The following is a 144,179-nucleotide window of genomic DNA, read 5'->3' on the forward strand; positions in this document are numbered from 1 at the left end:
TATGTGTTTCTGCCAGAGCTTGCCTGTACATATGCCTGTGTATGTGTGTGCCTGTGTGTATGTATGTGTGTGGGTAGGCATGACTGTGTGTGTTTGGGAGCCTCTGTGTGTGCCTGTGTGTATGTGTGTGTGTGTGTACCTTTGTGTATGTGTGACAGAGTCTTACACACAAAGCATATTTTCTTTGCACATTTCACCTTCCACTGATTAGGGCACCACATGATGACCACAGATAGAAATGGTAGTGTAACTGATTGAGACACAAGCCTTATCTATTTATCTATCTATATCTCTATCTCTCTCTCTATAGATATATATATATGTAGAGAAAGAGAGAGAGAGAGAGAGAGAGAGAGAGAGAGAGACACTGTAGAGTGTTCATAAGTGCCACCAAAATACTGAGTGACACAAACACCATCTCCTGGCTGGCTATGCCTATGTAGTATACTACAGTACACCAAGTGACTCTTTCTCTCTCTCCCCTCACACGCACAGTCGCACACACACAAACACACATACACAAACTGTGTATGTTCTGACTGCTTTTGTACACACACAAATTTTGAGACCGAGGAGAAGAAACAGACAAAACTCAGGCTGCTGTTCACTACAGTCTGGCTCTGGAGCTAGCAAACTGCACTTACAGAGTGAGACATAGAGACATTTCATTCACTACCTTGAGTGAACTTACGGCATTGATTGCCTCTTTCTGTCTGTCTGTCTGTCTGTCTGTCTCTCTCTCTCTCTCTCACAGTGAGAGCAGCAGGGAAGAACAATGCCAACATTCTTCTCTCTATCGTCTTTTCAAAATCTCTTTTTCAAATTTTTTCTTTGGCTCAGACAGACCTTTAGAAATATGCAACCTATGTGTTTCAATAGAGAAATGAGTCTGACTTCAACATTGTGCCTGGCTTGCATATGCAAGGAAGTAATTATCCATCCATGAAATTGCCAGATAGGATAGGCTGGTTAAAAAATACTTGACTTCGATTGGTCCCACTTCCCTGCTCCTTTCTGCCTTGGCTCTGGTGAGATTGAGCCACAATGACATCACTGGTTGGTTACTAAGTTACCTTGAGCAGAAAAAAAGCAGGGTGGCAGCTACAGTTTTACTTGATAAATAGAGTACAATGTAAAAATAAATTAAATGGAAACAAACATTTTCATAATTTTTGGATGTGCTCTCCATTTGTTTTGGGAAACTGTGAATGAAATGAAACTGGCCTCATTTATCCCTTTAAAACTCATTTGTTTCAATCAAATGCAAATGGAAATTTTTTATTTCAGTGTGGGATGTTATCAAAAGATTTATTATAGTCATTTATACTATATTGAGGTTTCAATTGTTCTTACAGCTGGCCATGCTGGCTTTATTCAGAATCAATTGGTCTGTAGTTCCATATTGCCCTTTTTAATTGCCCTCTTCTTTTATCACCATGATGTTATTAGAGTCTATATGATAGAATATATAATCTCTATTTTTTGCACCAAACAGCTTGAAGATTGTAGGTAGGCAAATTATTGGTCAGTACTTCTAGGAAATGTTGCTTGGGTCTCCCTTTCAAAGGTGAAGTGTTATTCCTGTTAGTAGCCATTATGGTGGTAGTTCAGGATGTCTGATTAATTGATCCTTGCATGATCAGGGGGAAGTTAGGGGACATCTATTACCAGGGGTTTTGGAGCCAGGGGGATTTAATTAAAAGGGACAGTTTTGGGTAGGGGGCATACAATAAGCAACATTTAACTTTTCTTTTTTTTTTTCTTTTTTTTTTGGCTCGAGGGCCACCTCTAGTTGTGGCAGGAGTGGATGATCAGGGGTCTCACAAGACCCTCAGGGGTTACAATTTTGATGGTAGAAGGGTCGATCAGGCTGATATGGCCCTTTGAAAAAGATGGTGGCTCCATGTAAAGGGATCCTATTGTGTGATGTTTGGTCCCTTTTATCCAGCTGTATTTTTTCCTTAAGGGGGAAAATTCCATAGCTTAATAAATGCCCCCTAAATGTTTTATATTGGGACAGTGCTATACCAGAGTACAAATTATATCGCAATGACAGAGAGGAGCACTCGGGAGGAGGTGTGGTGCTTTATGTCCGGGATGGCATAGAGTCCAACAGGATAAACATCCTGCATGAGACTAAATGCAAAATTGAATCTTTATGGGTAGAAATCCCTTGTGTGTCGGGGAAGACTATAGTGATAGGAGTATACTACCGTCCACCTGGTCAAGATGGTGAGACGGACAGTGAAATGCTAAGAGAAATTAGGGAAGCTAACCAAATTGGTAGTGCGGTAATAATGGGAGACTTCAATTACCAAAAGTATATCAGAGCAGACTGCACTTTGAGATAATCTCACATCAAACGAAAAGTGCAGGAGGAGGGTCAATCCTGACAAAAGACTCCAAATGGATTTTGAAAGTAGATAAAGATTTTTATTCATTTATGAGGCAACTCCACTGATTCAAATCCCAAGCACTGCTTAACGGCGTCCCCCGACACGGTCCCGTGTTTCGCCTAGGGCTGCATCGGGAGGGTAACGCCAACAGGGTTTCTCAATAGGAAGGCTAAAACAAATTAAACAAAACGTCAGGATGCTATATAGGACTTACGCCGAGTAAAAATACAAACAATGATCATTCACAATAACTCTTACCTGACAGCTTGGTTTTCTGAATTCTGACAGGGAGCGCACTAACCCTAGACGCTGTCAGATATTTGAAGAATAGCAGGGGCGCCAAAATCACAGGTGAACCAATGACGTGGGAAAATTATCCCCGTTCATTGGTTCATTGGTTCATTGGTTCATATGGCCCCCAGTTTAGCCTGCCTTTTCGTGGCAGAGTTTGAAGACTCTCAGATATATCCATCAGAAGGGTTTCAACACATTGCAACCTGGTTAAGATTTATTGACGACGTGTTTATGGTCTGGCTAGGTACAGAAATACAGTTGTTTCTCTTTATTGATTGGCTTAATGCCCAAGACTCTAATTTGCAATTTAATTTCAGTTGGCATCAATCACAGATAGCCTTTTTAGACATTACAGTCTTAGTTCACAATGCCCAATTTCTGACCACTATCCATCGTAAAGACACAGACAGAAACACACTTTTGGAGTTTCACAGCTGTCATCCTAGCCCCTTAAGAAGTAACATCCCCACGGGTCAATTTTTCAGACATCGTAGGTTATGTTCCACTAGTGAAGAATTTCTCCTTCAGGCAGAAATCATGTCAGCGCGGTTTTTGACCCGTGGATATCCTAAGCGGGTAGTCAGGCGAGCCATGAAACGGGCCTTATTTACTAACCGTGATTTGCTGTTTCTCCCACATTCTAGCTCCGATACCCCAGTTACAAACTGTATTTTGCCATTCTCTACACTTAGTCGTCAAATCACAATCATGATCCGCAAACACTGGCGTGCACTTTCTATGCAGTTGGTATTCCCTGGCCCCCTACGGTTCACGTACCGGCGGGGAAAAAATTTACGAGACAAACTTGTTCATGCAGACTTAGTGCAGCAACGGTATCCACCCACCACATTCGGACACCACCCCTGTGGTCATTGTACAGTCTGTTCATACACACAATCTACCACTTCATTCATTCATCCAACATCTCATAGAGTTTTTCCACTTCGCTCCTATTCTGACTGCACCACCTCAGGAGTCATCTACGTGATCATTTGTCCGTGCCCTCTAATATACGTAGGCAAAACCACGAGAATGGTTAAAACACGCATTATAGAGCATTGCTCCAACATCCGGCACGCAAGAGAGAACGAACTCTTGGTAGAACATTGGGTAAACAAATCTCATAACCTCGCTGACCTCAAGTTCAGTGTCATTGAAGTGTTCCCACGTCCTGCTCGAGGGGGGTGTTATGCAGAACAGTTAGGACGCATTGAACAGCGGTGGATATTTACCCTAGATTCAGTAACCCCCAAGGGACTCAATCGGGAGATAGAATGGTTTCTATTTACATAAGATCTCTCACAGTCAGTACTGGTCACATACTATGCTGCTAGGGCACCTCACAGGAACGGGAACCAATGAACGGGGATAATTTTCCCACGTCATTGGTTCACCTGTGATTTTGGCGCCCCTGCTATTCTTCAAATATCTGACAGCGTCTAGGGTTAGTGCGCTCCCTGTCAGAATTCAGAAAACCAAGCTGTCAGGTAAGAGTTATTGTGAATGATCATTGTTTGTATTTTTACTCGGCGTAAGTCCTATATAGCATCCTGACGTTTTGTTTAATTTGTTTTAGCCTTCCTATTGAGAAACCCTGTTGGCGTTACCCTCCCGATGCAGCCCTAGGCGAAACACGGGACCGTGTCGGGGGACGCCGTTAAGCAGTGCTTGGGATTTGAATCAGTGGAGTTGCCTCATAAATGAATAAAAATCTTTATCTACTTTCAAAATCCATTTGGAGTCTTTTGTCAGGATTGACCCTCCTCCTGCACTTTTCGTTTGATGTGAGACTTCAATTACCCCAATATTGACTGGGTAAATGTATTATTGGGACACGCTAGAGAGATAACGTTCCTGGATGTAATAAATGATATCTTTATGGAGCAATTGGTTCAGGAACCGACGAGAGAGGGAGCAATTTTAGATCTAATTCTCAGTGGAGCACAGGATTTGGTGAGAGAAGTAATGGTGGTGGGGCCGCTTGGCAATAGTGATCATAATCTGATCAAATTTGAATTAATGACTGGAAGAGGAACAGTATGCAAATCCATGGCTCTCGTGCTAAACTTATAAAAGGGAAACTTTGATAAAATGAGAAAAATTGTTAGAAAAAAACTGAAAGGAGCAGCTACAAAAGTAAAAAGTGTGCAAGAGGCATTGTCATTGTTTAAAAAAACCATTCTAGAAGCATAAGAACATAAGAACATAAGAAAATGCCATACTGGGTCAGACCAAGGGTCCATCAAGCCCAGCATCCTGTTTCCAACACTGGCCAATCCAGGCCATAAGAACCTGGCAAGTACCCAAAAACTAAGGGGGTCATTTTTCAAAATGCGATAAGGCGTTTTCGCATGCGTTAAGGGCTTATCGCATGCGAAAAGCCCTGTTAACGCATGCGATAGGCCCTTACCGCATGCAAAAACATGTTTACCGCATGCGATCGCACCATATCGTATGGTGTGATGCAAATTCTGAAAATAGGAGGAGTTAGGGGTGGAGAGTGGGCTGGGTTAGCCTGTCTGTGAAGAGCTATCGCACAGCCGTAACGCCAATTTTAACTACACCTCTTTCAAATGTGTTAGGCTGTGCGATAGCTGCCATGACTGTGCGGTAAGGTTTCATCGCCATTTGCGATCTCTCCCGTAAGTCCAATTTCAGCTGAATTGACAGCCTGAGAGAGAGAGAGAGATATTAGCATAAAACACGCCCTTTTGCTATCGCATGCGGTACTTACCGCATTTTGATAAATCCACCCCTAAGTCTATTCCATGTTACCATTGCTAATGGCAGTGGCTATTCTCTAAGTGAACTTAATAGCAGGTAATGGACTTCTCCTCCAAGAACCTATCCAATCCTTTTTTAAACACCGCTATACTAACTGTACTAAACATATCCTCTGGCAACAAATTCCAGAGTTTAATTGTGCATTGAGTATAAAAGAACTTTCTCCGATTAGTTTTAAATGTGCCCCATGCTAACTTCATGGAGTGCCCCCTAGTCTTTCTACTATCTGAAAGAGTAAATAACCGATTCACATCTACCCATTCTAGACCTCTCATAATTTTAAACATCTCTATCATATCCCCCCTCAGCCATCTCTTCTCCAAGCTGAAAAGTCCTAACCTCTTTAGTCTTTCCTTATAGGGGAGCTGTTCCATTCCCCTTATCATTTTGGTAGCCCTTCTCTGTACCTTCTCTATCGCAATTATATCTTTTTTGAGATGCGGCGACCAGAATTGTACACAGTATTCAAGGTGCGGTCTCACCATGGAGCAATACAGAGGCATTATGACATTTTCCGTATTTCACCATTCCCTTTCTAATAATTCCCAACATTCTGTTTGCATTTTTGACTGCCACAGCACACTGAACCAACAATTTCAATGTGTTATCCACTATGATGCCTAGATCTCTTTCTTGGGTAGTAGCACCTAATATGGAACTATAGCATGGGTTATTTTTCCCTATATGTATCACCTCGCACTTATCCACATTAAATTTCATCTACCATTTTGATGCCCGATTTTCCAGTCTCACAAGGTCTTACTGCAATTTATCACAATCTGCTTGTGATTTAACTACTCTGAACATTTTTAAGAACATAAGAAATTGCCATGCTGGGTCAGACCAAGGGTCCATCAAGCCCAGCATCCTGTTTCCAACAGAGGCCAAAACCAGGCCAGAAGAACCTGGCAATTACCCAAACACTAAGAAGAACACTAAGAAGAACCCATGCTACTGCAAATCTGATTACCTCACTCGTCGTTTTCTTTCTAGATCATTTATAAATATGGCCTTATCTTCTCTAAGTGCCCCTTTAACCCTTCGATCATCTAACAGTACAACTGACTCCCTCACAGGCTTTCTGCTTCGGATATATTTTAAAAAGTTTTTACTGTGAGTTTTTGCCTCTACAGCCAACTTCTTTTCAAATTCTCTCTTAGCCTGTCTTATCAATGTCTTACATTTGCCAACGTTTATGCTTTATCCTATTTTCTTCTCTTGGATCCTTCTTCCAGTTTTTGAATGAAGATCTTTTGGCTAAAATAGCTTCTTTCACCTCCCCTTTTAACCATGCCGGTAATCGTTTTGCCTTCTTTCCACCTTCTTTCCACCTTCTTTCCCCCTTCAAAAAAATAAAACAGATATGTAAGGCAACGCTTTCCTTGGGTAAATCCATGCTGGCTATGTTCCATTAAACCATTTGCATTGTGATTTTGATCTTTATAATAGTTTCCACTAATTTTCCCTGCACTAAAGTGTTTTGATCACTATTGCCAAGTGGCCTAACCACTGTTACCTCTCTCACCAAATCCTACATTCCACTAAGAATTAGATCTAAAATAGCTCCCTCTCTCATCGGGTCCTGAATCAATTGCTCCATGAAGCAATCATTTATTCCACCTAGGAACTTCACGTCTTTAGCATATTCTGATGTAATATTTACTCAGTCAATACTGGGGTAATTGAAAACTCCCATTATACTGCACTGCCAAATTGGTTAGCTTCCCTGATTTCTCTTAGCATTTCATTGTCCATCTCATTATTTTGCTCAGGTGGACGGTTGTATAATCCTTTCATTATACTCTTACTCAACACATATGGGATTTCTACCCATATAGATTCTACTGTGCATTTAGTCTTTTGTATGCTCTTTATCCTGTTGGACTGAGGAAGGAGGAGTGGTATATGAGGGAGTTGTTGTTTAAGATAGAGAAGGATGGGTCTTTGATTAAGTTCTTTACTGTTTCGAAGAGTAGTTTTGAGTTAAATATTTTGCCGTGAATCTGTTTTGCATAGTAATCTTTTTTAGCTTTATTTGTTCATGGCATTGTGTTAACAGGGATTTGTATTTTATTAGGGATTCTGTATTTCATTTCCTCCATTCCTTTATAGATTTTTTCAGGGTCTGTTTGGTATGTCTTAGTTCCTTGGTATACCAAGGTTTCTTTTGTTTAGTTGTGTTGCCTTCATTTTGGAATGTTTTTGTCTGGATCGGACATAGCGTATCCAGTATTTCATTGATGATTTTATCCCAGGAGTCAAAGGATGAGGAGGCAATATTGTGATCAAACTCATTTATTTTATTTTTAATAGAGTCTTCTAGTGATTCAGTTTCTATCTTTTTTCTGTAGGTGAAGGAATGATTGCTGCATGGTGAGGAGAGTTATTTCAGCTGTTATTAGTTAGTGATCAGATCAGGGCAATATTTTGTGAGATGAATTGATTATGCAATATTTTTGACTGGAGAAATTTAGGTCAAAGGATGTGTCCTGTTTTATGGGTGGGGTTGGATATGAATTGTGACCAACCCATGGCTTCAACAGTTTCTACAAAGATTTTGCATGCTGCAGTTTTATGTGTGCTGCTCTCATGTAGGTTGAAGTATCCTACGATTAGAGTTGATTCTGGATTTGGAAATGATTTGGTGAAGATTTCAATTAGAGGTGAACAGTTTTTTTTAGAGTGCTCCGGGTGAGCTATAGATCAAACCAACATTTAGGAGTGGAGATTTTAATATAGCAACCTTGTTAGGTGGGTTTATTTCTACTTTGTAGGGTTTAAGATCTGGTTCTTTTTTTAGATTATTAGGAGACCCCCCACCTTTCCGTTTGTGACTGGGGAAGTGAAAGATGTCATAGTTTGGGTTATCAATTTGGTTTAGGATGACATTATCATTGTCCTTCAGCCACATTTCAGTGATACAGAATATAGTGGGATTTAGTTCCTCTTGTAGCGATTGTTCATTAAGTAATAGGAGAGTAAATATTAGGCTTGAGGGAGTAACAGGAGAAGAATTGGTGTTTATAGTGGGATAGATAAGGTTTTTTCTCTCTTTTTGTTTATTCCTTGAGTTATTCCAGTAGACTCTATGGTTTCCTCATCCAGTGATTGTTTCTGTATGGTGAATCGGCTCCATTATATGAGGTGCTTAGGTTTGGCCTACTTTAGAATTTGCTTTCTTTGTGTGTTACTTCAGGTGTGCATGAAGGGCAGGCTCCTTTGTTTCACTACTTTGTGTGTGCGCCAAGGGCACACGCCTGTCAGTGCAAGCGTCTTCGGCATTGCAGTCGCCCCTTTGGTCGTCGGCGGTGTTGGTGGGCACGCACTAAGCGGTGGGCGAGCAGAGGAAAGTTCCGAAACTGGCGCCGGCACCCACCTGATGGACTTCCTTTCCCCGCGGGGGGAGCGGATTTGACTGACTCCTAGCACCAGTGCTGGTGGTTGCTTCCAAGGGCCCTCTCCTCTTACCTGTGGTGTTTCAGCCGCTCCTTTGGCCATCGGCGGTATTGGTGGGCGGGTGCTAGGCAGTGGGCATGCAGAGGGAGGGTCTGAGACTGGCAATCTCTCATAGATGGGTAAAAAATCATACATGTCACACTCGATGCAAAAGACTGGAAGGCCTCCTCTTGTACCTTCTTCTGGCCTATAATATGAGCCACTGACGAGAGCTGCAGAATTCATTCATCTCAAGAAAAAAGAGACTTCAGCCCAACATTTTAGACATCTGTCTCAAAATGTTCCACCTACTTGTGCACTTATACCACTCAATAGCATTGATGGCTAACGCTCTGACTACTAACCATGAACAAGGGCAGAAAATAAACTAAGGCAAATCTGATTACTCTGAATTCCTGCCTATTGATGGATCAGATGGCTTCAGTCTGAGACCACAGATCTTGAATCACTTAGTCCAAACCAAGGGAAACCCAACCAGACAGACTAACATCTGTTGATACTAAATCAAAGAGGGGTTTGATGGACTGCCCCCTTGAAAGAAGGTTGCTGAGGGACCATCCATTAATCCCTCACCAACAGAGGCAAAGGAAACTGGACCTCACAGGAGAGAAAAAAAAATTAAGAAATCTCCTGTGAGCTCTAGTTTATGAAACTAAAGCCAGAGAGGTTACCATAGAACCAAGAATCTGAAGACAACAGCTAAAATGAATGGGTCCATTTTGAATCATTTGAGGGCATCCACAAAATGAATGGGGACATCCTATAAATGAAGTTGCGCCTCTGACCTGCGGAGCCCCGCAGGCTGACTCCCCACTTACCGGGGGTTGCCTCACAGCAGCAGCAACATCCATGAAGTCTGCTTGGGCCTGGCTGGCTTCTCTTTGCAGCCTTCCCTCCGTGAGGGAGATGCCACAGCTGCCCTCTGGCTCCGCCCCTCTAGGCGCGCGTGCTGGGGCACAGCTTTTAAAGGGACCAGCGCGGGAACCTGCTGCTCCACCCCCGAAGGACGTCAGACGGTGGCAGGGATTTACCCCTGCAGCCAGTCCTGTTCCTCTCCTTGCAACGAGGTTCTCTCTGTTCCAGAGGTTGCTAGTTGCTGTTCCTGGTTCCTGACTTTGGCTTCTGATTTCGGCTCGTCCACTGGCTTCTGACTTCGGCTCGTCCTCTGGCTTCTGACTTAAGCTTGCTCTCGGTGTCCTGTTTTGCTACGTCCAGGAGGCCTCGCCTAAATCCAAGCGGCTCGGGTCCTCACAGGCTCCTCCTGGGGGGACCTCGGGCTTCCAGTGGTGAAGTTCCAGTTGGCCTCCTGGCTTCAGCTTCGGTACTCCTCGGGATCCCTGGATTCCTCTTCAAGACTCACCCACAGGAGACCGCACGTAAGTCCAAGCGGCCTGGGTCCTCAAGGGCTCCTCCCAGGGGGACTCAGCTTCCAGTGGTGAAAATTCAACTGTTCTCCTGCCCCGTACTGCCTCCCGGCTTCGACCTCCACTGTGGGTCCTCACACAGTGCGCCATCACCTGTCCTAGACGGCTCAATGGTCCACGAAATCTAAATCCAACAGATGAATCACATCCCATTAGTTTCATGTTTTATTGGTCTTTTGGCTCATAGGAATGAATGGGATGATAATAGGTATATTTCTTCCTGTACTGACATTTAAAACATATTATTTATTTATTTATTTATTTATTACTGTAACCATTAGCCAGCCAGTCAGCCAACCCATCTCTGTTGGCATTGCAACTAACCCTTTCCTGTGAGTCATGTGTGATGGTGGGCAGGGCCGGATTTAAGATTTTGGTGCTCATAAGCAATGTGTCATGACAGCTCTCTTGTGAAGCTGAGACAGCACATGGACCTAAAGCAAACATAAAGTTGCTCTTTTTTGGACTGTATATTTAGTGTTTTCAAAATTTGGTGCACTAGGCAATTGCCTATGTTACTTATGTCTAATCCAGGACTGCTGATGGGCATTGGACTGGATTTGGTGGTAAGGAGACCTCAAAGGCAACATATCAGAGTGAAGTTTTTTCAATTCCAGCCGGTCACTACTCTCTGGATCCAGTGATGCCGATCCTGTGGTCTGGGAATGTGAAGTGTGGACAGTGCTGCACCATTTCTTCTCAGACTTTCTTCTGAGAGGAGGTTGTATATTGTGCTCTTTTTTTCACAGGTCACTTTTTTCACATATTTTAGTAAAAGTCTAATAGGCTGCCTGGCCTGCTGCTTCAGTAGTGCTGCACTAATGTCATCCACTGTTAAAAATTGTGCTAGGCTGTCAACCAGGCAGGCAGGCACTTTGCTGCTGTTTCCTCCCCCCCCCCCCCTCTAGGTGAAGGTACAGTAGGATCTGTGTGTAGGAAGGAAAGACTGGGGAGAGTGGCAGTGGACAAACAGTACCAGTGTTTATTTTTTCTCTGGGTGGATACTGGGTACTGGGCAGTAGGTACTACTGCACTAGACCAATTCAGAGAGGTGCTCACTAGCTTGACCAGATCACTGCAGCAAGCAAACAGCATACAGCAGGCAGTAGTGTCATCTGTACACACCTGCATTGTCACTTTCGTGCCTTAGGATGCTAATAGCACATTGAGTGCCAGTTTGTCTTTCATGATGCCATCAATAATTCATGCCACTGCTTCTGATGCCCTGTTTTGGAGCCTTGTGGTGTTCTTCCCATACTAGTTTTCTTCTTGGTTTGTTATACTGAGTTGTTTTGTCCCAGAGCAAAATTATTAAAAAAAGACAAAAGATACAGATTTCTACTACTATGAAATCTTTTCTAAAGTTCTTTTACTTCTACCCTTCCACATTTCCAGCCTGATTCTCCTACCCTGGGGAGGTTGGTCCACTAAAGCCCTCAGTCTGAGGGAAGAAATACAGCAGAACAGAGAATGTACAGGAGAGAAATCATTTCCATGTTCTGAGTGTGGTAAGACTATCAAACAGGCAGAGAGAAGTCATGTAAAACCCAGAAAATCATGAAATGGAACAGCCAGAGTTTAGCTATAGAATATGGGAAATATTTCTAAAAAAAAAAACAATCCTCACAACTTCCCAGAAAACCAAACCATGCTCTTTAGAGAAACCATGTACATGTTCTGAATGTAATAACTGAATGTAATAACAGTTTCCTTCAGAAAGACCATTTCAAAAGAAAAGCAAAATTCCATCCAGCCCAGCAGCTAGACCAAGTTCAAACCTTGCTGCCATGCCCAGACTTTATACCTTGAAGGTATTTCTGATGCTATGCCTTGCTGCCATACCCCAGACCTTACACCTTGAGATGTTCCTGCCATTTTGGGAGTGGGGTTGCTTTGCACCTATCATGTTCCTTTGGTGTCTTGATGCCACTATTTGGGCTACTTGGCCCCTTTATTAGTGTCTTGGGGTTTTCTCTGCCACCTTTTCTGTTTTATTCCCCTTTCATGGTGCCTTAGAATGCTGATATCACTTTTGCTGACATCAAGAGTTCATGCCACAGTTGCTGGTGCTCACTTTTAGAGCCTTGGGCTATTCTTCCCACCTTTGCTCCTCTGATTATGCCATGGACAGCTCCTGAAAAATACTTGTACCTCTTTTCTCATTTACAAACCCTTAGGCTATTCATGCCACACTTTTGGTGCCACTTTGCCACAGTCTAGGTCCTTGAAGTTCTTTTCCCCTTCTGATAATTTCTTTCCAAGTTTCATGAGAATTGATGAGAAAACACCAATTCTGAAGCTCAAAATAGGCTGCAATGCTTCTCTATTCACTTTAATGGCAAAAAAAAAAAAAGAACATAAAAACAAATTCATTCTTTTCATTTTCAACTAATGTAATTTATTTATTTATTTATTAAAGGCTTTTATATACCGACTTTCTTGATACAAATCAAATCAACTCGGTTTACATCGAACAAGCAGTAACTATAACCAACCAATAACAAGAGACAATTTGAAGGAGTATAAAGTTACATTATAACAAGGATGCATTAACTTGGAGTAGGAAATAAGAAGGGGAACGAAGATAGAGTATAATATACAAGGGAGTATATGAGGGAGGCAAGGAGCCGTCCTCATGATAACTTGTAAGCGTCCTTATGATAACTTATATACATGATTTAGCGCTTGTTTATTTACATGATTGCTGGGACAATTCTAAGTCAGGCTGTTGGACTAGTGGCAGGGAAGGCTCGGCAGAACAGCCATGTCTTTAGTTTCTTTTTAAAAGTTAGTAGACAAGATTCCTGCCTGAGGTCCAGAGGCATGGCGTTCCAGATGGAGGGACCTGTGATGGAGAATGTCCGGTCTCTGATGTTTGAGTGTTGTACAGCTTTAATAGGAGGTACATGTAAGGATCCCTTGTAGGCATCCCTTAAAGGTCTGGCCGTCGAGTGCAGTTTGAGGGGGTGTAGCAGATCAAGGGGGGTCTGATGGTGAATATATTTGTGGATAATTGTAAGTGATTTATGAAGAATCCTGAAGTGTACTGGGAGCCAGTGAAGATCTTTTAGAATGGGAGAGATATGCGCTCTCCGATTGGTATTTAGGTCTCCACAAAATGAATGGAAAAAAATGAAATGAATGTTTCTCTTCTGAATCCTTAGCAATAAGCTCTATACCTGTAGGATCATCTTGTCTACACTTTCTGCAGTGAGACATTCTCAGATAATCTCAAGATCAAGAAGGATAAAGCTTGCCTCTTGCCAAGAAGACCACCCAACTCAAGCCTTTTAAAGCTCAGGTTACTCTTTGAATGCTTGAAATTCTTCCTAGAAGGACTTGGCTCTGATCAACCAAACTACCAGATAAGGATGACTATGACATCTTCTTGGCTCAAGGATGCCACCACCACTATCATAAACTTGTTAAACAATCGTGGAACTGTTGCTAAACCAAATGGAAGTGACCAGAACTGGAAATGTTCCTGTAGGATACAGACTCGGAAATACTTTAGATCCTCTTGTCATATGAGGTTATGAAAATAAGCTTCTGACAAGAAAACAGTCTGCATCTGGAAACAGAAATTTTGGAGACTTCTGGCCACTCCATTCAGATTGAGAATCGGTCAGAAGGAACTCGCTTTTTGTTTTGTTTCTTTTTCTTTCTTTTCTAAAAACTGTGAAATAGATTGAATACAGCCAAAACCCTGTTCTGAAATGGAAACTGGGACTACTGCCCAGAGTAGCTGGAGGCTTCCCAGATTTACTCAGACCACCTATTGTCTAGCTAATAAAGTACAGGAACAAACTAAAAAGTATCAGGAATGGGTGTGACAAGATCCAAGATATAACTATGATGAGCCACATCTAATACCCACTGAACTGAAGTTATTGTGGGAAAGTCTTGGCAACAAAGCTATAAATGACCTCCTACTGGACTAACCAGGGAGAAAACCCACTGTGCTTCATTGAAAAGATTGTACGGCTCTGGAGAAGATTGCAGAGGCAGGCCTCAAATTTCAAAAACCATGAAAGACTGACCCCTTTCTCCTGTCAAATGGGAGTCTCAGTAGTAAGAAACTGACTGCCTGCCCATTCTGTATCAACTGGAGTCTCAAAAAGAGCTTGACCTCTGGAAGACCGACAAAACAAATGAGATCTGTCCTCAGGAAGCCTCTGCAGCTTCGAATCCTCCAGTTTCTTAACCTGCTGCATCAAGGTTCGCCACATAAAAGCATCTTTTCCAGCAGAAGCCTGCCCAACTGAGTCTCAGACCAAGAATCTGCAACCCATTTATGGAACCAGAGAAGTCTGACTGCCACAGACAAAGCTAGTGACTGTTAAGAAATCTGAAAAAAGTCATACAAAGTATTGGCTAAATTGGCAGTAGCCAAACCCATTCTGACCTCATCCATGACTTCAGGAAACTATTGAAACCAGCCCAAAAGTGCCTCACGAATAGAAATCTGGACTGCCAGAGCCATGGAAGTAAATGATGCTTCAAAAGATGCTTAATCTGCCTATCCTGAGGAATGTTAAATGAAGCATTCCCTTCCACTGTGATAGTAGTCACCAGGGAATCCATCTGTGAACCTTGACACTGACACTGAACCACTTCTTAAGGAACAGGGTACAACTGAAGAAGGGTTTTTTTAGTCCCCTTAAGACCCCTTTTCAGGGACAATATTCAGCTATCACCAACTCTTCCACTGAAGAATGCAAAGGACACCTTTGCAGAATTGCAGACCCCTGAACAATAGGAACTCCAGCCAGATCCTCTTCAAGCATAGTGTCCACTAGGGATGTGAATCATTTTAGGACGATTAAAATTATCGTCTGATAATTTTAATATCGTCTTAAACCATTATGGAACACAATACAATACAGATTCTAACGATTTATCGTTATAAATCGTTAGAATCGTGAGCCGGCACACTAAAACCCCCTAAAACCCACCCCCGACCCTTTAAATTAAATCCCCCACCCTCCCGAACCCCCCCCAAATAACTTAAATAACCTGCGGGTCCAGCGGCGGTCCGGAACGGCAGCGGTCCGGAACGGGCTCCTGCTCCTGCATCTTGTTGTCTTCGGCCGGCGCCATTTTCCAAAATGGCGCCGAAAAATGGCGGCGGCCATAGACGAAAAAGATTGGACGGCAGGAGGTCCTTCCGGACCCCCGCTGGACTTTTGGCAAGTCTCGTGGGGGTCAGGAGGCCCCCCACAAGCTGGCCAAAAGTTCCTGGAGGTCCAGCGGGGGTCAGGGAGCGATTTCCCGCCGCGAATCGTTTTCGTACGGAAAATGGCGCCGGCAGGAGATCGACTGCAGGAGGTCGTTCAGCGAGGGTTCCGGCGCCTCGCTGAACGACCTCCTGCAGTCGATCTCCTGCCGGCGCCATTTTCCGTACGGAAAATGGCGCCGGCCATACGCGTATGGCCGGCACCATTTTCCGTACGAAAACGATTCGCGGCGGGAAATCGCTCCCTGACCCCCGCTGGACCTCCAGGAACTTTTGGCCAGCTTGTGGGGGGCCTCCTGACCCCCACGAGACTTGCCAAAAGTCCAGCGGGGGTCCGGAAGGACCTCCTGCCGTCCAATCTTTTTCGTCTATGGCCGCCGCCATTTTTCGGCGCCATTTTGGAAAATGGCGCCGGCCGAAGACGACAAGATGCAGGAGCAGGAGCCCGTTCCGGACCGCTGCCGTTCCGGACCGCCGCTGGACCCGCAGGTTATTTAAGTTATTTGGGGGTGGGGGATTTAATTTAAAGGGTCGGGGGTGGGTTTTAGGGGGTTTTAATGTGCCGGTTTTTCGATTTTTCGATTTTTCGATTTTTTAACGATTTTTCACGATTTTTCACGATATTTTACCCCCCCAAACGGCAACAATACGATTCCCTCCCCCTCCCAGCCGAAATCGATCGTTAAGACGATCGAGGACACGATTCACATCCCTAGTGTCCACTACACTGAGACAGGCAAAGATTTCCAGAAATCGCATCCCTCTGCAAAAGCTGCATAATAGAAACCCCTGCCCTGTCTGCAGGCACTTTGCTGTCCATTATGGAAGCACTACTAAAAGAGTCACACTAATTAGGGATGTGAATTGTTTTTCTAATGAATTGAAATATCGTACAATATTTCTAAATTCGATAGAAATCGGTTAAAAGAAAGAAACGATCAATTTTACCCCTGATTTTTCGTAAAAATCGTTTTTCATGTCAGAGCGCACTAACAAAAAACATTTATTTTTGTTATTTTTTGTTATTTTTTGCTATTTTTGTTAGTGCGCCCTAACATGAGTTAGCGTGCACTAATGGGGAGTTAGTGCGTGCTAACTCCTGTTAGAGTGCACTAACCCGAAAAATGATTTTTCACTAAAAAAAAAAAAAAAAAGGGGAAACACGGGAAAACAATTTTTTCCCGCAGCCAGATGATCCCGAAAATGGAAAGATCGGGCACCCGATTCCCATCGCTAACACTAATTCCCCAGAGCTCACTGGAACTCCTCCCAAGCAGAAATGGTGAAATATGCTAAGGAGCTAATCGGGACCCAGGGCCAAAGGAAGGGAATAAATCAGAACCTGAGGAGATTTGTGCTTCCTATCAGGATTCTGGATGACATGGAAGGCCTCAGAAGAAAAAAAAACCCAGATAAATATCTATGAAAAATTCCTGGACCAATGGAGTCCACTATAAGAAAACCTCTATGATTACCAGAACCAGGGGACTATCAAAAGCTGACCTGGGTACAGAATGCCACCCAGAAAAAAAAATGATGGGCCTCCGGGAGGCAGAGCAACATGGCTATAAATCTAAATAAATCTAAATAAATAAATAAAAAGATGCATGCCCCTAATATGGAAGCCACTGAAATAATGTTTCCTGAGGCTTTTCCTCCATCTGCTAGTAGACAGAAAATAACCCACCTGTAAGGACTGGACTGGACTAGTGTAGCAGAATGAAATGGATAACTTAGCCAGATAACTTTAGACTTAATCGCCTATGTTTAAAAGACTTATAGCCAGTCAAGTGCCAAAGTTTAAAAAAAAAAAAAAAAAAAGAAGGAAAATAGATTGTAAGCTTACATGCCCTAACTAGCCCCCCTCCTCCCTCCCACCTGCTGCCTTCTCCCCAAAGCACCCTGATCAGATTATTTTTAAAATAAAGGAGCCGGAATTCAGTGCCAATCTTTCCCCTCGCCTTACCCCTAGCTCCCAGGTCCCATCTTTTTATTTCTGGGCTCCCCTTTCTTCCCCCCTCCCCAACACTTATCCTCCCACCCTCACTGTACCTTATATTTATGTTTATCTTTAACCTGAATCGCTGTAGCCTCCTACTGCAACCTCAGCCCCATGATTCAGGTCTTTGGAGCTCAGGTGGGAGGGAGAAAATGAGGTGGTTAAGGCCTGTGGGGTTTTTTTTGGGTTTTTTTTTTTTTTTTAATCAATAGGATTGCCACTTAACTGGATATCTTTTGAAGACATCCGGTTAAGTGGCGGTTATCCGGCTGCACAAGGCTGGATAACGTTAAACCTGCTCTGAAGCAGGTCTAAAATTATTCAGCTAACTTAGCTGATATTATTCAAAATTGGCTAGCTTAACCTGATAACTTAACTCCTTCCTGGACCACCTCATTTTTATCCAGCTAAATTACTGCCAAATAATGACTTATTCAGCTATTGTTCAGTGGGATAAGTGGCTGAATATTGCAAAACTTGCCATTTAGATGGATAACTTGTGAGTTATCCTAAATGGCTTTAAATATTTACTCACTGTATCCATTGCCTCAGAAACAGTAACTAATGAGAGGACCGTGCTGCTGGCTTTGGTTGTTACACCTCTGCTGCCCTAGTCCTTGCCGCTGCCCTGCTACTGCCAGCTTTGGATGGCAATCCTGTCTATTTACTCTGCTTCAAAAGAAGAGGTGAAGGAACAGGCAGCAGTGGCAAATGCTCTCAAAACTTCAATTGCTCCTGCCTTGAGCTGTCTTCCACTTTTGTCATTCTGTGCCTAAAATAGCCTTTTTTTTTCAGTTCTGGAAAAAGACTGCCTTTTTTACCACTACTAAAAGGCTTCGCTGGCTCTGCAGCAAGTCCTCTGCCTCTGCCAAGGCTACTAGTCCCTATCAGTGGCATGATGGAATTTGAACCACTTACTGGAGGTTTGGATATCACAAAGACATTTATTTGTTGATCCTGTACTATTACTCACAGTACCACTCTACTGTCTGCTAACATGTCTCTTTCTCTCTCTCACTCACACGCGCACACACACACACACAGGGGCAGATTTTAAAAAGGTTACACGCGTAACCCTTTTAAACCCCTCCTGTGCGCGCCGGGCCTATTTTGCATAGGCCCGGCGTGTGCAGGAAAGCCCAGGGCTTGAAAAAAGGGAGGGGGGAGTGGGCAAGGAGGTCCGGGGGCGGGGACTGAGGCCTCCAGTAGGGGGGGAAGGTGGGGGGCAGAAGGAATGGGGAAATCCATCGAGGCTCCCCTAGGGCTCGGCTCGCGCAAGGTGCACAAGTGTGCACCCCCTTGCACGCGCCAACCCTGGATTTTATAACATGCGCGCGGCTGCACACGCATGTTATAAAATCGGGTGTAGATTTGTGCATGCTGGGTTGCGCGCACAAATCTATGCCCACACGTAGATACAAAAATCTGGCCCATAGTGTGTATGTGTGCTATGCACTGCTAACTGACTCCTTTTCCATACACAAAAAAATCTGTTAGAAAATTAGAACCAACAAGGCTTGCAGTCTGGCAAGAGTCTTCTTAATCTTCACTTGTAAGTGTGCCAAACTCATTGTATTGCATTAGACGGACACAAAAATACTGCTTCAGTCTACATATTCCAACCCTTCCCTGCCTCTTTCTATCAGTGAGGGAGACCACTGTAGCAGATTTCAGAAACTGCTCTTTACATATTCCAACCCTTCATTGCTCTTTACATATTCCAACCCTTCACTGCCTCTTTCTATCAGTGAGGGAGACCACTGCAGCAGATTTCAGAAACTGCTCTTTACCAGTGCCAAATCCAACTTTTAAAACCTTTTTCAAACTCTAGGAGAGCTTCTCAAACATACCCTTCTCTACTAAGTGATGTTGTCAAATTTGCAGATTATACAAAATAGTTCAAAGGAGTTAAATCACAAGTCAATTATGAGGAATTGCAAGAGGATCTTGCAAGACTAGGGGACTGGTCATCTAAATGGCAGATGAAGTTAAAAATGAACAAGTACAAAGTGATAAATATAAGAAAAAATAATCCAAACTATAGTTATACAATACTGGGTTCTATATTGCTTTTGTCTGCACCTTTTCAAATTCTGCCATATCTTTTTTGAGATTGAACGACCAGAACTAGACACAATACTCAAGGTGCGGTCGCAGAATGGAGCAATAAAGAGGCATTATTATATCTCCTGGGATTTTTTCCATTCCTTTCTTCATAATACCTAACATTCAATTTTACTACACTGAGCCTAGGGTTTCAAAATATTGTCTATGATGATGCCCAGATCCTTTTCCTGGGTTGTAACTTTTAATATAGAACCTAATGGTGGAAGTGGACTTGGACATAGTTGCTATTACATAGTTCACTGAGTTTCATGATTGGGATATGGCCATTCCGGGCTACAACTTGTTAAGGAAGGACAGAGAGGACAGATAAGGGGGAGGAGTAGCTCTCTATGTCAAAAACAATATCCAGTGACGTCACCCATATGTGAGGACTAGCATCCTGCTTGTCCTGGGATAATGTGAGAAAATGGGAGACATGAAACAACAGTGGGCCAAGCTAAAAGGAGCAATTACAAAAGCAACAAATCTATATGTTAGAAAAGTAAACAAAAGTAAGAGAAATAAGAAGCCAATCTGGTTCTCAAAGGAGATGGCTGACAAAATAAAAGCAAAAAGAATAGCATTTAAGAAATATAAAGGATCACAAAAAGTGGAACACAGGGAAGAATATCTGGTGAAATTGAGGGAGACAAATAAAGTAATCAAGAAAGCAAAAAGTCAGGCGGAAGAAAGGACAGCCAAAGAGGTAAAGCGAGTTGACAAAACATTTTTCAGATACATCAGAGAAAGGAGAAAAGTCCAGGGCCAGTGCAAGGGTATTAGGCACCCTAGGCAAACCATACAGATTGGCACCCCCTCCCCCCACCTCCCCATCCCCAATTTTAAATTATGCATTTATAACAACAGATTTTACGTGGAAAATAACATTCTGAGGTAAAAATAATATAATTGTTGTTGTGATAGTTATATGCACTGTTGGGATGCCAACAAGAAAACTCTTCAACTTGGAATTCATATGGCATTAGACCTATTGTAAAATGTTTCATGGGGTCATGGTCCTATCAACACAGTACTATCTGCCAACACTCAAAACAATAATATCCCTACCTATGAAAAGGAATAGCGCAAATATTATACCAGAATCTAAAATATCAATACACCTCCTATCAGGAAAACCGAACAGGCAAAGCTACCTCAGATCCCTACAAAGAAACCACATGATAACAGAATGCTTCATCTCAGTCTCGCATGCAGAACACAGACCCTCACCAAACACAGAATGAAGCCACCATAAAGTATAAATAGAAATGTGAAGGCAAAAACTGAACTGTAAAATGCAACATGCCAGACACTATACAGTGCAAAAATGGAAAAACAAAAATGTCACCATTCCTCATGAAACATCAAACAATAAAATCAAGATATAAAATAATTAATCATATTAGTAAAATCATACTAATAAAATAATTTCAAAACAGCTGATGAACAGAATATCCAATAATTAAAGATGCATGCAAATTTTGAAAGCTTTCCCAAACACCAATAAAATATTTAAAAAATAATTAAAAATACGGATAAAAATTCTCCCACTCTCCATACCTGGGAACTTTTAATTTTCAGTCTGAGTTTGTCATAGATTAGCGGGAGGAGGCAGTGGCTGCGATAGACAGATTTTCTCCTCTCTCTCACATACACATGCTCCAACACATACATGCTCACTTACTCATACATTCACACCCCCACATGCTCTCTCCTCTATATGCTTTCACATACACATGCTCTCTCATACACATATACTTGCTCTCTCAAACACACACACACACACTTTCTCTCTCCCCTCATGCTTTCAGACACAAATGCTCTCTCTCCCCCCCACAGGCTCTCACCCCACATACTCTCTCTTCCTCACATGCTCTCACACAAACACATACTCTTTTTCCCCCACATGCTCTCACATACACACATGCTCTCTATTGCCATATGCTCACACACATACATGCACTCATACATATATACTCTTTTTTTACTCTCTCTCCTAGGTATAGGCAGTCCTTGGACTTCCACGGCATTAGGAGGCCTCCACTGTCTTTCTTGTTGAGCAGAGATGCTGCCTCTTTTCAGCTGCACGGCCTGGCCAACCCTGCCTCTCTGCTGCCATGCGGCCCGGCTGACCCTACCTCGCTTCTGCCGTGTGGCCCGGCCAACCCTGCCTTGCTTCTGCGTGCAGCCTGGCCAATTCTGCTTCTTTTCTGCTGCATGGCCTGGCCAATGCTGTAAAGTTATTTCACAATTCTGAGCAGGTCCAATGGAAGCAGTATGTGGCTGCTGGGCTGCCCCCAAACCTGTGGCAACCTAGGCCGTCGCCTAATTCACCTATTGCTTCCACCGGCCCTGGAAAGGACTGAAGTGGTATAGTGAAATTGAAAGGTGACAATGATCAATGTGTGGAGAGAGACGAAGAAATGTAGGAAATATTAAATAAATACATAAGTTTGACATTAACTAAAGAAGACCTGAGAGAAGTACCGTTGCTAGATAACAAGACTGTGGATGGGGGTGGAGTAGACAAAACTCCATTTACAGAAGAAAATATATGGGAAGAGCTAAGAAAACTGAAGAGCTCCCTCAGCACATCTCTGAGAGAGCTCCCTCAGCACATCTCTGAGGGAGCACATCTCTGAGCTCCCTCAGCACATCTCTGAGGGAGCTCAGAGATGTGCTGGCGGGTCCGTTGCATGACCTGCTCAATAGATCCCTGGAAATGGGAATGATGCCGAGTGATTGGAGAAGAGTGGTTGTGGTCCTGCTTCACAAGAATGGGAACAGAGCGGAGGCTAGAAACTACAGTTGAGTTAGTCTCACCTCGGTGGTGGGAAAATTAATGGAAACTCTGCTGAAGGAAAGGATAGTGAACTATCTACAGGTAGGAGGATTATTGGACTCGAGGCAGCATGGATTCACAAGGGGAAGGTCCTGTCAGACAAACCTGATTGATTTTTTTGATTGGATGACTAAAGAATTGGATCAAGAAAGAGTGCTTGATGTGATCTACTTGGATTTCAGCAAAGCTTTTGATACAATGTCGCATAGGGGGCTTGTGAATAAAATGAAATGCTTGGGAGTGAGTGCCAATATGGTGATGTGGATTACAAACTGTTTGATGGATAGAAGACAGCGTGTGATGGTGAATGGAAACTACTCTGAAGAGAGAATGGTATTAATTGGAATGCCACAAGGATCTGTGTTGGGACCGGTCCTGTTCAATATCTTTGTGAGAGACATTGTGGAAGATATTGAAGGTAAAGTTTGTCTATTTGCAGTTGATACGAAGATCTACAACAGTGGACATGCTGGAAGTAATAGAGAGAATGAAATGTGATTTAAGGAGGCTTGAACAGTTGAAGATATGGCAGATGGGATTCAATGCCAAGAAGTGCAGAATCATGCACCTAGGGTATGATAATCCAAAAGAGATGTATGTGATGGGGATGAAGGGCTGTTGTGCATGAAGCAATATAGGGAACTTGGGGTAATAGTGTGTAGGGATCTGAAGATGGTGAAGCAATGTGACAAGGTGATAGCTAAAGCCAGAAGAATGCTGAGCTGCATAGAGAGAGGAATAACCAGTAAGAAAAAGGAGATGATAATCCCCTTGTACAGATCACTGGTGAGGCCTCACCTGGAGTATTTTGTTCAGTTCTGGAGACCGTATCTCAAACGGGACAGAAACAGGATGAAGATGGTCCAGAGAAGGGCAACAAAAATGGTGGGGGGTCTCCATCAATTGACTTATGAGGAGAGATTGAAGATCTTAAATATGTATACCCTGGCAGAGAGGAGGTTCAGGAGGGATATGATACAGACCTTCAGGTACCTGAAAGGTTTTAATGATGCACAATCGACAAACCTTTTCCATTGGAAAGAAATCAGTAGAACTAGCATGCGTGAAATGGAACTCCAGGGAGGATGACTCAGAACTAATGTCAAGAAATATTTCTTCATTTATTTATTTATTTATTTATTTATTTATTTACATTCTTTTTTATACCAAAGTTCATGGCAAATGTCACATTGCATCGGTTTATATAGAACAAAAGTTCTTCATGGAGAAGGTGGTGGATATCTGGAATGCCCTTCTGGAGAAAGTGATAAAGAGTAAATCAGTGAAAGATTTCAAAGTGGCATGGGATAAACACCGTGGATTCCTAATGGTTAGAGAATAGAAATGAAGAAAAGGGTGCATGGGGTAACGTGCTGGTGTGGCAATTACTACCCTTAACCAATAAGCCTGATACTTCTGATGCAATTCCAACATTGATCTCTGCTTCAATGGCAGGGAGGAAAGAGGAAAAGAGGAATTAGAAAGAAGATGGAAATGAAGAAAAGAGTGCATGGGCGTAACTGGCTGGCATGGCGGTTACTACCTTTAACCAATAAGCCTTCACACTGTTGATGCAACTCTATCATTTTCTCTGCTTCAACAGCAAGAGGTGATCAGAATTAGATTCAAACAGCAACCAACAAGGCCCTTGGCTTGATGGTCTGGGAGGCTGTTAGGTATGGGGTGAATTGATGCTTCCATGAGCTTGCTGGGCAGACTGGATGGACCATTTGGTCCTTTTCTGCTATCATATCTGTGTTTCTATGTATAATTGCAGATGCCTTGCGTCATATAGAATGGCTGGGTTTGCTGTAAATTATCCATGTTGCATTGAAGAGTGTGATTGCTGATGCTTGTATTCTTGTACAAAATTAATTGGGTGATTTCTTATTTTTGCTACTATCATTCTGTGTATAGTGGGAGTATTGATTTATATAACTAGCAGGAGTTGCTAAAAAGCTGCATGCACATGTGGGTAGAATTAACAATATAAAATGTTTAAAAGGGGAAATAAAAAAGAAAAGGCTCAAAGAATTGCCAGAACTCCTAACGAGATGATTCATAAAAGTATGGAAAACCTTTAGCTTGTGATACACAAAAAAATAAGAGAATTAATATATAGGAAGTGAAAGAATCACTTTGGTTAAGTGAAGGTTCTTTTAACCCTGCTATAATTACAGAGGTTATGCATTAATTATCTTCTTAAAAAACCCATAACAAGTACCCTGTCATTGTGGGAATATTATAACTCTTTTTGGATCAAAGTATATGGTATAAATATGATTTTCAGTTAAATTTATTGCCAAAAGACATGCAAAGAAATTTGTACAGGAGAATTCTGTTCTTACTGTAACTGAAATTTTAACCTTTCCTCCTTTTACCTCTTCCCCATTTCAATATGTATCCCCTGCGCAGGAATTCAGAGTCAACTAGAGTACCACTTTATCAACTTTTAAATTATACTTTGGCTACACCGCATAAAAATAAGGTTACACTGACATCTTCAAGGCAGGATATTAAATCCTACCCCATCCATTTAGGAGAAGCTATTACATTCTTGATGGCTCGTCATTCTATCTGTGAGAAGCTGCAGAGGCTCGTTCTGTCTTTGAGAGACTGCCAGGATTAAGTTACCAAGATGGTAAGGACTTGGCAGATGTGCTCCACAAGCAGTTACGGATGTGGGAATCACACATTTGATTATGTGGTTTATATTTTGAAATCATATTTAACTACTGAGCAATTTAAAGTTTGGGCTATTGTAATCTTGAAGTCAAATTAAAACAGGTATACAATCTACTTATCGGCAAGCATTATATTAACCTGCGAGAAGTTGAAATGGCTAGGGGCAAGATGGCAGCACTCAGAGAGGACAAGAAAGGTTGATCTTTGTCCCTCCTTGGTTTCCTGGATAATTTCCTTATAATGTCTCCAAAAGAAAAGGAAAGGTGAGGGTTTTTCCCTCTATCTCCTCTAACCTGCACAATCAGCAGTTGATTACCACTTACATAAGAACATAAGAAATGCCATACTGGGTCACACCAAGGGTCCATCAAGCCTAGTATCCTGTTTCCAACAGAGGCCAATCCAAGTCACAAGTACCTGGCAAGTACCCAAACATTAGATAGATCACAAGCTACTATTGCTTATTAATTACCCTATTAGCAGTTTATGGATTCGTCCTCTAGGAACTTATCCAAACCTTTCTTAAACCCAGTTAAACTGCTGAAACCACAACCTCTGGCAATGAATTCCAGAGCTTAACTATGCGCTGAGTGAAAAAGAACTTTCTTCGATTTGTTTTAAATGAGCTGCTTGCTAACTTCATGGGTGTACACTAGTCCTTCTATTATCTGAGAGAGTAAATAACCGATTTACATTAACTTGTTCAAGTCCTTTCATGATTTTGTAGGCGTCTATCATATGGCCTCTGGAGCTACTTCTTCTGGGGGAAATTTCCCCATTGTGAGCAGCATCGAGGAAGCATCGCAGTCACCAATGGAAGAGACTTCTCTCAGTCCTGTAGATGTGTGCCTATCTCTGACTGAGAGAGAAGGGCAGGACCAAGAGCCTTCCCTGTTGCTGTCGGATGACTTCACAGATGCGTTGCAAACAGAAGGGACTTATATGAGTATGCTATTGGAGCAGAGAGGAGCCATTGCACTGCCAGCAATGGATTGTGCATATAGTAAGTGAGGTTGTATCGCTTCCTTCTGCCCAACAGCCAACTGCAAGCGGTATTGCTGTGGGGTATCACCTTTAGCCATCTTTCTAACCAAGCCAACTCTCTCTTCTGGGTGAGTTTCAGCTTTCCCCAGTTAAGACTGCTGTTGTGACTTTGGAGGCATTTTTGGAGCTAACAGCAAGTCTTGGTATATCTATTAAGGAATGCACTGCTAAAGTTGACTCACTATCCATTCGTTTAGAGCCAGCAGTTAAAAAACACAATGAACAGATATTGTGAATTAATACTAAAATCCAGTTCTTGGAGTCAGATATTAAAGACATTCATGCTTTTGATGCCTCGGTCTCCAAAGACGTCTCCAAAGACAGGCTTTTTCTTTCATGGAGAATTGAAGCTATTGAAAATTGGAATAGACATTTTAACCTAAGATTGGTTAACTTTCCTAAAATAATGGGGGAACGTAATTTTATTACTCTGAAGAAATATTTCCTTGAAGTTTTATCTATTACTGAAGATCAAGTTCCCTCTATTAACAAAGTTTATTTTCTCCCAATTTCAACTCGTCCAACTGTTCCTAGGACTGGCCTGTCTTCAGATGAAATAGACCCATTTAACTTAATGGTCTTTTTGGAAAACTCTGAACCTGAAGTGATTGAACGTTGTACTTTACTCATTTCATTGATTTTTGAAGAAGATATAGGGAAAATTATGAAGTTATACTTTCATAACTTTAATTCCTTATTTTATGGTAAAGCAGTTGGAATTTTCCCTGATATTTCAAGTTCTGCACAAGATAGAATATTTAATTTTCATTCCTTGAGGCAAGAAACAGTAGCTATTGGTGCATCTTTTATTTTACAATATCTTTGCAGGTGCATTGTTAAATATCAGAATAATTATTATGTATTTTTTGTTCCAGATCAATTAAGCACCTTTTTAGATGCCAAGAAATTGCTTGTTGATACGCCACTTATTTACTCATTGTAAATTTGGGTAACTTCTTGTATTAAGCCTATCCTTAAATTTAATTTTTCTACTTTTCTCTTCTTTGTACTGGTTGTTGTTTTAATTAAGTTGTAGTTCTCACAGAATAGTTTTATTTCTTAATATTTTCACCTATTATATTGTATTTCTTGTGAAACCTCAATATTTCCATTGTACAAATATTTTTGTCTTGGGTGTATGAACATTTATAAATAAAGAGTTAAAAAAAGAAATGGTTATCAATTCACAAGCTGTAAAAGATTTGGTAATTTGTTACCCCACCAGGTGAAACTGGCATGCAGTTAAAACTACTACTCAGCATAAGGATGAGCCTCACTGCATTTTGTATGTGTTTCTTAAAAATGTGGAAAGCTAATGTTGCAGATTTGTTTTTAATGGCTCCTTTGACTGTGCAATGGGTTCCTCCTCTGTATTAAAGCAAGTATGACTCAGCCTCTAGTTACAGATCTCCCTATAACTTGGGTAGAATTTGTGCAAAATTGCTTTTAGAACTGAAAAGACTGTTTACAAACTTTCATCTCAGTTTCTTAACAAAAAGGAACAAGAAGACCAAAGTACATATAAGAGATCTTATTGTCGAAGTAGTCATTGTTATTATTTTGGAAAGAAAAGCATTATAAATTGGACTGTAGAAAAAAGTATAACAGCAAAAGTGCAACACAAGATCTGAGGTTTTTATCTCATGGTTACAGTCATATTAAACAGGACCGAGTATCCAGTAGTGTTTTTTTGCAGGGGGGCTAGTGGAAACAGCTCAGTTACCAGTGAGTAGCCCCATCAAACCCACAACATTTATTTCATTACATCTGATTAAAGGTAGGGAACAATGGCTGGCATTTCTTAGTGATATTATAATTATGTGCCTTGTGTAATGATGGTAAGTGCTTTTTCCTGTTGTATTAATTTGAAGAAATAACCAGTACATAAAATAAGTATTACTTTTGCTTTTGTCTAACTTTCAGCTTTGTTGATATGATGTCAAGGAATAATTCCAGTGCTCTTTTAACTATGAAAAAGCTGTAAAGTGAAGACTCCCTCCCCCCCCCCCCCCCCCCCCCCCCCCCCCCCCCCCCCCCGATATATTGAGCAACTTGTGCTAGCTTGCACTGCCACCATGAGTTTTATTCGTGTAATTACAAACAAATGACTGCTGCAGTGAAGTAAGATTACACAAAATGTGTGGATATTTTAAAAAGCTATTTTTAATTGAACTAACTTTAAAAATTTTGAACTTTTAAAGCAACAGCTGAACTAAATTATTCTAGAAGAGACATTACCAAGAACTTTACTTCCTTATGTATCAGCTGACATTATTACCATAATAAAGTAGGGAAAAGAAGGGTGCTATTCCCTAGGGATGTGCAGGCAAAAAGTTTTCGTTGAAACGTTGATACGTTGAAGGTGAGGGTCGATTCCGTTCAATATGAAAGTATGGAGAAATCCATAAGTTGTGGATCTGTCCATACGTTTCCCGGTTCCCTAAATAAAAATTTAAACCCCCCACCCTCCTTAATACCCCCCAAGACTTACCAAAACTCCCTGGTGGTCCAGCGGGGAGTCAGGAAGCCATCCATGCACTCCTTTGCGATTTCCTCACGGCGCCGATAGCCTGTGTCACAGGGGCTGCCCCTGCCATTGGTCAGCCCCTGTCACATGGTCACGGCGCCATCTTGTGCTTCTACCACGTGACAGGTAGGTCATGTGGCAGGAGGTCGCTCCGGGACCCCCGCTGGACCTAACCGGAACTTTTGGCCAGCTTGGGGGGGCCTCCTGACCCCCCCAAGCTGGCCAAAAGTTCTGGTTCGGTCCAGCGGGGGACCGGGAGTGGAGGCGCGGAGGAGCACGTCACGCCGACGTCACGCCGACGTCACATTATGAAATGTTCAAATCCATTCCATGTTTCCAATATTTCCTAGTAATCTTCTAGCTCCAGATGACTAACTAGTGTTAAATTTGTTTCTCCTTATCAGTTCTGCCTTGAGAAGGGGTACTAGTGCTAGTACTGTAAAAATGTTCAAATCTATTTTTATTTCATGCTTTCTGGTAGCTCAGTTTCTCATTCCTGTCTTAAGCCATGAGAACTAAAATGCTTTTCTTTTTTCAAAGTAAATGTGTATACAAAACCTCTAAATATTTTGAGATATGTCACTGTGACTGGTAGGCTTCACTTTTTTTCCTGTTTTCAAGTAATAGTTAAGGCATCTATGAACTTCGAAACACTGCCTTTATAAAGTAATGACTTAATATTATTTCATCTAAAAGTTTTTTTCCTCCTCATTTGAAAAATGTATAGAGTTAATTTGACTTGAGATGGCACCTGAGAAAAATGACTCCCCAGCTCAGAAATGTCAGGAATGTCGCAGTGCTCTCTCCCCTTGCCGCTGAAGAGGAGAAAAAGAATTATAAGTTGTCACTTATATTATCAATTGTATGGCGTTATAAAGTTAGGCTTCAGTTTAAATTGTCATTAATTGAGTTAACCTTAATGAGCTACAAATGGTTTGTGTTCTTGTACATTGAATGCAGTATAAGAATCTTAGAGAGTTAATTATTAGAGATAATTATATTATTATGGAAGAAACATCAGAGGTAAAATACATTAGATTTTTTTTGTGTGGGAATTTCTTCCATTGTGGTCTTGCCTACCATTTTGTCTTTCTAGTGGGAGGCTACAATAACCAATTACAGAACCAGTGATGCATGACTCAGAGACTTTTTAACTTTACAATATGCCTCTCCCAAGAACTGTTTGTATTCCTGTTGGGCAAGAGAAATCCTTAAATCCACTCCATGTTTTTTCCTATTCCACTCTCAGAATCAGCTCAGTTACAATAATTTTCTAGCTTTAGGAAGTTAAAAGTATTTCCTGGATAAGACTGTGTCAGAAATGAAAAAAAAGAAATGTGAATTCAAAAGCACATTGGATATGATTTCTGCTCATTTGTGTTGCGCTGGAGATTGACCCTTGGCCTGGTGCAGGATTGGTACGGTCCTCTGGTCGGACCCAGAGAGCGCTTGCCACCAGGAGGCGGAGCACACGAGAAGACAGAGGCTAGCTGGAGCTTTGCCAATAACAGTCCGGGGTTTCCGCAGGTCGAACCCTTGGGTACCCGAACCGCCTGGACTTAGGTGGGCCTCAGGGGGTCACCCGAAGAGGTAGTGGAGGTGTGTGCCCACCATGAGCAAGGGTGCGCGGCTGATGCAGAAAGGATAAACCAAACCTGAACTGGAAGCTCCAGAGACCTCAGGGAGGTCACAGTTCAGGAAGGTCCTCTGGGCGAGACAGGCAGTGCCTGCGGATCTGGTCGGATGAAGGCCACGGATGAAATCCAAGCAGAATGGTCTGGTAGTCACAGAAGGCCAGAAGAGAGTGTCCGAGTGAAGCATAAGGGTCAAAGCCAGAGTATCAGTCCAGAAGTGGTCAGCCAATGCAGGGGTCAATACCAGGGTCAGTCCGAGCATACTCACGGCAAGCGAGGGTCAGTTCCAGGCAGCAGAAGAAGAGAGTAGTCAGGCAGGCAGTGGTCAGTTCCAGGGATCAATCCGAGAAGGGACACGGGAAGGAGCACACAGAGAGGCTGGTACAAGGAGACGCTGGAACAGGAGATGCTGGAACACGGAGTAGGCAAACTAGTACACCGAGGTGTCGACCCGATTGCCAAGGCGAGGTCCTGGGGACAGGGCCTCGCTATTTATAGGAAGTTTCAAGTGACGTCACCGGGCACCGGTCGAGCTGGGTTTCCCGCGCTGGTCCCTTTAAAGGGAGTGACGTTAGCCATTGCGCGCCAAGGGGCGGGGCCGAGGCGGCCGAAGACGCAGAGCCTCGACGGGGAGCTCCGCTGTGAGGCCTGTGGCGTGGAGGAAGCCGGAGAGAGCTGCGGTGAGCGTTGGGGACGCCGGGAGCTGGCAGCCGCGGTGAGACCAGAGCTGGTGGAGGGCAGCGTGAGGTGAGCAGGCCCAGTTGCGGCACCCACGCGGCCAGGACACGCAACAGTTTGGAGTTGCCAGTGCAAGGCTGTCCATCCACCCTAGGCAATGACATCATCATGCTACGTGATTCTCTCTCTCTCTCTATAACTCTCAGCACCATGAAGCCCAAAGAGACCATCCGAATAGCACTAAATGCACCTCTGCATCATCCATCCATGATCTCTCGTTGCCCGCCACCCTGATTTCTTCACTTTTGTACATGGCGCCCTCACATCTACTGATGGCACCCCCACCCACTTCTGCTGCCCTAGGCAGCCATCCACTACACCTAATACCTACCACAGGCCCTGGAAATTGCTTATATGAAAGAAAATGCTTAGTATAGTTGTGTAACAATCACTCTATTTTTGGTGAATTCATATTATAATTTATTTTACATGCTAGCATGTCAGTAAGGACATATAGATATTAAATCAGACACATAGAATGACAACAATTATTTCCAAGATTATAGATAACTTGAAATTATTAATCTGTGATTAAGGAATCATTTTCATAATTTAATATACACTTCTCTTCAAAAATTATGCAAATTCAAATTGTTTTAAATATTTTCTTTATACAGTATGAAATCATGGAAGGTGACTAAATATTGAATGTTATTATGATATTCATAAACTATTGGGACACTGGATACTTTTGTTGATGGATTGATTATGCCAATATTTTATTTTACATACCTTAATCCAAGATAGTTTTGAAAAGTCATAATATATGGCCATCAGACTTTAATGAAAACCCACTGCAACATCAAAATATAAACTTTACTAACCAACTGGAGGATGAAACAAATTAGGCTGATTTAGATTAACTGAACTGTTGGAATATTAAAGATACAATATCTAGAGACACTAATCTTGAAATTATTTGAAATGACTATTGGACACCCATGCCAACACCTGACACCCCAGTTCTGAACGTGAACTTAATTAAATGTGATTTGTTTAATCTACAGTTTTAATAATTTCTTATTAAATGCTTCAGGACAAGAACTTTTCAGCAGATCCATGTTGCATTGCCAAGACCTCAAGATGACATCACTTATCAGTTCCTATACCTGCTGCTGCACAGGAAAAGCCATTGGGAAAAGCCAAGATCTATGGCTTACCCATTTAAGTGTAAATTTTAAAACCTACACGTGGGCGTCCATGTGCATGCGGTTCCCTGCTTGTGCACATGGACGCACCGATTTTATAACATGCTGGTGTCAACACCCACATGTTATAAAATCCACTGCCCGCATGCACATGCATGCCCAATTTTATATTGGCATGTGCATGTGTGCATGAGTGCTGACTCATGCACGTAAGGGGGGGACATTTTGTAAGATGTGCACGGCAACGCAATAGGCCCATTCTCCAGTTCCATTGTAGTCCCTTCCAATAAAGCCTGTTCTTCTTTCTTGATAAATACACACCATCTGACCATAGAACCAAAAAGAAAAATTTCTAAAGTACTTTTGTATTACATTACTCAAATGTTGACAAGAAATAAAAGAAACCTGCAGAGTACTGCATTCTATAATTTTAAAGATAGAGGGGTAGATTTTCAAAGGGTTACGTGCATACGTTACGTGCGTAACCCCCGAAAACCTACCCCAACCCCCCCCCCCCTGCACGTGCCGAGCCTATTTTGCATAGGCTCGGTGGCGCGCACAAGCCCCGGGACGCGTGTAAGTCCCGGGGCTTTCCTGGGGAGGCGTGTCATCCGGGGGCATTCCGAGGGCGAGGTCACGGGCCTGGTTCCAGTCCAGGGGCGTTCCGGGGACATGGCTGCGGCCTCCGGACCAGCCCCCCGTACCGGAACCTGGCGCGCCGGCAGCCGGCCCGCGCGTGAGAGTTACAACTGCCTTGAGCAGGCGTAACTTTGGGAATAAAGGTAGTGGGTGTAGATAGGGCTGGAGGGGTGGGTTAGGGAGGGGAAGGCAGGGGAAGGTGGGGGGAGGCGGAGGGAATGGGCAGTGCGCACAGGGCTCGGCGCACACAAGGTGCACAAATATGCACCCCCTTGCGCGCGCCAACCCCGGATTTTATAAGATACGCGCGGCTACGTATCCCCCTTTTGTTTGCGCCTGGTGTGCGAACAAAAGTACGCGCTTGCGCTTTTTTATAAAATGTACCCCAGAATTCTCAAGAAAATTTGTAAATTATCATTATTGAAAAAGACTGAACTTTTGAATGTTGTTGTGAAACAGCAGAATTACGTGTAGGCAAAACGTACATTTTATTCAAAGAAAACAATTGATCAGACTGAAATTTTAAAATCTCCCAAAAATATTTTATAAGGTCAAATTTATTTCTAGAATATTTTCCACCTTCTATTTTCAAGGTCGTAGAGATTTACAATTAAAACATTCATATACATTCATATTCATATAAAATCGAATACACTGTACCTGACTAAAAATGCAATGTGATAATATAACCATATATTATTAAATAATCAAAACAATCACAATATAGGAAACCCTAAAACATAAAAATAATAATAAAATATAGAAAGAATTAAATAAATAACAGAATTAAAATGCATAAAAAAATAAATCTCAGAATACATGTAAAATAAAATAAAAATGGGTGCAGGTGAGATGACAACCTGGCTGACTGAAATAAAATATCTGTCCTGTAATTATTTAAGATATAGATTCCTCAAATGCCAATTTGAATAGTCATGTCATAAGAACATTAGATTTGCCATACTCGATCAGACGAAAGATCCATCAAGCCCAGTATTCTGGGATAAGCAGTAGATTTCTCCAAGTCCATCTTAATAATAGTTTATGGATTTTTTCTCCAGGAACTTGTTCAAACCTTTTTTAAACACACCTACAATTAAATCTTTCACCACATCCTCTGACAATGAATTTGAGAGTTTAATTATGCATTGAGTAAAAAAATATTTTCTCTTATTCGTTTTAAACATATCACATATTAACTTCATTGTTCACTAAGGGGCAGATTTTTAAAGCCCTATGCGCGTAAATCCAGCTGGATTTACGCGCGTAGGGGGGGTTACTTGCGCTGAGCCTATTTTGCATAGGCCCGGCGACCCACTCAAGCCCCAGGACGCAGTATGTCCTGGGGCTTGAAAAAAGGGGCAGGGACAGAGGCCACCGTAGGGCCTCTAGGCCGGCGCATGCAACCTACGCCTGATCGGAGGCAGGCACAATATGCAAAGCAAAGGTATGGGGAGGGGTTAGTTAGGGGAAGGGAGGGGAACAGGGAAAGCCATTGGGGCTCCCCTAGGGCTCGGCACGCAAGGTACACAAGTGTCACGTGATGGGGGAAAGGACTGACCAGTATCATTTAAAAAAATGGCTGATGCTGAGCCTAGAGCCTAGGGTGTGTTTGGGCCTCCAGTGGACCATCAGGGACTCATTTTTGAGTAAGCAGGGTCTGGAGGGTGGGAGTTCCTATTTCCAGGGGCCAGAGTTTTTATTGAAGGGGACGGATTGAGTATAGGAGTTGCCTGTGCCATCTTTAAATCTTATTATTATTTTTGAACAACCGCTGCCTCCAAGGGTGGCAAAGGGTGGGGGAACAGGGTGTCTATGAAGACTCCTGAGGTATTTTAATGACTTTTGGGGAGGTCTTATTTAGAGCCATTAGCCCCTTTACAATAGAACCCCAGGAACATCAGAATGTGTGTTAACACCCTGATGCTCCTTGGGGAAGTTAGCTACAAATATTAAATTGTTGCTAACATCCATTCTCATAATGTGGCTTACAATTTTTCAGGAATTTACATAGTTTAGGGTATGGATGCACTGATTAGCATATATTTGAATGCTAATCAACTCATTTTAATATGTTCAGTGCCAGGAGCTAAATAACATGAGATATTTAAAATACCATGCATTATCCCTGTTTTAGGCCATTTACCGCACGGTAAACAGTACTTACCGTATAGTAAATGGCCTTACATGGCTTAGTGAATGAAGTCCTTAGATTGTAAGCCCTTTGGGGATGGGGAAATACCTACAGTAACTGATTGTAATTCACTTTGAAGTGCTTGAAAGTTGGAATATAAATCTAAATAAATAATCTATGTCTATATAAATCATTTTTTTAACTACCAACTAAATTATCCCAAAAAATGATAGTACTGCTGATAAAAGTTAGCTTGGTGTGGTATGAAAATACCCCAAAAACAGAACTTAAAACTAATAAGCTTCCAATAGCCCCTTATGATGTCTGCAACCTGTCAAAATAGCTTGATAAAATATACAAAAAAACAGGATGTTTTCATTTTTCATTCAGATATAACTTTCATTACTAAATAGCTGCATTGACCTATAGAATGAGCTAAAAGTAGAGCTAAGGACAATAACTTTCAAATGGGCATGAGAAGCATATGTACATGTATGTGTTGGCAATTTTATAACATACTTGCACATACAATGCTTATGTTATAAAATAGCCTAGGCAAGCAAATGTGTGGGCCTAATTTTGCAATTGGGTGAGCACAGCCATATAAAATCAGGTTTGAGCCACCAAGTGGGGTAATTTTATAACAGGAGCACATCCATGTCAGGACCAATTTCACCAGTTCGTCCACCAATTTACCCAGTCTAGACATAGATCCTCCAATACCCCCCTGGTTCTTTAGCCTACATATCCACCCCCCCCCCCCCCACCATGTTACCCCAGACCCCTTAAACTCCTCAGGGATGCCTGTATTTATTTATTTTTTTAATGTACACCTCCTCCATAGCAGGCACTGCATCTGGATGCGCGCCAGGCATGTAGATACTAGTACGCACATCTCTTGGCCCTGCCCCAGAACGCCAACACCCTGCCCACAGCATGCCCCTTTTTCATTTGAACTGAGATGTTCACGTATTGGGAGATGTGCACCCATGTAGGCAGCTTCTAAAATCGGGTGGACACATGCACCAACATTGCCTGATCTTGGCACGCTCCTGGCTTTTAAAATTCACCTCAAATTTTGCAGTTATAAAAGTTTATACATATGTCTAGGAAATTATATTTGCCAATAAGAAAGCTGCTTCAGTCCCAGAGAGCCTATAAACATCTATGTACTATATATTATAATGTGAAAAACTGTATTTGATGCTTTTACTCTATTGTGTACATAAGATTATATGATTATCATGAGGCCTTCTGGTTCAGAAATAGGGCACGCTGATTTTATAACTGTTTTTAGTTGTACGCAGCAAGGAACAGTGGATATTGTGGTGTATAAATGTATTTAAAAAAAACAAAAAAACTTGAGATGTACATTTAGACCCCTTGTTAAGACTGGAATTTCCATTCACAAATTCATTCTTGTGCTATAAAAACTTGTTAGCTTTTCATAATGTATTTTGCTCAAACAGGATTTTAGTCCATGTTACAATCACAATTCCCATCATAGACCCAGTGCAAAACACTTTTCTGTTTCTAGTTTGCACTAATGATCTTTTTTTAAATACTTACAAATAATTCCATGTTTACATTAATAGAGATGGTATTTGTTGACAGCCAGAAACACATTTCTGGAATGTAATACAGCTCAATAAACTAGTTTTAAAAAGAATCGATAATGAAAATGAACAGATGAAGCATTATTTGGATCATAACACAGATTAAAAGGGAATTTAAGAGATCATGAGCACTATAATTCGCTCCCTTTCACAACTTTATTCTTGGTATTATCAATCTTGTCTACTCTGCAGTTACAGATAGAAAAAGAGAATATTGATTGAATGACTAGAATACATAGTTTAATGAGATATGGTAACACTACTACTACTACTACTATTACTGTACTACTGCTAGTGCTTATCACTTCTATAGCACTACTTGACATATGCACTGCTGTTAAAAAACATTTAAGAAACAATCCCTTTCAAATGAGACTTTAGGCATTTAATTTATTAAGAAAATTGTTAACTTGGCCTCCCAAGCTGCTACCTATGATTCTGGAAACTGAGTTTCTACAAACTGCATCAGAAAAAAATGATCACTTACAGTGCATCATGAGATCTGTAGTCAGGACATCAGGTTTGCCAGCCACTGAGTTTTGCTTACCTAGACAATGATTGCTAATTTCAAAGGCCCAGGACAGAGGCGATTCTCTTGAGAATCCTTGGCTGATATTTTTGCCATACATTTGGAATTTCTCCCTTGGGTTTAGTGTGCTTTTCTTTCTTTGCTAAATGGAAATGAGCAAAATACAGAGAGAGCAGAAATTACTGAGAGACAATATATTGTACCTATACTAAGAACTTAAATGGTAATTTTAAAAGGATTTACATGTGTAAATGTAACATATTATTGTAGCAATTTAAAAAAACAACATACTATTGTATAACGTTTAGACAACTGAATGGAATATATTGTAGCAATTTTCAAAAACCCATTTACATGCATAAAGTGCACATACACATGTAAAACCTAATTTTGTGTGTAAATGCTTTATAAATTATCCTCATAGAATTTATCATAACACTATTATAAGAAAATATATGAGAATGATGAAAACATTAGATAGTCTGGAAAAATAAATGCATATATCAAAATGCAAAATACTTTAATAACACAAAGAAAAATGATCTTCTCTGGGTGATAGTAAATATAATGGGGTCCCATATTCAATAGGATGTTTAGTAGCCGGATAACTTTAAACATAACCATATATTGTTTTGAATATCGCTGGTTATGTCTAAAGTTATTCGGTTATGGTTAGCTGTATAATTTTAGACTTGACCAGATATATTCAAAAAAGACTACATCTGGTTAAGTTAGTTTCCCTAAAAAACATTGCAGCCTGTCCCCCACCTCCCTCTCATCCCAGCTGCAAAGGCCCTACGGGGCTGAACTAGCCACTCCCCCAAAAACATCCAATTTAATGTACATAAAAATGTATTACGCCTCGAAGATACACGACCTGGTATTCGATGCCAAAGCCCTCTTCAGCTATGTAGCCAACCTCACACAATTAAACCAACCAGAGATTCCACATGACCAAGCTCAATCGAAAGCGGAAGAATTAGCTCTATTCTTCAGCAACAAAATCAACACTCTTCTATCTCAGCTCCCCACTAACCATACTGTTCCACTAACCACTCGTCAACCCTCAATCAACTACACTCAGTTAGAAGAACTTGACTCAACTTCATCCATGGAGATCCAAGGAATTCTAAGGAAAATGAAACCTTCCTCCCACCCTTCAGATCACATCCCAGCTAAACTACTACTATCAATTCCAGATTCTATCGCCAAAACCCTGGCAGATATCATAAATTGCTCCCTCACTCAAGGACTCTACCCAGACAACCTCAAACTAGCCTCACTCAAACCCCTTCTCAAAAAACCAAATCTGGACCCAAACGATCCTAACAACTTTAGACCTATAGCCAACCTCCTCTTCATAGCCAAGATAATGGAAAAATTGGTAAACTCCCGACTCTCAAACTACCTTGAAGACAATAACCTACTATTCCCATCACAATACGGATTCCGTAAAACCTTAAGCACGGAAGCCCTTCTCATCTCTATGATCGACCACATCATCCTAGGCTTAGATAAAGGACAATCCTTCCTTCTGATCCTACTCGACCTTTCGTCTGCATTTGACACGGTCAATCACTCTCTTCTCATCAACCAACTAACAGCCATAGGTATCTCGGGCACCGCCCTATCTTGGTTTAGAACCTTCCTCAGCAACAGAGGATATAAGGTTAAGATTCATAATAAAGAATCCTCTCTTCACCCTGCGTCAGTAGGAGTCCCTCAGGGCTCATCCCTGTCTCCTACCTTGTTTAACATTTATCTGTTACCTTTATGTAAACTTCTCACTGACCTCAATCTCAAACACTTCCTCTACGCTGACGATATTCAGGTCCTGATCCCCATCAAGGAGTCACTCGCAAAAACACTGTCTCACTGGGAAACCTGCCTCCAAAATATCAAACAGCTTCTCACAAGTCTCAACCTTATACTAAATTCTTCAAAAACGGAACTTCTACTCATCACACCAGAAAACAGCTCCCTCACACCCACTCATCCAGCCTTACCAAATACTACACAAGTGAGAGACCTAGGAGTTCTAATTGACAATCACCTAAACCTGAAAGCGAACATCAACAAAACCACCAGAGACTGCTTTTATAAGCTCCAAGTGCTGAAAAGAATACGGCCTCTCTTCCACACACATGACTTCAGAACGATTCTACAATCAATCATTTTCGCAAAGCTGGACTATTGTAACACCATCATGCTTGGTCTCCCTTCTTCACACACCAAACCATTGCAAATGGTCCAAATGCCTCCGCCCGTATACTCACTAACACCAGGAGAAGAGAACACATAACCCCTATCCTGATGGGCCTCCACTGGCTGCCTATCCACTTCAGAATAATCTACAAGACCATTCTCACCATTTTCAAAACATCCATCAATTAGCCCCAATCGATCTCCATATCCCCCTCCGATTACACTACTCAACAAGACCGACAAGAGATGCTTACAAAGGATCTCTTCAAGTACCTCCAGCCAAAACTACCAGACACATCACGCTTAGAGATCGGGCCTTCTCCACAGCTGGTCCAACTTTATGGAACGCCATTCCCCCGGATCTTAGAATGGAACCCAGCATCTCAACATTCAAGAAAAGACTCAAGACGTGGCTGTTCACGCAGGCCTTTCCTAACTCCAACATTACTTAACTTCCTCCAATCAACATTCTTCGCTAGTAATAGCATTAATAGCCACCTCTTATAATGTTATTATATATATATATATAATTATCTGATCTTCATTTTCCTTCTTACTCCTAGTTATTGATTCCCTGTTACATCTCATCCCTCACTAAACCACCCACATTCATCATCCCAGAAGAAAAATCTGCAAGCAAAGCCGAAGAACTTGCTATCTTCTTCAAAGAGAAAGTATCTAACCTACTTAAACCACTCCTGTATCAGAAAAAAACCTCCCCCCAACCTCCTCTCTCAACTTCCAATCCTCTTCAGATTTCAAGCCTTGAAGCCTTCGAGCCAGCATCCACTATAGAGATTGAAAATATTCTAAAAAAACTTAAACCTGCATCTCACCCGCTTGATTCGATTCCTGCTAATATGCTAATTGCTGGCGCCAAAGCTATTTCTAAGCCCATTGCTCAAATCATTAATGCCTCACTCACACAGGGCTTAGTGCCAACCCCACTCAAACTCGCTATACTAAAACCCCTTCTAAAAAAGCCCAACCTCTCTCCGGAAAATCCAGCCAACTTTCGGCCTATAGCCAATCTCTCATTTATAGCTAAAATCCTAGAAAGATTAGTCAACCATCAACTCTGTGAATTCCTGGACGATAACAACATTCTCGCCACAACACAATTTGGATTCCGCAAATCCCGAAGCACTGAATCCCTTCTTATTTCTCTAACCGACAATATTCTCTTAAACCAAGAGAAAAAACACCCTTGCCTTTTGATCCTCCTCGACCTCTCAGCGGCGTTTGACACTGTCAACCACAAGATCCTCTTAGACCGTCTAACAGAGATTGGTATCAAAAACACAGCACTCAACTGGTTTAAATCCTTCCTACAAGACAGGTTCTATAAAGTTAAGATAAACAACTATGAATCTCAACCGATCAGTTCTAACCTTGGCGTCCCTCAAGGATCCTCTTTATCCCCGACCTTATTCAACATCTACCTACTCCCACTCTGTAACCTACTTTCTAAGCTTAATCTAACCCACTACCTTTATGCGGACGATGTCCAAATACTTATTCCTATCACCAAATCCTTGCAAGAAACACTTCACTTCTGGAATTCATGCTTCCTCTCCATATCCAATCTCCTGGCTGATCTCTGTCTAGTTTTGAATACCAACAAAACGGAATACCTCCTAATCACCCAAGAAGGCAACTACCAACTCTCCAACACTCTTTCTTCGGCACCACCTCCACTTTCTACCCAGGTCAGAAACCTAGGAGTCACCATGGATAACCTACTGAATTTCAAAAGTTTTATCAGTAACACAGTGAAAGAATGCTTCTTCAAACTCCAGGTTCTAAAAGACTCAGACCTTTATTGCATCCCCAGGATTTCAGATCAGTTCTGCAAGCAATCATATTTTCTAAAATTGATTACTGCAACTCCCTTTTACTTGGACTCCCTGATATCTCCCTGAAACCGCTACAAATGCTCCAGAATGCCACTGCCAGGATCTTAACTAAAGCAAAAAAAAGGGACCACATAACACCAATATTAAAAAATCTACATTGGCTCCCTATAAAACACAGAATCACCTACAAAACCCTTTCATCCATTCATAAATCCATTTACAAAGCCTCATACCTAGACCTCAGGATCCCATTTCAGCTACATACTTCATCCCGTCCACTGAGAACTGCGCAAAAAGGCTCTCTGAAAATCCCTCCACTCAAAATTTCATCAAACAAAAGAGCCTTCTCCACTGCAGGTCCGATCCACTGGAACTCTCTACCTTCGGATCTTAGGCTTGAACAATGCCCCCTCACTTTTAAAAAAAGACTTAAAACTTGGCTTTTCTCTCAAGCCTATGATTGAGTACTTTCCACAAATCCCTTCTCCAGGTCTATGCCATATAATACCTCTTAGCTCAACAACTAAAGAATTAATTTCCTATCCCTCTTGTCTATTTTGCAGATATCTTATTCATAACTGATTCATTTTAATCACCTGTATATAACATGTCTATTACTACTGTTGCTGTTTTAATGTTATTGGTTATTGGTTATTAGTATTTATTCAATTTTCTCCAAGTTCATTTTCCTGTTCCATGTAAGACTCACATGTTAGTCACTCCAATGTTATATGTAAACCGAAATGATTAGCAACATTGTTGCTAGAATTTCGGTATATAAAAAATGTTAAATAAATAAATAAATACATGTAACTGCTTTTCTGCACCATTGTTCAAATTGTAAAGTTTATTGCACCCCTGTTTCTTGTGAACCAGCATGATGGGACTACCGTCTTGAATGCTGGTATATAAAAAAACTTAAATAAATTAAATAAATAAATAAACATGGTCCCCCCAGTAGTTGTATGTAGGAAATACATCAATTCTGGCACATATTGGAAAGTTATCACAATTTGTTTTAAGATAGCACTTCACATAGGTATTAGCGCAAATTGCAATAAACTGCCTATTACCATAAAACACACCCCTTTTCCTATCGCATACGATATTTAGTGCATTTTGATAAATCCAGGCCGAAGTTAGTTTCCTTAAAAAAAAAATCACGGCCTTTTCCCTGTCTCTCTCTCCCATCACAGTTGCAAAGACCCTATGGAGCTGAATTAGCCATCCCCCAATAACAGCCCATTTAAGTAAATAAAAATGTATTTGTACCGGGAGGCAGCCTTGTCAATAGTTAATCGTTTGCACTCTTACATGAGGATTTGGGAGTTGAACAGAGAATAGTTATATAAGTATTATGAAGGATTTGTTTTGAGGTTTTCATCATTTACTGCTATACATTCTAATTCTCCCATCTTACTTCTTAGACTTCTGGCATTAGCATACAAATATTTCAAAGTTTGTTTTTTGTTTGTATTTTTATTCTGCTTTTTAATTGATAGGGATAAGTTAGAATTTTTTAGCTCAGGTGAGTTTTTAGTTACAGGCACTTGGACTACTTTTCTAATTATTGGAACCTCACTGTCGGGATGCCCTAATTCTAATGCATCATTAGTATCCTTTAAAGATACATCTCTCCGAACCATGCGCTGCTGAGCGACTGTCAGCTTTCCCCTTTGTTCTAGTTTAAAAGCTGCTCTATCTCCTTTTTAAAGGTTAGCGCCAGCAGTCTGGTTCCACCCTGGTTAAGGTGGAGCCCATCCCTTCGGAAGAGACTCCCCCTTCCCCAAAAGGTTCCCCAGTTCCTAACAAAACTGAATCCCTCTTCCTTGCACCATCGTCTCATCCACGCATTGAGACTCCGGAGTTCTGCCTGCCTCTGGTGACCTGCGCGTGGAACAGGGAGCATTTCAGAGAATGCTACCCTGGAGGTTCTGGATTTAATCTTTCTACCTAAGAGCCTAAATTTGGCTTCCAGAACCTCCCTCCCACATTTTCCTATGTCGTTGGTATTGGTGAAGCTCCAGCCGGCCCTTGCATCAGTTCAGCCTCGCCTCCCTACAGTGGGGAACCTGTGGGGGTTTGCCCTCTCAGGTAACGCCAACTCCCCCTTGGGCAAGGGGTCCACATTCTCCTTCGTCAACATAACAGTTTCGCCCCGCGGAAAAAACTCACCACATCCAGATGTGCCACCAGTGTCGCCCCATGAAGCTTGCCTCTCGGCAACCCAAGACCGCAACCTGCACATGAAGGGAGTTAAATGATAATCCTCTTCTGAGGCCTTTCTGCAGGAAAGCTAGACTCAGATGTAAGTTAAGGAAGAAGAGGTTTTCCGGGCTCGAAGCAGGGTGGTAATAACATCCTCTGGATATCCTTTCTTTCTTAACTGCCAGCTTTCAAAATAGAGAAGCCTAATCAAAAAATATAGGTCCTTGACAAAGCAGGTTGAGAAGATGACTGAGCTGCAAGGGTCTGTCCAGAGTGAGGTTGATCAGGTCTGCGAACCAGGGTCTTTGAGGCCACTCTGGAGCCACTAGAATCACCCTCTCTGGATGAATCTATATTCTTCGAAGAACCTTGCTCACCAGAGGCCATGGAGAGAACAATAAAGGAGAACTTCGTGTGGCACCTGGGGAGTACCTTGGCGTTGACCTCTTCTGCTCCATGTTCTCTTCTGCGAAAGAAGAAATGCAGAGCCTTGGCATTCATTTGAGTTGCCATCAAATCCAGATGAGGAGCACCCTATCTGTGTGAGATAAGGGACATCGCTTCCAGGGACAGCTCCCAATTGCTGGGGTCTAGCCTTTGGTGGCTCAGAAAGTCTGATTGCACATTGTCACTCCCCGCTATGTGAGATGCTGCCAGCAAGTCCAGATGTTGTTCCGCCCAGGTCATCAGTTCTACTTCCAATGCTACCTGACGACTTCTGGTTCCTCCCTGGTGGTTGATATAGGTTACTGTCATTGCATTGTCTGACAGAACCCACACTGCCCAGTTGCATAGAAGTGGAAGAAAGCTCTAAGGCTAGGCATACCTCCCTCATCTCTAGGCGATTGATGGATCACTGTGCTTCTTATTTATTTATTTATTTATTTATTTATTTATTTATTTATTTAAAGGCTTTTATATACCGGCATTCATCGGAAACATCAAGCCGGTTTATATTTTAACAAAAGGAGTGGAAAGTACAATATAACAGGGGATAAGGGAAACAGGATAAAAATAACCAAAGAAAAGGCTATGAAGATACAAAAAACTAAAAACTGAGATTAAAATAACAAGAATTGAACTATAAATTAATTGACAAGATTACATAAATTGACATAAAATCGATCAACATTACAAATCAACATTACAGGACCAACATTGCAATCAGCATTACAATCAACATTACATAGATTAACCTAACAAATAGCAACATTAGATGACAAAATAAATTACAAAATCAACATTACAAATTCAGCATTACATAAATCTGTGGGGAATTATGAGCTTTGCCAGCAAGCCATGTCAGGGGTTAACTCTAACTTCCCTTCTCTCTGACCTTTGCACTGAATGCAGCAAGACTAGCACATCTTAAATCTCTAGCTTATAATTAACCCTCACTGCCTAGGGAGAGGATACCTAGCTGCCACGTATTCAGATGCAGGGAAAAGACAGACACATATATGGTATAGGCTTCAGCAGCCAATGAAATGATCTGTACACACCCCCTGAGCCAATGGTCTAATGACATGTCTGTATGCTATGGCTAGGAGAGCCAATGATATAATGACACGTCTGTATGCTATGGAGAGGGGAGCCAATGATGTGATGGCACATTTGTATGCTATGGATGTATGTACAATAAAAAGGGACCCACAGGGGTGGTCAGCCCTTCTCTTCACTTCCCTTCTTGCCATGAATCCTGCCTGATGTGTCTTCATTGCCGCAATATAAATCGACGTTACATATATCAACATTAAATGACAAGATTACATAAATCAACATAATAGAGATTCCATTGTCTTGTAAGAGTAGAACTGGAAGGATTCAGAAAGGGTGGGAAAAGCGAGGGACCTGCAATGTAAAGTGAGTGGAACCTAAGAGGGAATCAAGAGGGGAAGAAGAGGCTGGGAGGGCCGGGCAGCGAGAAGTGCTGATGAGGGGTACACTAATCTGGGTAGACCTGGTGAAACAGGCAAGTTTTTAATTTCTTTTTAAATTTATTTGGCCAAGATTCTGTGCGAAGCATCATGGGCATGGAGTTCAAGCATGTGGGGCCTGCAATGGACAGTGCTCGCTCCCTAGTCGAAGAGAGGTGAGCTATTTTTAAAGAAGGAATTGATCTCATAGGTCGGTTCTGTTGGACGGCACTGAAAGGTATGTCCAACCAGAAGGAATTGTGGGAGTATATGGATTTGTGAACAGTGAGTGTTTTATAAGTAATTCTGGATGGGATGGGTAGCCAGTGTAGGTCTTTCAGAATAGGGGTGATGTGATCTGTTTTATGGGAGTTGGTAATGACTCTGGCAGTTGCATTTTGCAACATTTGGAGAGGTTTTATCGTAGCATATGGGAGTCCAAGGAAGAGAGAATTACAATAGTCAATTTTGGATAAGAGGGAGGATTGAATCACTGTACGAAGTCTTGAGAATGTAACAGGGGCTTAAGTTTTTTTAGAACATTAAGTTTGTAAAATCCATCTTTGAGAATGGAACTCACATATTTTTTCATATTTAGTTGATTATCTAGGATGCCAAGATCTCTTACACAAGATTGGTTAGTAGTTGAAATGCAAGGTGAGACAGAAAATGAGGGGGGTTTAGGGGTGTCAGAAGGCGGGGAGGGTTCGGGATGGGGATGAGGTGAAATGAGAAGAAGTTTGGTTTTATTGGTGTTCAGGGCAAGGTGGAGCTTTGTGAGGAGAGAGTTTATGGGAGCAAGGCAGGATTCCCAATACTGCAGCGCATCGGAGACGGAATTTTGGATAGGGATTATGATTTGGATATCATCTGCGTAAAGACAGAACTTGAGTTTAAGATCAGTTAAGAGGTGGCATAAGGGGGTGAGGTAAATATTAAAGAGTGTGGAAGAGAGGGAAGAGCCTTGGGGGACACCTTGTAGTAGGGGGTAAGGAGAGGAGATAGCATTACCAATTTTGACTGAGAAATTTCTATTGGATAAGTAAGACTTGAACCATGCTATCACCAGGCCTGAGATACCAATGCCTTCTAAACGGGCAAGTAGATGGTTGTGGCATATGGTATCGAAGGCTGCGGAAATGTCCAGGAGGGCAAGGAGGTAGCTGCTACCCTTGTCCATACCTATGAGAAGGTGGTCAGTGAGGGTGAGCAGGAGAGATTCGGTGTTAAGATGTTTTCGGAAACCAAATTGTGAGGCATGTAGGATGTTGTGGTTTTCTAAGTAGTCCATGAGCTGCGAATTAACTACTCTTTCCATTATCTTGGCAATGAACGGAAGGTTTGATATAGGACGAAAATTTGAAGGGTCTTTTGGATCTAGGGAGGGCTTCTTGAGGAGGGGTTTGACCACTGCTTGTTTAAGTGAATCAGGGACTGAGCCTGTGGATAGCGAGCAGTTGATGACATCAGCTATCGCTCTGGAAATGGTATTAGGGATAGCGAGACGTGCTTTGGTGGGAATAGTGTCGCTTGGGTGTGATGCAGGTTTAAGTTTTCTGAGAATGGATTCTATTTCATTAGAGGAAGTGATGTCAAACTCTGAGAGGGCGGAGGTGGGAGGAGCAGGACTTGAGAGGGAAGAGAAGGTAGAAACAGAGAATCTGGTGAGGAGATTCTTTATTTTATTGTGGAAGAAGAGAGCGAGTTCATTGCACTTGGCATCAGCGTCTGAGTCCGGAATACTGGGCAAGGTGGGCTTGATGAGACTTGACACATAAGCAAAGAGGGCTTTAGGATTATATCTATAGTCGTGGATCTTAGTGGCGAAGAAGTCTCGCTTATGCTTCAAGGTAGAGAGCCTGTAATGATGCAGGGCAGTTTTAAAGCTGGCAGCATGCTGCGGGGTGGGGTCCTTGCGCCAGGTTCTCTCTTTATGTCTAAGTTTATTTTTTAGTGTTTTTAATTCAGTAGTATACCATGGGTTGGAGTGTTTAGAGGCAGTGTTTATGACACGTTTAGAATTAGGGCAGAGTTTATTAGCTATCTCTTCTGTAAGGTTGCTCCAAGAAGTTAAAGCAGAAGCAGGATCAGAGCAGTCTAGGTTGGGCAGGGCAGAGAGGGCAGAAGCGAGGTCCTCACTGGGGCAGATTTTCTGGCTATTATAGTAGAGTATTGAGGATTTGTCTTCACGGGGGAGGCATTGATGATGAGATGACTTTCTATTAGATAATGGTCGGACCACGGGACCAGGGTACATGATGGGAGGAAAGAGGACTGGATACTAGAGTTAATGAAAATCAGATCCAGCGAGTGGCTTGCTTTGTGGGTGGGGGAGGTGATAATTTGCTGGTATCCCATAGCATGGAGGGTGTGGAGGAAGGTGTCACATGATGAGGAAGGAACTGAGGAGTCAACATGGAGATTGAAATCTCCAAGGATAACAGCAGGGGTGTCAACATTAATGCTGTCTGCAATGAATTCAATAATGGGTGAGGGATTAGATTCAAGGAAAGTTGGTGGGGCATATACTAGGCAGATTTGGAGAGCAGGAGATTTGAAGAGACCAATTTCTAGTTTGGTTGGGGGGGGGGGGGGGGGGGTGATGTGTAACTGCTTAAGGTTTATATTTTTGTTAGCTGCAAGAAGGAGGCCACCACCTCTTTTTTTCTTTCTCGGGATAGAGAAAATATCATATGATGGTGTGGGGAGTTGATTTATGTCTACAATATCTGTATCTTTAAACCAGGTCTCGGTAATAGCACAGATATCAGGTTTGCAGTCAGTTAGTAGGTCGTTAAGTATGAGTACCTTCTTTGATAGTGATTGTGAGTTGAATAGGATTAGGGAGAGGGTAGTGAGGCCTAGGAATTGAGTCAGAGGAGATGTAAGAATAGAAATTAAGGATTTGCGCTGGGGTGGGGTAGAGCGTGTAGGTGGGACATAAGGTCTGTGGATGGAATGATGGAGACGTGGGATGGGATAGGAGGCCACGTCGCAGGCTCGGAGGGAAAGGAAAGGGGTGGAAATGAAACAGCATACTAGGGGGGGGGAATTAAAAGGGGGTGGGTATCAGAGCAGGTTAAGGGTCAGAGCAGAAAATAAGCACTGTTCAAGGGGAAGAGATCTTATGACAAACGGAATATTTTAAAGGTGAAAATATGGGTAGTTAGGGGGATAAGAGCAGCACGGTGGGGGGGGGGGGGTTAGGAGGCACGAGAAAGCACAAAGGTGCGCATGAAGGGGCGCACTAAGGGGCATGCCCCTTAGGTCACGCTCCTTTGTGCGCGCGACGCCCGGCGCACGGCGCCACTGTGCAAAGCCCTTGTTTAAAGGGCTGTTCAGCCGACCTCCCAGGCGCAGATGAGGGTGCAGCTCCCACCTGGATTGGTGGCTTGGGAGCTCAGGGAGGGTTCATGGGTGGAGCGATGGGTGCAGCGGGAGACTTTCCTTTTTTTATTTCTAGCTCTTGGGTAAGTTTAAAAAATCTTTAGTGTCTCACTTGGTTTCTCTCGGGCGGCGCTGTGCTGTGATTTTCTCAGGCGTTTGTTCTGTTCTCTGGATCGGGGGTTCTTCTCTCCCTTCTCAGGCTCTGATCGGATGGGGCTTCGATTCAGCCTAGGGTCGCTTAGGGGAGGCCTCAGGTCGGCCTCCTGGTGATCGGGGGGGAAGCATCAAAAGCGGTAGAAGCGATGAACGGAGGACACGGGGGGGCAGCGGGCTCTACCCCAGTTGGAAGGTCCGCAGAAAAGGACTCACCACTGCACAAAGCCCTTGTTTAAAGGGCTGTTCAGCCGACCTCCCAGGCGCGGACGAGGGCACAGCTCCCACCTGGATTGGTGACTCGGGAGCTCAGGGAGGGTTCGTGGGATGGCTGCAGTGGGAGACTCCTTTTTTTTTATTTCTAGCTCTTGGATAAGTTTAAAAAATCTTTAGTGTCTCACTTGGTTTCTCTCGGGCGGCGCTGTGCTGTGATTTTCTCAGGGGTTTGTTCTGTTCTCTGGATCGGGGGGTTCTTCCATCGACCATTGGCCCTGGACCAATTGTGATTGGCACACTGTACCCAACCTGAGAGGCTGGTGTCCATGGTCACTATCACCCACTGGGGCACCTTGAGGGCCACCCCACACCTCAAGTGTCTTTGGACAAGCCATCAACCTAAACTGGACCTAGCGTACTCTGTGAATGTAATACCATCTGGAAGTTCCCTGACATTTGATCCCACTGGGATAGCAATGCTTTCTGTAAGGGCCTTATATGAGCAAACGCCCATGGGACCAATTCCAGGGTGGGCACCATGGATCCAAGGACCTGCAAGTAATCCCATACCCTGAGCACTGAAGCTGTTAGCAGATACTAAACCTGAGCCTGCACCATTTGTGGATGCGTTCCTCCATAAGGAAGACTTTGCCCATGCGGGTACTGAAATGTGCTCCTAAGAAGTCCAAAACCTGAGAGGGACAAAGATGACTCTTGGCCTGGTTGATGACCCAACCTAGAGACTATAGGTGCAGCAAGAATTTATCCACTGCCTGCTTGCAGAGAGCCTCTGACTTCGCCCTGATGAGCCAGTCATCCAGATATGGATGAACGATCACTCCCTCCCTCCGGAGAGCTGCTGCCACCACCACCAGGCCGAATGGGAGGGCACAGAACTGAAAATTCTGACCGAGTATCCTGAAGCAGAGAAACCTCTGGGGATCCTTGCAGATCACGATGTGCAGGTACACCTCTGTCAGATCCAGAGAGGCCAGGAACTCCCCACTGCAGACGGCTGCAATGACCGAACACAGGGTTTCCATCTGAAAATGTAGTACCCGCAGAGTCTTGTTCACCTTTTTCAAGTCCAGAATTGGAGGGAAGGATCCTTCCTTTTTGGGCACGATGAAATAAATGGAGTAACGTCTGGCTCCCTGCTCTGCCTGCGGCACCAGAACAATGGCCCCCAGGCTTTGCAACCTCTGAATGGTCTGACAATTTCAAAGGGGAGCCGCAGGGAGAAGTCAGGAACAAGTCTTGCAGAGGTCGAGCAAACTCTAAAGCGTAGGCATGTTCAATGACCCTTAGAACCCACTGGTCCGAAGTTATCTTGACCCATTCCCCGTAAAAAAGGGACAGCCATCCATCAATCACTGGAATGGAGGAATGGGTCGAACGCATCTCATTGAGAGGCCTTGGATCCGAGGGACCCCTGACTGGACCCATCACAGCTCGGTCTGCGACCGTGAAAGGACTGAGACTAGGAACGGAACCTCCCCGAGGTTTGTCTCTGGCCCGATCCAGGTGTCCTACTCTGGTGGAAGTGCTGCTGGCCCTGGAAACAAGATTGAGTTAGAAGAAAACTCCTGGAGCCTTTGGGCTTATCTTCCGGCAGCTTGTGAACTTTATTGTCCTGTAAGGACTTAATTAGCTGCTCCAGGTCTTCACCAAAAAGAAGCTTGCCCTTGAAAGGCAGCACGCTAAACCAGGCCTTCGAAGAAACAGCAGCCGCCCAGTTACGTAGTCATAAGAGCCTCCTCGCCGCAACTACCAAGGCCTTGGTCCTAGAGGAGGTACAAAGAAGATCATACAAGGCATCCACTCCATATGCTACCGCCTCATCCAGATGTTCAGCCTGGGCTGCCTTCTGGGGTGGCAGGTCTCTGGCACTCAGGAGCTGCTGTACCCACCTCAGGCTCAATTGGAGCATAAAGCTACTGCAAACGGCAGCTCGAATGCCGTGGGCCGACACCTTGAATATCCTTTGAAGATGCACCTCTAGCTTTCTATCCTGTAGGTCCGGAATGGTGATGTGCTTCATGACCACTGACACTGAAGCATCCACTTTAGGCACCTTCAAGAGTTCTAGAACCTCCTCTGACAAGGGATAAAGCTTGTCCATGGCCTGGCCCACTCTGAGCCCCATTTCCAGAGTGTCCCATTCCCAGTTCATCAGCTGTTGGACCATCAGATGAAGAGGAAAGGTCTTGGCTGGGCCCCATAACCCTGCTAGGACCGGATCCACTGTGTCCAGGGATGAGTACTCCTGGGGGACTGGCACAACCCAGCTCCGCCTGGACATGGAGTATCAGAGGCTCCAATTCGTCCCTCAGGAATAAGTGCACAACTTTGGGGTCATTTCCTTCCAAGGATGAGTGCTTCTCCGGTTCATCATCTGGATCCACCACACTAAAAATAGGAGGAGTCGAGGATGAGTCCTATCCCAAGGCCCCCATGAGATCTAGGTCTACCGGGGGATTTTTTCCAATGTCGTCCCAAGGTGAGGGACCCCTGATCCTTTGAATCCTGTTGGCTCCCTGTTGGTCCAAATGTTTAGGAACCATCCTGGGTGGCTCTTCACCTGGCCCGAGCTTACAAGACTTGTCTGGGTGAAGCTGACTGGCCAGATACACTTTGTGCATTAAAAGCACAAAGTCAGTGGGGAAGGATCCAACATGGCTGCTTGTGAGTAGCGCATTTCAGAAGCTCCCGCTAATAGTTTCTACTTTGTTTTGACTCCGCGAACTATGCCCCCTAAGCGAAAGAGGAAGGTGAGGGGTTTTCCCTCTGTACCCCCCCTCCCCATGGGACAATGGACTATCCCCAAGTGCGTGTGAAAGAAATACAAAAAGTTCAGTCAGCTACGATTCATGATTGTGGTACTCTTAATAAGAAGACAGAGTTGCTGGAAAACCACTTAAGACGTCTTAATTTAAGACTATTAAATTTTCCCTGGATAGTAGGTGAACAACCACGAATCACTCTCCGGAGATACCTGAAGGAGATTTTACAAATTCCTTTGGATAATATACCATCCTTTACTTAGGTTTATTTTTTACCTATCTCTTGTTCAAGAGATAATTTGATATATGTTACAGAAAGGGCGGCCTTGAGCATGGGAAAGCTCAGAGGCCTTTGCAATCTGTTGCGCTCCGGTGGCATGGAGCACTGGGGGTGAGATGTGTGGCACTTGAGGTAAGACGGACCTCGTCTAGGGTTGGAGGTGACCAGGCCCCTGCTGACCTGCATGCCTGAATGAGGCCAACCACGCAAGGTTGGTCTCTGAGTGGTCCTCCGACTACTCCCAGCCCTTTCGGACCTGCTGCAGGGAGCAGCACTGGCCTCAGGCCAGACAAGAGACGAGGGCGGACAAGGGCTGAAGCTTGAAGGCTGAGACGAAGGCTTCAGGACTCAGGAGAAGAACATAAGGCATCGACATCCAGAAAGGCCGAGCAGATGGAAGCTCCGTCATAGAAGGGCATCTGAGACTACAGTAGGTGGAGTTTCCAGGCAACAGAAATGTCCGAGGCAAGAATGACTCTTACGGACCTTGGGAAATCCAGATGAGATGAAAAGGACTTGGAAGACTTAGACGAAGACGAGTGGGCACTGTTCCTCAGGGCACCCTCACAGCCCACTACTCAGGGCGGACCCAATGGCCTGGTCATGGACCACCCTGTCCTCTAAGCACCCTACACAGCCTAAGAAGGCTGGTCACGGACCACGCGGGAGCGGGGCAGGCTCAGGAAAGGAATCCAGCTGGCAGGGGCTCCAGTGACCGGAAACAGGAACTGACGGAATGGATTTACCCTCGGGGTGGCCACCTGGAGGACTAGGAGAGCTGGAACATTGCAGGAACAGACATCAGGAAGATCAGGTACGTAAGGACCTATAGCCATCAAGGATGTCAGGCCTTCTGGAACATCAGGAGGGCAGAGACAGAGGACGTCAGGAACATCAGGAGGGCAGAGACGGAGGACATCAGGCTCAGGAAAGGAATCCAACTGGCAGAGGTTCCAGTGACAGGAAACAGGAACTGACAGAATGGATTACCCTCAGGGTGGCCATCTGGAGGACTAGGAGAGCCGGAACATTGCAGGAACAGACATCAGGAAGATCAGGTACATAAGGACCTCTGCCATCGAGGACATCAGGCCTTCTGGAACATCAGGAAGGCAGAGGTGGAGGACGTCAGGAACATCAGGAAATCAGAGACCAGGATCAGGAACAGCAGAGGTTGAGAGAACATTGTACAAATCTCAGCTTTGGGTGAGTTTCCTCACTCCGAAGGATATCAAATCTTCACAAGAATGCACTGCTCCGTACGTCTCACTCTGAATGGCAAAGTGGCCCCTAAACCCTACACTACTACCTAAATCTCACCTTGACTAACTAGGTGGGCCTCCTATAGAGGTATAAATTCCTAACTACCTTGAGGCCCTTATAGCTAGTCTCTCTCCTTTTCTCTAAAAGTGCAATAAAGCCATGTTGCACAGCTTAATGAAAAAGATGTAGTTATTTGCTGTGTTAAAACTGTGTGACATGGCTTTGCAAAGCCAGCCTACTTGGCCAGAAATCCTGCCCCAAACTCTACCCACTTTTCTAAATTAGCATCACACAATGCGATAAGGTGTTTTTCGCAAGTGAAAAGCCCATAATGTGACTTGGAAAATAACCCCCTAAGTTGGTAAAAAAAACCTGATTGGGATTGGTGGAAAGATTATCAGTTTGTAAATTCATCTTACTCATGTTGTTTGAGGTCTTTGAAAACTACAAGAATCTGTCCACTACTAAAGAAGAATTGCTTGATCTATTAGACATAAAATCATATTGACCTATTTTTATCCTATCTTTTCTTAATAAAATGATAGAGGAGTGAAGTGTTATCTCAATCCAGCATTATTCGGAGGACCACAGATGCTCTTCATTAGAAACAATCTTGCTTTAGATCCAGGAATAGTACAGACATAGCTTTGACAGCCCTTTTAGATGAAGCTAGGGTGAAGGGCATATGAGGGTTATGATGCTCTGTCATCATCAGTACTAATATAAGTGCTACTTTTGATCTGGTTGATCATGGCTTGTTGAAGAGACTTTCTGATTTTGGTTTTAGTAGAATTGCTTTTTCCTGTTTGTTTCTACCTAAACAGATTAGGTCATTCTAAGTGGGTTGGGGCTCAGCTGACTCAAGAAGCAGGTCTATGGTTTGTGTATTTTCTACAAGGGTCTGTAGTGGCCCATTGTTGTTTATTATCTTTTCCTTGCTCAATTAGCCATGTTAATTGAAAATGTTGGTTTTAGAACCTTTCTATGCAGGTGACATCCAGGTCATTGCTTTTGGGAAACTGGTTCTTTAGAAGGTTTCTTGAATTTTAATAAATGTTTAGATTGTATTTCTGAGTAGTTATCTTCTCACAAAGTTAAGGTAAACCCAGATAAATCAGAGGCACTTTGGATTAGCAAATGGGGGTCATCCCTTAGATTATCTTTCAGAGATGGACGGTGTCCAATAAAAAAGACTATGACTTCTTTGGGGGTTTGTATTGACTCTAAAGTGAATATGACATAGCAAATCTCCATGGTACAAAAATGCTTTTATTGTTTAAGAATGATATGCCATTTATGGAATTTTTTTATTTTTTTTTTAGAAAAGTCTGATCTTCAAACACTTGTACATTTTTTTTAAGTTTCACCGTCTCAGTTATTGTAATGTTTGTTTGCTGGGTTTGTCTTGTTTGTTAAAACAATTGCAATTAGTTGAAAATACTGCAGCACAAGTGATATACCATCTTCATAAGCATGGTCATTTCCTGGTGTTTTACAACAATTACATTGACTGCCTATTTCCGCTCAAATTCAGTAAACTACTAAGTATGGTATATAAGTTGCTTTGATGGTTTCAACTTTATTATTTGGAAAGTCTTTTAAATGTTTATTCCCCTTTGAGGGCTCTTCATTTTTTCAGAAGGGCTTACTAGAAATCCCTTTCCATCTCAAGCTGGAGTTGACAAGACTATCTACTTTTGTTTATCAGGCTCCTTTTTTGTGAACTTATTGCCATTGTCCCCTCAAAAAGAGTTGAATTATGCTAAATTTTTAACTTGTTAAGGCATGCCTTTTTAATCAATCTTTTAAATAATTCTGTTACAATTTTGGTTTTTATTTCTATTTTCATTTAGGGGTAGATTTTTAAAAACTACCCCCGAGCATACATTTGATCATGAGACTGGCGCAAACAAAAGTATGCCGGATTTTAATAGATACGCGTGCAGCCACGCGTATCTTTTAAAATCCGGGGTCGGCGCGCGCAAGGCTGTGCAAAATTGGCAGCCTGCGCGCGCTGAGCCACGTAGCCTGCCTCCGTTCCCTCCGAGGCTGCTCCAAAATCGGAGCAGCCTCGGAGGGAACTTTCCTTCCACCCCCCCGCCCCCGCAGCTTTCCCTCCCTTCCCCTACCTAACCCACCACCCCAGCCCTGTCTAACCCCCCCTACCTTTGTTGGAAAAGTTACGCTTGCCCGAGGCAGGCGTAACTTGCGCGCGCCGGGCCGGCTGCCAGTGCGCCATGTTCCAGTCCGGGGGCTGGTCCGGAGGCTGCAGCCACGCCCCCGGAACGCCCCCAGGCCAGCAACACACCCCCCAGAACACCCCCGAACGTCACGCCGCCCCTGACAACCTGCCAACATGCCCCCCTAGCAAAGCCCCGGGTCTTACGCACGCCGCCGAGCCTATTCAACAAAGGCTCGGTGAACGCAGGGGGAGGTTGGGGCAGGTTTTTTGAGGGTACGTGCGTATCTTATGCGTGTACCCCTTTGAAAATCTGCCCCTTACTGTTTTATATATGTTTATTATTGTTATTTTGATAAAGATGTTTTATTGTTAACCAATTTGATGTTGGAAAGACGGTATGTCAAGTGTTGTAATAAACTAAATTAAAAACTTTTCCTACATTAAATTATCTGGCATTCAGTGGCCCAGCCTCATTATCTCACAAAGTCTTTCTCAAGTTCCTCCCAATTCTGCAGTTTTAACAAATTTGAATAATTTTGTGTCATCTGCAAATCTGATCACCTATCTCATCATTCACTTTTCAAGATCATTTATGAATATTCTAAACAGCACAGGTCCCAGTACTCCATTAATGGCCTTTCTCCACTTTACAAAACGTACCATTTAGTCCTACTCTCTGTTTCTGGCCTTTTAACCAGTTATTAATACATAATAGAACACTGCTTTATTTTGACACTGTGTGCAGTCTTGAGCTAGCCAGACTCAGGTTGGACTCTATGGGGTAGATTTTAAAAAATAGCGTGATCGCGTACTTTTGTTCGCGCACCAGGCGCAAACAGAAGTACGCTGGATTTTATAAGATACGCGCGTAGCCGCGCGTATCTTATAAAATCCGGGATCGGCACGCGCAAGGCTGCCGATTTTGGGCAGCCTGCGCACGCCGAGCCACGCAGCCTGCCTCCGTTCCCTCCGAGGCCGCTCCGAAATTGGAGCGGCCTCGGAGGGAACTTTCTTTCGCCCTCCCCTCACCTTCCCCTCCCCTTCCCCTACCTAACCCACCCCCCCGGCCCTATCTAAACCCCACCCTACCTTTATCCATGGATTTACGCCTACCGGATGCAGACGTAAATCCGCGTGCACCAGCGGGCTGCTGGCGCGCCAAGACCCGACCCGGGGGCTGTTCCAGAGGGTGTGGCCACGCCCCTGGAATGCCCCCGGGCCGGCGCCACATCCCCGGGCCCGCCCCCGAAACGCCGCATCATTTGGCGACGCCCCCAAAACGCCCCGACATGCCCCTTTTTTAAAGCCACGGGACTTACGCGCATCCCGGGGCTCTGCGCGTGCCGGCGGCCTATGCAAAATAGGCACGCCGGTGCGCGAGGGCCCTGCTCGCGTAAATCCGGTTGGATTTACGCGGGCAGGGCATTTAAAATCCGCCCGTATCTGTTCTCCCATAACTTCTTTATAATGACAAGAAAACAAAACAGTAATAACTCTGCTTACTTTCACTGTTCACAAAATAAAGACAAAAATATAACTCACAGTTCAGCAGTATTAGCCTTCCCTAGGATTTCTTCACTTCCATTCAGCCTTCCATGTTCTCCGTGGGACTAGCTTTTATCCCCTTCTAAGTAGGACACTCTCAGAGTGGAACTCCCTTCCTATCTGTGGTTTAATGTGGACCAGGCTAAATGTCTCCTCCTGGGCTTTAAAAGAGGCTCTAACATACACTCCTTTGCATACTTTCCTCCTCAGCTTGACCTTGTCAAGTTTAGCATCTACCACTACCTGGGTTATCTCCTGGGAAAATAAATCATCTTCCTATATTCTTTTGCTACCCTCAATTGGGGCTGAGCATTTTTTTCACGGTGGAGGGTGGGATTGGTATGGGGTCCTCTATGCCAGAGGGTACCTTTCTCTCCTCTCTCTGTATATTCCTCCAGCCTAACTCAAGAGAATTATTTTTGAGTGGAGCCTGCTTAAGTTTTCTCGGATTACCCTCCCCCTACCCTTTTTGGGGAATCAGTTAAGGGTTCTTGAAATATCCCTGCTTCCCTGTGATACATGTCACAATGCCATGTTAACACATTAAAGTCCTTGTCAGTCATTAGGCACTAAAATCTCTCGGGATATCTTCTCAGGTGCTGCCTCCGTGGTCTTGAACATTTTTGACTCTGTGAGGTATTACTTTAACAATGTCCCATGGAGAGGCTTCCAAAGGATATGTTTCTTTTTTTTTTTTTTTTTTTAATTTTATAATTTATTTGACTAGTGAAGAAACAGAGGGTGATCGGTGGAAAGCAGCCTTTATTGGAAAAAGCCCGACTCTAGCCGAGTTTCACTCCCTCAGGAGCTGCCTCAGGGGCTATTAAGGGCAAAGAATGTAATTTAAAATCTGATACACATACAAATATGACATAAATATGTGTGTTTACAATGAAAACAATAAAAATGTGTGTTTACAACAAAAACAACATATGTGCATAATTTAACAAAATACATATATAAAATTATAAATGATATACATAAATACAAATACGGTGTAGTTGTAGTTATGAAAAAGCAATTTGGATCGGCTTCCGTTTTGTTTTCTGGGTCCAGCCCTAATTTGACTTTAAACAATAATAATGCATAGAAAAAGCAAAAAAATTCATTACATACATCAACATAGGAAAAAAAATCAAATATCATACCAAGTATATTCCAGTCTACAATATGAAGGGCAAACAAAAACATCAAGCTAATAGAAAATAATAGAAGGCCTGCAAAACGCAAAGTTTCTTTATATTCCTAGATCCCAACTAACAACAATTAATCATTGGATGACTTCTCCTGAAAAAAAGTTTCTAAGTGGATTGGGTCAAAAAAAAAATGTATTCCCCTGATAACACATTCTGAAGGAAATTTTAAAAAGAAAGAAGCCCCCAAAGCCAAAACTCATTTTTTATATTGCAAAAGCAGTTTCCTACAGACCTGGGCCTCCCTAGAGACATCAGGGAAGATTTGGATTTTTTGACCACAAATCAAATCATTCATAAATTTAAAATATTGAGATAGTACTAAATTTATATTCAATTCACATGCAAATTTCATAATAAGTGTAGCTCTGGTCTTAATTTTATCATTTAAAGTCTGAAGGAACCTTGACAAATTTTTGCTATCAAATGGATATATAACATCGAAGGCACCCTCTATCTCATAAATATTCTTCTTCATTGATGGAACATAATAACATTTGGTCGAATGAAATTCCTTTTCATGTGAAAACTGAAAAGCTCCTGCGGTGAAAGCAATCAGATCTTAGGAAAATTTAACAATGGTAAATTCCTAGCTCTTATCATATTTTCCAAAGCTTCACACTTATGATGCAAAAAAGAATTATCTTTAATATTAGCCAATGTATTTAATTGTAATGAGGATAAAGTGTTTGACATAATGCACACCTGAGATCCAGCTACCTCCATACTAAATTCAAATTCAGATAATTTAGATACAATACCTGATGAAAAAGCACATAACTGATTAATTGTTTGCACCAAAGATGTTTCAGTGTGAATCACTATTCTCCAAATATCTCTGAGTATTATATCATCTGGTTCAGAGAGTTCCTCAATACCAGGTCTTCCCAGATTAAGTGTAGGTACAGAGGACAAGAACAAAAGACTTGCTGATACTTGGTCAGACCAAAGGTCCATCAAGCCCAGTATCCTGTTTCCAATTGTGGCCAATCCATGTCACAGGTATCTGGCAGGATCCCAAAAAAATGTGCTCCACTGACTGATTGGGTACCATTGCTGGTCACCATGTATGCAGATTAGAATCGCCTTCTTCCTGTTATCAATTAACCCACTCTGGTCTAGGTCCTTCCAGATAAATGTCTTTCTGTACCCTTAAGCTACCAAAGCTTGGGTAGCAATCTCATTCAGCTGAATTGGGAATCCAAACTCCTTAAGTCCCAAAGGAGAAAAATCCATGAACTCACCATTCTTCCTCAGAAATGTGCTCCCAGTCTTTATCTTCATGCCAGGAACAGTCCTAGACAATGTGTTCTTTCACTCCAAAATAGGGACATGCCTGTGGGCCCCAATCCCCTTTTACTTCCAGGCTTCCTACAAAGGGTTTTTTCATTCTCTTCCTTATCATAAGAGCAACATTCTTCCTTATACTCCCTGCCCAGCACAAAGTGAGCAAAAGGAGGAAACATCAATATCACTACTTGTTCATACAGGTACCTCAGGTCTTCTTCCTCCCTTCCAGTCTGATGGTCATCCCCCTTTTGGAGGTTTCCTTTATTATTGGGGTCCTTTAACTTTCAGTAGTGTCAGTGTCACTAGACTGACCTCTATAGATTTGTTTCTTTTATGGCAACAGTCTTTGGTCAGATGTAATCTCTTTCCACAGTTGAAACAAGCTGGGGAGGCTGGGATCTGTGATTCGAAATAGAATCAGAGCTGTCCTGTTCTGAGGAGCATTGTTGGGGTTTTTGCATTCTTACTGCCATGCCAAGAACATATGCAGGTTGTCTTTCTGGCTTCCACCCTATTTTCAACATCAACCGAACCTGGTGGAAGATGTCCACTGCTTCCAACACTTTCTCCAGGGTGAGCCCTGGGTGCTAACACACCCAATTCCATATGGGCCAGTCCAGTCTATCTAAGAAATGATGTGATTGGCTACCTCAAGGCCTGCCTTTGCCTCTGATTATAGCCAGTTCCATCAAGTATATTTTAGCTGATGAAAAAGGCTTTGTGGAGTTTCCCCAGTCTGTAGTATGCTTCTCTGAAATTGTTGCCGATATGTTTCTGTCATGTACTCTTCTCTTTTTAGGATGGCAGTTATAACCTCAGAGTAGCTGGCTCTCCCATTTGGATTGGCAGCTTGAATGGTGGCTTGGCATTTGCTGGTAAGTAGATTTGAGTGGTAGGTGGTCAAGCTAGATTTTGGCCAGCCAGTCATGCAGGCAGTTCTTTCAAAATTCTTTAAGAAAATAGCTGGGTCTTCTTTTGAATTCATTTTAAGCAACACTTGAGGTGGTGGGGTTGTCTCTGTTCTAGCAACTTGTATTGTTTGGGCCATCTGTGTTAGCACCCCGTACTGCTAGTTCAACACTCCTAGCAAGGGTTTGAACCCATTTCAGGAGGTGCTGCTGCCTTTCCTCAAGGATCTGTATTAATCACTCCATGCTAGTTAACTGGCTCTGGTCACACAAAGTGTTTCTTGCAGAGCTCTGCCCTGTTCAGAAGTACATGCACAACAAAACTTTCACTCAAAAAAGAGCCAAAACACAAAAACAAACCCTGCCTGCTCAGTTCTGACTCACCAGTAACCATTCCCTCTGGTTTCTCCGTCAGGAAAAACTCAGCTTACATGTAATCTCCAGGGCCATCCATCCCATTGCCTTGGGATAGCAGAGTTGCTTACCTGTAACAGGTGTTCTCCCAGGACAGCAGGATGTAGTCCTCACATATCGGTGACATCATCAGGTGGAGCCCTCTTTCGGAACACTTTGTCAAAGTTTCTAGAAAGTTTCTAGAAACTGACTGGCACACTGAGCATGTCAACATGCCATAATCCCTATGTCCACAGGGGTCTCCCTTCAGTCTCTTTTGTAGCAAAAGCGTGAGCGAAAAAAATAAAATAATAAACGTAAGCGGCCCAAATCCTGGGAGAACACCTGTTACAGGTAAGCAACTCTGCTTTCTCCCAGGACAAGCAGGATGGTAGTCCTCACATATGGGTGATTAGCAAGCTACAGGCTGACTCATATTACAACAGGCCAATAGCAAACAACTCGTGTGCAGGCACAATAATTGGGGTACTATTGTCAATGATGAGACAGCCTGAAATCACAGCAGGTAGTTGTGGAAGGAGTTGGGGAATATACTGGAACAAGTTTGCCAAGACAGATTGGCCAAAGGCAGAGTCTTGACGGATTTCCGAATATAAGCAGTAGAGGGTTGCGAATGTGTGAAGAGAGCTCCATGTCGCAGCCTAGGAAATGTTGACAATTGGTACTGAATGATAATGTGCTACCGATATTGCCCTGGCCCTTACTGAATGTGCCTGCACTCACCCATAGAGAGGAAGGCCTGCTGCATCTTAGCAGAATTTGATATAGGCTGCTAGTCAGTTGGAGAGAGTTTGTTTGCCCACTGGAACTCGCAGCTCGTCTTTGTCGAAGAAGGAAAGAGCTGGGTGGATTTCCTATGGAGTGCAGTGCGGTCTAGGTAGAATGCAAGTGCACTGCTCTCCCGCCTTGGTGAGAGAGGGCCTTGGGAAAAAGTGGGCAGACTATAGACTGAGTAAGATGGGAAGTTGTGTCCACCTTAAGAAGGCATTTAGGGTGAGTAAGTACAGAGGATCACTCAGTCATGGAGGAACCTAGTGTCGGGTGAGTATGCAACAAGGGCTTGTAAATCACTGACCCTTGTAGCAGAGGTGATGGCTATGAGGAAAAAAAATTTCCATGTTAGAATTTTAATGTTATAGGAATGCAAAGGCTCAAATGGGGAACACATGAGCCTTTAAGCACTACATTTAGGTCCCATTCAATAAACAGTGATCGTAGATGAGGCTTAAGTTATAGAAAACCTATGATAAGCTGACTCATAAGGGTTTGAGCCATTAACCGGGCATCCCCTACTCCCTGGTGGTATGCTGAGATGGAACTGAGATGTACTCGTGTGGAGGATGTCTAGGGACCAGAATCCGAAAGGTATCCTAGATAGCTTAATAGAGATAGAGTGGGACAGAAAAAAGGGGTGCAATACCTTTTTGTGCCCACCAGTTGGTAAAACTTGCCCATTTCGAATGGTAAGATTTACGAGAGGAAGGTGGTCGTGAAGCTACAAGTATTGCAGTCCCTGGCTGTGCCCCGGTCCCTCCAACTACCTCGGGGATGGCCGGGGCCGTTTCGGGGCCTCCTTGGCCCTGCAGGTCTCCCAGCATGAGAGAGACGCCGACGATCCGCCGCGGCTGGCCCTGCCCCCTGACGCACGCGAGGAGAAGTCCCTCTTAAAGGGGCCAGCGTGGGAATACCTCAGCCCTGCCTTGGATGACGTCAGACGCCATCAGGGTATTTAAACCCTGCATCTGGACTTCTTCAGGGCCTTGCAACGAGGTTCCCTGACTCTCCAGTTGCTGCGTCTGGACATTGGATCTGTTCTTCTGACTTCTGGCTTCCGACCCGGCTTCATCTCCTGACCACGTCTTCAGCTTCCGTCCCTGGCTTTGGTTTGTCTTCTGACTTCTGGTTTCCGACCCGGCTTCGTCTCCTGACTCGTCTTCAGCCTCCGCCCCTGGACTCCGACTTCGGTTTCTTCCACCACCCCAGGTATCCGGTACTCGCAGGCCCAGAGGATTCTCCTAAGTCCCAGCGCCTCGGGCTCTCACAGGCTCCTCCCTGGGGAGCCGCGGGCTTCCGAGGGTGAAGACTCTCCAGCCTCCTGGGCCCAGCTATCCTCTTCTTCCATCTCTCCGGACGCTGCCTGGACCTTTGGTCACATAGGATCCCACCTAAGTCCAAGAGGCCCGGGTCCTTACGGGCTCCTCCTGGGGAGGACCTCGGGCTTCCAGTGGTGAAGTCTTCTTTGGAGCTTCTTCAGCGCCACCTCCCTGCTGTGACGTTTCCTGTGGGTTCCCACAGTATTCCATCCACCGTCTCAGCCGGCCCAAGGGTCCACAACCGTAACAACAAGTACCTGAGAATATCAGTGAGTCTGTGTTATGAGATTGACGTGTGGGCAGGCGAATCGTTGATTGGAGTGATAGGTCAAGAAGTACGAGGAAATATACTTGATGAGACCAGGACGTGGTTATGAGAATCAATGAAACCTGTCCTGCTGTAGCATCACGAAAGTTTTGGCTATGTGCAGTATTGGAAGAGACACATATAGGAGGCCTTTGTTACAGGAGCGAGCAAAGGCGTGCATGGTAATGCATTTTGATGCATGTGTAGGGAATAGAATCTGTCCACTCTGTGGTTCGATTCGGATGCAAGAGGTCGATGGTTGGTTGACCTCAGCGCTAGAAGATTTTGCTCACTACAGATGGATTCAGAGACCACTCGTGAGGATGGAGACATCGATTGAGATAGTCTGCTAATACGTTCGGTATGCCTGTTAGATAAGTGGCCCGGGGATGCATGGAGCGTGCAAGGGCCCAGGCAGAGAATTGCGCAGCTTCCTGGCAGAGCAGATAAGAGCCTGTGTGTCACTGTTTGTTCGAGTACCCCATTGCCACCATGTTGTCTGTCTGTATCCACAATTTTTGTGTGAGAAGGGGTGTTTGAAGGCATAAAGGGCATAACGCATGGCTCGACGCTCCAGGAAGTTGATCTGAGACTTTCCATGGAGCAGAATAGCATATTTTGGATTTGGAGGATGTTGATACGAGCTCCGCAACCCAACATGGATGCGACCATGGGCAAGATCATCTGAGGATATTGTACTGGATCGGTGATATGGATCAGGGACGAAAGAGCCACTGAAATATGAAAATCCAGAGTTTTCCTCATGGCTAGTAAGGCCATAGGAGTGACATGGATAGTGGAAACCATTTGACCCAGCAATGAAAGAATTGATGGGCTGAGGCTATGTTGCAGGTGCGTTGAGATGTGAAGAATTTGAGAGGATGTCTGCGCGGCTGTTGAGCAGGAAGTCTGTTGTGTCTGTTGTGCCCAGAACTGCTCCATGGGATTTATGATAGTTGATCAGAAATTCCAGCCAAATTTAGGAGATTTATAATGAGTCTTAGAGAATTTAGCTCCTTGCTTGGATTGACTCCTTATTAGGCAGTCATGCAGATAAGGAAAGGCATGAATGCTGTTGTTCTTTGTAGCTAAGCGGCAGTCACTGCTAGGCAATTGGTGAAATACACAAGTTGTCGAAGCTAGTTCAAACAGCAGAACTTGATATAGAAAATGTTGTTGACTCACTATGAAGAGCATAGAAAGACCAGAGGATAGAGGCAACCCACTTATTGTAGTGAGGGATGCATGGTGCCAAGAGACACCATTCTGAACTTTTGTTTCTGAAGAGATTTGTTGAGACTTCTGAGGGGAAGGATGGCAGAGATTGCCTGCTTTCCGTTGAAAGAAGGAAATAGCAGGATTAAAATCTTCCGCCTTGTTGTGCCCGGGAAACGGTACCCCGAGCCCTGGTCCTCAGTGGGATGGCCGCTCTGTTGTCTGGCAAGGTTGAAAAATCCAGGAGCTTGCCCGACTGGCAGATCTGGTGTAATCTGGATATCCGTTAGTCTCACACGAAAGCGTGAGCAGTAAAAGGTCTTTCTAGCATCCCTCTCTGCTGTGCAAGAAACATAGAGGCACTGATGCTGGATCTTTTGCATGGCAGATCAGCTGGTTTATCTTGGACTTCAGGCCAGAAATCAGAGGCCGGAAGCCAGGTTACTATCGAGTACAGCATCCCATTACTGGCAACAGGAAGATGTCTCGAAGCAATCCCATTTTGCTGGCAGAGAGGTTCTCTTGGTATTGTGTGAAACATAACTGGGTAAATAGCAATATGTGACACCCATATGGTTCTTGGAAGATGTGATGACCTAGAACCTTCCGAGAACATCTGGCCTGTTTTAGTGACCAGGTCTCGATGGAATCTATGCCTTCGTGGTGGAGCTCAGAAGGATGAGTTGGCGGCGATGACATAGACTGTCATTGGTAGGTGTCGCAACGAGGCGATGGCAGAACGGTGCGAATATCGATGTCTTCGGTGTTAGTAGATTCCGGGAGGCATTGAGGACAGCCTGAGGGATGTAAACATCCAGCTCCACCCTGTAAGTTGGTATGGATAGCGCAGCTACAGGGGAGACAGGCTAGGCGTTATTGGCACGTCCACATTAATTTGTGGTGGCTCAGTACCCGGCACCAATGTCAGTAGGCAACGCCTTGGTGCCCCAGATGCAGAGGAGCACAGTCTTGTGGGGATCAGGAGGGTCCCCCAAGACATGCCAAAAGTCCCTGGTGGTCCAGCGGGGGTCCGGGAGCGACCTCCTGCACTTGGGCCGTCGGCTGCCAGTAAACAAAATGGCGCCGATAGCCTTTGCCCTTACTATGCCACAGGGGCTATCGGTGCCATTGGTCAGCCCCTGTCACATGGCAGGAGCACAAGATGGGCTTCTTTATGCAACACAGAGTCTTCAGTATTCAGGAACAGGAGCCGCAGGCAAATACTGGTTCCTATATGCAGTCTGAAATAGAACTCACAATAACTGTATATGGGATGGCTTCTGGAATAGAAGAGAGGCTAGAAGAGATTTAGGAACATAGGCCCTCGTGGATTGAGTACCGGTTCCTGTCTGTTAATCTGTAATAATAATCCATAAGATATTGGTATGCGATATTTTCTGAGAAAGGAATTAGGAACATAGGCCCTCTTGGAGCGAGTACCGGTTCCTATCTGCAATCTGCAGTGGTAACTCACGATCGCCATACCTGTGATAACGTCTTAGACTGAAGGAAGCCTTAGTGATTAGGAACAATGGCCCTCGTGGAGCGAGTACCGGTTCCTATCTGTAATAGGACTCACTGTGTTGATGTCTGCGATCACCTCCAGGTAATAGGAGTCTTCTGAGTCTTCGGGAACGTAGGCCCTCGAGGAGCGAGTTCCGGATCCCGTCCAATAATCTGAAAACAAGATTAGAGAGAGCGAAGCCCCCGAGGAGCGGGTACTCCTGGTAAGTTTGAAAAGGCCGAGCAGTGGAGAAAGGTTTCCCCTAGCTGACTTGGATCGTTGTTGCAAGAAGTGTGGACTGCCAAAGCAAGTCCCGATGGAGTTCCTTGCTAACTCGTTTGAGGTTAGCAAACAAAGACCTTTTAACTTGAAACTGGATGATGTCACTAAGGGGGACACCCCCAAGGTTCGCGCCCTTGCTGGTACAAAGTCTGGAGCGCGCGCACACGCGCGCACCCTTAAATCCTCAGGAACATGGCGGATCCGTGGCATCAAGCCAGCCCGGGGACACGGGACCAAGAGGCGGGGAGAAGCCGTGGCTGCATCTGTCCATCCGAGCCAAAGGGAGTCGCCACAAAGGTAGAGAGGGTGGAGCGAGGGCGAGAATAGGCACGAACGCAACAGTTTTAACCCTAATGATAGGTAACTTCACAACTAGAGTGACCTGTTTCAAACTATTCAGTATGACAAAAGCTTTAAAATCGGCACGCGGGCACATGTTTATATTCATGCATCAGCCTACATCCACAGATGTGGCCATTTTATAACATTTGTATGTATATGCACACATGTTATAAAATAGCCTGACCCCGCAGAGATGCGTGCTCAGTTTTAAGTGGGCACAAGCGCAAATACCACTTCTACTGTGTAAGTGGGGGGATTTTAAAGACAAGCACGCCAGCGCCATTGGCCATTTTCCCAGTTCATTCTCAGTTCAACCAGCTAAGGGTTGGGACTTTCAAATCCCTCTAGTTTAATAGCCTCCTTTCCCCCTGTTAGCCCCAACCTTTAAAGCCTCACTGATTCGCTTATATTTTTTGTTTTACTACTTACACATCATCCATAGCAGAAATAAAGTTACATGACGGGGGACCCTTGCATGCGCCAGTGCGCATATGCATTTACATGCCAGTTTCAAGTTTAAATCGAGGACACTGATGCCTGCCCAGACCACGCCCCACCCCTCTTTTAACTTTTCATTTGTACATACAGCGGCAAGTACGCACATATCCGGGTGGCTTTTAAAATCTGCTTGGCATGCACCGATCCAACATATTTGCATATCTTCTAATTTTGGCACACATAGGGCTTTTACATTTTACATTTAAGTGTCTTCATAGTCAAAATTAAAGCAAGAGTTTTAAAACAAGTTTATTTCACCACTTTCTAATATTGTGAAATAAGGTGTTCACTCTATTCATATCTTTTAATACCAGTGGTCAGAAGAGCAAGTAAAATATTTTAAGAATCACCAGTTGATGACCTAAGTGAGGCTGGTTAAGGCAGAATTGCTATCTTTAGACTGCTGGAGCTCTTGTTCCAGATTCAAGAACAGCAGCTATACAAAGAACCAACTCTAACAGAGGAAGTGTAAAGGAGTTGCTGTACAACCCTTCCTTAATCTGTATGGGACCAGGCATTTAGTCTGATCCACCTTAAAAGCCATAGAGACTGGTCTGTAAGAAGGAATAAGAATGTGAGCCCAGCTGAGGCCCTGCATCTCCAGGAGAATGCAGCTCCTGAAATATCTGTCATAAGATAAAGCTGGAAGTACAATGTTGGAGGTAAGTAGACAAACCAACCAACCAATGTACTGGTCTATCTTTATATAGCACACTGTCACCAATAAACTTATGTAAGACCCTCTATTCACGAGCAGGCATGTATACTTCCATCTTGTTTGTCATAGGGGTCTAAATTACTTTAATTGTAAATCCTACATATGTTTTGTTAAATTTTTTTAAAAATATTTTCACGAAAATTATAGGGAAAAACTCCCACACGGGTAATATTAATAAAGATACTTATCCACGGTGAAAAGGTCCCAAATATCCCGACATGGCCATGTTTCGGACCGTAGTCCTGCTTCAGGGGAATAGCGGAAACCAGTTCATCAATCCATCTTTTGCTCAACTCAATCCAACGCGGTGATTACGTCCATGCAATTCCTTTTTCTGAATGCGGGCTGGATTTCAACCCACCTAAGTAGACTACATATTTATATACTGATTGATGTAATCTTCGCGAAGGCTGAAATCTGTCTGATACATGTCTCCTAGGGATGTGAATCGTTTTTCAACGATTAAAATTATCGTCCGATAATGTTTATATCGTCTTAAATCGTTATAGAACACGATACAATAGAAATTCTAACGATTTATCGTTAAAAATCGTTAAATCGTGTTAGTGCGCACTAACTCGATTTAGTGCGCACTAACTGAAAATGATACAAATAAACACTTTCCAGGTCACTGAAGGTCAGTTAGGAATGAATATGTGTTCCTATTGGCTGGCTGCCCTCTTATCTATTGATGTTACCAAGGTTACCACTGAGGTGATGGTTGGGGGGATGGGAAATGGAACTGGAAACTAACGAACACCAACCGAAAATGAAACAAAGTGTTCACACTTCCCAGGTCAGTAAAGGTCACTTAGGAATGAATATGTATGTATGTATTCCTATTGGCTGGCTGTGCTCTTATCTATTGATGTTACCAAGGCTAATACTGAGGTAATGGTTGGGGGGATGTGAAATGGAAACAGTTGGAAGCTTGACAAAAAAAGTAATGTAATGATCAGCACTCACGTGACTAGAACTTGTTTGTTTATTATTTTTGTTAGCAGGCACCTGAAATGCTAGTGCATGTTGAATTTGCCAATCACTGTGCATTTTAGAAAGGTGGTCCTGGCTGGAACTGTACACAGTTCAAATATATGTAATTGATTGTTGGTAAGTGTATTTTTTAAGTAGCCACACTGGCACAAGTATGTTTACTTTTCCTCCTACTTAACTCACTAGCTCAGCTTTGTAAGAAGGGCTTCTCTGCTTGTGTGTTGTTTTTGTTTGGTGTGAGGAGAGCAGAAACATCAGATCTTATTCAATCTACTACAGTCATCTCTTACAGTGCCCTATCCCTATTAATACCAGGAGTGTTGTGATCTTCCTGCACACAGTGCCCTAACCCTGATACCAGTCTGAGACAGCTCCCTCCCTGCATTACTAGTGAGAGGCTGGCTTCACAGACAGGGGGGAGCTGCCTGACCCTCACTCCTGACTTCCCCCATGTCCCAGCTAGTGAATGGTGTGTGGGTGAGGGGGGGGGGGAGGATGGTGAAGTCTGAGACAGCTCCCTCCCTGCATTACTAGTGAGAGGCTGGCTTCACAGACAGGGGGGAGCTGCCTGACCCTCACTCCTGACTTCCCCCATGTCCCAGCTAGTGAATGGTGTGTGGGTGAGGGGGGGGGGGGGAGGATGGTGAAGTCTGAGACAGCTCCCTCCCTGCATTACTAGTGAGAGGCTGGCTTCACAGACAGGGGGGAGCTGCCTGACCCTCACTCCTGACTTCCCCCATGTCCCAGCTAGTGAATGGTGTGTGGGGTGAGGGGGGGGGGGAGGATGGTGAAGTCTGAGACAGCTCCCTCCCTGCATTACTAGTGAGAGGCTGGCTTCACAGACAGGGGGGAGCTGCCTGACCCTCACTCCTGACTTCCCCCATGTCCCAGCTAGTGAATGGTGTGTGGGTGAGGGGGGGGGGGGGGGAGGATGGTGAAGTCTGAGACAGCTCCCTCCCTGCATTACTAGTGAGAGGCTGGCTTCACAGACAGGGGGGAGCTGCCTGACCCTCACTCCTGACTTCCCCCATGTCCCAGCTAGTGAATGGTGTGTGGGTGAGGGGGGGGAGGATGGTGAAGTCTGAGACAGCTCCCTCCCTGCATTACTAGTGAGAGGCTGGCTTCACAGACAGGGGGGAGCTGCCTGACCCTCACTCCTCCGGGGTATTGTGATCTTCCTGCACACAGTGCCCTATCCCTGATACCAGGGGTGTTGTGATCTTCCTGCATGCAGTGCCCTATCCCTATTAATACCAGGAGTGTTGTGATCTTCCTGCATGCAGTGCCCTATCCCTGATACCGGGATGTGTGCAAGAAGATCACAACACCCCCGGTATCAGGAATAGGGCACTGTGTGCAGGAAGATCACAACACCCCCAGTATCAGGAATAGGGCACTGTGTGCAGGAAGATCACAACACCCCTGGTATTAGGGATAGGGCACTGTGTGCAGGAAGATCACAACACTCCTGGTATTAATAGGGATAGGGCACTGTGTGCAGGAAGATCACAATACCCCTGGTATCAGGGTTAGGGCACAAGTTCTAGTCACATTGACTGATCACATTACTTGTTTTGTCAAGCTACCAACTGTTTCCATTTCCCATCCCCCATATACTGTCAGTAGGAAGCTTGGTAACATGAATAAATAAGAGGGCAGCCAATAGAAATACATATTCATTCCTAAACTGACCTTAACTGACCTGAAAAGTGTCAAATTGTATCATTTTCAGTTAGTGCGCACTAACTCCCAGTTAGTGCGCACTAACTCGAGTTAGTGCGCACTAATCGGAAAAAACGATTTTTAACGATTTTTTAACTAAAAAATCGTGCCTAAGACGATTTTCTTGCCCTGCCACACGATTTCTATCGTTAAGACGATATGGAAAACGATTCACATCCCTAATGTCTCCAGCCTAAGAAAGTTACTCGGCTATCCCACAGGAAGTTATACTAAATAGACATCTGAGAATTCATATATGTTCAGGGATTTTACATATTGTTAAAATACAACAGAAAACTCACCATTTTTTCCTTTATTTTCTTTAATTTCATTATTCGTTGCTGTTCTCGTTTGGCATCTTTTTTCTTTTTGTCTTCTTTTTCATAGCTTGCTGCTACCACAGCTAGCACTAGGTTCACAATGTAGTATGCTCCAAACATGACAATCAGTGCAAAAAAGATAGCATATTGCACTCCAGCAGCTGACAGAATCTGTAAGAATGTTATCAGAAGATATTTTTCCCCTAACTCCCAAAATGTATCAAACTTCAGTAGCATTTACTGAAAAGCAATGATTTCTGTTAATGCCTAATTTGTGCTAAAGTAGCACAGAATGACTCCTAACTACTAGCTTAAGAGGCTCAAGGCTCAAGCACTACAGTGCACCTTTTTGCTTGCACTATTAACTAGGGGTGTGCATTCGTTTTGAACTTAAATGGAAAACGCAACTTTTTTTTTTTTAACTTAAAAAAAAGATGAGGCTTAAACGATCGGATTTCCAACTTATTCAACATAGCTATGTTGAATACGTTGGAAATCACGATTGTTGATCTAAATAAAAATTTAAACCCCTCACCCTCCTTAATCCCCCCCCCCAAGACTTACCAAAACTCCCCAAGCTGGCCAAAAGTTCCGTGAGGGTCCCGGGAGCGGATCCGAGGGGAATCACGTGACGTCTGCGTCACTCCGTCGTGACGCCGACGTCACGTGGTCCATCGCGGTTCCGCTCCCGGAGCCCTCATTGGGCCCAAAAGGCACTTTTGGCCAGCTTGGGGGGGCCTCCTGACCCCCCCAAGCTGGCCAAAAGTTCAGTTTGTTCAAAACGAGGGCTCCGGGAGCGGAACCTCGGTGGACCACGTGACGGCCGCGTCATCGACGTGATGCGGACGTCACGTGCTCCTCGCAAAACCACTGGGAGGAATGGCTTCCTGACGCCCCGCTGGACCACCAGGGAATTTTGGTAAGTTTTGGGGGGGGATTAAGGAGGGTGAGGGGTTTAAATTTTTATTTAAATTTTTATTTGCACATACGGACATAGACTCAACTTATGGAATTCTCCATATGTCCATATTGACCGCAAATGAGCCCCCCATTCGACTTATGGACTTATGAACATAAACTTTCGGGCTGCACATCCCTACTATTAACGTTTTTCATGCATTATTTTTCTTCCATGCAAATAAGCTTAGTAGAAAACTAGCATGCAAAATTTAGCTACACAATTTTTCACAAACAAATGTGTTATACCTCACTGAGATATAGGTTTTCTTGTGAAAAATGTTTGCTAATAGTGAATGACCTGCTTTGTATAATTTTTCATGTGCAAAATTATGAAGAAATTGATCTATTTACAATGCTAAATAAGGTTGCAGTCTACTTTACATGCTAAAATGGAAAATAGTGCATTGCAAATAATATACATTATTTGGTGTTTTTGCATCCAAAGCCAACTTTGCCCAAATTTAGACTTAGATTCATCATTTTGCTATAAATTTTGCATGAATAGCGCCTGCATTAAAAAAAAGAGCATGGTTAGGGAAATTTTTGAGATACCACAGCATGCACTAAATTTATCACACCCATGATATTTTCACATCACAAGCTGAAAAGTGCCCAGACAGGCATTTCCATGTTGAGAGAGAGACTCTTTATGAGGCCTCATATAGGTCAAGGGCTGGATTTTAAAAGGGTTACACATTAGGGATGTGAATCGTTTTTCAACGATTAAAATTATCGTCCGATAATGTTTATATCGTCTTAAATCGTTATAGAACACGATACAATAGAAATTCTAACGATTTATCGTTAAAAATCGTTAAATCGTGTTAGTGCACACTAACTCGAGTTAGTGTGCACTAACTCCCCGTTAGTGCGCACTAACTCGATTTAGTGCGCACTAACTGAAAATGATACAAATAAACACTTTCCAGGTCACTGAAGGTCACTTAGGAATGAATATGTGTTCCTATTGGCTGGCTGCCCTCTTATCTATTGATGTTACCAAGGTTACCACTGAGGTGATGGTTGGGGGGATGGGAAATGGAACTGGAAACTAACGAACACCAACAGAAAATGAAACAAAGTGTTCACACTTCCCAGGTCAGTAAAGGTCACTTAGGAATGAATATGTATGTATGTATTCCTATTGGCTGGCTGTGCTCTTATCTATTGATGTTACCAATATGGTTGGGGGGATGTGAAATGGAAACAGTTGGAAGCTTGACAAAAAAAGTAATGTAATGATCAGCACTCACGTGACTAGAACTTGTTTGTTTATTATTTTTGTTAGCAGGCACCTGAAATGCTAGTGCATGTTGAATTTGCCAATCACTGTGCATTTTAGAAAGGTGGTCCTGGCTGGAACTGTACACAGTTAAAATATATGTAATTGATTGTTGGTAAGTGTATTTTTTAAGTAGCCACACTGGCACCAGTATGTTTACTTTTCCTCCTACTTAACTCACTAGCTCAGCTTTGTAAGAAGGGCTTCTCTGCTTGTGTGTTGTTTTTGTTTGGTGTGAGGAGAGCAGAAACATCAGATCTTTATTCAATCTACTACAGTCATCTCTTACAGTGCCCTATCCCTATTAATACCAGGAGTGTTGTGATCTTCCTGCACACAGTGCCCTAACCCTGATACCAGTCTGAGACAGCTCCCTCCCTGCATTACTAGTGAGAGGCTGGCTTCACAGACAGGGGGGAGGCTGCCTGACCCTCACTCCTGACTTCCCCCATGTCCCAGCTAGTGAATGGTGTGTGGGTGAGGGGGGGGGGGAGGATGGTGAAGTCTGAGACAGCTCCCTCCCTGCATTACTAGTGAGAGGCTGGCTTCACAGACAGGGGGGAGCTGCCTGACCCTCACTCCTGACTTCCCCCATGTCCCAGCTAGTGAATGGTGTGTGGGTGAGGGGGGGGGAGGATGGTGAAGTCTGAGACAGCTCCCTCCCTGCATTACTAGTGAGAGGCTGGCTTCACAGACAGGGGGGAGCTGCCTGACCCTCACTCCTGACTTCCCCCATGTCCCAGCTAGTGAATGGTGTGTGGGTGAGGGGGGGGGGAGGATGGTGAAGTCTGAGACAGCTCCCTCCCTGCATTACTAGTGAGAGGCTGGCTTCACAGACAGGGGGGAGCTGCCTGACCCTCACTCCTGACTTCCCCCATGTCCCAGCTAGTGAATGGTGTGTGGGTGAGGGGGGGGGGAGGATGGTGAAGTCTGAGACAGCTCCCTCCCTGCATTACTAGTGAGAGGCTGGCTTCACAGACAGGGGGGAGCTGCCTGACCCTCACTCCTGACTTCCCCCATGTCCCAGCTAGTGAATGGTGTGTGGGTGAGGGGGGGGGGTGGATGGTGAAGTCTGAGACAGCTCCCTCCCTGCATTACTAGTGAGAGGCTGGCTTCACAGACAGGGGGGAGCTGCCTGACCCTCACTCCTGACTTCCCCCATGTCCCAGCTAGTGAATGGTGTGTGGGTGAGGGGGGGGGGGGGAGGATGGTGAAGTCTGAGACAGCTCCCTCCCTGCATTACTAGTGAGAGGCTGGCTTCACAGACAGGGGGGAGCTGCCTGACCCTCACTCCTGACTTCCCCCATGTCCCAGCTAGTGAATGGTGTGTGGGTGAGGGGGGGGGGGGGGAGGATGGTGAAGTCTGAGACAGCTCCCTCCCTGCATTACTAGTGAGAGGCTGGCTTCACAGACAGGGGGGAGCTGCCTGACCCTCACTCCTGACTTCCCCATGTCCCAGCTAGTGAATGGTGTGTGGGTGAGGGGGGGGGGGGGGAGGATGGTGAAGTCTGAGACAGCTCCCTCCCTGCATTACTAGTGAGAGGCTGGCTTCACAGACAGGGGGGAGCTGCCTGACCCTCACTCCTGACTTCCCCCATGTCCCAGCTAGTGAATGGTGTGTGGGTGAGGGGGGGGGGAGGATGGTGAAGTCTGAGACAGCTCCCTCCCTGCATTACTAGTGAGAGGCTGGCTTCGCAGACAGGGGGGAGCTGCCTGACCCTCACTCCTGACTTCCCCCATGTCCCAGCTAGTGAATGGTGTGTGGGTGAGGGGGGGGGGGAGGATGGTGAAGTCTGAGACAGCTCCCTCCCTGCATTACTAGTGAGAGGCTGGCTTCACAGACAGGGGGGAGCTGCCTGACCCTCACTCCTGACTTCCCCCATGTCCCAGCTAGTGAATGGTGTGTGGGTGAGGGGGGGGGGGGAGGATGGTGAAGTCTGAGACAGCTCCCTCCCTGCATTACTAGTGAGAGGCTGGCTTCACAGACAGGGGGGAGCTGCCTGACCCTCACTCCTGACTTCCCCCATGTCCCAGCTAGTGAATGGTGTGTGGGTGAGGGGGGGGGGGGGAGGATGGTGAAGTCTGAGACAGCTCCCTCCCTGCATTACTAGTGAGAGGCTGGCTTCGCAGACAGGGGGGAGCTGCCTGACCCTCACTCCTGACTTCCCCCATGTCCCAGCTAGTGAATGGTGTGTGGGTGAGGGGGGGGGGGGAGGATGGTGAAGTCTGAGACAGCTCCCTCCCTGCATTACTAGTGAGAGGCTGGCTTCACAGACAGGGGGGAGCTGCCTGACCCTCACTCCTGACTTCCCCCATGTCCCAGCTAGTGAATGGTGTGTGGGTGAGGGGGGGGGGAGGATGGTGAAGTCTGAGACAGCTCCCTCCCTGCATTACTAGTGAGAGGCTGGCTTCACAGACAGGGGGGAGCTGCCTGACCCTCACTCCTGACTTCCCCCATGTCCCAGCTAGTGAATGGTGTGTGGGTAAGGGGGGGGGGAGGATGGTGAAGTCTGAGACAGCTCCCTCCCTGCATTACTAGTGAGAGGCTGGCTTCACAGACAGGGGGGAGCTGCCTGACCCTCACTCCTCCGGGGTATTGTGATCTTCCTGCATGCAGTGCCCTATCCCTATTAAATCCAGGAGTGTTGTGATCTTCCTGCACGCAGTGCCCTATCCCTGATATCGGGATGTGTGCAAGAAGATCACAACACCCCCGGTATCAGGAATAGGGCACTGTGTGCAGGAAGATCACAACACCCCCAGTATCAGGAATAGGGCACTGTGTGCAGGAAGATCACAACACCCCTGGTATTAGGGATAGGGCACTGTGTGCAGGAAGATCACAACACTCCTGGTATTAATAGGGATAGGGCACTGTGTGCAGGAAGATCACAATATCCCTGGTATCAGGGTTAGGGCACAAGTTCTAGTCACATTGACTGATCACATTACTTGTTTTGTCAAGCTACCAACTGTTTCCATTTCCCATCCCCCATATACTGTCAGTAGGAAACTTGGTAACATGAATAAATAAGAGGGCAGCCAATAGGAATACATATTCATTCCTAAACTGACCTTAACTGACCTGAAAAGTGTCAAATTGTATCATTTTCAGTTAGTGCGCACTAACTCCCAGTTAGTGCGCACTAACTCCCAGTTAGTGCGCACTAACTCCCGTTAGTGCGCACTAACTCGAGTTAGTGCGCACTAATCGGAAAAAACGATTTTTAACGATTTTTTAACTAAAAAATCGTGCCTAAGACGATTTTCTTGCCCTGCCACACGATTTCTATCGTTAAGACGATATGGAAAACGATTCACATCCCTATTACACATGTAAATCCTCTGCATTTATGCACGTAACTGGCTGTACGAGTTCTGGCCTATTTTAAAAAGGCCCGGCAATGCGCTTAAAGCCCCGGGATGCATGTAAGTTCCAGGGCTTTACTAAAGGGGCGGTCTGGGGGCGGGGCCAGAGGCCTCTGACACAGTGGCCATTGCTGCTGTGTCGGAGGATCGCGTGCCAGCAAATTGCCGGCGCGCGCAACTTGCACCTGCCAAAAGGTAAGATAATTTTGGGGGGGTTAGAATAGGGCTAGGGGGGGGAAGGTTAGGGGAAGGGATGGGAAGGTCAGTTAGGGGGAAGGGAAGTTTCCTTCCAGGCTGCTCCGTTTTCGGATGGGAGGGAACGGGGGAAGGCAGTGCGGCTCGGTGCGCACAAGGTGCATAAACGTGCACCCCCTTGAGCGCACCAACCCCCGATTTTATGCATGCACACGACTGCGTGCGCATGTTATAAAATTGGGTGTACATGTGCGTGCGCTGAGTAGCGTGCACATGTAGGCCACACGCGCTTCTTTTAAAATCTACTCCCAAGAGTACAATGTACAAATCTCATCTTTGTGTACCTTTCCTCACTCCAAATCACATCAAATCTTCACTGATGTGTACTGTGCTGTTTGTACCTCTGATTGTGCATGAAAAACTGACCCCCAAACCGTAGACCACCACCAAAACCTCACCTCGAGTTACTAGTTGACCCTCCTTCAGTGGTATAAATAGTTGACTTATATGCAAGCATCTTAAGGAGTCTCTCTCTCTCTCTTTCTCTCTCTCTCTCTCTCTCTCTCTCTCTCTCTCTCTCTCCCCATAAATGTTAAACACCCCTCATTTTCATAAGCTCCTTGCATCTCATTGTGGCATTAGGGCCCTAAAATGATTTGATGAATGACCCTGTTAGCTTATAATAGTTCATAGGGACTTATATAGAGATCAGTGAAAAATTTTATCTATATAAATTTTACATGGGAGAAGTGTATTTACATTTGTAAAACCCAATTTTAATCTTATAAATGCTTTTGCAAAATCAGGCCCTAAGTATAGAAATGTATATTTGATTTGTGTGAATCCATCTTCTTCCACTGTGCTGTGATCATGTGCTAGGATATTTCCTTGTTAAAAAAAAAAAAAAAGAGTTATTTTTTAAATCTATGGAATGTAAACTTTCAATATATTGTGTAACATATTTTACAGTCCTATCTATCCCAAAGTTATAGTATGTAATATATTCCTTTTCAAACATCTCAGGATGCAAAATAAATTAATTAAAACCTGTAGTGTTACCATTCAATTCCTGTTGTTCAAAAAAAGGAGCTTAAAATGTATTAATTCCAATGGGAAGTAGATGGGATTAATTATTTGACAATGTTATTTAATAAAGTTCTTCATATAACTACATGAAAACATAAAGACAGGATTATAAATATTGTGCAAGAGTTAACACTGAATCGTCATCTATGTACTTAAGCTAATAGGGAAGGCCAGAATTGATTAAAATGGTTATACAATCAAAGATAAATTATTTACTGGGAATGATCTCTGTTCTATTTTCAGAGGACTTTAATAAACATTTAGATCCATTATTAATAACATTTTTATGGTGAGATACGATGCCACATATTTAAAATGAATAAGGCTAAAGAGGATGTTAATTTCCCTAATTTTTATTATTTACCTCAAGCTTTCCTTTTAAGACAAGAGGGATATTGGTTTCAGTCCCAAAGGATAGAAGGTATGCCGCATTGGCTTGAGTGTGAAAGACAGCTGATTTTTGCCTTTGTCGCTAAACATAGTACTAGGCACTTAATATTCACTAAGATCAAATCTAATCCATTACTTGCAAGCTCATGACCTTTCCAGAACTATAAACAAAATATGGCCCACCTGATCTGCAAAATTATACTGTAAATATCTTCAATTCTGACACTGTATATTAGCAAGTAAATATTAAATTATCTTTACTGCATGTTTAAAGATAATGCCACCTCTAAGGTAGTATCAGGGCAAAAAGTGCTCTGGCTAGATATGAATTGGGGTCTATTCAATCAGAGGACAATGTTTTATGTATGGAGCCATAGAATGGCTCAGAAGAAGGCAGGCTCAAGCAGCCTTGTATAAAAGCCTAGTGTTATGCTAGCGGTACTCAGTACCCAGGAAGGGCCTGATTTGTCCAAAGGGCTTTAAGAGTGAGTAATTATGGAACATGAACTAATCTGAGTAGATTTAGATTTATATGTAAAGATCTCAGATGCTAATTGGGTCCAAGCTGACTGAAAATATGAGAAAATTCAAGTCGAATACTTGCAGATCCAGACCTGGATTTATACTGGCTTTAAGGAGATTCGGCCACCCTAATTTTTTAAAAAAGTATTTTCTTCAGATGCCAGTTTGAACTTCTGACTGTAAAGCATCAACATTCTTTTCCTAGTTCAACGACTTCAGTTTTACTGCCCATTGATGAAATCTGCACCTGGAAAATGGTTGTAAACTTGGAACCCCCTTTAAAAGCCAGCAGCATATTTCTCTATTCCCCTTTATCACCTGCAGAATATGACATGCACTTACCAAGTTATAGCAGTTCTCCCAGTAATCCAGTGTGAGCAACTGGAAGGAGGTAACAAATGCCCAACCAAAATTATCAAAATTTGTATAGCCATTATTAGGATTTTCCCCTATTTTTGGCTGACAGGTATAGTTGCTAGGACATCTCCTGCAAACAGTAAAAAAAAAACCATTTATTTTCAATCCATATCAACTCACACAGCTGCATTAATTTACGTACCTGTTCAAAACCCATGGGGAGGCTGCAGGCCCTGGGCTGCTTTGTACCCATTGGTCTGCAAGTTCGTTTGGAAAGGTGAACTTCCTACAGAGTTTCCCATTGAAAACGTCTTCCCAAAGGGGGTACACCCTGCAGAGATTACAGAGGCACGTGCCCCTTCAGGAAGTGCACACTGCGAGTTAAAAATAAAGTCCCCACATATACTTGACCGCAATGGCCCCATCCCTGGTGCTACCCTTTTCCCCTGCAATTTTAATCTCCATGGGTAAACACTAGTTTAACTGTGGACAATCCTTTTAAAAGTGTTCCCTTTTTGGTTTTTAAACCAAGGATTTCCATGGTCGCTCAAACTTTCACGTAGCCTGAATTCTGAATGATGCCAAGCTTTGTCTACAGTTCTGGATGTTTTCTGACAATCAGCATTGTAAAATGCCTGGCAGCAGTGCTGATGGTTTCATAAATTAAATTTTGTCTTCGGAAGAGGGGGAGAAAATGTAAATATTTCTCAGAGGGAAGTGGTATTCATTAGAAAATGGTAATGTAAAGGTCTATAGTATTATTTCTTTTGGAAAGAGCAACACAAATAATATAACATTTTTTTTTTATAGAGAACTAAACAAAACCATTTGCAAAGAGGAGGCTCATTTGGGAAGGCAGATGTAAGTCTGCCTAAGATATTTTTCAGAAAGAAGAGTAATGTTTCATCAACAGTTTTATACTTTTTTTTGGCAATTTAAGCTTTATTGAACATTTGTTAATAAACATTGCACAATCCAAACATATGGGTATCATTCAAGTTCCAAACCTCCAGAACCCCTCCTTTTTGCTTTATCCTTGGAATACTTTTATACTTCTAAGCAGGGGCAGTTCTATAATGAGGCAGGGTGAGGTGGCCGCTTCAGGCGACAAAAATTTGGAGCAGCAAAAAGTGCCCTCCAAAACGCTCAGTGGCCGCCTCCCCCTGCTTCCTGATACATATTTAGCTAAACGGTGACGAGGTTCCAACCCCCTGCCAGTGAACAAAATAGAAGACCCTGTGCACTGCCAGCAGCAGGAGGAAGAGGAAAGGCTTCATGGTCACCGGCAGTAGGAGGAAGAAAGCAGGCTGCAGGAACCACCAGTGGTTCATTGCGAGATCAGCATAAAGGAAGTGCTAGCCCCATGATTTTTTAATACAGAGGCCTGGCACAGGAAAAGGAGCAGCTGAATGGGCTCCTTCTTTCTCCTGGTCACATCAAGCATGGGCCTCTTCCTGTCTTCACCACCGGTGAGATGAGGACCACCGGCGGCCCTCTTCTTTCTATTTCAGTCCACATGCCCCCACTCCACCCCACCTGCGAGCACCAGGCCTGGGCAGGAGGAAGAGAAAAGGCTTTGTGGCTGCCAGTGGAGCACAGCCTGCCAACGGCAGGAGGAAAGAAGAGGCCTAGCAGCAGAAGAAGAAAATAAGAGGCCCCCATCTGCCTGCTGAGCCTGATGGACACCATGTGTGGGTGTGTATGTGATAGAGCATGGGTTTGCATGAGAGAGAGCATCTGTGTATGTGTGTGTGTGTGTGTATGAGAGCATGTGCCTGTGTTAACATGTGTGAGAGCATCAATGTGTATGGGTGAAAGCAAGCGTATGTGTATGTATGAGAGAGCATCTATGTTTGTGAGAGCTTCTGCGTGTGTGTGAGAGAGAGCATCTATGTGTGTGTGTGCCTGACAGCATGTGTTGTGTGTGTGTGAAAGAGCAAGTGTGAGAGCATCTATGTGTGTGGGTGAGTGTGTGTGTGTGTGTGTTTGTGTGTGTGTAAAAGAGCAAGTGTGAGAGTGGATGTGTGAATAAGAGCATGTGAATGTATGAGAGAGCATCTATGTGTATGTGAGTGCATTTATGAGCATAAAAGAACTTGTGTGAGAGAGAGGAAGGAGAAAGTTCCCTCGCTCTCCCCTGTTCCCTCCACACTAATCCACAGAAATCTCAGGGTGACCGGAAATCAAAGGTTCCCAGGTATGGAAAGCTGGAATTTTTTAAATTCTTACTAGTTTTAATTATTGGGTGCTATTTAATGTGTTTATTAGTTTGAAATATTTTATTGCTGTTTGGGAAACGTTTTTATAATTTTTATATGAGATTTAATTACTGGATGTTCTATTCCTGAGCTGTTTTGAAACATGTTTTCTTTTTATTAATATGGTTTTACTGTTATGATTATTTTATATTTTTTTATTTTTGTTTGATGTTTTATGAGGAATATTTCTATTTTTCCATTGTTGCACTACATATAGTCTGTCTTGTGCTTCCCAGTTCAGTTTTTGACTACATATTTGTTTATGCTTTATGATCTCTTTATTCTGTACTGGGAGAGGATATGTCTGTGTTCTGTGTGTGTGTGTTTGGTAAATTGATTGCAGATTTATTGTTAGTTTCTATGCTGTTTTACTTATTGTTTAGAATCTGCCTTTGTAATTTTTTGTAACATTTAATTTGTTTGTGTTCTGCACTTTTAGATATTTTGTTGTTGTTTTTTTATTTTGCCATTTTTATTATGTGTGTTTATTGTTATCCACTAAGATTTTCAGATTAGCAGATTACAAAGTTTCTAAGTAAATAAATAAATAGATAAATAAATAAATGTGAGACTGAGGTGAGGTATCCTGCTAGTGTGAAGTTTATGTAGGGATCTATAGTAGCCTGGCTTGTTCTGTTTTCTCATCCCTTGCCTCAGGCAGCAGATTCTCTTGAGCCGCCCCTTCTTCTAAGGTTTAATACAGTCATATTTTTTTTCAAAAGAGATATTTGTTTAATAATAATTTTAAAACTTTTTTAAAGTTCTAAAATTAAATATCTACAAACTGTCTTCGTTTATCTGTGATTTATTTTATATCTAACTAGCTGTACCCGGCCACGCGTTGCAGTGGCAGAGCCAGGTTAAGTGGAAAAAAAAGAAAAGAGAATGGGGATAACCGCCCCCTGCCCCCCCCAAACATGGACGCAATAACATCCCCACGCCCCCCCCCCCCTGCAGGCCCGCCGATACCTGTCAAAAATGGTAGTCGGTGGAGCGTGCATTCATTCCAGCATGGAAGTATTGGCGCCTGGCCCTCGGCAGCCAGCACTGAAACTGTCTGCGACAGCTGTTAGAACTTACTTTGTCAGTGGGGTGGAGCAATGGGAGCGGTCGTCTCGCTCAGATAGTAAGGGCGAAGGTGCGCCGGTTGCCAGTCCAGAAAATGGCATCGACGGGCCCTTGCCCTTACTATGTCACATGGGCTACTGCCGCCATTGGCGTTCCCGAGTGTCCTAGTAAGGGACAGAGCCGTCGGCGCCATTTTGATTGCTGGCAGCCGACGGCCGTAGTGTATGCGATGTGTCACGGAGCACTGTTGCCCCCCCCCCCCCCGCTGGAGCAGCCCGAACTATTCTGCTGTTTTGCGTGCATTCGGAGGGTGTGGGCAGTAAGTAGAAAAGTCATGTGCGTGGGGGGTGTGAGGAGGGTGTTTTTGTGTGATCTCGTAGGGTGTGGGAATTGCAAACATGTGGCATGTTAGTGGCCTCCCGGTGTAGCATGCTGGAATTTTGTGGGTTTTTGTGTGTTTTGGGAGGGTGTGTGAAGTAAGTACAATTGGCATGTGTGCGGGGGTGTGTGAGGAGGGTGGATTTGTGTCTGGTCGGAGGGTGTGTGAATCCCAAACATTGGTCACGTGTGTGTGGGGTGTGAGCGTTTGTGCAAGGTGTAAGAGCTTGCGCTTACGTCCAGCAGGTGTCGCTGTTTTGTGGAACCAAATTTTAAAACTTTTTTACCAGCCCCTGGTGTAACATATATGTAATGTAAGTGTAGAAGAACCTTGCCGTATGTGAGGTGAAGCTTGTGTCCAAATTTGAAAGCAATTGGTTCAGCTGTGGCTGAGCCTGGTTAAGTTGAAAAAACAGAACAGAGCAGTAAAGGTTACAGTTTGTGTGTTTTTTGGGGTTTTTTTTACCCCAAATGAACAGCACCAGCAATGAATAGTTTAAATATGCAAGCACACCTTCCTGCCCCCCCCCAACCCGGCGAAATAGAGCAACCCACGCTACAGCCCCCCTCTCAGGAGACATGGAGAATGAGTGCCCCCCCCCTGTGAAAAACACGTGGCGGAAAATAAGAACGGTCCCCCACCGTGCTCCTCCCCGGCTACCTGTGTAAACTGCCAGCCGGTGGCGAGGGTGTGTGCTAGGGTTTGTTCCGCCGGCTGCCATGTTGCAAAACTTCACCGGTGAAAGGGATGCGTCAGGATTCCTGACCTAGTAAGGGCAAATGTCCGCTGAGGATATGGCGCCGACGGGCTCTTGCCCTTACTATGTCACATGGTGTACCGACATCATTGTTGTCTCCGTATAGCATAGTAAGGGCAAGGTCTGCCGGCGCCATTTTGGTTGCTGGCATCCGACGGCCCTACTGAATGCGATGTGTCCCGGACCGTTCCTGTGGTGCCTGCGGAGAAGCATGGACTTGTTTCAGGTGTAGTATGTGATCGGAGTGCAGTGCGTGGGTGGGTGGAAGAGGGTACTTTAATTTAAATTCGGAGGGTGTGTGAAATGCGTGGCTTCCCAATGTAGCAGCCAGGAATCTGTGTTTTGGTGTGTTTTGGGAGGGTGGGTGAAGTAAGTGACATTGGCAGGCATGTGGGTGGGGGTGTGTTGTGTGATGAGTGTAGATTTCTGTGTGTTATGAGGGAGTGTGAATGAAAGACAATAGCCCTGTGTGGGGGTGTGGTGTGGTGTGTGAGTGTGTATGAAAGGTGTAAGAGGTTGCGCTTGCGCTGACGGCCACTAGATGTCGCTGTTTTGTGTAAGCAATTTTTAAACTTGTATTACCTGTCACAGGTGTGACCTATATGTAATGTAAGTGTATAAGATCCTTCCCGTATGGGAAGTGAATGTTGTGTGCAAATTTGAACGCATTCGGTTAAGCGGTTGGCGAGATTAGCGACGACATACAAACTATTTAACATTTTTATTTATATAGATTAAAACAACTTAATTTTTATGGTTTATCAATTGTAATAATATTTATAATAATAATAAATTAAAATATATAACAAATAAAATATATAACAAATATATATATATAACAAATATATATATATAACAAATAACAAAAGTTATTTGTAACTGCTTTTCTGCACTATTGTTTAAATGGTAAAGTTTATTATAATTACACCCCTGTTTCTTGTGAACCAGCATGATGGGACCACCGTCTTGAATGTTGGTATATAAAAAAGTTAAATAAATAAATAAATAAATAAATAAATAAATAAATAAATTATATCAATATATATCTATATACATATATATAGTTTCTTTGTTCCCATGAGCTATGCAGTTTAGTACTTTGGCAACATATATAACCATCTTTGAGATAGGTGCTCTCCTAAGTATCATACTTCTCATGCCTAGAATCTCCAAAGACTAGAGGAGAGAATGCTGTTATCACTATTATTAACTATGTACAGTTTATCAGAGTTTGAAATAGGAGGGCAAAATGACTTGTCCAAAGCCACAGAGAATAATGACAGATAAGATATGAGCTTCCATTCTAGAAGTTAAAATCCTCTCTATCATTGTTTTCTGTGTGATACTGTAACTTTATTTCTCTATATCAGACTCTATTAAGCTGAAATTAATTAATAGGGATGTGCATTCATTTGAAACAAATGGGTAAAACACAAGAAAAAATTACCCTATTTTGTTTCATTTGTGGAACTCTGAAATGAATGAAGGGATCCCAGAAATAAAATGAACATTTTTGGCTCATTTGTTTATGTTTCCTATTCAACACTATGCCATATTCAAGTCTATGAAAGTGTACTGCTGAACAAAGAAACAACTGGTAAACTATAGTAACTAACTTTTGCCTGTATGCCATCACATTCTTGCCAGAGCTGAGGCAGGATAAATTGGCAAAGAGACTAAACAGACAATTCATGATGCAGCATATTTTTATCTAGCTATAGCTGCCATCTGAATCAAGTGACATTGATGTCTTCCCACTGAAAGATCTAAGAATGTGCAAGAAATTCTCCATTTCCTCTCTAGAACTTGGTAGAGAAATTTGTGTTTTTGAGAAGCTCCCTAAGAGTTGAAAAAAAAAGCTTTAGAAATCTTGGATTAGGTACCAGTAAAGGTCTGTTTCTGATTTTCTCTGTTACAGTGCTCTCACTCACTGTGCTGCAAAGACAGAGGCAATGGCACTGCTGCTTTTTCTCTTCACTGGGGAAAGGGTCAGGGTAGGATTGTGGAGATTGCAGCAGTTCTAGTATATTTTTTTGTCTCTATCTTGTCTGAGCATCTTAGATAGAACAGCAGTGAGGGTAGTACATTGACAGACTGAAGAGAAAAACAATATGGCTGCTAATCTTTTTAGTTTTCCTTAACTAACAGTTTTTTGGTTTGTGAAAAAGGAGTCAATCAGCACTGAGTGCTCACAACCAAGCACACATACACTGTATATGCATCTGTGTCTATGATAGAGAATTAAACACAGAGGGGTAGATTTTCAAAGGGTTGTGCGCATAAGATACGCGCGCAACCCCCAAAAACCTCCCCCTGCCTCTCCCTGCACGCGCCGAGCCTATCTTCCATAGGCTCGGCGGCGCGCGCAAGCCCCAGGACGCGTGGAAGTCCCGGGGCTTGAAAAAATTCCTATGGAGTGTAGTGCGGTCTAGATAGAATGCAAGTGCACTATTACAGTCCAAGGAGTGAGAAACCCTCTCACTTTGGTGAGAGAGAGGTGTTGGGAAAGTGGGCAGAGTATATTCTGAGTAAGGTGAGAGGCAACATCTACCTTAAAAAGGATATGAAGTTGAAAACATAAAACCACTCAGTCACGGAGGAACGCAGGGTCGGGTGAGTATGTAACAAGGTGTGTAACTCACTGACCCTGTTGGTAGAAATGATTAGGGGGGTGCATTCGGATTGACCGCATTAGTAAAACGCAACTCATATTTTTTTTTTACTTAAAAAATTGATTCGACATAAACGATCGGATTTCCCACATATCGAACATAGATATGTTCGATATGTGGGAAATCGCGATTGTTGAGCCAAAATAAAAATATAAACCCCCTCACCCTCCTTAACCCCCCCCCCCCCCCGACTTACCACAACTCCCTGGTGATGGAGCGAGGAGTGAGGACGCCATTTCTGCAATCCTTGGCGAGAAGCATGTGACGTCGGCGGCACGTCGAGTGACGCCGGCGTCACGTGATTCCCGGCTCGTTCGCGCCAGATGGCTCGTTCGGCCCAAGCTGGCCAAAAGTTCTTTTTGGGCCGAACGAGCCGTCCGGCGCGAACGAGCCGGGAATCACGTGACGCCGCGTCACTCGACGTGCCACTGACGTCACATGCTTCTCGCCAAGGATTGCAGAAATGACGTCCTCACTCCTCGCTCGATCACCAGGGAGTTGTGGTAAGTCTGGGGGGGGGATTAAGGAGGGTGAGGGGGTTTACATTTTTTTTTTGCACATATGTACATATACCCAACTCATTGGATTTTTTTTATGTCCATATTGGCCGCAAGTGGGACCCCCTTTCGGACATAAAAAATATGAACATAAAATTTTGCTCTGCACATCCCTAGAAATGATGTCTATGAGGGAAAGAGTTCCCCATAGCAGACTATTAAGTGAGAGGAACGAAAAGGCTCGAACAGAGAACGTATGAGTCTTGTAAGCACGAATTACATGTCCCATTGCGTGACTAGTGAAAACAGAGGCGGCTTGATCAGTGGATAATCCATGGTAAGCTGACTCAGAAGGGGTTGACCGTTAATCGGGTATCCCCACTCCCAAGTGGTACGCCAATTGGAACCGAGGGGTACCCATGTGAAGGATGTCTGGGGAGCAGAATCCGAGGGAGTAAGAAAAAAGAGTGGTGTAGAAAAAAGAAAAAGGGTAAAACCCTTTTGTAAGCGCATTATGGTAAATCATGCCATTTTGAATGGTAGGATTTGGGTGTGGAAGGGTTTTTGTGACGCTACCAGTACCTGAGAACATCAGTAGTCTATGATATGAGACTGACTTGTGAGAAGGCGAATTGGTTTCTGGTGTGATAGACCGAGAAGTATGGGAAGCATACTGGTCTCGGCCAGGACATGGGTCTGAGGAACAGTGAACCCCATCCCGTTTCAGCATTATAAGAGTGCTGGCTATGAGATGCAGTGGAAGAGACACATATAAGAGGGCCTTGATGGAACAAAGGCGCCTATGGGAACGCATTGGAAACGTGTAGGGAGGAGAATCCGTGCACCGTATGGTTCTATGCGGACACAGAGGGCAAGTTCGGTTGACCTCGGTGCTAGAAGATTTCTCTCACTACACATGTAGTCTGAGACCATTCGAGAGGATGGAAACCTATATGGAGAAGGTATGTTAGTGCATTCAGTAAGTCTGTAGATAAGTGGCCCGAGGATGCATGGAGCGAGCAAGGGTAGAGCTGCGGAGCTTCCTAGCAGAGCAGCTAAGAGATTATGCATGCTTGTGTGTTGGAAAAGCACATTGTCCCTATGCTGTCTGTATGCACAAAGATTTGTTGCAGAGGCAGTATTGGAAGGCGTAAGGCATAACTCATGGCTACAAATTCCAGGAAGTTCATGTGAAACTGTGCCTGGAGAGGAATAGACACATATTGGGTTGAGAAGATGGTAGCTCAAACTTTACAACCCTGAATAAATGCGAGCATTAGCAGGACCAGACTAGGTTTGGGTTCTAGATCTGCAATATGGATAAGGGACGAAAGCGGTTGAACAGCTTAGACCCACTGATAATGAAATTTCACTGAACTTAACCCATAGCAATTTTGGATCTATGTGGAAAGTACATAGTGAAAAAACCCCATGGCCCGACAATGAAAGAATTGAGGGGCTGAAGTTATGGAATATGCGCGCAGGGACATATAGGAATTTGTTAGAATGTCTGCGCGGTTGCTGGACAGGAAGGTCGTGACTGTGGTGTCCAGAAGTGTTCTATAAGGGATTTATGGCAGTGACAGTAATCCCAGGTAGTAGATTTATAGTGAGTCATGAAGAAGTTAGAGCTCCTTGCTTGGATTGACTGTGATTATGCAGCTGTCCATGCAAGGAAAAGCGTGAATGATGTTGTACTCCATAGAGAAACAGCAGTCACCGATAGTGATTTAATGAAATACCCCAGTTGCCGAAGCTGGTGCAACCGGCAGAGCTTGGGATTGTAATATTGTTGACTCACCATGAAGCACATAGAAAGATTAGAGGCAATCTACTTACTGCGATATGGAAGCATGGTGATGAGAGATACCATTTTACCTGTGCCTTCTGAAGAAAGTTGGTATTTCTGAGGTCCAGGATGGGTGGAGAGTAACTACTTTCTGTTGAAAGAAAGAATAGTTAAATTAAAACTCCCCACCCCCCCTTCCCTTCTGCACTTTGTAGCATCCAGGGGAGTGTACCGTGAATCTTGGTACAGAGTGGAGTGGCCGCTCTGACATCTGGCAAGTTGAGAGACCCGGAGGTGTCCAACTGGTGGGGCTGATGTAACCTGGATATCATGAAACCTCCCACGGGAGAGTGAGCGGTAAAGTCTTACCCACACTTCTGTGTGCTGTACAAGAAAACATCGAGACCTATCACCAGGTTTCAAGGTGGACTTGCACTTGAGGCAGTATTTGCTGGATCTCGTGTTTAGCAAATCAGCGAATCCATCTGGAACTTCGGTCTTGAATTAGGAACCAGAAGCCAGAGTATTAATCAGTACAGAGTCCCGTTGCTGACAACGGGAGGATGTCCTGATGCAATCCCAAATAAATGGTAAAGAGGTTCTCTTGGTATGGTGTCTGACATAGCTGGCAATAGCGATATGTGACACTAATACGGTTGTTGGAAGACAGACGGCCTAGAACCTTTCGAACCATGTGGCTCAAATTAGAGAACAGATCTCAATGGGAATGCCACTGAAGTGGGATTAGAGTACTTACCATCCGACATGAATCGCTGAAGGACAAGCCGGTGAAGATTGATGGCTCCATGGATTTCAGGAGTCATCGAGGGGTAACCTGTCAGACGTAAACGTCCATCTCAACTCTGAAACCTGGTATGGTAGCGCAGGTATAGAGGAGACAGGCTGAGCGTGGCTGGCGCTACCACAGTAATTTGTGGAGGGCCACAATCCCGCACCAATGTCGGTGTGTCATGCCTCGGGTACAGGGGAGCCATTATGACTCGTGAACCTGGCCCTCGTTGCAGTGGCTCAATGTGTCATGACACCAGTGCAGAATTCTTTGGAACTCGTTCTGGTGTTTCTGGAGCACCAAGGACTGCCAGCACTGTGCAGAACAGTGGTGAAGGCAGTGGTGATGTTGCTCGGCCCGGGCATTCTCCAGCACCGAGAAGGATAGCACTGATGTGCTGGATGGCGTCGGTGGCGGACGGTCACCGTGCCAGTGACAATGAGTGCCACAGTGCTCGGCCCGGTCTTTCCCCAACGCCAAGGTGTATGCCCTCGCTGTCTTGGATGGCAAATGTTGATGGACTGTCAGCATGCCTGCACTGCTCCTGGCACTATGTAGTGTTGTAGGATAATACGGGGCTTTAATAAGAACCCAAAGCATGGAGCACTGTGTTTAGGCGAGGGCATTTCTTGGAGGTGCTATGTCAGTATTGACGGTGTCGATGGCGGCTGAAGCAGCCTCGAGGGCATTGTCAAAAATATATATATGAAAAACATCGATGACCCGGGCAGAGCAAAGATAACAGTGACGAAAGCACTGATGGCATCGGTGTAGGTATCTATGGAAACGATATGGCATCGAGAAATCGAAAAACATCGTTGGCATTGGAAAAAATGATGCCGGTATCGACGGAGTTGATGACTGCATCGATAGGAATGTCAAAGACATCAATGGAAATGAGTGGGCATCGATGGCATCGATGTATGGAGGCGGACGCCGACAGCATCGACAGCATGGCCACAAGTGTTGACGGCATTGATGGAATTGACTTGGGCACCAATGGCATTGATGGCATCGATGGTACCAGCATAGGCATCAATGGCATCGACATGGGCACCGATGGCATCGATGGAATCAACCCAGGCATCGACACCACCGATGGAATCAACCTGGGCATCAATGGAATCGATGATGGCACTGATGGAATCAACCTGGGCATTGATGGCACTGATGGAATTGACAATGGCATCGATGGCAGTGACCTGGGCATCGATGACATCAATAAAATAAATGATGACATCGATGGAAATGACCCTGGCATCGATGGAAGTGCCCTGGGCGATGATGGCATCGACCCGGGCATCAATGGCACCGACGACACAAGGGTGTACATCGATGGCATCTATCCGGGCAATGATGGCATCGATGAAACCCAGGGAAAAATCAGTGCCATGGATGAAAAACATGGATGGCACTGATAGAATCGATGCAGGGATCGATGGCATCAATGTACCACGGGGGAGGGGTACCAATGGCATCGAAGAATGCAGGACGGTCTGGAAGGGGGTACTGACGGTAGCGATGGGGGCATCGACTGCTTGAGGGTACCAAAGAAATCGAAGGACCTGGATTCGACAGAGGCCCTGGCAGCAACAGAAACCATGGAAGTCCCTGTCCCACTAGCGCTAATAACCAGGCAGAGTGTCACAGAGGGACACTCGCAGGCTATGTGTGGCTAACTATGAAAACATAGGGAGAGGGAAGGCTGCAATTGGTTGGCAAGCCAGGGAGGTGACAGGAACCGACCGAAAAACAGGGCATAGTACTCACCGAGCGTCGAATAAATGTACGCGAAGGGAGACCCGTGCAGGGAAAAAGTGTTTGTGAAGTAAAAGTGTAAGTATTTCTGTAAGGAAAAAGTGTTAGAATTTCTCACAGAGCTCCTAACTGCTATGCTTACTGCAGAGCAGAAAAAAGAAGACTGAGGGAGACACCTATGGTCACAGGGATAATTGCAGGCTTAGCATGCTCAGTTCACTCAGTGTGCCAGAGTCATTTAAAGCTTTATAGAAACTTTTACAGAAACGTTTTCCATACAAGGCTCCATCCTGTGATGTCACCCATATGTGAGGACTACCATCCTGCTTGTCCTATGAGAAATATGGTATCCCTGAATCATCCCAACAACCATGGGTCTGCTAAACACATTTATGAAGCATAAATGAATAGCACATAGCATTAATGGGCTGAAGCAAGCCTCTAGAATTACCAACACTAGGGAGACTGAGAAGCAAATGGAAGAAAGCTGGAACCCCTGGCAGTACAAGTTCTGAAGAGAGAATGCATGGCACGTGTCTGGTGCAAAATTAGAACTATAATAAGAAACCAATGTATACCTAATCTAAGTGGTAATGCCCCAACCTGCCTGAGTATGAGGTTGTTAGAGCTACAGGATAAGAACATCTCAAAATCCAAATTTGCTTTTTCACTCAGCCTATGGACACATCAAGCTGTGGAATGCCTTAAGGGAATATAATATTCCTGAATTACTTCACTTTTATTTTCATATGTAAGAAATGAGATTCATCAACTAATACTATTAATAAATACTTGTCCTACAAGGGGTCCACCAAGCACTTTCTCAGTCATAACTGGACAGCACCCATCACATAGCACTCAAAGGGGATGAATGAATTTGTGTTACAGAGCCTTATGGGGAATGTGAAGAAAGAGGACAAGAAAAGCCCCACTGTGAGTAGTGCCTGACCAATTAGAGATGCCAGAATCGATCTCTCATAAAGAAAAGCACTAGTTCCATGGTCTATGTGGCAGCACAATCACCTCTTTGAATGTGGGATTGGCCAAACCACAGGAAACAAGCTTTTATCCCTGCCCTAGTGCCTGAACTGCAGGGCACCAGGTCTGAGGTATTTTGAAACAGTAACCTGAGATTGCCATATTTATTTATTCTTTCTTTTAACCCACTAAAACAGACAAAGTCTGACCAAAGCGGTATGCAATACAATTTAAAACAATATAATGAAAATTGTATAATATCATTCAAATATTAAAATACATAAAACAGTAACCTAAAACAGTATCCTTTACAGTAGGCAGAAAATTCCCAAAATCACATAACCTGCTATGTTAAAATAATGATGTTTTTATTTTCTTCCTAAACATTAAGTAATATGGTTCTAATCTTGTCCCCTGTGGGATGGAAAGTTCAAGGGAGTGCCCACCATGAACATGGGTGCGTGGTCGGTGTTCAGACAAAGAAGTCCAGAGGTCGCAGGAGGCCAAAATAGAGTGTCCGAGTGTATAGCGAGAATCAAGGCCGGAGTAGAGTGGCCAGCCAGGCAGTCAGTAGCAGAGGTCAGATCAGATGCGGTAAAGTCAAGCAGGAAGTCGGGTTCCAGGTGGCAGATGAGAGTAGACAATGTTCCAGGCAGAGCTCAGATCAGGCAGCAATCAAGAATAGTCGGGGTTCCTGTTGTGTTCGTGCCCTTCTCGCCCCTCACTCCACGGCTTCTCTCCGCTTCTTGGTCCCGGTTCCCCCGGGCTGGCCTGACACTACGGATCCGCCATGTTCCCGAGCTAGCAAGGAACTCCAACTGGACTTGCTTCGGCAGTCCACGATACTTGCACCAATGATCCGAGTCAACCGGGGAACCCGTCCCCACTGCTCGGCCTTTTCAAACTTACCAGGAGTACACGGGGGCTCTGCTCTCTCTTCTTGATTTCAGATTGCCAGAACACTCGGAAGACTCCTCATTTCCTGGAGGCGATCGCAGACGTGAACACTGAGAGTTCTATTACATAGGAATTGGTACTCGCGCCACGAGGGCCTATATTCCTATTGCTCTGAAGACTCCCTTCTGTCCAAGACGTTATCACAGGTACAGAGATCAAGGGTTACATTGGCAAGATTACAGATAAGAACCGGTACTCGCTCCATGAGAGCCCATGTTCCTAGAATTTTATACAGACTCTCTTCTACTCTAGAAGCCATTTCATATACAGCAATTGTGAGTTCTTACTACAGACTGTTTGTGGGAACCAGTGCTCACCTACGGCTCCTGTTCCTGAAGACTCTCTGTGGCATAGAGACCATTGCTGACATCTACTATTGTGAGTGTACCATCTTGTATCCAGTATACCCTGTCTACTCACTACTTCTAGTCTCTCTCTACAGCTCAGCGACCTAGAGATTATATTCCAGTATCAGAAGGACTTCAGCCTTGCCGGACACAGCGACTCACTACTGCCACCTCTGGTGGTCCAGCTTCCAGTCTAATAAAGAACTATTGTGTTTATCTCATATTCTAGCCTAGCCGGTGGTTCCTCTCAGGATTTCCTCCTGGGGGTGCTGTCATCTGCCATCGGCCCAGGGATTCACCATTTCCTCCAAGTGGTCATTTCTTTCACTATTGTCACCTTGTGGGAGCCAACCACTACAGACCACTGACTCTGCTCACGGAAGTATTATATAGACAGCTACTCCTCTTTCTCTGAGACTTGCCAGCAGTTTATACATATATACAGATTGCTACTCCATAGCGGGGGGCATGATAGATTGCTATCTCAATAGCGAAGTACTATATACCTATTGCCAACTCCTCTTCCTTGGAGAGTTGATCCATAACAGATTGTTACTCCTTAGCAGATTGTACAGCTTGCTACTTCCTTTCCTTACAGGAGCATCTAACAGCAGTTCACTAAGAATTAGATAGCTAACTCCTCCCCTCTGGAGGAGCAGATCATGTCATATCGCTACTCCTTCCCCTTTCAGAAGCACAGCAGAACAGCTTGCCAACTCCGCCCTAGCGACAGCAGATTGCTAACTCCTCCCCTCTGGAGGAGGTGAGCGTAACAGATTGCTAGCTCTTCCCCTTTGGAGAAGGAGAGCGTAACAGTTCCAGGCAGAGGTCAGGGCAGGCAGCGGGCAAAGCGTAGTCAGAGTTCCAGGCAGAGGTCAGGTCAGGCAGCGATCAAGGAGTAGTCAAGAACAAGCAGAGGTCAGTACCTTGAGATCAGTCCGAAGGGTACTACCAGGGGTGGAGAGACGAAGGAACAGGAGATGCTGGGACTGGAGACACAGGAGACGCTGGAACTGGAGATACAGGAGACGCTGGGACTGGAGACACAGGAGACGCTGGAACAAAGCAAATGGAACAGGAGACACAGGAAACGCAGGAAGGCAAACTTGCTATCACAATGTGATCGACCCGATTGCCAAGGCGAGGTCCTGGGAGACAGGGCCTCGCTTATATACTAGGCAGGGATGATGTTATCACTGAGCGACCCGGACGGGTTTCCTGCGCTTGGCCCTTTAAATTGAAGGAGGTCCAGCAGTGGATTTTGCCAGTCCACTTTGTTAATGGTCCTTGTCAATCCCAACCTTCCATAAATAAAGCAACTGTAATAGCAAAATGCCCACTGCCAAATAACACCTCGGCCACCGATCTATGGCAAGTAGCCAAGTAGAACACCACACAAGGAAATACAATTTGTCAGCCAGTGAAAAAGCACTCACTTCAGCAGAGCTAACGTATATGATTTGAGAGAATAGATCTGCCAAATTGCATAGCAATGGGTCTCCAGAACATGCCCCAATTGCAATAAATAACTTACGGACCGAAGCTAACCACGATTTTCATATCAATGCCAGTGGATGACCCAAAAATAGCTAGCTGACTAAAGCCCAAAAGACATATTCGAGACACATCAAGAGACAGTGTCTCGATGTCCAATGACCTGCTAAACATGGAAACATAGAAATGATGGCAGAAAAGAAATAAATGATCCACCAAGTCGGCCCAGAAAGCTTATGCCAGTATTTGCTGCACTGTGCAGATTACCCCCATTTACCAGACTGTAAAAGTCAGGGCCCTCGGATGCTGTTTGAATCCAATTTCCCTTAACCGTTGCCATGGAGTTGCATTAAAAGTATCAGGTTTAGTGATTAAGGGTAGTAAACACTGCATAAGCTAGTTACCCCCAAGTTTATTTGTTCCTAAACCGTAAACGTTGGTGCACTTGTTGGTTGCTGTCTGAATCCAATTCCCCATTTCTCACTGCCGTTGAAGTAGAGAGAAATGATGGAGTTGCATTAATAGTATCAAGGCTTAATTGTTAAGGGTAGCAACTGCCACATCAACAAGTTATTTCCCAATTACCCCCATGTACTCTTTACTTTATTTCCAATCTCTAGCCTTTAGGGATCCACAGTGTTTATTTATTTATTTATTTTATTTTATTTATTTATAACTTTTCTATACCGAAGTTCAAATAACAGAGTTAATTATCACTCCGGTTTACATTGCAACCTTAAAAACAGTGACAAAGTTGTCTTACATAGAACAGGGGGAGAGAAAAACTTGGATACAGCTTAAGCATGGGGAGTAAAGTGTCAAAACTGGTAAGAACTGATAAGAGTTGGCTTTTTGGGGTAACAAGGTATTCCGAGGGAGGGGTTAGGAATGAGGGGTTGGAAGGTGGGGGGGGGGGAGGGGAGCGGAGGGTTACCATAGATTTAATGAAACTAATATACATATATTAAGTAGCTTAGGTAGTGGAAGAAAAAGTGCTTAGGCATCTGAGCTTAGGAAGAGAAGGTCCGTGGAGGATGAGGCAAGGAAGAGTGTTATGGGAAGGCTTGTCTGAATAGTAGCATCTTAAGTCTCTTCTTGAATGTAATTGGGCATTGTTTATTCCACTGGGCATTGTTTATCCCATGCCCCTTTGAATTTCCATTGGGCATTGTTTATCCATGCCCCTTTGTAAACAATTGGGCATTGTTTATCCCATGCCCCTTTGAATTTCTTGACTGTTTTCGTCTTCACCACCTCTTCCAGAAGGGTATTCCAGGTGTTCACCATCCTCTCTATGAAGAAATATTTCCTGACATTGGTTCTGAGTCATGCTCCCTGGAGTTTCATTTCATGACCCCTAGTTCTATTTACTTCTTTCCAACGGAAATGGTTTGACGATTGTGCATCATTAAAACCTTTCATATATCTGAAGACCTGTATCATATCTCTCCTGAACCTCCTTTCTTCCAGGGTGTACATATTCAGATCCTTCAGCCTGTCCTCATATGTCTTCCAATGCTGATCCCTCACCATTTTGGTTGCTCTTCTTTGGTCCGCCTCTATCCTGACTTTATCCTTTTTGAGATATGGGCACCAGTATTGAACACAGTACTCCAGGTGAGGCCTCACCAACGGCATTATCACTTCTTTTTCTAATTGCTTATTCCTCTTTCTATGCAGCCCAGCATTCTTCTGGCTTTAGATATCACCTTGTCACATTGCTGTTGCAGATCTTAGTATCTTCCGCAAATAGAAAAACTTTATCTTCTATCCCTTCCATTGCCGCTGTGTCGGAGGGTCGCATGCCGGCAGTCTGCCGGTGCGCACAGCTTGCGCCTGCCCAGAGGTAGGCGCAAAAGGTAGGATAAACATTTTGGGGAAGGTTAGAGTAGGGCTAGGGGGGGAAAGGTTAGGGCTAGGGGGGGGAAGGTTAGGGCTAGGGGGGGAAGGTTAGGTTAGGGGAGGGAACGGAGGAAGGCAGCGTGGCTGGGTGCACGCAAGGTGCACAATTGTGCACCCCCCCCTTGTGCGAGTCGACCCCTGATTTTATAACATGCGTGCACATGTTATAAAATCAGGCATACATGTGTGCATGCCGGGTATCGTGCGCTTCTTTTAAAATCTACCCCTAAGTATGAGAACTAAAATCAAACTTTTGCACAGGATTAAGGGTTTCTCAATCTTTTGCACAGGATTAAGGGTTTCTAAATTGTACCATAAATTAAAAGCTATAATTGTCTTTCCACGATGCCAATGCGTTTAAGTTCCCTTCACATACCATTAGAAAATATTAGGTACAAGGCCAGAGTGCTAACTTATGTTGTGTTCCACATCTTAGAACTTTACTTGATTGTTGCAGATCTTTACAGTCTAAATTCCAGCATGGCTGAACAATTATATGGAAGGAGACATGTTACTACTCAGGTTTTCTTATGGCCCAAGAGCTCTCCCACTTAAGCCCCGTCATGACTGCCACATTTCCAGTACCTTAGTAAAGTCCCTTTTACTAGCCGCATTATGCAATATCCTCCACATAAACTTGGGTATTATTTTAAATTTTGCCATTTCAACAGTGAGGAACATCTGAAATTGTTTTGGTCCCTTTCAATTCTCAACTGGTCTTTTAATGGTTCTAAAACTTGCAACTTTAAACATAATAGAAATGCATCTGGAACTGTTAAACTTTCTTATCTGATATTTGGTTATAGTCTTATCCCTTTGTAGCTTCTGTAAGAAATCTTTTGCCATTCCCAGAGATTCTAAGAAATGCATTTTCCCCTCAAACCATACTTTTAATTTTGCAGGGAATCATATGTTTTTTTCAATTAATCCAGCACAAATTGGGGCAAAGACTCGGCACTGAAAGGAGACTATATTCCAAAACATCCTGGAAAATGAGTATTGAATGCTTTTTTATAGCACAGTTCTTTTCTTTTTCTAATGGCTATATATATATCTCCAATCTATATATCTCCAATCTTTGAGCAAAATTAAAAAATTGCATTATGACAACTCTAGATGTAACTGTAATTCAATGCTACTTGGGCTACCAAAAGTAACACTGCGCCCGCTGCAGATATTGCAGAATACCGAACCACGCATCCTTACTAGCACAAGAAAGAGGGAGCATATAACACCAATTCTGAAGGGTTTTGCACTGGTTGCCAATCGAACAGAGAATAATTTTCAAAGTATTATGTATTATCCATAAAATTTTATACGGAGAAATGACAGACTGGTTGAATACTACAATAAGATTACATGTGCCGCAACGAGAATTGAGATCAACTGATAAAGGTTTACTCTCAATACCTAATATTAAATCAGCCCACTTATGCGAAGTGAGAGAGCGATCCATATCAATTGCAGGCCCACAATATTGGAACAATTTACCACTGGAACTGAGATTTCAACCAAATAAGAGACAATTTCGGAAAGAACTAAAAACATGGCTGTTCCAGCAACCGTATGCGAATGAAAGTTAAGCACAGTTGCCAATATATTTTATAGCTAGGTCTTTAATCTCTAACTTTTATTGTTTTTACTTTTTTATCTTTTGTCCTTAATTAATAGTTTTAGATTTTAGACATATTTAGAATAGATATATATTTATAATATTATTGTAATTTTCTTTTTCTGTTTATTCCGCATACTGTGATTAATTGTAAACCGCTGAGATGGATTCGTCTGTGCAACAGTATATAAAACGGTTTAAATAAAATAAATAAATAAATAAATAGATCTCATGCCTACAATGGTTTTAGAGTCTACCCTGTGAGAAAGCTCCACAATTTGTTTCTTTTCTGTGTCTGGCAGGTTTATCACTTGTGACAGCCATGTTTCTAAGGTACTCACAAGTTCTTCATCCAGTATGCTGTCTGGGAAACCCACAAATCTCAAATTATTTCTATGCAATATATTTTTTAGGTTATCCAGCTTAACTTCATTCGCTGTTATTTGTTTCCCACTTTTCCATTTTACCTGATAGTGTATTAGTATTGTCTTCTAACTCCGATATCTTCCTTTATACCATATGCACTCATCTCCCAATTTCAACCTTCAAGCCCTTCAATTCTTCAAAGTTAGCATTTATATTTGCAAATTTAATCTCCAATGTGGTTACTATAGCTTGAGAGATTACCTCTATGGTTTCCTCATTTTATTCTCAGCTGATTTGCTTTTTTCTTCTTTCCTGTTTTTCAATTTTGCAGCTATATTACTTTCCCCTTTAATTATAATTGTGTCCATATATCTCTGGGATTCATAGAAGATTTATTTCCAGAAAGAGAAATGAGTTCCTCAAAAAAAGAGCTTCTTGATGAGTGGGACCTGGAGCCTCAGTGATAGTGTGTCTGCCGGCTTACCACATTATATGATCCCTATCCACCAAGTTATCTTTAATGGTTTCATGTCCTATTTGACATTTTCTTCAAATTCCATTCACTTATGGTTCTTTCCATTATTGGTCTAATCCATTATTTAGCCTTTGATGGATTAACCATAGCAAAAGGCAAGGATGAAGAAAGTGCAGCATCTAGAACCAGAATTGTGCTTTTCCATGATTACTGCTTCTGAGCTAATGAAGGCAATATTTCCAAAAACTCATTCAGAAGAAGAACTGGATCCTGGATTCCCTGAATCACAGGATATTAAATAACTAGTGACTAAAGAGCATTTGGTGACTCTAGTCAGTAGCATCTTAGTCTCCACTGAAGACCAACTCCAAGCCTAAACAGCCAGTTCCTTCATATAGTGATGTCATACAAAAATGATTTCATAACTTCTCCAGGTATTTCATCTGGCTTCTCCCTGCCTAAGGCTTATTACCAATTTGGTTGGTACCCTTTGCCTTTCATTTGGAACCTTGGGGTATTCTTGCCATCCTGGGTGGCTGCTGTGTGCCTCTCATGATTATTTGAGATCTTCATGCCACTCTTTCAGCTGCTGTGACTCTCTATCACTGCTTTTCCCCCCTTCATGGTGCCTTGACTTGTTCATACCACACTTGCTGCTGCTTTGCCTCTCTCATGCAGCCTTGGAGTGTTCTGGCTACTGTTTCTTTTTCCCCACTTTTTCAGCCTTTGGGTGATCTGACCACTCTTGCTGCTATTTTGCTACTTTGACAGTGCCTTGGAGAACTCCTGCTACTACTGGTACCATTTTGCCCCTTGTGAGTCCTTGGGCTCTTCGTGCCACTGTTGGTGTCGTGTTGACATAGTCTTGATGCATCAGCATGCATTCATCCTTCTGATGATGTCTACCGAGTTTAATTAGAAATGATTAGAAAAGCCCAATTTGTAATCCCATTTGCTTCTCTCATTGACTATAATGGCAAACAACTGAATTAATAAAACTAATAAATGCATTTTTTTTAACCAAACCAAACAAATGATTGTGACCTAAGAAATGAATGAACAAACCAAAATTAATTTAATGGCTCTGCAAATCCCTATTAATAACTAATAATGATAGCAACATAAATTTTAGAAGTCCTTTTATCTTACAGGGTCATTCATCAAAACGCAATGGGCCGTTATCGCTTGCATTAGGGCATTATCGATAATGACCACATTGTGACTTTAACATTTAAATGAAGGAAAGGGAGGGGTTAGGGTGGGGTTAGGGCGAGGTTAAAAAGTTTTGATGCCAGTACCGCTGCGGGTGATGTTTTACACATTATCGCTGACAGTAACACCGGAATTATATATACCTTTCCTATTGGTGCTATGGGGGCAATAGTGAGCATTGCGGCTGCAATTGTGGTGGGTAAAAACACCCCACCATGATTCGGCTGCCAGCTCACTATCTCCCCCTGCCCTTTTTTTTTGTGACTCATCATACCATTATATTTATAGTGGAATGATGAATCCTGGGGCTAGTTCTTAGTTCACTAACTATTAGATCACAAGCCCTCTTTTAAAGTCATTGGAGAAAAATTGTTACAAAATTAATCAGTTTGCTATAAATCACTAAACAGTGCAGGACTTTAAAGGGAAATATTTGTGATTGTTGAACATACTTACCCTGTGCCTGATCCATTTCCACACACCACTGTATTGACTTCATCCCGAAATAACCAATTAGCTGATAATGTAAATAAAAACAAGGATGCTGAATTGATTTTTCATCCAAATTATATAATTCTGCTATAGATTACATAATGGTAATATGAATTAGTAATGTAATATAGTTCAGATAAAATTTATGCAAAACACTCTAACCGATGAAAATGATTCTGCTAACCATGTGAGAGTTGATCCTTTCATTTGTTAAGAGCACTGCCGGCGATAATGTTTCAAACAGTAGCACGGGGAATAGCACCACCTTTTATGGTGGCGCTATGCCCACGATAGCCTGCAGCTGGCCGCACCACGGCAGGCAAAACTGCACTGCTGTGGTGTGGCCAGCTGCAGGCTATCGCCCAAATGATGAATCCTGACTTTAGCCAGGTAAGTGGTGCTTTTTAGACTTATCTAAGTCAGAATTTGTACGGCTAAGTGATGCTGAACTTTTGTATGCGCATTTTTTTACTTTCTATTTTAAAAATATATGTGTGGAGATCTTACTTGCAAAATTGAAGTAGCACTTACCCAAGGAAAGTTACTTTTTATGTGTATAAATTTGGAAAATTATCTAACATGTGCAGGGGAGTGAAATTACCAGTTTTACTAATTAGTCCACCAGTTTGCCTAGTCCTATCTGCAGGTCATTAAGAGCCTCCTAGTTCTTCAGCTTGAATTCCCCCATTTCAACCAGAACTCCCATTCAATCAGTTTTACACAATAAAGGCATTTAATAACACTTACGCCAGCTAATAAGCTGGTGCAAATATATGTAAATTGCCAAATCTATATTTGAATTCTCTTATAAAATAGCAACATACACATGTAAATGTTGGCCCAGGACTGAGACCACTCTAGATAGCAGAATTGCTTACCTGTAACAGGTGTTCTCCCAGGACAGCAGGATGTAGTCCTCACTTATGGGTGACATCATCAGGCAGAGCCCTATTACGGAACACTTTTATCAAAGTTTCTAGAAAGCTTCTAGAAACTTTGACTGGCACATTAAGCACATTGAGCATGCCCAGCATGCCATGATCCCTGTGTCCACAGGGGTCTCCCTTCAGTCTCATTTGTAGCAAAAAGTACGAGCGAAAAAATAAAATAATAAACGTAAGCGGACCCAAGTCTGTGGGGTGGCGGGTGGTTTTGTGAGGACTACATCCTGCTGTCCTAGGAGAACACGTGTTACAGGTAAGCAATTTGCTTTCTCCTAGGACAAGCAGGATGGTAGTCCTCACATATGGGTGATTAGCAAGCTACAGGCTGACTCATATTACAACAGGCCAATAGCAGACAACTTGTGCAGCAGGCACCATAATTGGGGTGTTATTGGCAATGATGAGGCAGCCTGAAATCACAGCAGGTGGTTGTGGAAGGAATTGGGGATTATACTGGAACAAGTTTGCCAAGACAGATTGGCCAAAGGCAGAGTCTTGACGGTCTTCCTTATCTAAGCAGTAGAGGGTTGCAAATGTGTGAAGAGAGGTCCATGTCGCAGCCTAGCAGATGTCAGCAATTGGTACTGAACAATAGTGTGCTACCAATGTTGCCATGGCCCTTACAAAATGTTCCTGCACTTACCCCTGGAGAGGAAGGCCTGCTTCCTCATAGCATAATTAAATACAGTCTGCTAGCCAGGTGGAGAGAGTTTGTTTGTCCACTGGAACTCGCAGCTTGCTTTGTCAAAGAAGCAAAGAGTTGGGTGGATTTCCTATGGAGTGCAGTGCAGTCTAGATAGAATGCAAGTGCATGCTTACAGTCCAAAGTATGCAAAACCCTCTCGCCCTGGTGAGAGAGAGGCCTTGGGAAGAGTGGGCAGACTATAGACTGAGTAAGGTGAGAGGCTGTTTCCATCTTAAGAAGAAATTTAGGGTGAGTATGGAGGACCACTCGGTCACGGATTAACCTAGTTTCGGGTGAGTATGCAACAAGGGCTTGTAACTCACTGACCCTTTTAGTAGAGGTGATGGCTACGAGGAAAATAATTTTCCATGTTAGAATTTCTAATGGTCATAGGAATGCAAAGGCTCAAACGGGGAACTAATGAGCCTTGTGAGCACTATATTTAGGTCCCATTCCGTAACCGGTGATCGTAGAGGAGGCTTAAGTTGTAGAAAGCCCATCATAAGCTGACTCATAAGGGGTTGAGCCGTTATCAGGGCATCCCCTACTCCCTGGTGGTACGCTGAAATGGCACTGAGGTGTACCTGTGCAGAGGATGTCTGGAGACCAGAATCTGAAAGATACCCAATATAGCCTAATAGAGATGGAATGGGGCAGGAAAAGGGGCCAATACCTTTTTGTGTACATCATTTGGTAAATCCTGTCCATTTCGAATGGTAAGATTTACGTATGGAAGTTTTTCGTGAAGCTACAAGTACCTGAAAAACATAAGTGAAAGAATTTGAAGGTTTGGATGGTAAAAAATTGCCGTGATTGTGTGTTATGAGATTGAGCTGTGGACAGGCGAATTGAGCTGTGGACAGGCGAATTGGTTCCTGAATTGATAGGTCAAGAAGTATGGAGAAGCATACTTGTCGAGATCAGTACGGGGTTATGAGAATCATTAAACCCCTGTCTTGCTGTAGCTTCACGAGAGTTTTTTGGCTATGAGCGGTATCAGAGGAATCGTATATAGGAGGCCTTTGTTCCAGGGGTGAGCAAAGGCGTCCATGGCTAACGCATTTCGTTACCTGTGTAGGGAGCAGAATCTGTCCACTCTGTGGTTCGATTCAGACGTAAGAAGTTGATGGTTGGTTGACCTCAGCGCTAGAAGATTTTGCTTGCTACACATTGATTCAGAGGCCACTTGTGGGGATGGAGACATCGATTGAGATGGTCTGTTAGTATGTTCGGTATACCTGTTAGATAAGTGGCCCAGAGATGCATGGAGTGTGCAAAGGCCCAGGCCCAGAACTGCACGGCTTCCTGGCAGAGCAGATAAGAGCCTGTGTGTCCCTGTTTGTTCGAGTACCACATTGCCACTATGTTGTCTGTCTGTATCCACAAAGGTTTGTGTGAGAGGCAGTGTTTGAAGGCATAAAGGGCATAACACATGGCTCGAAGCTCCAGGAAGTTGATCTGAGACATTTCATGGAGCGGAGTCGATGTATTTTGAGTTTGGAGGGTGATGAAACGAGCTCTCCAACCGAAGTTGGATGCGACCGTGGCCAAGATCATCTGAAGATTTGGTTACTGGATCGGTGATATGGATCAGGGATGAAAGCGGTTGAATGTCTTAGAGCCACTGAAATTTTAAAATCCACTGAATTTTTCTCATGGATAGTCTGGCCATAGGAGTGACGTGGATCGTGGAAACCATGTGGCTCAGCAATGGAAGAATTGATGGGCTGAGGCTATATTGCATGGGCGCAGAAATGTGGACAATTTGATAGGATGTCTGCGCAGTTGTTGGGCAGGAAGGTCGTTGCGACTGTAGTGCCCAGATCTGCTCCATATGGGATTTATGGTGAGTCTTAGAGAATTTAGAGCTCCTTGTTTGGATTGACTCCTTACTAGGTAGTTGTCCAGGTAAGGAAATGTGTGAATGCTGTTGTTCTTTGTAGATGAGTGGCAGTCACTGCTAGGCATTTGGTGAAATACACAAGTTGTCAAAGCTAGTTCGAATGGCAGAACTTGGTATTGAAAATGTTGTTGACTCACTATGAAGCAAATAGAAAGCCCAGAGAATAGAGGCAACCCTCTTGTTGTAGTAAGGGAAGCATGGTGCCAAGAGAAACCATACTGATCTTTCCTTTCTGAAGAAATCTGTTGAGATTTCTGAGGTCCAGGATGGGTGGAAGTTGCCTGATTGTTTTGAAAGTAGGAAATAGCAGGATTAAAATCCTCTCAATTGTTGTGTCCAGGGAATGGTATCCCGAGCCCTGGTCCTCAGTGGGATGGCCATTGTGTTGTCTGGCAAGGTTAAAAAGTCCAGGAGACTGCCCGACTGGTGGAGCTGGTGTGATCTGGAGATCAGTTGGTCTCATGCGGGAGCAGGAGCGGTAAAAGGTCCTTCTAGCATTCCTCTTTGCTGTGCAAGAAATGTAGAGAGCTGTCGCAGGGTCTCACGGTGGTCTTGCAAATGAGCCACTGTCTGCTGGATCTTGTGCACAAAGAGATTATCTGCAGTGCATGGCAGGCTAGTTTATCCTGGACTTTGGATCGTAAATCAGGGGTTGTAAGCCAGGTTACCATCTAGTATGGAGTCCTGTTGTTGGCAACGGGAGGACATTTCGAAGCAATCACATGTCGCTCGAATTTCAAGTGGATGGCTGTTGCAACCATCGCTGCCTGATGTCTCCACTCCGCCCTCCTCACCTCCTTGGTGACTCCCTCTTGCTCAAGTGGAAGGTTGGCTGCTGCAGCGTCATTCTGCCGTCTTCTTCCGGCTTCTCCGGAGCGGCTCAATGCTGCAATCCACCATGTTTCACAAGGGCCTAAGGGCGCGCACTTGGTGCAGCCCCGTCTGATGTACCAGCAAGGGCGCGAACCTTAGGGGCGTCCCCCTGAGATGACGTCATCAGTACCAGATATATAAGGTCTTAGAAATCGCTAACTAATCGAATTAGCAAGGACCAGTTTCGCACTCTCCTAGCTGCTCTGCCTCCTCGGACTTACAAGGGGTACTCGCTCCTCGGGGGCCTCGCTCTCTCTTTGCTTTTCAGGTCACAGTCAGGAACCAGCACTCGCTCCTCGAGGGCCCATGTTCCCAGACTGGTTGCTGTATACTTACTCTGCCAGGAAGTCATCGCTGCCTACTACACCAGTGAGTTACCATCTCTCTCTCAGAGCTTTCCCTGGAACCAGGTACTCACTCCTCGAGAGCCTAACTCATTCCAACACTTGGACTACTTCTAGAGACTATTGTGTGAGTATTACCATCAAGGTTCTGTTCCTGAACTCTGCATACTCTGCCTACTCACTATATTCAGTTTCTCTACAGCTCAGTTATCCAGGATCGCTGTTTCAGTACCTGAGGGACTACAGCCCTGCTGGGCATTTCCAGCTCATTACTGCCACCTCTGGTGGTTCAATATACTGTTTAATAAAAGAAACATTGTGTGTTTGTCTCCATACTCTGAGCTTGACCGGTTGTCCCTCTCAGGATCTGCCCCCGGGGGCGTCGTCATCTGCCACCGGCCCAAGGATTCACCCACAACTACCTCAAAAACCAACAGATTTCTAACTCCATGGATCCAGCACAACTCAGTGCTTTGCAGGCCATACCGAGCCTGGCCCAGCGCATTGTGGAGCAGCAAGACGCCTTGGAGAAACTTACTTCAGCGTTTCATCAGCTACACACACAGAAGATTCAAGGCACAGCCTCCAACCAAGAAGGTCAGTTATATGAGGTAACTTTAAAAACTGCTGTACCACTGGCGGCTCCTATCCGCTTTTCTGGTGAAATCCAGAAGACCCGGGGCTTTTTAAACTAGTACTGCATGCACTTTGCCTTACAGCCATCTTTATTTCCAACGGCTCTTTCCATGACCACCTACATCCTTTCATACCTGGATGGTGGGGCCTTGTCTTGGGCATCTACCTTCTGGGAATGCAAGGACCCTATTTTGCAGGACATTGAAGGATTTATGGACTTGTTTAAATCAGTCTTCAATGACCCTGCTCGAACTGCTATAGCCGGTTCTGCTTTGGTGGAATTGTAGCAAGGCAACAGATCGTTGGCTGAATTTGCCATAGAATTCAAAACTCTGGCAGCAGAACTCCGCTGGGACCCCAAATGTCTCAAGGCTCTCTTTTGCAGAGGCCTGGATAACCGTTTAAAGGAGAAGCTGGCTGCTCATCAAACACCTGACACTGGACGAATTAATAGCTTTGGCCACTCGGATTGATCACGGCTCTGGGACAAGGTAAAGGAACTCCAGCCTAAGATGTTACCCGGGTTGAAACAGGCCAGTGCTATTGATGCACCTCGGATGGTTCCAGTAATTCCTGCTATTGATAAAGAGGAACCGATGCAACTTGGTCATGGATGTTTGACTTCTAAAGAGAGAAGATTTCGGAAGAAGCTCGGCCTTTGCATGTACTGTGGTCAGCCCGGCCATGATGTCGCTACATGCTCCATTCGTCTGAAAGAACGAATGGACCAAAGTCCTGCAGGAGGAATGTTTTTAGGCCTTACTGCACCCTCCCTGATGCTCTCACTCCCAGTCTCCTTGACCTACGGACTTGTCATAATTCAGATTCTTGCCCTGGTGGACTCAGGGGTGGGAGGTAACTTCATTCTCAGACAACTAGTGGAATATTTAAGGATTCCCCTCATCAAGTTGAAAGATCCACTACTGTTATCCTCCATTCATGGAAAGCCCTTACTGGGAGATGTGACTTGCAAGACTGAACCAGTTACTCTCCGCACTGGAGCTCTTCATATGGAATCGCTCTCCTTCTTTGTACTGGAAAAGGCCTTGCACCCTATCGTCCTGGGATTACCTTGGTTGCAAATACACCAATCCCAATTTGACTGGGTGTCCTTGGATCTCTCCTGTTGGGGCCCAGAATGTCATGGGAAATGCCTTAAGGAGACCGCCTATTATAGGCATGCCTGCGATTCCAGCAGTACCGGGACTGCCGCTCCAGTACACCCCATTTGGGGATATATTCTCCAAAGAAACAGCTGATGCTCTTCCTCCACTGGAGCCCTATGACTGTGCCATAAGACCGAAGTCTATTGCTGAGCCTCCGAAAGGACAGGTGTATTTTCTCTCAGCTTTTGAGAATAAAGCAACGTCGGAAAACATTGAAGAAAATCTCCAGAAGGGTTTTATCCGACCATCAATGTCACCAGCCGGTGCAGGCTTTTGCTTGGTAGGAAAGGAAGACAATGCAATACCCAATGCAGAAGATGACTTAGAACTCAAAGTCAAAGAAATTCTGAATGTTTGTAAAAGAGGCAATACTTGTGAATACCTTCTAAAGAGGGAAGGGTTCGGCCCGGAAGTAAACTCTTGGGAGCCTCAGACAAAGAGATGCTTCGACAGTTCCACCTCGTGCATCCTTCAAAACCTAAGCCTGGTACCCAAAGAGGAAATCGCCCTGTGAAGGGGGGTACTGTTGCGACCGTCGCTGCCCGATGTTTCTACTCCACCCTCCTCAGCTCCTTGGTGACTCCCTCTTGCTCATGTGGAAGGTTGGCTGCCGCGGCGTCATTCTGCTGTCTTCCTCTGGTGTTTCCGGAGCAGCTTGACGCTGCAATCCGCCATGTTTCACAAGGGCCTAAGGGCGCGCGCATGCGGCGTGGCCCCAACTGATGTACAAGCAAGAGCGCGAACCTCAGGGGCATCCCCCTGAGATGACGTCATCAGTACCGGATATATAAGGTCTTAGAAATCACAGACTGGTTGCTGTATACTTACTCTGCCAGGAAGTCATCACTGCCTACTACATCAGTAAGTTACCATCTCTCTCTCAGAGCTTTCCCTGGAACCAGGTACTCACTCTTCAAGGGCCTAACTCATTCCAACACCTGGACTACTTCTAGAGACTACTGTGTGAGTGTTACCATCAAGGTTCTGTTCCTGAACTCTGCATATTCTGCCTACTAACTATATTCAGTTTCTCTACAGCTCAGTTATCCAGGATCACTGTTCCAGTACCTGAGGGACTACAGCCCTGCAGGGCACTTCCAGCTCACTACTGCCACCTCTGGTGGTTCAATATACTGTTTAATAAAAGAACTAGTATGTGTCTGTCTCCATACTCTGAGCCTGACCGGTGTTCCCTCTCGGGATCTTCCCCCGGGGGCGTGGTCATCTGCCACCAAGGATCCATCCACAACTACCTCAAACACCAACAATGGCAGAGAGATTCTATTGGTGTTGTGTCAAACTCAGAAGAATGAGTCGATGACTTAGGCTGTCATTGGTAGGTGCCACAACGAGGCGGTGCCACAATGGTGCGAATATCGATGGTTCCGGAAGGCATCGAGGACAGCCTGACAGATGAGGATGTCCAGCTCCTCCCTGGAAGCTGGTATAGGTAGTGCAGCTACAGGGGGAGACAGGCTAGGCATTACTGGCACATCCACATGAATCTGTGGTGGCTCAGTACCCGGCACCAGTGTCAGTGGGGAATGCCTCGGTGCCTCAGGTGCAGAGAAGCATGGAGACTCTTGTACCCAGGCCCGCTTTGCCACTGGCTCAATGGACATTGATGCCGGTGCAGTATCAGTGCCGGCACCAAATGCAGAACCACGTCAGTGCCAGCGACGATGTTTCCTTCAGTGTTCGGCCTGGTCATTCTTCATTACTGAGGAAACTGCCACCGATGTCCAGAATGGCGTCGGTGATGGACGGTTACTGTGGCAGTGATGATGTTTCCCTCTGTGCTCGGCTTGGTCATTCTCCAGCACGAGGAAGCTGCCCCCTATGTCCAGAATGGTGTTGATGGACAGTTACCATGGCAGTAACGATGTTTCCCACAGTGCTCGGCCCGGTCATTCTCCAGCACTGAGGAAGATGCCCTCACTGTTCTGAATGGCATTGGTGACGGATAGTCACCATACCTCTACTGCTCCTGGCATTGTTTGTTGCCCAAGGATTACATGGGGTTCTGGTTGAGAACCCAAAGTATGGAGTGTTTTCTTTAGTCGAGGACATCGGTGGATGTATCAATGGCAGCTTCAATAGTATCGATGGCATCGATGGAAGCATCGAAGGCAGCATCAAAGGCATCGATGGAATCTATGGGGCCTCAACAGGGGTATCGATGGCATCAATGGGGGCATCGACGGCATCAATGGGGGCATCGACGGCATCAATGGGGGCATTGACGGAGGCATGGACAGCATCGACAGTGGCCCTGGCGGCAACGGGAACCATGGACGTCCCAATCCCTCTAGCCTCAATGGATCCGGTAGAAGATCACAGCAAGGACACATGCGGGCACCATGGGGCAGACCGAGGGTGATAGGCATAGGGAGAAAAGAGGGCCACAATTCGGTTGGTAACCCAGGGGAACCGATAGTGAAGTGACAGGAGAACAGGGCATAGTACTCACCGAGCGTCGATGAAATGTACGTGAAGGGAGACCCGTGTTAGGGAAATTATTTGTGAAGTAAAACGTCAAGTGTTTCCATGAGAAAAAGATGTGAGAAAAATCTCACAGAGCCCCTAAATGTGAGGCAAACTGCAGCATGGAAAAAAAAGAGACTGAAGGGAGACCCCTGTGGACACAGGGATCATGGCATGCTGGGCATGCTCAGTGTGCCAGTCAAAGTTTCTAGAAACTTTTGTGAAAGTTTCTAGAAACTTTGACAAAAGTGTTCTGAAATAGGGCTCCGCCTGATGACGTCACCCATATATGAGGACTACCATTCTGCTTGTCCTGGGAGGATGCCCCTTTATTTACGTGTGTATGTTTTGAGGTTTATAAAATAGCAAATACACGAGCAAATGTTATTTTCGTACATATATGCTGTTTGTTACACTCATAACATTTTGAAAATTCACCTTAAAGTTACATGCATAACTTTACTTAAATAACTTACTTATTCAACAGTTCTCTGAATATTGACTTCTTTTGAGTTTGGTTTAGCTAAATTCATTTTGACATCTGGAGGGTAATTTTATAAAATTCTATGAGGGCTAAAGTCTGCGGGTACTTTTAAGTGGAGTGGTAGTGGAGTAGAGGAGGAGCATTGGAGTGGGGAGTGAGAGGAGTGCAGAGTAATGTAGAGGATGGAGCACGGAAGGCATGGTGAGAAAGGATAGAAGAGGTGTGAGGAGAGGAGGGGGAGAAGAGGTAGCAGTAGGAGGAGGAAGAGGAGTAGGTACAGGAGTAGTGATAGAGAGAAGGGAAGGGATAGGAGGAGGTGGAAGGAGGAAAGAGATAGGCAGGCGAGTGTGGCGGGAGGGGGATGGCAGGGTAGGGATAGAGGGCAGGGGGAATTTGCAGGACAGGTGCAGGGGGGATGAAGGGAGGGGAGTGGGGAATAGGAGCAAGAGTCAGGAGTATGATACTACCTCTCCAGAAGTAGAAGTGACAACCTGCTCATCTGGCAGCCATGCAACAGGTCAGACTCATCTTCATGCAAAGAAGTTTGGCGTCAAGGACAATGAATGCTCATCGCTGGGGTCCTCAAGCATTGCAACATACTGTTTGAGAAACATGCAGTGAATATGTCCAGGGCAGCCAAGGGTCAGATATGGTTCACCATCACCCAGACCATAACCCAGCACAGCTAAATAAAGAGAACCAGAGAACAGATGGTCCACTGCTACCGCAATGTAAAGGTCCAACTGAAAAACAAGGTGGCAAGCAGCAACAGGTACCAGCACCAGATGAGAGGAGGAGCATCTTGCTCAATAGTCTTCTCGGCCATGTAGGAGCATCTCATTCTAGGACCAGATGTCTTGAAGAGGATGTACGAGACTCTGAACACTACACAAACTGGGGCTGGTAAGTTCACATCACCTGTAAATGTCAAGTCTGCTACAGATGTCCAATTATTTTGACATAAGATGCTCACATTGATGGATTGATTCAAAGTGTACTTCTTCTGTCTAACAGTACGTGTGCACTTCTTAGCATTCATACTTATGTCTTCTTTGTTTCCACAGCTCTTGCCCAGGAAGCCCCCTGTCCCAGCCATGAAGCCCCAGGGACCAACTTACAACTGGATGCTCAGACTCAGTGGAGCAAGGAAAAGGAGATGGAGCAGCAGCAGCAGTACCAATTACAAGAAGCCCTTGGTTCATCCCTACAGCTTGAGAACTGCCTAAACCTCTCCTGTTTCATGGCCATGTAGGGAAATATCCCATGTTTAACCACTGAAAACATCAAATATTAATCATAATAGCCAAAAAGGGATGCAGACAAATATGCTGACAGGCCCAAAACCACTGTCACAACTAAAGGATATTTATCAAGATCTGCCTGTTTGTAAGCTCCTGTGTAAATAAAACCAAGGCAGAGGGACAAAGCAGAAACTTAAACTCATAAGCAGAAGTCACAGATTGGCCAAGGGAAGTCCAGAGGTCAGAGGGGCCCCCACTCTTGGATGAAGGGGGAGCATTCTGAAACGCAGAAAACACTGACACTGGCCTACAGCTTGGCATGCAGATGTGACAGGAGCCCTCTCTGAAGAAAAGGGGAGGGGGGAAAGACCTGCAATGCGGCAAAGACCTTCCACCTACTACATGATTATGCATGAGCTTATGCATATTTATCAGCTGGAAAGTATAAGACAGGGGTCAAATAAGGTGAAAAAAAGAAAATGAACTTGAAGAAGCCCCAGCAACCCCTGCTATTGAGTGATCAGACCCTGCTGGAAGATATTTACTAGTCATAGGTAGGCTCTTTGGTCAACTGATCACACTTTGTAATTTTTATGGTCCAAACTTGTAGCAACATTCTTTTTTCTTGACTTTGGTTAAGTTGATTGCTGAAAAAGTTCAAGGGTCTCTTTTGATAGGTGGGGATTTCAACTGTGTTCATGCTCTCAAGCTCGATCAATCTTCGACCTGGCATGCCAGGGGATCATTCCACCAAAGGGGTTTCTTACATCTGTAATACTTTAGATTTAGTTGATACGTGGTAAATATTGTATCCTGAAGTTAGAGCATATACTCACCTTTCTAGGGCACATGGTTCTCACTCATGTATAGACCTTTGTGCCCTCTACACTATTGTTTCATCTCTCCTTTCCTTTACTACATTGTCTGAGTCAATTGACGAAGCAGATTCTTCTTACAATACTATACCTCTCTTCTGCTTTATACACTCTTGCCCATCCTAGCCTTGGCTCACTCTATTCATTGTATTCGTGGGTTCGCAAAACACATGGTGATCCCCCACGAATAAAACATATCATTTTAGTTTCATTCTTTTGGTTCACAATGATTTCTTAGCGGCCATTTGAAACAGGAGAAGGCCATGTGGGAGTATCCATAGCAAAAACCAGCTCTTTCCTGTGAGTCGTGACCTCACAACCTTGTCATAGAGTAGGTCAGACAGGTTGGCAAGGAGACGAAAATGCAACCTAACAGAGCAAAGCATTTTTCTAATGCAGCCAATCGCCGCTCTCACTCAGTGCTCTGCGATGCTGTTCCTAATGACGCTATACTATTTATACCTTAAGCACGTGGCGTGCCATGCTCTTTCTTTGTGTAGGTGGTCCGGGGAGGTGGCTTTACTCAGAGCTTGTCTGAGTGTCTCAAATCTGTATTCAATTGCTAGCTACTTTGAAAGAATTTTCCATTGAAAAAGATATTTCTTCGGATGTGCTGCTGTGTCAGCCAGGCTTTTATAACTGCACTTTTTTTTTTTTATTGAACTCAGACTGTCTCTCCCACTGAGACAAGCTGCTAGCAGTGGCATTTTGCTGCTTTTTTTACCCCCCTGGGGTAGGTTGTAAGCAGGATTTGGGTGTTGTGGGTGGGAGATATATTCAATTTCTAGCTAGCTTGATAGAATTTTCCATTGAAAAAGATATTTCTTCGTTTTTGCTGCTGTGCAAGCCAGGCTTTTTTTTTAACTGCAGTTTTTTTTTATTGAACTCAGACTGTCTCTCTGTGCTCTTTTAAGCCAACAAGGCAGTGCACTGGGCATCAGTGGGCAGTTTTGCAGACTCACAAATATTGGGACAGCGGTGCTCTTTGAAGTCAAATCCCCAGTAGGCCTCTTTTGTAGTTACAAGTTTGGTGTGTGCCCATACAGCAGTCCCAGTTGTAGTGTATATCAAGGCACTGCACTGCATCTGTGGGCAGTGTTGCAGACTCACATATATTGGGACAGTGGTGCTCGTTGAAGCCAAATCCCCAGTAGGCCTCTTTTGTAGTTACAAGTTTGGTGTGTGCACATACAGTGGTCCCAGTTGTAGTGTACATCAAGGCACTGCACTGATGTACTGTGGGCAGTTTTGCAGACTCACATATATTGGGACAGTGGTGCTCTTTGAAGGCAAATCCCCAGTAAGCCTCTTCTGTAGTTACAAGTTTGGTGTGGGCACATACAGCAGTTCCCGTTGAACTGTACATCCAGGCACTGCATCATGGGCCTGTGGGCAGTTTTGCAGACTCACATATATTGGGACAGCGGTGCTCTTTGAAGCCATATCCCCAGTAGGCCTCTTTTGGAAATAATTCTTTTAATTGAAATCCCTAGTAGGCAGTGACATTAAATCCATGATGTCAGGGAAAGCTAGTCGTGGTTGAGTGATTGGGACTGGCAGAGGAGGCACTGGCAGAAGAGGCACTTGAAAAGGCCATGCCAGTCCCCCATTAAAGTTAAAAAGGGACCTGTTCCAATCTAAAATCTCTGGAGGAGCAGGCAGTTCTATCCGGAAAAAAATGAAATTTAAAGATGATGCATTGCCACCACCTGTTTCTCACCCTGTAATTTTGGAGGTGAGGGAAGGGAAGGCTGAGTCATGCAAGACGAAAGGGCGAGACCTAAAAGCAGCAGTGCGACAGCAGACTCGACTTAGCATTGAAAATGTAGCGCAGGCACTGTTTGCTTTTGATTCCGATGAAGAATCATCTTGTGTGGGATTCTCATCATCAGAAATGGAAGAAGTAATAGCTGAAGAAGGTTTAGGAGGATTTATTAGTTCTGTCTTAGCCTTCACTTCAGTGCTGCAGGGGAGAGATGAAACTGATGATGAGGAGGAGGAAGAGCAGTAAGCGCAGGCACAGAGTGTGACTGATGCCCCTGGCATTGCTTCTCAGGATGCACCCATTACTTCAGCTCCAGTGCCAGCATCCACCCAGAAGGATATAGAGAAGGGATCATGAAAGAAATCTGCGATCTGGAGCCACTTTAAAGTGATGGAGGACCCGTGCTTTGCTCAGTGTAATTACTGTGCCAGGGCTTTTAGCAGAGGCAAGCAAATGGGACATCTAACTAATTTTGGCATGATGCATCATATGCAGAAGCAACACCCAACAGTGCTGCCATCTGGGGATAGTGGCAGTACCAGTCAGGGGACCCCTTTTTCCATGCAGCGTAAAGTGGTTGAAAAGGAGCAGAGTTCCCCCATGCCCTCAGCCCCTTCTGTCAGGTGGCAGGCCAGCAGCCCCCTGCCATGTGTCAGAAGCAGCAACCCACCATGGAGGAAATGGGGTGGTGTTCGGTAACGCTATCCCGGGAAAGGAGGCAGGCAGTCTCAAAAGTTGTAACCAGGAGCATTGAGGAAATGATTGCCCTTGATGACCAGCCCTTGCAGATAGTGGAGAATGTGGGTTTCAAGCATTTGCTGAAGGTCTTAGTTCCAAATTACAAAGTCCCCTCCAGAACCACATTTAGCAGAAAGGTCATCCCCAGCCTGTAAAACCAGTGTCACAGTCACATCCAAGCGCTGCTAGCTAAGGCAGAGGGGAGTGTGCATTTCACATGCAATATCTGGACCGCACTGAATGCTGCACACTCTTTCCTCTCCCTGACAGCACAGTTGTAGGACCTGGCTGAGGCAGGGGCAGGCGGCAGCTCTATTAGTGAAAAAGTATCAGGGTGGAGGTGGGCTTTACTGCACACCCACCTGATGGACGACACCCATACCTCAGCCAATATTCTAGCATGCATCAGACAGATGCTGGTGGGCTGGCAGCTACACCAGTGAGACAGGAATCTTCAGGCAGAGTTCTTTGTCACAGACAATGGTGCAAACATGGTGAAGGCAATATCCGACGGGGGCTTTCAGAACATCCGATGTTTTGCACACACTCTGCACCTGGTAGTGAAGTCAGGTCTGAGGTTAGAGTCCAAGCACCAAGAGAATGAATACCTGCAGTACTTAATACACAAGTGTAGGAATATAGGAGCACACTTCCACAGAAGTGTGAAGGTGGGGCAGGTACTCCGACAAAAGCAGACTGATTTGGAGATTCCTTACAAGCATCTCATTCAAGACATTGCCACCGGGTGGAATTCCACTTATATGATCTGCAGAGGTTAGTGAAGCAGCATGACCTTTCTCTGGAAATGGAGATAGGTGTGCATAGTCCCCTAGGGAATCATGATTGGTTAGTCATGAGTCAGCTCGTAAACATCCTGCAGACCTTCAAGGATGGCATGGAGGAGCTGAGTTCCAGAAGTGCCACCTTGGCTGACATCATCCCCATAGTTAATGTTCAGACTTGACCTCTAATGCTGTGCCTGTCCATCCAGGTCTTACGTCCCAACAAGGGCTTGACCTCTAATGCTGTGCCTGTTCGTCCAAGTCGTACGTCCCTTCAAGGACTTGACCTGAAACGCTGTGCCTGTCCATCCACTGTCCAGGCCTTATGTCCCTACAAGGGCTTGAGCTCTAACGCTGTGCCTGTCCATCCAGGCCTTACGTCCCTACAAGGGCTTGACCTCTAATGCTGTGCCTGCCCATCCAGGCCTTACATCCCTACAAGGGCCTGACCTCAAACACTATGTTTGTCCATCCACTGTCTAGGCCTTATGACCCTACAAGGGCTTGACCTCACACGCTGTGCCTGTCTGTCCACTGTCCAGGCCTTACGTCCCTACAAGGCCTTGACCTCTAATGCTGTGCCTGTCCATCCAGGCCGTGTCCCTACAAGGGATTGACCTCAAACGTTGAGCCTGTCTGTCCACTGTCCAGGCCTTACATCTCTACAAGTGCCTGACCTCTAACGCTGTGCCTGTCCGTCCAGGCCTTACATCCCTACAAGGGCCTGACCTCTAACGCTGTGCCTGTCTGTCCAGCTTGGAGCTTGGATATTTCATAGGCTCAATAGTTTTTATGACCTTCATAATATGGGACATTTTCCCTAGATGTTTCTTAGGTGCCAACATTAATGTTTCTAGTGCTATGGAAAACTGGTGGTAGTTATACTCTAGTTCATCCTCTGTGTTCCCATAGTTTACAGAGGCATGTAGGGTACAAAGTCAACATAGATTGATATTGTAGATTTGGACTTGAGTTGCAGTTTTCTTATTTCTCAGAGCTCTTCAAGTTCCTTTTTCATCAGCTGAAGTGCGTAAGTACAGTTAATAGCTTCTGAGTATTCACTAGATGCCAACGGAACCACCACACTCTAGGGGCCAACCCATTCTAGGGAACCCTTTCCTGTGCAAAGGACAAGGAACTCTCCCGGGTGTAGCCAGCCTATCCCTTAGCCATGTTGAGCCAGAACCGCTGTTCACATGGAAACCTCCTCCATGTCGTCTCGCCACGCTTGAAGGCTCGTTCTCCACTCTAGGGGCCAACCCATTTCAGGGAGCCCTTTCCTGCACAAAGGAAAGAGAACTCTCCCTGGGTGTAGCCAGCCTATCTCTTAGTACAGGGATGGGCAATTCCAGTCCTCTAGGGCTGCGAACCAGTCGGGTTTTCAGGATATCCCTAATGAATATGCATGAGTGAGATTTGCATGCACTCTACCTCAGGTGTATGCAGATCTATTTCATGCATATTCATTAGGGATATCCTGAAAACCGACTGGTTCTCGGCCCTCGAGGACTGGAATTGCCCACCCCTGTCTTAGTACCTGTTGACCCATGTTGAACCAGAACTGCTGTTCACATGGAAACCTCCTCCACGTCGACTCCCAATGCTTGAAGGCTCGTGCTCCTGTAGGGGCCAACCCATTTCCAGGAGCCCTTTCCTGCGCAAAGGAAAGGGAACTCTCCCCAGATGTAGCCAGCCTCTCTCTTAGCACCCACTGACCCATGTTGAACCGCTATTCACATGGAAACCTCCTCCACGTCGACTCGCCACGCTTGAAAGCTCATTCTCCACTCTAGGGGCCAACCCATTTCAGGGAGCCCTTTCCTGTGCAAAGGAAAGGGAACTCACCCCGGGTGTAGCCAGCACCCGTTGACCCATGTTGAACCGCTGTTCACATGGAAACCTCCTCCACGTCAACTCGCCATGCATGAAAGCTTGTGCTCCACTCTAGGGGCTAACCTATTTCAGGGAGCCCTTTCCTGCACAAAGGAAAGGGAACTCTCCCCAGGTGTAGCCAGCCTATCCCTTAGCACCCGTTGATCCATGTTGAATCAGAACCGCTGTTCACATGGAAACCTCCTCCACGTCAACTCGCCATGCTTGAAGGCTCATGCTCCACTCTAGGGGCCAACCCATTTCAGGGAGCCCTTTCCTGCGCAAAGGAAAGGGAACTTTCCCCAGGTGTAGCCAGCCTATTCCTTAGCACCCATTGACCCATGTTGAACTGCTGTTCACATGGAAACCTCCTCCACTTCGACTCGCCACGCTTGAAGGCTCGTGCTCCACTCTAGGGGCCATTCTATGGAGCCCTTTCCTGCGCAAAGGAAAGGGAATTCTCCCCGGGTGTAGCCAGCCTCTCTCTTAACACCTGCTGACCCATGTTGAATTACTGTTCACATGGAAACCTCCTCCACCTTCAAAATTCTCATTTGTATATCTGCTACATCCACCAGATTTTAAAAGACCAGCGAGAGCTCATTAGACGCCAATGGAAACACCCCACTCTAGGGGCAAACCCATTCTAGGGAGCCCTTTCCTGCGCAAAGGAAAGTGAACTCTCCCCGGGGCCAGCCTGTATTGCCCCTATCAAAACCACAGGGACCTGACTTCCTCAGCTCTGCCAGCCTGTCTTGCCTCTATCGAAACCACAGGGACCAGACTATCTCTGCTCTGCCAGCCTGTCTTGCCCCTCTCAGCTTTCTGCCACTCTGCCTAGCTGCCATACACCAGATGACTCACTCTACTCCTTGTGGTGATCTTGCCACTTCATGGTTCCTCAGTGTGTTGGTGCTAGTCTTTCTGCTGCTTTGTCCCTTTATCAGCGCCTTGTGGTTTTTCTGACACTCTTTCTGCTTGCTATGTTCCCCCTTCATTATACTATAGGATGTTGATGCCACTTTGCCCATCATGCTGCCTTCGAGGGTTCATGCAACTGTTATCGGTGCTCTCTTTTGAAGCTGTGGTGTGTTCTTGACACTCTCACTGCTGCTTTGAACCTCTGTTAAAGCACTCTTGCCACTCCTGGTACCCCTTTGCCCCTTTACAGTGCCTTAGGCTATTCATGCCACTTTGGTGCCACTTTGCCACAGTCTATGTACCTTGGAGCTCTTTTCTCATTCTGATGATTGCTCCCCAGAAGTTTCAGCAGTTGTTAAAAAAAAAAACAAACCCAATTCTGCCGCCAAAATTAGGCTGCAAATACTTCCTCCATTGACTTTAATTGGAAAACGGAAAACGAATAAAACTAAACAACAAATTGGTTTTTCCCCCTATGAAATTAATGCAACAAATTTGGGTCCTGGCGAAACAAAAACCAAATCAAAATGAATTTTTTCCTTCTGCACATCCCTACTTATTACTAAGCATTAACAGATGGCTGCGTGGATTCCCAGCGCTGATACCTCAAAGACCTTCTTGAGACAGACTTCTAGCTTCCTGTCCTGGAAGTCACGGAGGGCCGTGCCCCCTGTGACCGGGATCGTAGTTCGCTTCGTGACCACAGAGATCGCCGAGTCAACCTTGGGGACCTTGAGGAGATCCAGAAAGTCACCTGGGAGTGGATAGAGCTTGTCCATAGCCCTGCCGACCCGGAGGGAAGCCTCCGGGGAGTCCCACTCTCTCACCAGGAGCTGCAGAAAGGAATCATGGATTGGGAAGGTCCGAGCCAAGGGACGCAGGCCCGCCAATACCGGGTCCCCCTTCTTGCTGGAAGAGGCAACGGTGGGAGCCGGAGGACCTGGCGGCTTGACTGGAAGATCGAAGTCCAATTCCTGAAGGACATGCGGGATAAGGTCCACCAGTTCCTCCTTACGAAAGATCCAGAGGACACACGGGTCGTCGCATTCCAGATGAGCTGCCAAGAGCGTGTCATCATCCACCGTCGACGCCGGGTCTCCCCGTGGGTCCGGCAAAGGCGCCCCCCCCAGGGGAAGAGCCAGGTGCACCCTGGGCCCCCCCCCCCCCCCCCCGTGGTCCCAGTAACTGTGACCGCTTCGCCCGCCAGCCGGGGGAGCTTAGAGGGCGGAGGATCCAAAGCTGGGCCCCCCGGCTGCTGCATACTCTGCAAATAGGCCTTGTGCATGAGCACCACAAAATCGGCCGAAAACGCGGACGGCAGCGGGGGAGGGGGGGGCGGGGGAGGGGGTCCCTGGGGAGCCCTGAGGTGGATAGTAGAGGGCCCGGGTCCCGAATCGGTGGCGATGGCGGCGAGAAATCTTCCTGCGCTCCTTCTGTGTCAGAGCAAACGCTGCCTTCCAGCTCCAAGCTTCTAGGTGTCATAGTGGATAACACATTGAAATCGTCGATGCAGTGTGCTGCGGCAGTCAAAAAAGCAAACAGAATGTTGGGAATTATTAGAAAAATAATGATGAATAAAATGGAAAATGTCATAATGCCTCTGTATCGCTCCATGGTGAGACCGCACCTTGAATACTGTGTACAATTCTGGTCGCCGCATCTCAAAAAAGATATAATTGCGATGGAGAAGGTACAGAGAAGGTCTACCAAAATGATAAAGGGAATGGAGCAACTCCCCTATGAGGAAAGACTAAAGAGGTTAGGCCTTTTCAGCTTGGAGAAGAGATGACTGAGGGGGGATATGATAGAGGTGTTTAAAATCATGAGAGGTCTAGAACGGGTAGATGTGAATCGGTTATTTACTCTTTCGGATAGTAGAAAGACTAGGGGGCACTGCATGAAGTTAGCATGGGGCACATTTAAAACTAATCGGAGAAAGTTCTTTTTTACTCAACGCACAATGAAACTCTGGAATTTGTTGCCAGAGAATGTGGTTCGTGCAGTTAGTATAGCTGTGTTTAAAAAAGGATTGGATAAGTTCTTGGAGGAGAAGTCCATTACCTGCTATTAAGTTCACTTAGAGAATAGCCACTGCCATTAGCAATGGTTACATGGAATAGACTTAGTTTTTGGGTACTTGCCAGGTTCTTATGGCCTGGATTGGCCACTATTGGAAACAGGATGCTGGGCTTGATGGACCCTTGGTCTGACCCAGTATGGCATTTTCTTAAGTTCTTATGTTCCAAAATGGCCACCGCTCCCACCAAAGGAGGGGGCGGGGCTGTCCCCCGAGGCCCGCGGCGCTCAGACAAGCGCGGCGGGGAAGTTGCCTGAGGCGCAGGGCTGGTCTCCCCACCAGGGAGACACCTGCTGCAGAGCACCTCCCGCGATCCTCCCGACCCCGGGCCGCCGCAGGAGGAACATTGGGAGCACTGCATAGCGCGGGCCCAGGGGGTGGATCAACAGCACGGGAAAACACCGGAGCCGGGAAAGCGCCGTGGGAGAAGCGGGCACGGCGCACCCTCGCTCAACTCTGGGACCACCCCCACAAGAGCCGCAGGGGAATGTTACCTCCCTGCCACGTCGGCCCCGGGGAATGTGTCATCGCGGAGCCGAGGGGGGGAACTAAACCGCGGGTAGGCGGGGGAGAGGGGCTGGCGCCACCAGCATCCACCCCCTGCTTCACAGAGGAAGAAGAAAAGCCCTGTGCTGCGAGTGTTGCAGTCGGATACTGCAGGCGAGGTAGTGGACCCTTGGGCCGGCCCACCTAGGATGACAGGGTAGGCCGGGAGGCGGAGCCACAGGCTGGCGGTGTTCACCCGGGAACCAGGATCCCCCCAGGAGGAGCCCGTAGGGTTCTGGAACCTTGGGACTTGGGGAGTAGGCTCTATATCCAGTGGCAGGAAAGGCCTAGGCCGGGAGTGTAGAATAGGAAGTCCAAAAGTATAAGATAGTCCGTAGACCGGCTGTACAGGCCGAGGGCCAGCTGATGACAGGGCAGTGGGCGGCAGCGGGAACTGTAACTAACCGGACACTGAAGCAGAGTCTGTAGAAAGCTGGAACTGAAGCAGGCTGAAGACTGGATTAGTGTCTGTAGCAGGCTGTGGACTGAAGCAGGCTGTAGACGGGAATGGAGTCTGTAGCAGGCTGCGGACTGAAGGAGGCTGTAGACTGGAATGGAGTCTGTAGCAGGCTGCGGACTGAAGCAGGCTGTAGACGGGAATGGAGTCTGTAGCAGGCTGCGGACTGAAGCAGGCTGTAGACTGGAATGGAGTCTGTAGCAGGCTGCGGACTGAAGCAGGCTGTAGACTGGAATGGAGTCTGTAGCAGGCTGAAGCGAAGTCGGGAACGAACCAAGGTCAGAGGAAGGCGGCAGGCTGAAGCGAAGTCGGGAACGAACCAAGGTCAGTGGCAGGCTGAAGCGAAGTCAAAGGCAGTCCAAAGGTCAAGTCAGAACGAGGAACAGACGAAGCGCAACTCAGAACTACTAGGCAGTAGTGAACCTCGTTGCAAGGCCATGAGAAGGAGTCCGGATGCCGGTTATATTGGGCTTAGGGCGTGACGTCATCAGCACAGGCGGGGCCAGACTTCCGGAAGCTGTGCGCACAAAGTGGGTGTCCTCGCGCACGCGCGAGGCAGAGGGGAGAAGGGCAAGCAATGGCGGCCGCCACGTGGAACAGGCAGCGCCACCGGAGTCCCAGCCATGCGGAACGTGGCGTTTCCAGCAGCGGAGGTAGGCATTGTTCAGACCTAGCGAAGGGGAAGCGGCAGAGACCACAACAGTACCCCCCCCCCCCTTTACGGCCCCTCTTGAGAGGCCCCGGTTTTCCTGGGTGGTCCTGATGGAACTGCTGCAATAAGTTCTTGTCAAGGATATTGCGGCTGGGTTCCCAGGTGTTTTCTTCATCACCGCAGCCCTCCACGCCAGTAGGTATTCCCATCTACGGTTGTGGAAGCGGACGTCTAGGACCTCACGCACCTGGTAAGTGGGGTCATCGTCGATGGCTGTTGAAGTAGGATCCGGGGGCGTACGGTGATAATGAGAGAGGACCACAGGTTTAAGCAGGGACACATGGAAGACATTGTGGATTCGGAGAGTTGAAGGCAGTCTCAGCCGATACGAGACCAGGCCCACTCGCTCAGCAACCCGAAATGGCCCACAGAACTTGGGTGCAAATCTCCGTGATGGGAGGCGGAGATGGATGTTCCTGGTGCTGAGCCAGCCTCGGTCTCCCGGCTGGTAAGTGGGAGCTGGTCGTCGGTGGCGGTCGGCCGCTTGTTTGGCGGACGCGGCTGAGTGGCGTAGTTGGTTCTGAGTTTTGTGCCACAATGTCCGTAGTTGCTGCGCTGTTACTTGAACGGCAGGCGAGGCGCTGGGGACATCCAGCGGGAGCGGAGGTCTTAGTGGTTTCCCGTAGACAAGCTGAAACGGGGATTTGCCGGTAGCGGCGTGAGCTTGGTTGTTGTAGGTGAACTCGGCCCAGGGCAGTAGTTCCGACCAGTTGTCCTGTTTTTCATTAACGAAGGCCCGGAGGTAGGCCTTCAGGGTCTGATTCATTCTCTCGGTCTGCCCGTTGCTCTGTGGGTGAAAGGCTGTGGAGAAGCTGAGCTTTACTTTGAAGCACTTGCAGAGAGCTCTCCAATAGCGTGCTACAAACTGGGGTCCCCGGTCGGGGACTATGTCTTGGGGAAGACCATGTAGCCTGAAGACATGCTGAGCAAAGAGAATGGCCAGTTCAGGCGCTGAAGGAAGTTTAGGCAAAGGCACTAGGTGCACCATCTTTGAGAAGCGGTCAACGGTGACCCAGATGACCGTATGCCTGCAAGACGAGGGTAAGTCCACCACGAAGTCCGTAGCTATGTGGGTCCAGGGTTCGTTGGGGACTGGTAATGGTTGCAGAAGACCACAAGGGGATCCAGGGCTGGGCTTTTGACGGGCGCAGGTGGGGCAGAAACTCACATAGGAGTAAACATCCCACCGGATTTTGGGCCACCAATAGAAGCGATTGATAAGTTCTAATGTTCTTTTGCGTCCTGCGTGCCCTCCGATGAGGGAGTCATGAGCCCAGCGTAAGGCTGTTAGGCGATCCCGGCGAGGAAGTACAGTCCTATCCTGAGAGAGGACCATCAAAGCAGACAGGCGGACCTTACTCGGGTCCAGGATAAATTGAGGAGGTTCTTGATCCTCCTCGACGCATGAAGTACGGGAGAGAGCATCTGCTCGGAGGTTCTTGGCCGCCGGCCGATATTGCAGAACAAAGTCGAAATGACTGAAAAACAAGGCCCAGCGGGCTTGACAGGGGTTCAGTCGTTGAGCCTGTGACAGGAACTCCAGGTTCTTGTGGTCTGTGTATACGGTGGTTGTATGCAGGGACCCCTCGAGCCATTGTCTCCACACTTCGAAGGCGAGCTTAATCGCCAACAACTCTTTGTCCCCGATGGAGTAATTGCTCTTGGCTGGAGAAAACTTCCTGGAGAAGTAAGAGCAGGGGAGGAGTTGGCCAAAGTCGGAGTGTTGGCTGAGAACCGCCCCAACCGCTATACTGAAGGCGTCGACTTCCACAATGAACGGTCTGGAGGGATCTGGATGCCGGAGGCAAACGTCTGAAAGAAATGCCTCTTTGAGGTCGGAGAAGGCTGCCACCACAGCGTCAGGCCAGTTTTTGGCGTCAGCTCCCTTGCGGGTCAGGGCCGTGAGCAGAGCAACTCGATGCGAGTATCGTGGGATAAAATGTCTATAAAAATTAGCGAAGCCCAGGAATCGCTGGAGGGCCTTGAGGCCCGCGGGCTGAGGCCATTTGGTGATGGCCGCTACTTTTTCTGGGTCCATGCGGAAGCCGGTAGAGGAGATGATGTATCCCAAGAAGGGCAACGACTCAGCCTCGAATGTACACTTCTCCAGCTTGGCATACAAGTGGTTGTCTCGGAGGGCCTGAAGAACCTGTGCAACGTGGCGGTGATGGGAGTCCACATCCTTGGAAAACATGAGCACGTCGTCCAGGTAGACTATGACATGTGAGTGGAGCATGTCGCGCAGTACCTCATTCATGAGGTGCTGGAAGACGGCGGGGGCATTGCAGAGTCCAAAGGGCATTACCAGATAGTCGTAATGCTCATCCCTGGTGTTAAATGCCGTCTTCCATTTGTCCCCTGGGCGTATACGGACGAGGTTGTAGACCCCTCTGAGATCCAACTTCGTGAAGATGCGGGCACCCTGGAGGCGATCCAGAAGCTCCGGGATCAGCGGGAGGGGGTACCGGTCTCGTTTGGTGATGGCGTTCAGGCCACGATAATCGATACACGGCCGGAGGGAGCCATCCTTCTTGGCCACAAAGAAGAATCCGGCACCAGCAGGTGAGCGAGAAGGGCGGATGAACCCCTTGGCTAGGTTCTCCGTAACATACTGGGACATGGCCTTCGTTTCGGGTAGCGACAGGGGATACACTCGGCCACGAGGAGGCGTGGTGCCTGGCAATAGGTTGATAGGACAATCAAAAGGCCGGTGCTGGGGAAGGATCTCCGCCATCTCCTTGGAGAAAATGTCCTCAAAGCTTTGGTATGGCTCAGGTAGGAGGTGCGAGGAGCAGAGGTGCAGAGGTTTGGGTGGACATGGGAGCTGTAGACAGTGTTCAAAGCAGGCAGGACCCCAACGAACCAGTTGGAAGTTATCCCATTGTATCACGGGAGAATGCTGACGTAACCAAGGAAGTCCCAAAACCAACGGGTGCACCGCTCGCTCCAAGACGAGCAGGAAGATCTCCTCCGAGTGGAACAGGCCTGTTTGCAGTGTCAATGGGGCCGTGGAGCAGGTAATGACCCCCGGAAGCAGAGTGCCTCGGATCGAGGAGATCTGCAGAGGAGGGACCTTCTGTAGAGTCGGAAGGGAAAGCTGAATCACCAGATCGGCCACAATAAAATTCCCCTCAGCGTCAGAGTCAATGAAGGCATGGATCTGGAGTTCCCCACCGGGGTATTTCAGAGTTACTGGTAGCGTGCAGAGAGGAGCTGATCCAGTAGCACCTAGGTGTAGCTCCTCAGTGTAACCTAGGCATGAGCGTTTCCCAGACGCTCTGGGCAAGAAGCAAGAAAGTGCCCCTTGCCTCCACAATAGAGGCAGAGGCCTAGGGAGCGACGTCTCTTCCTTTCTTCAGGAGTTAGTAGGGACCTGCCCAATTGAATGGGTTCCCCACTAGGCACAGTGGGAGGAAGAGCCTTGGGACAGGTGTTCTGGAGGAGGTAGACAGCTGTGGTGGGGCTCGGCGACTCGAGCGAGTTTCACTATCCCGTTGTTGGAGACGGCGATCCACCCTACCAGCAATGTCCATTAGATCATTTAAGTCCTCAGGGAGCTCCCGACCTGCCAGTTCATCCTTGATGCGGCCTGCCAGACCCTCGAGGAAGATCTCTTTAAGGCAATCGTCTTGCCAAGCGACCTCCATGGCCAGGGTTCAGAAGTCTATAATGTACCTGACGGGTGGATCTTCTCCACATGATGTGAGTAGGGTTCCCCTACTCACATCTGCTGGAGTCAGAGAGATACTGGGGATCTGGGGAGGGTGCACCAGCTTATATGCCAGCACCCTCCGAAGTTTGCTCTGACTCCATCTGCTGGACAGGGGACATAACCCACCATCTGGACTGATCCTGGTACGTACAGGGAACCCTTCATCCAACTCTCTTCCCAGTCTTATATTCCATTCTTCCCCATCTGCTGTCTCATCCTTTCTTTCTTTCACTTTTCCCTTTCCCTTTCTCTTTTCCCTTTCCCCTTCCCACTCCTTAATCCGTTCCATTTCTTTCACCTTTCACTGCCTTCTGTATGGTGATATCTCTGATGTATATATTGCTTCCTTCCTCCTATCGGCTTTGAGATGCTGTTGGGAATTAAATTCTCACTGTCAATCGTGAAACATTGATAGAGAGAATTCCCTAGTACATGGGGAATTTGTGATTCTTTTGAGAAGAGAAAGAGAAATGTGACCTGAGGAGCAGTTGGAAGACTTAGTACAGCAACCAGGGACATGGGGATTTGTGTGCAAGACAGAGTAGTGTAATCATGTGCCAGTTTGAAGTTGAGGAAGAGAAAGAGGTACAGCGGCTGGGTGGTTGGGAATGGTAGGGTGCCGGAAAGTGAGAGTAGTGTGGCAATATACCTGCCAGGGTAGGGTGGAAGATAGAGTACTGTGAGGTTTAAGGAATGTGGGGGAAGAAAGAAAGGTGTGGCAGAGGATGGGAAGGAGAAAGTGTACGGCAGCCCAGAAATGGCTGGGGAGGGAGGGATTATAATGACCAGGGGGAGACAGTTGCTATTAGAAGCAGTGCTCTGAGTAGTAAGGCTCCTGGTTTTTTGCCATTCGATAGGGAGTAGCAAATTATGAAGCAGAAGTTGCGGTCCTGACCGCCTCTCTCCTGATCGGGCTCAGGCCCGGCTATGTCCGCTCCGGCAGCCGCAGGGTTCGGCCGGGTCCAGGCCCCGGGGGGCCCTCCGTTCGCGCGCTTCCCACGTGGCAGACGCCATTGCAGGCCTGTTCCTCTCCGGCCATGCGCGCGTGCGAAGACGCTCTTCTTATGTGTCCAGCTCCCGGAAGTACGGCTCCGCCCTCTCGGCTGACGTCACGCGCTGCTCCCGATATAACCGGCGTTCAGTCGTTCACTAAACGCCTTGCAACGAGGTTCCGTGCTGACTAGTTGCTTCCACCTTGCGTTTTCTGATTGAATCCCTGATTCCAGCCTTCACTCCGGTTTGCTTCTGACTCCGCTACAGCCTGCTGCCTGCCTTGACTCCGGTTTGCTTCTGACTCCGCTACAGCCCACTGCCTGCCTTGACCCCGGTTTGCTTCTGACTCCGCTACAGCCTGCTACCTGCCTTGACTCCGGTTTGCTTCTGACTCCGCTACAGCCTGCTACCTGCCTTGACCCCGGTTTGCTTCTGACTTCGCCACAACCAGCTACCTGCCCTGACTCCGGTTTTGCCTCCGACCTCGCTACAGCCTGCCGCCAACCCCGGTCCGGGTTGCCAAGAACTCTTACCTCTGCCTGCCTCTTCTGGCCCCGGGAGTCCCTCTTGGGCTAGCTTCCTGACCTAGCCTTTCTCTGTGACTCTCTGGCAATCCTCGAGCCGCCTCTGCTGCTAGTGGGCTTTCCGCCTTCCTTCGCACTAGCCCTTCTGGACATTCGCAGCAGTGCCCAAGTCCCAAGGGCCCGGACCCCTACGGGCTCCTCCCAGGGGGGTCCCCGGCTCCGGGTGAAACCTCGCCTGATCGGGTCTCCGCCTCCCGGCCTGCCCCGTGATCTCCGGTAGGCCGGCCCAAGGGTCCACCATCTACCTTCACAGCAGTCTAGCCGCAACAGCAGAAGATAAATTCTCTAGTTGCTGTGGCATCGTAGGAAACTATGGGATTTGCCCAGGAGGCTACATTTCTCAAAGGAATTATATTATGTGAATATAGGAAACTCTTTGTAAAATAGGTCTTATAAACTAAACTCTGAATGCAATATAGTGAAAGTGATGTATGCAAGTAAACTTGTGTTAACTCATGTAAAATCATAGGCTGATTATTGTTCCCCTCCCCACAGTCTGTGAGTGTATGAATGCATGTTTTTAGGTGCAATAAGTAGAAGAGTATTTAAGGAACCCAAAAGATCTGCATTTGTTTTTGTCATGGCTGTAGTTTAGTATAAAAATAACAGTATTTAACAAAGGCTTCCAAGTATCCTCAATTGTTTATTTGCTAAACCTGCATTTCTTATCAATATCAAGTTTCAGCAATTTATGCTCTACTAGACCAATTTCCTTGAAAGTAATGGATCATTTTCTGAACTTTAAGTTCATAGTGTCTGTGGGCTCTACTGATGATGCTACAGTATTTTCAGCTGGGTAACTAGAGCTATAACGAGGCCAGCTGTGATTTATTGTATCTTGGCGCCCTCTTGTGACTGTGACCTTTCTAATCATTGAGACTCACTAGCATACTGGAAACTAGACAGAAAGTTCTTGGAAAAACTACATGATACTTAGCATATCTTTCTGGTACTAATTCTATGCAGCCCTAGAAAAAAAACTAAAATCATATTTGTGTGTCAGGTACTAGTGTGATGAGGAAAAATAAAAAGTCATGGCATAGGTGGCGATGTCCTTTCGTGGATTACAAACTGGCTAAAAGACAGGAAACAGAGAGTAGGAATAAATGGACAATTTTCTAAGTGGAAGGGTATGGGCAGTGGAGTGCCTCATGGATCTGTATTGGGACCCTTACTTTTCAATATATTTATAAATGATCTGGAAAGAAATATGACAAGTGAGGTAATCAAATTTGCAGATGATACAAAATTGTTCAGAGTAGTTAAATCACAAGCAGATTGTGATAAATTGCAGGAAGACCTTATGGGACTGGAAAATTGGGCATCAAAATGACAGATGAAATTTAAAGTGCAATAAAGTGGATAAGTACAAGGTGATGCATATAGGGAAAAATAAACCATGCTATAGTTACACAATGTTTGGTTCCATATTAGGTGCTACTACCCAAGAAAGAGATCTAGGTGTCATAGTGGATAACACATTGAAATTGTCGGTTCAGTGTGCTGCGGCAGTCAAAAAAGCAAACAGAATGTTGGGAATTATTAGAAAGGGAATGGTGAATAAAACGGAAAATGTCATAATGCCTCTGTATCGCTCCATGGTGAGACCGCACCTTGAATACTGTGTACAATTCTGGTCGCCGCATCTCAAAAAATATATAATTGCGATGGAGAAGGTACAGAGAAGGGCGACCAAAATGATAAAGGGAATGGAACAGCTCCCCTATGAGGAAAGACTAAAGAGGTTAGGACTTTTCAGCTTGGAGAAGAGACGGCTGAGGGGGGATATGATAGAGGTGTTTAAAATCATGAGAGGTCTAGAACGGGTAGATGTGAATCGGTTTTTTACTCTTTCGGATAATAGAAATACTAGGGGGTACTCCATGAAGTTAGCATGTGGCACATTTAAAACTAATCGGAGAAAGTTCTTTTTCACTCAATGCACAATTAAACTCTGGAATTTGTTGCCAGAAGATGTGGTTAGTGCAGTTAGTATAGCTGTATTTAAAAAAGGATTGGATAAGTTCTTGGAGGAGAAGTCTATTACCTGTTTTTAATTAAGTTGACTTAGATAATAACCACAGCTATTACTAGCAACAGCAACATGGAATAGACTTAGTTTTTGGGTACTTGTCTGGTTCTTATGGCCTGGATTGGCCACTGTTGGAAACAGGATGCTGGGCTTGATGGACCCTTGGTCTGACCCATTATGGCATATTCTTATGTTCTTATGTATACCATTGAAATGTTCTTTTATAGATTTAAAACACTAAACATTTGCTTCTATAAGGAGAAAGCAGACTCAGGGTGGTTAATGTTAACAGTGGGATCGATGTAATGAAGCCTGCATCAAAACCAGCACTATTTTGAGCGCAGATTTTTAATATCATATGCTGCTGCATCAGTCCTCGTCGAGGTGACCTGCACCTAAGACCTGCCAGTCTCGGTACCCTAGGGCTCAACCTGAGGGGAATGAGGGCTGGTATAGGTGAAGCTCCAGCCGAGTCGTCCTCACCAGCACCACCTTCCAGCGACGAGGGCCATTGGGGGATGTCCCTCAGTGGTAGCACCAACACTCGTCCTGGTCCAAGAGTCCACAGTTCCAACAGTTTGTCAAAGCCATGGGCCCAGCAGACCTGTCCAGCCTTCAAGCCATCCCAGGCCTGGCCCAACGATTGCAGCAGCAACAATAATGCCTGGACATCTTGGCGGCCACAGTCGAATGCCTGGCCAATCGCCTGGATTCTTCTCCTATGCTTGGGGCCTCCTCTCCACCTCTGGCGGTCTCTCCGAAACTGTCCACTCCCTTGCATCTTCCAGCTCCCCTTACTATTCAGGGGATCCGAAGCAGTGTTGTGAGTTTCTGAACCACTGTTTCATGAGGTTCTCCCTCCAGCCCATGCAATTCCCCAGCGACCAGGTGAAAAACCACATTCATCCTCTCAATGTTGGATGGCAAGACCCTGGCTTAGGCCTCCTCACTGTGGGAACGTGGGGGCTCCATTCTTGGGGATCTTCCCCATTTCGTTCAGACTTTCAGACTAGTATTTGATGAACCAGGGAGTCAATTCATCGCGCCTCCGAGCTTCTTCACCTCCGCCAGGGGTCCCGTACTCTGGCTGAGTACACTGTGAAATTCCACACCCTGGCCTCTGAATTGGGCTGGTGCGAGGACAGCCTGCAGAGTATTTTCCTCACGGGCCTGGCCTCTATAATAAAAGATGAACTGGCTGCTCAGGAGTTGCCCGAAGAGTTGGAGGCGCTCATTGATCTAACGGGCCGAATTGATCGGCGTCTTCAGCAGTGGATGAGGGAGCTGAAGTCAGGGCGCTAGGCAGTTCCCTTGGCACCTTCCTTTTCTCGACCCTGGTCTCTCCAACCACCTCTGAGTCTACGCCTGTGCGCAACAAGGAGCCCATGCAACTCAGCCGAAGTCACCTATCTCCGGAAGACAAGCAGCGACGTAGATCCCTTGGTCTTTGCCTTTACTGTGCTGGTAAGGGACACCTACTGGCTCAATGCCCTGAACATCTGGGAAACTCTTGAGCCTAGGCATCACAGGGGAGCTGACCCTAGGCTGCATCAACCCCGATCCCCAATGTATGGTATCTGTGACTCTCCAGTACTCCAGAGGTCCCTTTACAACTCTGGTCTTCATCGACACCGGGGCCGGAGGGAACTTTATCCTAGCTGAACTAGTGAAACCACTGCAACTTCCCATGGTTCAGCACACTCCTCCACTGCTAGTATCTTCTATCCAGGGAGACCCTCTGCCAGGTTTAGTCAAATCCTGCACTGCTCCCGTGATTCTCCGCACCGGGGTGCTTCACGAGGAGAAAATCTTCTTCATACTCGAAAAGGCCATCCACCCGGTAGTATTAGGACTCCCATAGCAGCAGAAACACTCCCCTCTTATCAATTGGGAGACCCTGCAGGTGGCTGCCTGGGGCCCCAACTGCTTCTCTACCTGCCTTCGGGAGTTACCTCATCCTCAGATTCTTCTGGCTGCCACCGCCCTGCCTCTGCCGGCTCAGTACATGGACTATGCCGATGTTTTTTCTAAGGAGAAGGCTGAGACTCTCCCAGAGCACCGCCCTTTTGACTGTGCAATTGATCTCCTGCCCGACAAGGTGCCACCTCGTGGTTGAATTTATCCCTTGTCGCTACCCGAAACCCAAGCGATGTCCCAATACATCCGTGAAAACCTTGAGAGAGGCTTCATCCATCCTTCCACTTCTCCAGCTGGAGCAGGATTCTTTTTTGTGGCCAAAAAGGACGGTTCACTACGGCCATGCAAAGACTATCGGGAGCTCAATGCAATTATCCGCTGGGACAGGTACCCACTCCTGCTCATCCCAGACCTTTTGGACCACCTCCAAGGGGCCAAGATTTTCAGGAAACTGGATCCCTGTGAGGCCTACAATCTGGTCCGTATTAAACCCAGGGACGAATGGAAGACCACCTTTAATACGCGTGATGGCCATTACGAATACCTAGTAATGGCTTTTGGCCTGTGTATTGCACCGACGGTTTTCCAAAACCTTATGAATGATGTCTTCGGAGATATGCTCCATGCCAACGTGATTATTTATATAGATGACGTTTTGATCTACTCAAAAGATTTGTCTTCCCATTGTGTTCTCCAGCGTCTAAGAGAGCATCACCTGTATGCCAAGTTAGAGAAATGCCTCTTCAAGCGGGAGTCCTTGCCCTTCCTGGGGTTCACAGTCTCCACATCAGGCTTGTGTGTGGACCCAGAGAAGCTGGCCAGCATTCAGGATTGGCCTCAACTCGTGGGACTTCGCTCACTGCAACGTTTTTTGGGCTTCGCTAACTTCTATAGGAACTTCATCCCGCGATACTCCCACATCATGGCACCTCTCACTGCCCTTACCAAGAAAGGCTCTGATGCCAGACACTGACCTCCCGAAGCCATTCAAGTCTTCGAGGAACTGAAACAGGCTTTCCTGCATGAACCCTGTCTCCGGCACCCAGATCCATTATGCCCATTCGTTGTGGAGGTTGACACTTTGGATAATGTGGTGGGAGCAGTTTTCAGCCAGTACTCCATTCAAGGAGCCCTTTTGCCATGCTCATTCTTCTCTCGCAAATTCTCTTCAGCAGAGAAAAACTCCTCAGCAGAGATAAAGAACTCCTGGCCATTAAGATGGCATTCAAGGAGTGGAAACAATGGTTGGAGGGGGCGTAACATCCTGTCACTGTGTACACCAACCACAAAAACCTTGAATATCTTAGCTAGGCACCACATTTGAATTCCCGCCAGGCCTACTGGTCTCTTTTCTTCAGTCAGTTCGACTTTGAGCTCTGCTATAGACCAGCATCAAAGAACGCCAGGGCGGATGCCCTATCCAGACTTCATGAGATGGAAGATGTACCTGACTCGCCTTGCCATATCCTGCCAGAATCATCCTTGCCACCACCAGCACGGTACCTCCGGGAAAGACAGTGGTTCCCCTCCACATTTGGCAGAAGGTTTTAGCCTAGGGCTACAATTCTCTCACCACCGGACATCCGGGCAGAACCCATACCCTGGAACTCCTGTTACGTTTCTATTGGTGGCCTCTCATGTCCCAGGATGTTCGGGCTTACGTCAACTCCTGCCCGACCTGTGCCCAACAGAAGCCACTGCTGGGTTGTCCGTGGAGGCTCCTGCAGCCTTATCCAGTTCCACAAGAACCGTGGATCCACATCTCCACAGACTTTGTGGTAGACTTGCCTTCAAACGGGAACCAGGTGATCTGGGTCATGGTCGATAGATTCTCAAAGATGGCACACCTCATTCCATTACTCAAGTTGCCTTCTGCACCCGAGTTAGCACAACTATTCACTCGACACATCTTCCGCCTCCACGGCCTTCTACAGCACATCACACCTGACCATGGTCCCCAGTTCACGGCCATATACTGGCGTTCTTTATGTAAGAAATTTGGAGTACAGTTAGATTTCACATCTGCCTTCCATCCTCAGGGGAACGGCCAAGCTGAATGGGTCAATCAAGGTCTAAAAACCTTCATCTGCTCGTTTGTTGGGAGTCGTCAAGATGACTGGGCATCGTTGTTACCTTGGGCTGAATTCTTGAATAAATGTATGTTCACTTGGCCACAGGTACTTCTCCCTTCCAGGTGGTCTTTGGGAAGCAGCTAAGACCCCCACTGCCTCTGCCCTCCCCAGCGGCCCAACTCACCGCTCAGCAACTCCACGACCTGTGGAATACCACCAATGCCAACCTCCAAAGAGCCGCCAACTCTGCCAAATAAATGACAGATAAACACCATTGTCCGGCTCCTCTGTTCAAACCTGAAGACCGGGTAGGGCTAAGCACGTGCCATATATGCCTCCGGGTGCCCTCCATGACGCTTGCTCCTAAATATATTGAACCATTTTCCGTCAGCGAGCAGTTGGGTCCTGTGTCTTATCGCCTATGCCTGCCTGCCAGATGAAAGATACACAACCTTCCAAGTGTCTCTGTTAAAACTATTGGTGCTCTCCAAGTTCCATGCTACACTGCCTAAGACTCCGGAGGTCTCCTCTGAAGAAGACTCAGTCTACCTAGTTAGAGAAATTTTGGATATATGAAGAAGTCACGGGCGTTGGGAGTATCTGATTTCCTGGGAAGGATTTGGTCCAGAGGAAAACTCCTGGGAGCCGTCCTCAAACATCTTGGACAAGTCTTTGCTTCAGCACTTTCATCGCTCTCACCCCAACAAGCCTGGTCCTTCTGTTGGGGTGAGTGCTACTCCTGGTAGGTAAGTTGATTGCAAATGTATGCAATGTCGGTGAGCGTGTTCGAAGATTATCAGGGTTTCCTTGCAAAGGGACCATGAACTGGACCCTCCTTGTTTGTTGATGTAAAACATCGCCACTTGATTGTCCGTGTAGATCATGACCCTGCGGCCCTTCAGGTGGTCTTAAAAAACCTGTAGTGCATTTCGAATCGCTCTGAGTTCCAATAAATTTGTTTGCAGGGTTTGCTCGGCGATTGTCCATAACCCTTGCATCTCGTAAATCTCGAGATGTGCACCCCATCCCTTGTGATACGCGTCGGTGGTTAAGACTGCATTGTGAGGAGGAGGGCAGAACAATGCTCCCTTGGAAAGGGTGGAGACCAGGAGCCACCATGCTATGTCCTTTCTCATCTCGGATGTAAGCGAGAGGCTGTGGGTCAATGGTTGCGAGTGTTGTTTCCACTGACGTTTTAATCCCCATTGCAGGCATCTCATGTGTAGCCTGCTGTTTGGAACCGTGAAAATAGCTGCTGCCATGTGGCCAAGGACTACTAAAACTTGTCTTGCTGAAGGTTTTTGAGTTTGGTTCAACAAATGGAGGAGGTGACGCATTTGTGTTGCCCTGTCGTTTGGTAGGTATGCCCGGTTGCGAGTGATGTCCAGGCATGCTCCTATGAATTGTAGTTTTTGTGTTGGCTGTAGATTTGACTTCTGAAAATTGATCACCAGCCCCAATTCCTGTAAGCATTCTATGACTCAGTTGAGGTGATCGATCAAGACGTGCGATGTCGAGGCTATTATCAACCAATCATCCAGATATGGAAAGATGGTCATACCCTGTTGTCTGAGATGAGCCACCACACTACCATGCATTTGGTGAAAACCCTGGGTGCAGCCGATAGTCCAAAGGGTAGAACCTTGTACTGGTAATGTTGACGCCTGTAATGAAAGCATAGGTAATGCCAAGAGGATGGATGGATTGGAATGTGTGTGTAAGCTCCTTGAGATTGATGGAACACATCCAATCATTGGGTTGGATCAGAGGTAGGATCGATTTCAACGATACCATCTTGAATTTTTCTTTGGTCAGGTATTTGTTCAATTCGCGAAGATCCAGTATGGGATGAAGGCTACCCACCTTCTTGGGAATGAGGAAGTATGGGGAATAAAACCCTAAGTTTTGGGTCTTTGGGGAGATCAGTTGAATTGCTTGTTGTTTGTGGAGAAGAGCTCCCCGAGTTGTGATTGGGACCTTTGAGGCTTTAGAATGGAAAGGTGAGGCAGTGTGGGCTTTGTGGTAAATTGAAGTTGGTAACCATGCCGTATGATCTCTAAAACCCATTGCTCAGATGTTATTTTTTCCCAGGCCGCTAGGCAAGAATGAATTCTGCCCGGTGGTGCTTGATGCTGTGATGGTGGCTGTGGTATTAAAAAGATGGTGTTGATTTTGCTGCAGCCGCCGGTTGTTGGGTCGGCTGTGGCTGGTTCCTAGGTTTACCCCTACAATGAGTTGGGGTCTGTTGTTGTGTCTGAGGACGCTGGTAAGTTGGGTATGCCGGTGTACGAAATGATAGATAAGAACGGTAGGGTCTTCGGGCATACGATTGCCGACGATTAGAACTGTAATATCTACGCGTAGCTGAATAGTGAGGTTGTGATGTCAAGGACTGAACTGCTAGAGCTTCATCTTTTAATTTGCCCACTGTTTCCTGAAACCGTTCTCCAAATAAGTTGTCTCCTGTACACGGGAGGTTAGCAAATTTATAGTGCAAATCTTCCCGTATACTACTGGAACACAGCCATGCCATCCTGCAGGCCGCAATGGCTGTAGCAGATGCCCTGGAAGACATTTCAAATCCTTCATATATTGCCCTGAGAAGGGGTCGAGAACACGCTTCCATATCATGAAGAGGTGGTTGTACCTGGTCTGCCGTCAAGGAAAGCATGCCCTTCATGGCTTGTATGTACTCATATAGATATTGTACCATGTAGAATTGATGGTGCATAATGCAGGCATTTAACATTGCTTTGTGGTAGATATTTCTGCCAAACTCATCTAGACATCGGTTGTCTTTACCTGGTGGATATGAGGTATGCGTCTTTGCTTTTTTAAATCTTTGCATGGCAGACTCTACCACAATCAATGCATGAGGTAATTGTGGCATAGAATAGGGTGATGTTTTCCGCATCCAGAATTTGATATCTGTCTTCCGTGAAACTGCTGGCAGAGAGTATGGTGTTTCCCAGGATTTTTACAAGATGCTATGTAGGACGACTTGCGGTGGAAAAGATGTGGGTTCTTCTAATCAAAAATTTTCAGGAGTCCCAAGGTCTCTGATCTAGGATCCGTCTCCTTTTGGATCTCCAGGTGCAATATTGTACCAAGGCTGCTCTCCAGCACTGGCACCGCTGGAGAGCAGCGGTGTCAGCGCTGCCAGAATCGGGTCAATGATCGGTTCCGCAAGCGGTACTGGTGTCGGTGCTGGAGGAACCTGAAGTCGTTGCATCACCTTGTCGATGGCCTCCTGAACCATCCGGTCCAGTTCTTCTCAGAGACCTGGAGCAAGCAGCCCCGGCTCTGGAACAGAAGAGGGAGACAGAGGCATAGCCGGAGGGACCACCATTAAAGGCGGAGTCGCGGCTCCCGATCCCCTGTCGGGTGAGGGTTGCCTCGGTGACCCGGTCGCATGACTATGAAGATATTTAGGGTAATGGAGGCTGAAGACATTAGGTCTTATTTAGAGAAAATATATCCTACCCAGTTTTGCATCAGAGGTGGACCCTTGGGCTGAGGTGGGGTTGACGCAACCCATAGGCGCAAAATTAAGGAAGTAATCTCTGAACCTGGCCGAGTGTGTGAATTCTACTCTTGTCTCAAATTTCTCCTTCCTCTAAGCTTTTGGAGATGCTTGCTATTTCTTAAATTCAAACTTTTCTGGAGGAGTTAAAGGAGGTATAAATGAACACAACTCAGGTTTCTAGGTTGGCTTTAGTATGGAGACTGTGTTGGTAACATTTGTCAGTGAGATTTGTGGGCAGTTGGAAAAGGAAGCCCACTAGTTTCTATCTTATTAGATCAAATATAGTGTATATTAGATCAAATATACAGTGTAGACCACTGTATATTTCTTGATTGGCATTCAGAGTTAGGCGTTGAGCATTCAGTACGTGGTTGAGTGTCATCCTTTTTGAAGGAACCATACCAAAAGATTGTTTAAAGGTAAACGCACCAGTGTTAACCTGTGGGTTCCCTCAGGGTCATCTCCCTCTTCAAAACTGTTTAATGTTCATTTATACCCATTAGTAATTATTATTGAAAATGTTGTACTACTTTATATTTCCAGATAACATTAAACTGTTGGCTCCCTTAAAAAGTGACTACCATATTCTATTGAGGGGTCAAACCTGTTTTTTGTGGTTCTCTCTTCATGGATGTTTAGCAATAAGCTTAGGCTGACTAGTAAAAAAATCATATATATTACAGGAGTGGACCCTTAGGCCAAGGTGGAGTTGGTGCAAGCTGCAGGGAACAGCCCTGCAGGTCCGCACTTTCGGCAGGCAGAGCTGGCAGGAGCAGAAGGTTAAGCCCTTGAGTGCCAGGGCCGGCTAGACTTACGCGGGACTTCTGCAGAGGTTAAGATCCAAAACTTGATAGTTGAGGCAAGCCAGCACAGCTGGAAGCACAGTCTGGTCAGGCCACAATCTGGACAAGCCATAGGCAGCAAAGTCTGGATGAGGCAGAGGTCGAAGGCAGGCAGAGTTCAATCGAAGATGAGCTACAGGCTGTGATTAGTGGCGGACAGAGGTCAAGCAGCGTTGGGGTCCAGTCCAAAGTCAAAGCCAGAAGATCAATCCAAGAAAGATAATGAAGAGGAGGAAGACAAGGGACCACAGAAACACAAAGAGATGCTGAAGACAGATGAGAGAAAGACTGACCACAGATGAGGAGACAAACCAGATGGCAGGTACCAAGGACAGAAGACTCAGACTCAGGAACACCACAGCAGAGACAGGAACCAGGAAGCAGGATGCAGGAATAAGGAACACTGGTAAAGCACTTCTCTTGGAGGAGTTGACCAAATGCCAAGGCACTGGAGAGGCATCACTGAAGGCAGTCTAAGCCCTGATATTCCAGCATAGTCCTGCCACAGGAGAGAGGCCAGTTGGCATGGTGTGACTTCCTACTGCATTCAGATGAGGACGCCTGTCACCGCTTAGCAGTGGTCCGGGATCCGGGGCAGAGGACAGCTCTGAGTGTAGGAGAGGCGAAGCATAGGGAGGCCACACGGCCAGGCTCAGCCAGAAGGTAAGGGCGGCAAGCCACACGATGGGCTCACAGTCCATAGATCGCAATAAAATCCCCTCCTCTAACCCTCCCTGAAGGTTTAGGATTCCTGGGGTATGTGGCATGGATTTTCCTCAGGAGATTCTTATCTAGGATATTGGAAGCGAGCTCACAAGTGTTCTCTTCTGGTCCGTAGCCCTCCCAAAAGATAAGGTATTCCCATTTCTTCCCTCATTGATGGATGTTGAGATTCTCCTTTACCTGAAAGTTAAAATCTTCCTCGGAGGAAATTTCTTGCAGTTTGGGTGGCTTCCCTGAGGGCCACGAGAGAATTAGTGCTTCCAGGATGGTGTCATGGAAGATACTGTGGACTCCTAAGGAAGTAGGCAGACGGAGCTTGTAGGTCATGGGACCAATTTATCTGAGAAGGGGAAAAGGCCTAATATATCTGGAAGCAAGATGCATAGAGGGTAACCGGAAATTATTATGGCTGGTGCTAAGTCAGACCTTGCCTAATGGCTTAAATTGCGATGTGGGCCTCCAGTGAGCATTGGAAGTTTTCTTGGATCTGTCGGCCGCTTTCTGTATCATCTCCGTGGTGCATATCCAGTATTCCTGGAGTTCTGTAGCCATGTTGGGCTACTGTTAATGGAACAGTGTTGGGGATAGGTAATGGACTTAGCGGTTGTCTTCCAAACACAGTTTGGAAGGGTGAAGATCCTGTGGTTGCACTAACAAGGGAGTTGTGGCAATTATCCTGATGATCATTGGTATAGGCTCTGAAGAAGCTTCTCAAGGTGTGGTTGGTCCGCTTGGCATGACCATTGGCTTGCGGGTGGTTCGCTGTCATGAAGTCCAGAGATATATTACATTTTTTGCATAGGGACCATCAGTACCTGGCCGTAAATTGGGATCCCCAGTCAGAGATGACATGCTGGGGTAAGCCATGCAGGTGAAAGATGTGCTGAGTGAATAGAGGGCAAGCTATAGAGCCATAGGAAGAACAGGAAGTGGAATAAAATGGGACTTTTTTGAAAAACAGTCAATCACAACCAAATGACAGAGCAGCCATTTGAGAGAGGGAGTTCCACCACAAACTCGGTGGACAAATGGGTCCAGGGTTCCCTAGGCATTGTCAACGATTGTAACAGCCCCCAGGGTCATCCCAACAAGGGTTTCTGCTGTGTGCAGGTGGGACAAAACACCACGTAGCCTTGGACGTTATGTTGCATCTGTGGCACCAGTAGTGTTGTTGAAAAAGGATGAGTATCTGAGCCCGACCAGGGTGTCCCGCTACACGGGAGTCATGGGACCACATTAATACCTTTTCATGGAGTCTGTTGGGATGACTGTCTTCCCTGGTAGGACAGTCAGCATGGTGATCAGGAGGACTCTAGCCAGATCAGTGATATGCTTGAGATGTTCTGGGACATCCTCCATCTGGATGGAGTTGAAAGGGCATCCGTCCGAGCATTCTTGAACACTGGACGATATCTCAGCTTGATATCAATGGGTAACTAATAGAGACCAATGAGCTTGTCGAGTGTTCAAATGTTGGGCGTGCTGGAGGTGCTCCAGATTTTTATGATCAATGTAGATGTTTTTGCGGTTGAGCACCTTCCAGCCATTGCTGCCATTACTCTAAAGCTAACTTAATTGCAAGGAGTTCTCTATTGCCAATTCCATAATTGCATTCGGTTGGGAAGAAATTTTTTTTGAGAAGAAGGAACATGGATACAGGGTGAATAATCATGAAATATATTTGAATGCATCAAAGGCAGTGCTTGAAAATATATCACATGGGTATTCAATGTGGATATCCTGAAAACCAGACCTGTTTGTGGCACTCGAGGACCAGAATTGCCTATCCCTAGTATACAATCAGAACTAATTCAGGCATTACATAAACTTGTTCTATCTGATAGGGATGTGAATCGGGCTTCAGACGATTGAAAATATCGTCAATATTTTCAAAATCGTCAGAAATCGGGGGCTCACCCAAAACGATAGGAAAACCCCACGATATTGATCGTGGGGGTTCCCTTATCATTTTGGGGAAGGGTGGGAAAAACAGCACACAAAAATAACCCCTAAACCCACCCCGACCCTTTAAAACTAACCCCTTAGCTTCCCCCACCCTCCCGACGCCCCCAAAAACTATTTACAGGTACCTGGTGGTCCAGTGGGGGTCCCAGGAGTGATCTCCCAATCCCGGGAGCGATCTCCCACTCCGGGCCATCCTCCTGCTCCCGGGCCGTCGGCTTCCACTAATCAAAATGGCGCCGATGGCCTTTTGCCCTTACCATGTGACAGGGTATCCGTGCCATTGGCCGGACCCTGTCACATGGTAGGAGCACTGGATGGCGCCATCCTGTGCTCCTACCATGTGACAGGGGCTGACCAATGGCACTGGTAGCCCCTGTGACATAGGAAGGACAAAGGATATCAGCGCCATTTTGATTACTGGCAGCCGATGGCCCGAGTGCAGGAGATCGCTCCCGGACCCCCGCTGGACCACCAGGGGCTTTTGGCAAGTCTTGGGGGACCCTCCTGACCCCCACAAGTCTTGCCAAAAGTCCAGCGGGGGTCCGGAAGCGACCTCCTGCACTCGGACCGTCGGCTGCCAGTATTCAAAACGCCGATAGCCTTTGCCCTTACTATCTCACAGGGGCTACCGGTGCCATTGGTCAGTCCCTGTCACATGGTAGGAGCACAAGATGGTGCCGGCCATCCAGTGATCCTACCATGTGACAGGGTCCGGCCAATGGCACGGATACCCTGTCACATGGTAAGGGCAAAGGGCCATCGGCGCCATTTTGATTAGTGGCAGCCGACGGCCCGGGAGAGGGAGGACGGCCCGGAATGGGAGATCGCTCCCGGGACCCCCACTGGACCACCAGGTACCTGTAAAAGGTTTTTTGGGGGGGGTCGGGAGGGTGGGAGAAGCTAAGCGGTTAGTTTTAAAGGGTTGGGGTGGTTTTTTTTGTTTATCGGCTCGGGCGCAGCCGATAAACAAAACCGCGATCGGGCCCAATGCAAAAAAACCCACATGTGATTCGGAACCGGAATCCGAACTGATTCCGGTTCCGATTCACATCTCTACTATCTGAGGCTTACTTTCTATTAAGCAACAATTACATATTGGATAAACAACTTTTTTTTTAATGTACGACCAGAACAGATATGGTGGTTTTTAAATCTAAAACCCTGATTACATGGGTAACAATAAACGGTTTTCAACCGATTTTAGTCAGGTTGTCAGGATATCCCCAAAAAATATGCACTGCCTCACTTGAATGAAAATCTATATCATGCATATTCTTTGTAGATATCTTTAAAATTGGACTGATTAGGTATGCCCAGAGGACTGGGTTGAGAATCTCTGATTAGAGCAAGGAAAGCAAATTAGCCCTAGAATTATTGCCATAGGGGACTGCAGTTGATCCATTTATTCATAATTCCTGAATATTTATTTATTTATAAAAATTTGATATTCCACTTTTTTCCAAGAATGGCTTCAAAGTGGATTACAATTAAACAGAGTAGAGTTGACTAACAGGTACATTAGCAATAACATTAGTTGTAGAGTCGTGTGCACTCCTCATTGAATCGATCCAGACATAGTTGATGTTAGTTCTTTACTAACAAGCAGGCTGATTGACAGCCATTCCTTTGCTTTTTTTTCATAATGTGATTCAAGGCATGCAAACACATATAAATTTCCAGCTGGAGAAGAGGCTGCCTATCGCAATGGGCAAAAGAACACAACAGACACAAGAGACTTCAACAAATGAGCATCCTGTTAAAAAAAAAAATGTTCCCTTCCTTTTTTGAGCCTCTCTTACAAACTGCCTCTTGCAAGATCTGAGAGAGAGCCCCAAAGAGTCTTGTACAGAAAATGCATATCTTTCATTTTTTACTAACAATGTCTTCTTCCTTTCCTCATGTACTTAAGATTCTGCTGACTGATGCAGTACTGCTTGAAATTTTTGGGGTAAGAAGGCTACTTGCATTTATTGTGAACATAGAGGTTCCATTCTTCATCAGTTATATTGGTTCCAGGATCCATGTTGCGAATACATTTATGTCGCAATTCTCCTTTAAAAATCTGAAGTCCAAACAGTGAAATCGTGAGCAGAGCAAACAACATGAGAAGGAGAACTTCCCACAACTGTTTGGCAGATTTGAATATTGCACCAATTATAACTTTGAGACCTGAAAGAAAACCGATTGTCAGTAAACTACAAGTTATAATAGGGAACAGATTACAATGCTCTCATTTCTTTTCACCTACCACAGCTTGTGTTTGCTAGGATTCTCTCATTATTAATATTTTAAGAAAGCCCTAATATGCCTTGACAAATGAGACTTTCAGTGACTTTATTTTGGTCTGTAAAAATTGTGGCTCCTATCATTATTAGAATGATAATTTTAGCTGATTTACCAGTTCTCCCATATTAAATAAGAAAGCATACTCCTACTTATTTGATGAAAACATTGATCATTTTTGTACTCTCTCTACCCAAATTCCTAAAACATCTATGCCATTTAACAGTTTTGAAATGCTGTCCTATACGATGTGCTCTCACATTAGTCTGCAAGAGAAGAAATCATTGCTAAAGGGTGTGCCACAAGAGAAGATACCAATAGAGCACAAAGTCAGACAACTGAGAACGGTTAAACTCCATAAACTCATAAATTAAAAAAAAATAATAATAATTAAGGCTTGGGCAATTCTAGAAAGATGAAATTGTATGTTCTACAATTATACATGACCCTGTAAAATCTTTCATTGTTTATGTCTATTTATTTTAATATAAAAGAAACTACAAAAAAACTAATTAACAAATATATATTATGTTACATTTGCTAAATGGGGGAAGGACTATAGTAATTCAATGTCCTTACCTTTGGAATAAGAGGAGCTAGAGGTCCATATTCAGACAGTCAGGATATCAACCTACAGCCAGTGAATCATGATGATTTTTCGAGCGAGGGGGGTCCCAATTTTGCGGGGAGTGTCACCACAATAGTAGGGCCCCTTCCCCCCAAAAAACATCATGGCTCTATGGTGCATTCTTATGTCTCACAGCTAAAAACTGCAGGACGAAATAACATGGCTGGTGGCCCTTTAAAACAATGGCAGCTTGAGAAAAGGTTGAGCAGAGGTCAGTGCTGACACCTGTCTCAACACAGGGCTGCCACTCGAGGCAGACCCAACTGCCCAAATGTTTAAAAATAGTCGAAGGTGCCTCACGGTGATGCCCCCCCATCCCTCAAATTAAAAGCAATCATTGGAGTTCAGGGGCCCCAATCTCATCCCACCCCCCAAGGCATGTAAATAAACCACATTTTCATTAAACCAC

Source organism: Rhinatrema bivittatum, chromosome 1 (assembly GCF_901001135.1).
Source record: "Rhinatrema bivittatum chromosome 1, aRhiBiv1.1, whole genome shotgun sequence".
Taxonomy (NCBI): Eukaryota; Metazoa; Chordata; class Amphibia; order Gymnophiona; family Rhinatrematidae; genus Rhinatrema; species Rhinatrema bivittatum.